The sequence below is a fragment of the Phyllobates terribilis genome, unplaced genomic scaffold (assembly GCF_046119375.1).
Source record: "Phyllobates terribilis strain yellow unplaced genomic scaffold, ASM4611937v1 Scaffold_11__3_contigs__length_659146591, whole genome shotgun sequence".
Taxonomy (NCBI): domain Eukaryota; kingdom Metazoa; phylum Chordata; class Amphibia; order Anura; family Dendrobatidae; genus Phyllobates; species Phyllobates terribilis.
In genome coordinates this window covers 503,453,903-503,598,081 of record NW_027362771.1, presented here as the reverse complement: position 1 = coordinate 503,598,081, position 144,179 = coordinate 503,453,903, and the positions used below count along the sequence as shown (strand labels likewise).

Below are 144,179 nucleotides of genomic sequence, written 5' to 3'. Positions count from 1 at the left end.
CATGACCACTACGTCATATTTTTTGGAGAACTTGGTCATTTGATACATAAAGAGTTCATCCATATCTTCAGCTTGCCATTCCCATTTAATTTAGGTGTATCCATATAAATGGCCCACCATGTATAATCATGGTGACTGTATAGTGAGGGTGACTGCGTATAGTGAAGGTGACAGTATTTAATCATGGTGACTGCGTATAGTGAGGGTGACAGTATATAATGGTGACTGTGTATAGTGAGGGTGACAGTATATAATCATGGTGACTGTGTATAGTGAGGGTGACAGTATATAATCATGGTGACTGTGTATAGTGAGGGTGACTGTGTATAGTGAGCGTGACAGTATATAATCATGGTGACTGTGTATAGTGAGGATGACTGTGTATAGTGAGCGCGACAGTATATAATCATGGTGACTGTGTATAGTGAGGGTGACTGTATAGTGAGGGTGACAGTATATAATCATGGTGACTGTGTATAGTGAGGGTGACTGTGTATAGTGAGCATGACAGTATATAATCATGGTGACTGTGTATAGTGAGGGTGACTGTATACTGAGGGTGACAGTATATAATCATGGTGACTGTGTATATTGAGGGTGACAGTATATAATGGTGACTGTGTATAGTGAGGGTGACTGTGTATAGTGAGGGCATAGGCGGATTATAATGAGGGCCCGGGCGGGGTGTCTATGTCCGGATTGCCCTCATTATATGTGCGGGCCGCCGCCGCGGCACATACCGGCATCAGTGGCGGGAGGGGGGGCCCGGACCGCTCCCCCAGCAGCGGCGCACGGCCGCTATTTCTTCATCGGCCGGGCCAGCACTGCAGCAGTTAACTTCCCTGTGCTGGCCCGGCCGCGTCACTGCTAGGAGACACGGCCCTGTGCGCGGCCGTGTCTCCTAGCTGTGACGTCATGCAGTGCGCCCCGGCCTGCACTGCTACTTACCACCGGAGAGCCTGAGGACTGGAGCCGAGCCGGGAGATGGTGAGTCTGTGTGTGTGTGTGTGTGTGTGTGTGTGTGTGTGTGTGTGTGTGTATATATATGTATGTATGTGTGTGTGTATGTGTGTGTGTGTGTGTGTGTGTATGTGTGTGTGTGTGTGTATGTATGTATGTATGTATGTGTGTGTGTATATATGTATGTATGTGTGTATATGTATGTGTGTGTGTATGTATGTGTGTGTATATGTATGTATGTGTGTGTGTATGTGCAGGCAGATATCATTGTGTGATGTTTGTTTATATGTATTTTTGTGTTTCAAATGTGTTTATGCGTGTATGTATATCTGTATATGTTTGTGTGTGTGCGACTGCGTGCGGCCTCCTGCTGAGTATAGATGGCGCCGTGCGGCCTCCTGCTTTTTCTGGGGGGGGGGTGCCGTGCAGCCTCCCACTGTGTATAGATGGCACCGTGCGGCCTCCCGCTGTGTATAGATGACGCCGTGCAGCCCCCTGCTGTGTATAGATGGCGCTGTGCGCCCCCCTGCTGTGTATAGATGGCGCCGTGCGGCCCCCTGCTGTGTATAGATGGCGCCGTGCGGCCCCCTGCTGTGTATAGATGGCGTCGTGTGGCCCCCTGCTGTGTATAGATGGCGCCGTGCGGCCTCCTGCTGTGTATAGATGGCGCCGTGCGGCCTCCCGCTGTGTATAGATGGCACCGTGCGGCCTCCCGCTGTGTATAGATGGCTACGTGTTCTCAATATTGAGTCACACAATTAATGTAAGGCTATGTGCCCACGATACAGAAATGTTCCGGATTTTTTTTTTAGCTTTTCTGCATCTCCCTGGCAGAAAAAACGCATGCGGATTTTAGATGCGGATTGTACATGCGGATTGTACATTCGTTTTTCCTGCCAGGGACATGCGGATGTGAAGCGTTCTTCACAAGCATTTCTGCATGCGGGTTGACAAGCGATTTTAGCATAACTTGGAAAGTGCTTGACAACTTGGTCACACTATATAAATCCATGCAAACGGCAACCGGCATGGATTTATATAGTGTGACCGTAAAAGAATGGTAAAAAATAAAAAATATATACTTACCTTCTGATGGCCTGCCGACGTCAGCGGTCGCATGACCCGTCACATGACCAAATGACGTCACGGCAGGTCCTTTTCAGACCATCGCGAGCTGCCGGGGAGCCAGGACGCATCGGATAAAGACACCGGGGGCCATCAGAAGGTAAGTATAATATTTATTTTTTATTTTATTCTTTTTTTACAGGTTCTATGGTACCCGGGTCCGGAGGAGAGTCTCCTGTCCTCCACACCCGGGTACCATCCGCACATTGAAACGCTTGGATTCCGCATCTACAGATGCAGGGATGCAGATTCCATGCGTTCTAATGCAAGTCAATGGCGGCGAAAACGCCGCGCTTCCGCAAAATAATTGGTAATGCTGCGGATTTTTCCGCAATGATAATCCGCAGCGGAAATTTCCGCAGCATGTGCACAGCACATGGGGATTATCATTGGCGAACATGGCAGGCCTTTTACCAAGCGTTTTTAAGCATTTCCGCAGCGCAATTGCCGCTGCGGAAACGCTTAAGAAACGCATAGTGGGCACACAGCCTAAGAAAAAAATATTATAATTAATATTGTGGCAAATTAATTTCACGTGAACTATCACAGGGGATCATGTGACATGTCACGTGATAAATCAGGTGTGTGTTGAGGGGGGGGTGTCTGGGGGGGGGGCCTTCTAAACTGCCCGGGGCCCTTGCTACTCTTAATCCACCCCTGAGTGAGGGTGACAGTATATAATCATGGTGACTGTGTATATTGAGGGTGACAGTATATAATCATGGTGACTGTGTATAGTGAGGGTGACCGTATATAATCATGGTGACTGTGTATAATCATGGTGACTGTCTACTACCCATAATTCTGATATGAGACATCAGCTGCAGTCTATTTTTATGAACTGTCCTGGAATTTCTGGACGGTTGGCCACCCTGACGGAGGTGCTATAGGTCAGACCCCCACAAATCAGATATTACAGTCTAGCTTACGAAGGAGGGGGAATATAGACACTGTCACACATGTCTGTCAAGGTTTATCTCCAGCTGGATTCATGCATTGTGAAATCCACCATGCACTAGCCCTCTGTCCACTGACTCCATACACATAAGCAGAGGTGTAACCTGAAGCTTGTGGACCCAATGCTAAAGCCACCCACCAAGCTCCACTCACCTAAAGTCAGATGTTAGGGGAAAGAATGATGGGGCATGTTGGAGTTCAACATGCAGGATCCTTTATTGCCTCAGGAGATAATCTGCTGCCAGATTTATTCGTCAGCTGCTTATTTTTCTTCCGCACCTAAAATTCTAGCACACAGGGCTGAGCGTTCATATAATTCATTCGATTTTATTGGTAAAGAAGAGCATTGTGTGCAGGTAACTCACACAGTGTATATCTTCTCTACTCTGGATCCTATTTTACCTATCTGAGAAGTAAGAACAAGATCAGATTATCAGCTGCCAGAGGGGGAAGGAGATCTATTCTGCCCAATACTGACACTCAGCCAAACAAATTAGCAGCACCAAGAGTGACAGAGAAAAGCAAATAATGAAGAGAAAGTTATTTTTTTATTCTAGGAACACTGTAAATTACTGTGAACAGTTAATAGCAGGATTTCTGGACTCTTTCCCTTTCCAGCACTGTCTGCAGAGGCTCACGCTCTTTCCCTTTCCAGCACTGTCTGCAGAGACTCACGCTCTTTCCCTTTCCAGCACTGTCTGCAGAGGCTCACGCTCTTTCCCTTTCTAGCACTGTCTGCAGAGGCTCCCTCTCTTTCCTTTCCAGCACTGTCCACAGCGGCTTTCTTCCTTCCCTTTCCAGCACTGTCTGAAGAGGTTCCCACTCTTTCCCTTTCCAGCACTGTCTGCAGATGCTCCAGCTCTTTCCTTTTCCAGCACTATCTGCAGTGGCTCCCACTCTTTCCCTTTCCAGCACTGTTTGCAGAGGCTCCCGCTCTTTCCCTTTCCAGCACTCTTTGCAGAGGCTTTCTTCCTTTCCTTTGCAGCACTGTCAGTAGAGGCTCACCCTCTTTCCCTTTCCAGGGCTATCAGCAGAGGCCCACGCTCTATCCTTTTCTAGCACTGTCTGTAGAGGCTCCTGTTCTTTCCCTTTCCAGCACTGTCTGCAGAGGCTTCCACTCTTTCCCTTTCCAGCACTGTCTGCAGAGGCTTCCGCTCTTTCCCTTTCCAGCCCTTTCTGCAGAGGCTCACACTCTTTCCCTTTCCAGCACTGTCAGTAGAGGCTCCCACTCTTTCCCTTTCCAGCACTGTCTGCACAGGCTTCCGCTCTTTCCCTTTCCAGCACTGTCTGTAGAGGCTTCCACTCTTTACCTTTCCAGCTCTGTCTGCAGACCCTCTCGCTTCTTTCCCTTTCCAGCACTGTCTGCAGAGGCTTCCGCTCTTTCCTTTCCAGCACTGTCTGCAGATGCTCCCGCTCTTTCCCTTTCCAGCACTGTCTGCAGATGCTCCCGCTCTTTCCCTTTCCAGCACTGTCTGCAGAGGCTTTCTTCCTTTCCTTTGCAGCACTGTCAGTAGAGGCTCACCCTCTTTCCCTTTCCAGCACTATCTGCAGAGGCCCACGCTCTATCCTTTTCTAGCACTGTCTGTAGAGGCTCCTGTTCTTTCCCTTTCCAGCACTGTCTGCAGAGGCTTCCACTCTTTCCCTTTCCAGTACTGTCTGCAGAGGCTTCTGCTCTTTCCCTTTCCAGCCCTTTCTGCAAAGGCTCACACTCTTTCCCTTTCCAGCACTGTCAGTAGAGGCTCCCACTCTTTCCCTTTCCAGCACTGTCTGCACAGGCTTCCGCTCTTTCCCTTTCCAGCACTGTCTGTAGAGGCTTCCACTCTTTACCTTTCCAGCTCTGTCTGCAGACCCTCTCGCTCTTTCTCTTTCCAGCACTGTCTGTAGAGGCTCCCGCTCTTTCCAGCACTGTCTGTAGAGGCTCCCGCTCTTTCCAGCACTGTCTGCAGAGGCTTCCGCTCTTTCCTTTCCAGCACTGTCTGCAGATGCTCCCGCTCTTTCCCTTTCCAGCACTGTCTGCAGAGGCTTCCGCTCTTTCCTTTCCAGCACTGTGTGCAGAGGCTTCTTCCTTCCCTTTTCAGCACTGTCAGTAGACGCTCCCTCTCTTTCCTTTTCCAGCACTGTCAGTAGAAGCTCCCGCTCTTTCCCTTTCCAGCACTGTCAGTAGAGGCTCCTGCTCTTTCCCTTTCCAGCACTGTCAATAGAGGCTCCTGCTCTTTCCCTTTCCAGCACTATCTGCAGTGACTCCCACTCTTTCCCTTTTCAGCACTGTCTGCAGAGGCTTCCGCTCTTTACCTTTCCAGCACTGTCTGCAGAGGCTCATGCTCTTTCCCTTTCCAGCACGGTCTACAGAGGCTTCTGCTCTTTCCCTTTCCAGCACTGTCCGTAGAGGCTTCCACTCTTTCCCTTTCCAGCACTGTTTGAATAGGCTCCCGCTCTTTCCCTTTCCATCACTGTCTGCAGATCCTCACGCTCTGTCCTTTTCCAGCACTGTCTGTAGAGGCTTCCGCTCTTTCCTTTCCAGCACTGTCTGCAGATGCTCCTGCTTTTTCCCTTTCCAGCACTATCTGTAGAGGCTCCTGTTCTTTCCCTTTCCAGCACTATCAGTACAGGCTTCCGCTCTTTCTCTTTCCAGCACTGTCAGTAGAGGTTCCCGCTATTTCCCTTCCCAGCACTGTCAGAGGCTCCTTCCCTTCTCTGTTATGTATGGACCACTCCTTCTTATCTTCCCTATACAAAATACTCCTACTATTTGTCCAGGCCTCCTGCTCACTACAGAGGTAAGTGTATCTGTGTGCAATCTAAGCTGTGTATCTAAAAAAAACTATATATATTTTATACCCATTTCATATCAATTATATATGCTGCACATTTCTATTTCTCATCTAAGTCCTGCACATTAACCCATTGTAAGTATATGGAATTCGTCCATATCACAAATGACTCTTAGGGCCCAATTCATTATTGCATTCGCTCCATTTTTTGTTGTTGAGTTTTTAGTGTTTTGCTGCTTTTTCATTTTCTTTTTATTTTGTACCACATTAATCTTTCCATTTTAGCTTTTTATGAAGTCTATTTTATTTTTTGTTTGCTTTTTTTTTAAATGTTCACTATTGTGGGTGGAGTTAAGAGTTTACCGATGTTTTCGCGTGATTCATCATTTACCACTTTTTGAAAAATCACTAAATTCGTCACAAATTTCTTCTTATCTTCCTCCTGGAGTAATTTTATTTACTCCAGATTTTTTTTTTTGCACAATTTTTTACAACATTTTGTGAACTGTGCAACTTGCTGTGCTGGAAAGTCGCAAAAAAGAGTAACGCCCAGACTTAATAGTTTTTCATATACTTTGCACAAAATATATGAACCGTGTCTGTCATTTTGAAGAACTTGACAAAAGAAAACAGCAACGAGTAACACAAGGCAAAAAATGTAAATCATGAATCAGGCCCTTCGTAACCATAATGGATTACATTTTTACCGGAGCGATGACAGATATAACAAGTCTAATGGAAGCATTACAGTTAGAAGAGCTAATAATGAGCGATCTTAGGAACACCCATTCCTGACTATCTAAATGCGGTTGCAATCACAATAAAAGCGCAAAGCTCTCGTTCGTCGGGTGCAATGATTTCTGTTGACTGAACAATCATTATCGTCAGCACATTGCCCCGTGTAAACAGGATATGAGCTGCCAATAACATGATATTCTATGGGTTCACGACGATCATATTAATGATCGTTCCGTGCGCATAGCAGACTCGTCAGTCTGTCAAGACAGGCCAGTAAACGACTGCTGATCAGCTTACGTATGTAGTTCGGCCTGTGTAAAAGGGGCATATCACTCTTTTTATAGTACAGTACATTTTATTATATTTAGGTCTTATTTCTTTGAAAAGCTTGTGCTCGATTGTACACCAATTAGTTTAACCCAAATTTTCCAGTAATAAATATATGACAATATATTAGCTGCATATATAGTAGGACTGTTTGGCTTTAGTATAACATTAACAATATAATATACTGTATATGTGTACTGCATGTCAGAAATATGTATATGTACAGTACAGACCAAAAGTTTGGACACACCTTCTCATTTAAAGATTTTTCTGCATTTTCATGACTTTGAAAATTGTACATTCACACTGAAGGCATCAAAACTATGAATTAACACATGTGGAATTATATATTTAACAAAAAAGTGTGAAACAACTGAAAATATGTCTTATATTCTAGGTTCTTCAAAGTAGCCACCTTTTGCTTTGATGACTGCTTTGCACACTCTTGGCATTCTCTTGATGAGCTTCAAGAGGTAGTCACCGGAAATGGTATTCCAACAATCTTGAAGGAGTTCACAGAGATGCTTAGCACTTGTTGGCCCTTTTGCCTTCACGCTGCGGTCCAGCTCACCCCAAACCATCTCGATTGGGTTCAGGTCTGGTGACTGTGGAGGCCAGTTCATCTGGCGTAGCACCCCATCACTCTCCATCTTGGTCAAATAGCCCCTGCACAGCCTGGAGGTGTGTTTGGGGTCATTGTCCTGTTGAAAAATAAATGATGGTCCAACTAAACGCAAACCGGATGGAATAGCATGCCGCTGCAAGATGCTGTGGTAGCCATGCTGATTCAGTATGCCTTCAATTTTGAATAAATCCCAAACAGTGTCACCAGCAAAGCACCCCCACACCATCACACCTCCTCCTCCATGCTTCACAGTGGGAATCAGGCATGTAGAGTCCATCCGTTCACCTTTTCTGCGTCGCACAAAGACACGGTGGTTGGAACCAAAGATCTCAAATTTGGACTCATCAGACCAAAGCACAGATTTCCACTGGTCTGATGTCCATTCCTTGTGTTCTTTAGCCCAAACTTGTCTCTTCTGCTTGTTGCCTGTCATTAGCAGTGGTTTCCTAGCAGCTATTTTACCATGAAGACCTGCTGCACAAAGTCTCCTCTTAACAGTTGTTGTAGAGATGTGTCTGCTGCTAGAACTCTGTGTGGCATTGACCTGGTCTCTAATCTGAGCTGCTGTTAACCTGCGATTTCTGAGGCTGGTGACTCGGATAAACTTATCCTCAGAAACACAGGTGACTCTTGGTCTTCCTTTCCTGCGGCGGTCCTCATGTGAGCCAGTTTCTTTGTAGCGCTTGATGGTTTTTGCAACTGCACTTGTGGAAACTTTCAAAGTTTGCCCAATTTTTCGGACTTGACTGACCTTCATTTCTTAAAGTATTGATGGCCACTCGTTTTTCTTTACTTAGAATATGTATTATGGCAAAAAAAAAAACAGCTAACAGTCTATTCAGCAGGACTATGAGTTGTGTATCCACCAGACTTCTGGACAACAAAACTGATGGTCCCAACCCCATTTATAAGGCAAGAAATCCCACTTATTAAACCTGACAGGGCACACCTGTGAAGTGAAGACCATTTCCGGTGACTACCTCTTGAAGCTCATCAAGAGAATGCCAAGAGTGTGCAAAGCAGTTATCAAAGCAAAAGGTGGCTATTTTGAAGAACCTAGAATATAAGACATATTTTCAGTTGTTTCACACTTTTTTGTTAATTATATAATTCCACATGTGTTAATTCATAGTTTTGATGCCTTCAGTGTGAATGTACAATTTTCAAAGTCATGAAAATACAGAAAAATCTTTAAATGAGAAGGTGTGTCCAAACTTTTGGTCTGCACTGTATCTATAATGCATTTATTGTGTACACTTTACGGAAGCATTATTTTTTATATTTTTTCTACTGTATTGAAAAAAAAGTTTGTACTGTACAGGGCAGCCGTATGTGTACGTTATGTTGACTGAGTGGTGGCAATTAATGATGGGTGAGCACTAAAATGCTCAGGTGCTCGACCCGAGCAACGAGCCCAATGTAAGTCTATGGGAATCTCGAACATTTTTCAGGCGGATCCCCCCCCGGCGGTCCGCAGAGGGCCTAAAAATTGCCCAAATCGATGGGAACAGTGCTGAAGTGACATGGGAACAGCATGGGGAAGACCCCTGGAAGCATTTCTGACTCCCAGGTCACTGCTGTCAGCAATGTTGTCAGAGGTATTACGCCACTTTTACGGACTCACAATAAAACATACAAAAATGAAACCAAAATGGATTTTCCTGGGAAATATGTTAAGGAACATCCTTTCCAGGGTAATGACTTGTATATAAGGCAAAATAAATAACCAAAAACAAAAATACTTCTCCACACCTTGGGCTATGTTCACATGTAGCGTTTTTGATGCGTTTTTGCACTTTTGCATTGCTTTCAGCCGTGACAAATGCATTCACCGGGAAATGTCATTTTAACATTTTACAACCTTATCTGGCCATGTGGTGTGTGAAACATCATCAGACACATCCTGTTTCATTTATGATGGAGAGACTCTGAAAGTCACAAAGCCTATTTTTATAGGGCCATCAGGCGGCCAGCAGTCGGCTCTCGCTATTCTTAGAGAGCCATCAGCCGGCTATGCTTTGTTGTTCCCATTACTAAAGAGTGGGTCTCCTATACTGTTATTGCGCATGCAGTGAGTGGCAGGTCTGCCCAAAATTTGGACGCACCCCAATACCCCTTTGAAAATTTGGACGCACCCCGATACCCCTTTGAAGAAACTTAGAGGAGGGCCTCCTGAAAACAATGTTCCCATTATTAGGAAGTGGGTCTCCCATACTGTTTGCCTATGCAGTGAATGCAAGGGCTGCCAAAAATTTGGACCTCCTCCAATGCCCCTTGGAAGAGACGTAGAGGAGGGCCTCCTGAAAAAAAATGTTCCCATTATTAGGAAGTGGGTCTCCTGTAATTTTTACGGGCATCATAAACACCCTTTAAAAAATTATGTGGGTGTTGCATCACGGACCACAGTCACCCTGGTGATATGGTGGTGGAGGATAAGGATGAGGAGAAGGAGGAGGACAAGAGCAAATAGCCAAAATCAGGAAGCGTATACCCATGTGTGGGTGTGAAAAGGTGCATGGGAATACACCTCCCAAAAAAAGACATTGGATTTGAGTTTATGTTATGCTGCTATCATTCGGTGGTGTTGAGAAGTCTGGCCCAATCCAGCCCTTGTTCATTTTTATAAGAGTCAGCCTGTCAGCATGTTCAGTTGACAGGCGGATGTGCTTATCAGTTATAATTCCACCAGCGGCACTAAAAACCCGCTTTGATAAAACGCTAGCGGCAGGGCAGACCAGGACCTCCAAGGCGTAGAGAGCCAGTTCATTCCTCGTATCCAGCTTGGATACCCAATAATTATAAGGCACAGCGGAATCACGGACGAAGTTGGTACGGTCGGCAAAGTACTCCCTCAGCATCTTCCCAAACTTTGCACTCCTTGTGAGAGTACCACGCGCCTCAGGGCCTGTGCAATGGGAGGGGCTGAGAAAACTCTCCCAGAACTTTGACAGTGTTCCTCTGCCTCTGCTGGATTGGAGTTGTGTCTCTCTCACCTGTACTCCTTGGTTGTCCAACGAACTGTGACCTCTGTCACCAGCGTTTTCAGATGGGAATTTTTTTAATAGTTCCGCAACAAGGGCCTTCTGATACTGCCCCATTTTTGTAGACCTGTCCGCCTCGAGAATAAGAGATAGAAAGTTCTCATTGTAGTGTGGGTCTAGAAGTGTCACCAACCAGTAATGACTGTCACCCAAAATTTTGAGAACGCGAAGGTCACGGGAAAGGCAACTTAACATAAACTCAGCCATGCATGCCAGACTACTAACAGGCAAGACTTCCGTGTTCTCACCAAGAGGACGACTGACCATGCTATCCTCCTTCTCCTCATCCTCCTCCTCCCTATCCTCAGGCCATCCACGCTGAACCATCTATAGCGCATGAAACTAGCTATTGTTTTTCCTCCTTCTCCTCCTCTTCCTCATTTTCACCCAACCTACGTTGCGATGAGATGAGGCTGGGCTGTGTGTAATCACCCTGTATGGTTCCTTGCTCCATCTCATCTCTGCTCCGCCTGCAATACATCCTCTTTGATTGTGAGCAGAGAGCGTTTCAGAAGACAGAGAAGTGGGATGGTGACACTAATTATGACATCATCGCCGCTCACCATCTTGGTGGAGTCCTCAAAGTTTTGGAGGATGGTACAGATGTCTGACATCCAGGCCCACTCCTGAGGTCTTATGTGTGGAGTCTGAACTGAATACAGACGGCTTTGTTGATGCTGATAGTCAACAACTGCCCTCTTCTGCTCACAAATCCTTCCCAACATCTGTAATGTAGAGTTTCAATGCATGGGGACATCACACACCAGTCGCTGAGCCGGAAGCTGAAAACGCTGCTGAAGCACGGCAAGGGCAGCGGAAGCTGTAGCTGACTTTTTAAATGGAGATGGGGTATCTGCGCTGGTCTAGGTGATTTAAAATCGCTAAGAAAATTTGCCAATCTCCTGACGGCTAAATTTCTTAAGAAAGGATATGACCCATTACTCCTGACCAAGGCCAGAAAAGAGACTTATAAAACTCCCCGAACAGAACTAATGGCTACCAAAGAAACCAAAAGTGACCAAAATAATAAAAAATTTAATGATTCCAACATTGATATCCCTATAATCACCACCTATAATTCCAATACCCACCTCATAAGGAAAATTATCCAGCGGCATTGGAATATCCTTAAGGATGATAAGATAGTAGGGGACCTGATCCTCCCTAGACCCAGATTCATATTTAGGAGAGCCAGAAACTTGGGCAACCTAGTAGCCCCATCCTTCAAAAATCCTTCATCCATTACCTTACCAAAAAGCCTATCTATAAACCCAGTGGGCTTCTTCCCATGCAGTAAATGCACAGTATGCAAAAATCTACATACTAAGAAACAAAATAAAATATCCCATGGAGATATAGAGTTTCCAATCAAGGACTTCATCACATGTACCACTAAGGGAGTAATTTACGGACTCAAGTGCCCCTGTGACAAGTTATATGTGGGTCGTACAATACGTCCCCTAAATAGAAGAGTGGGGGAACACATACGTGATATACGCAACAAATTTGCCAACACCCTCTCTCCAAACATTTTGCAGATAAACACGGGGGCTCGATTAAAGGCATCCAAATTACAGGCATCCAAATCGTACAAAAACATTGGCGACAGGACCACTACATTAACCAAATGTCCCGCACTGAGAGTGGCTGGATTTTTAAACTTAATTCACTAAGACCAAAGGGTCTTAATAGTGAGATTGAACTTTTTGCATTTAAATGAATATTATTACTGAAAATCATTGATCTCAAGCAATAATATAAGGATCTAAGCAACGTCTCCAGCAGCAGGGAGTTACCATGGTTTCCTGTCAACAACCAAGGTGATCACAAGAACCTAATTACTGCATCCACCTATTATCTAGTAACACATGAGGACCGAGTACTTACCTATTTAAGGAACCACTCAGCACTGAAGGACCATCCCTGACGAAGGATTCCGTGCAAATCCGAAACGCGTAGGAAAGGTCCTCAGTGCTACCCGTACCTGCTCCATCGCGAGATCTCGCGGGATCTGACGTCATGTACCACGTGACCAGACGCCCTGCCACTCTCCGCGAACAGGAAGTAGGTACCCCTGTACACTCGCTGCTACCGGAGCCTCCGGCCGGGACTCCGTGTGCAGCGCAACAGAACCTGGCTTCACAGCCCTCACCATCAGGTCAGTACCTAACGACTCACTCAGTACCTCCAACGAGGGAAGCTCCAAGAAGTCACGTGCCTGCAACACCAGCAGCCACCTTCGCTACACCAGGTACACCAGTACTAACTCTTCAACGCTACAGCAAAGCTCTGCTTTCATCTATGCCTGTTATGATTTTAAACCATAATTGGAATTACTCCAAGCTCACCAGCCTCAATACGCATTGGTCTATAGAAACCAGGTGATACACAGGTACTCAGTCCTCTTTTCATACGCAGAGCTACTTAATTTATCTATATCTCCCTATATCCATCTATACCCGATACCTATACCCAATTGCCATATTCTATATCTCGACCAACCAGGTAGGACAGCGAACAGCCACGTGACCCTCGCTGGACCCGTACTTTACCAGCTTCCCTCTACACCTTAAACACTAAGGTAATTCCCCCATCACTGGCAGTCTGTCCACAACTCTTGATCCTCTCCCTCAAGCACTATTTTGTCTCCACAGACCCGTACTCCAGACCGACCCTTTGGGTCTATAAACGCTAAATCCACGTCTATACCATATTAGGTAACTAGTCCTTCCCTTATCCCAACAAGGGTACTAAACTCCTAGGAACAGGCCTATTATTAACCCTCTCCCTCTCCTTCCCTCCTAGGTTCCTATCACTTACCTCAAGTCACTAATTTTACCAATCCCTGAAGCAAACTCCAAGCAAGATCCTCACCAACTATTCCTAAGCATCATCTTTTACTGTGTTCTTATATTGTTTTTAGGGGGCCAGCCACCCCCACAGCTCTATCTAAATCAATATCAGTTTTTATGCCTTGTACCTATACCATTTTAACTATGAATTAATAAATATCCACATTTTAATTATCTGTTCTCAGTCAAATTTTCTTAGCGATTTTAAATCACCTAGACCAGCGCAGACACCGGATCTCTGTTTTTATTTACCTAGGCAGCCTTTTTGGTTCACTGTAAGTATCAGCTGCAGGTCAAGGTCGAGAGTCCAATAGCGCCCCCTATCAGTGCTTTATCGACTTTCTAAATGGAAACACAGGCAGCGTAGTTTGACAAGCAGATCCGGCAGCTCCAGGTAGGTTTTGAGAAACCGCTGAACCACGAGGTTAAGCACATGGGCCAGGCATGGTACATGTGTGAGCTCGACTCGCCTCAGAGCCACCACCAGGTTCCGACCATTGTCACACACAACCATGTCTGGCTGTCGGTTCAGCAGTGTCAGCCACAAATCTGCCTGCTCTTTCAGAGCTGTCCACAACTTCAGCATTGTGCGGTTTGTCACCTAAGCATATTAGCTTCAGCACAGCCTGATGCCGCTTGGCTGAGGCAGTGCTGCCGTGCTTCCAGCTTGTGACTGATGTGGTCATTTCGTTGATGGAGGCTGAAGAGGAGGAGGAGGATGAGGTGCAGGAGCTGTAGACTGTGGGGGCAACCCTGATTGACCTAGGTCCTGCAATCCTCGATGTCGGGAGGACCCTACTGGGTCCCGGCTTCCATTATGTTAACCCAGTGTGCAGTCAGCAAGATGTACTGTCCCTGCCCACAAGCACTTGTCCACGTGTTCGTGATTAGGTGGACTTTCCCAGTAACTGCATTGTTGAGGGCACGGCTAATGTTGTGGCACACGTGCTTGTGTAATGCGGGGACGGCACACCGGGAGAAATAGTGGTGGCTGGGGGCCGAGTGCCAAGGGACGGCCGCTGCCATCAGGTTGCAGAAAGTTTCCGTCTCCATGAGCCTAAAAGGCAACATTTCGAGCGCAAGCAGTCGCGAAATGTTGGAATTTAGTAGTGTGGCCTGTGGGGCACTGGCTGCGTTTTTGTGCTTGCGTTCCAAGGACTGGGGTATGGACTACTGAACGCTGCGCTGGGACAAGCACGTGCTTGCTGATTGTGCTAGTTGAGAGTGTGCAACGACAGGTGCAGGGCAGGAGGCGTCTTCGCATGCACCATGGACAGGGGATTGGCTTGCATGCAAAACAGCGGAAGAAGCAATGGTGCCACCCGCAGACATTGTTCCTGGACCCTGGGGTTTGGCCCACAAAGTCGGGTGCTTTGCTGCCATGTGCCTGATCATGCTGGTGGTGGTCAGGCTGGTAATTTTGCTACCCTTGCTGCTGCTGGCCCGGCAGGTGGCGCAAATGGCCTTTTTGGGGTTATCCGCAGTCTTTAAAAAACAACCAGACTCGGGAAGACCTAACATGGCTGTGGCATTACAGTGTGTGGCAGACAATCCCTGCATGTTGATTGGTGCTCTAAAGAGCGCCAAACATGCACTGAGGGGACCTGAGCTCCCGCCGAGCAACCCAGTAAATACTCGGCAAGCGCCGAGCATCTCGAGCAGTGAGATGCTCGGGCGAGCATCGCGAAGTAACGAGCATGCTCCCTCATCACTAGTGACAATATCTATTATTCAGTTCAATTAATGACAGTTTTATTGTGTATATCAGTATATATATATGGCGGTGTTATTTATGCGTATGTCATTGCAGCACTATTTATGTGTAGTAAATGATAGTACCACATAGGTGTAAGTTATTATTTGGAGTACATTACAACATACAGTACTGTGATGATCCGACTTTAAGGTGTCTTCTACTACACTGCTCAAAAAAATAAAGGGAACACTTAAACAGAATATAACTCCAAGTAAATCAAACTTCTGTGAAATCAAACTGTCCACTTAGGAAGCAACACTGATTGACAATCAATTTCACATGCTGTTGTGCAAATGGAATAGACAATAGATGGAAATTATTGGCAATTATCAAGACACACTCAATAAAGGAGTGGTTCTGCATGTGGGGACCACAGACCACATCTCAGTACCAATGCTTTCTGGCTGATGTTTGGATCATTTTTGAATGTTGGTTGTGCTTTCACACTCGTGGTAGCATGAGACGGACTCTACAACCCACAGAAGTTGCTCAGGTAGTACAGCTCATCCAGGATGGCACAACAATGCGAGCTGCGGCAAGAAGGTTTGCGGTGTCTGTCAGCTTATTGTTCAGAGGCTGGAGGCGCTACCAGCAGACAGGCCAGTACACCAGGAGACGTGGAGGGGGCTGTAGGAGGGCAACAACCCAGCTGCAGGACCGCTACCTCCGCCTTTGTGCAAGGAGGAACAGGAGGAGCGCTGCCAGAGCCCTGTAAAATGACCTCCAGCAGGCCACAAATGTGCATGTGTCTGCACAAACGGTTAGAAACCGACTCCATGAGGGTGGTATGAGGGCCCGACGTCCACACATGGGGGTTGTGCTCACAGCCCAACACCGTACAGGACGCTTGGCATCTGCCACAGAACACCAGGATTGGCAAAGTCGCCACTGGCACCCTGTGCTCTTCACAGATGAAAGCAGGTTCACACTGAGCACATGTGACAGACGTGACAGAGTCTGGAGACGCCGTGGAGAGCGATCTGTTGCCTGCAAGATCCTTCAGCATGACCGGTTTGGCAGTGGGTCAGTAATGGTGTGGGGTGGCATTTCTTTGGAGGGCCGCACAGCCCTCCATGTGCTCGCCAGAGGTAGCCTGACTGCCATTAGGTACCGAGATAAGATCCTCAGACCCCTTGTGAGACCATATGCTGGTGCGGTTGGCCCTGGATTCCTCCTAATGCAGGACAATGCCAGACCTCATGTGGCTGGAGTGTGTCAGCAGTTCCTGCAAGATGAAGGCATTGAAGCGATGGACTGGCATGCCCGTTCCCCAGACCTGAATCTGATTGAGCACATCTTGGACATCATGTCTCGCTCCATCCACCAACGTTGCACAGACTGTCCAGGAGTTGGTGGATGCTTTAGTCCAGGTCTGGGAGGAGATCCCACAGGAGACCATCCGCAACCTCATCAGGAACATGCCCAGGCGTTGTACAGAGGTCATACAGGCACGTGGAGGCCACACACAATACTTAGCCTCATTTTGACTTGTTTTAAGGATATTACATCAAAGTTGGATCAGCCTGTAGTGTATTTTTCCACTTTAATTTTGGGGGTGACTCCAAATCCAGGCCTCCATTGGTTAATAAATTTGATTTCCATTGATGATTTTTGTGTGATTTTGTTGTCAGCACATTCAACTTTGTACAGAACAAAGTATTCATTGAGAATATTTCATTCATTCAGATCTAGGATGTGTTATTTGAGCAGTGTAGTAACTTGCCATGGAGAAAAATTAAAATCCATACAGACATCTCCGGAGAGGGGACATATCGCCCTCACTTCGAACATATGGAACTAATTATAACTAGGGAAGAATCTAATTAAAACAGGGAAAGTAAGAGAGAGAGCTGACACTTCCATCTCCATTTAAGTAGGGGCCCCCTGCAGTGACTAGGTAATTACAGCAGGGAGATTTGCTGGGAAGAAGACACCAAGACTGAGATTTGTTTACACAGAGACAGGGAAGTACCCTACCAAACCAAAGAGCTTCCTCTGATCAATGCATGGGTCCCTACACGTTTTGGAGCCAGTGGTCAGTGATGAATATTGGGGACTGCATTGATCCGATATTCATAGGATATATTTTTGGCGTTGTAGAGAAGGAAAGAACACAACACATTCACCCACATAACTGTAAGGCCATTCTGACCCCTCCAACTTAACGGCTCGGTGGATGGTGCAATCCATGCAATGTTTAATATTTATAGACTGATAACATTACAATAAGAAATATGATCTACCACATGGGACATCCAGAGGCAAAGATATCCCGTAAGGTGGGGATCTCATGGAATTCCGAAGGACCTAGCACATCCCACAAGCAGCCCCCATGAGAGCTCACCAAGGCAAGGTATGTGGGCGTAGCCTTGAGCTAATAAAAATAAAATCTTGGGTCTTTGTCTTTGTTCATTCTGGAAGACATAGCTCGCTGTGAGAGTGTTCCATTTTCCCAATCAGAGTGCTTCCCTCCATAAAGAGAAGAAGCATTCCCTCAACATCAGGTTTAGTAGTTCTCTTTCGTTATTCCTTTTTATTTTAATGTAATTGCATGTATCGTATTGTTTTGTTCCTATTTTGTATCATCTTTGTATGTTTTTTTTCATAAACACTGCCGACCTTTCCAGATTAAATATATAAAATTTAATAGCTCTGTTCCTCTTGCTCTGTAAACCGCACCCCTGAAGCCATACGCTACCTGTAACGGGCGTCCAATCAGCCTGTGTAAATGATTGGTGTTGGCAGCTAGTCGTGGTTCTTTTTTTCACTATTGTGGAGCTGGCAGTGACCATACCAGAGTACATATATATTTTCCATTAACTGGAATTGGAGGTGTATATACCATACGCTCACTGTTAGTTCCCCAATAACTGGCCAGGTAGTGGAGGTAGCCGCGGCCTCGTAGATCACTCAGACAATTGCGTAATTGTCCTGACGGGCTGAAGGCAGTGGAGTAGCGTCTCCCTGACAAACTGGTGACAGTGGTGGGATCTTTGTGAGCTCTTCAGTATCATCTGTGACAAAGTGGTAACAGTGGTGGGATCTGGGCAACCCCCCCGGCTATTATCAGTGACAGAAATTTCCCCAAGTTCTGTGTCCCATTGGTGTGGCATGACCCGTCTCTATTGCCGGTAGACCATTGCAATTCTAAAGAGGGTAGTTATAAAGACATTACGGAAGAGTACACCAAAATCTACACGTCTTGTGTCTTGTGTGTTAAATCAAAACGCAGAGTTTGAGTGCAAAAAATAAATATAAAATTTATTGAAACACCCACAATATTTTAGTTATCAGTAATAATACATTTCACAAACAGGTTGCTTGTGAAAATTATAATAAAATTAAAAAAAAAAAATACTCATACTTGGAATTTTTTTTTAGGCATCCTAAATAAAAATAAAAAAAAATACAGAACACAATAATGGGATCAAAAGACAATAAAAGTAAATACAAAAACAATGGAAAAAAAATATACAAAATAAAATTATCAGCGTCAATTTACTGTACTAGTCATATCTGCAGTTTAATACACATTAATCCTAGAGCCTTCAGATATCGTAAAATCTACCATTCATCAGACCAACCCCCAAAATAAACTGAATTTTCAAGTAACCACAGTCACAAGTTGAGATATATTCAAGTGTGGCCTACAAGCCTAGCTCCATTGGAGAACGTTGTAGCCAGTGAATTGAAAGACATGAAATCAAATACATCAAACATCTATTTTCTAGCTAACTATACTGCATTCATTTATGCCACAAAACCACGAGGGTTTTTTTTTTGTCTTCTGTTTAACCCTTTCCTGCAGAACTGATTCAACACTGGAAAGAATGAATGGAAATACATAAAGATAAAAAGCTGACAGAGTTATAGCTAAAATGTACAAGCTTTCCCATTTGACATTTAGGCATAATAAAAAGGAGAAACTGTTATTAAAAGATGAATGCATGTATCTGTATTATAGCATCTGGATATGAATCCCTGAACTATTAGACCGTAATGGTGGCAAAATCTCTATTCATGTTATCCCTGATAAGGTCACTGAAAAAGAAAAATTACTCCCAAGATGCATTTTGCACGCTACCAAGTAATACCCACAGTTAAGATTTTTCATCCCTCCAACTAAGACATATACATCAACTGGTAATTATAGACTACAAAATTTTCTACTTTGTAAATGTTTTTTCCCAGCAATATGCGCTCCTGAAGGATGATGATGGAACTTGATATTCGGATTCAAAGAATTTTTATTTCAAACTAAAATACAACCGGTTTCGACTTCTTTGAGCCTTCCTCAGGTATAACATCATGATGCATGATGTTATACCTGAGGAAGGCTCAAAGAAGTCGAAACCGGTTGTATTTTAGTTTGAAATAAAAATTCTTTGAATCCGAATATCAAGTTCCATCATCATCCTTCAGGAGCGCATATTGCTGGGAAAAAACATTTACAAAGTGGTATTGCCTATGAAAGCTCTGTCCAGTGCTCTCATCAGCTCCCAGATTTCTGCAGCAAACTGAATGGAAAGAGGAATGGAGTGATCCACTGATTGGATTTACATGCTTTACCTCAAGATACCAAATAGGTGAGTGGATTTATACTGAGTATATACCCTTGGAATCTAACTACTACACTTAGAAGCCTGCGCTTCCTATTTTCTCTCCCTACAATCCCCTCTTGTTTCATACAAAATTTTCTAAGCACCATAGGCATGCTAAAGACATTTAAAGGGGAGCCTTCACAAGGTCAGAAGTGGCTAGTTTTTGTTCTTATTTTATTCCTGTTGTTCCTCTAATCTATATTTATTTTTTATTTTATTTTAATTCCACCATAAGATGCCAGAAATATGGAAATTTTAATTTTGTGCTTATTTTTATGATCCTTACTAGGGGGCGTGGCTCACAAGATTCTCTGGGGGCGTGTCTCCAGGCTGTTCTGCATTATTACCCTATGATTCTGTGGGGGCGTGTCTCCAGGCTGTTCTGCATTATTACCCTATGATTCTCTGGGGGCGTGTCTCCAGGCTGTTCTGCATTATTACCCTATGACCGATTCTCTGTGGGCGTGTCTCCAGGCTGTTCTGCATTATTACCCTATGACCGATTCTCTGGGGGAGTGTCTCCAGGCTGTTCTGCATTATTACCCTATGACTTATTCTCTGGGGGGGGGGTGTCTCCAGGCTGTTCTGCATTATTACCCTATGATTCTCTGGGGGCGTGTCTCCAGGCTGTTCTGCATTATTACCCTATGATTCTCTGGGGGCGTGTCTCCAGACTGTTCTGTATTATTACCCTATGATTGATTCTCTGGGGGCGTGTCTCCAGACTGTTCTGTATTATTACCCTATGACTGATTCTCTGGGGGCGTGTCTCCAGGCTGTTCTGTATTATTACCCTATGACTGATTCTCTGGGGGCGTGTCTCCAGGCTGTTCTGTATTATTACCCTATGATTGATTCTCTGGGGGCGTGTCTCCAGACTGTTCTGTATTATTACCCTATGACTGATTCTCTGGGGGCGTGTCTCCAGGCTGTTCTGTATTATTACCCTGTGACTGATTCTCTGGGGGGGGTGTCTCCAGGCTGTTCTGTATTATTACCCTATGACTGATTCTCTGGGGGCGTGTCTCCAGGCTGTTCTGTATTATTACCCTATGACTGATTCTCTGGGGGCGTGTCTCCAGACTGTTCTGTATTATTACCCTATGACTGATTCTCTGGGGGCGTGTCTCCAGGCTGTTCTGCATTATTACCCTATGACTGATTCTCTGGGGGCGTGTCTCCAGACTGTTCTGTATTATTACCCTATGACTGATTCTCTGGGGGCGTGTCTCCAGGCTGTTCTGCATTATTACCCTATGACTGATTCTCTGGGGGCGTGTCTCCAGACTGTTCTGTATTATTACCCTATGACTGATTCTCTGGGGGCGTGTCTCCAGGCTGTTCTGCATTATTACCCTATGACTGATTCTCTGGGGGCGTGTCTCCAGGCTGTTCTGCATTATTACCCTATGACTGATTCTCTGGGGGCGTGTCTCCAGGCTGTTCTGTATTATTACCCTGTGACTGATTCTCTGGGGGCGTGTCTCCAGGCTGTTCTGTATTATTACCCTATGACTGATTCTCTGGGGGCGTGTCTCCAGGCTGTTCTGTATTATTACCCTATGACTGATTCTCTGGGGGCGTGTCTCCAGACTGTTCTGTATTATTACCCTATGACTGATTCTCTGGGGGCGTGTCTCCAGGCTGTTCTGCATTATTACCCTATGACTGATTCTCTGGGGGCGTGTCTCCAGACTGTTCTGTATTATTACCCTATGACTGATTCTCTGGGGGCGTGTCTCCAGGCTGTTCTGCATTATTACCCTATGACTGATTCTCTGGGGGCGTGTCTCCAGGCTGTTCTGTATTATTACCCTATGACTGATTCTCTGGGGGCGTGTCTCCAGGCTGTTCTGCATTATTACCCTGTGACTGATTCTCTGGGGGGGTGTCTCCAGGCTGTTCTGCATTATTACCCTGTGACTGATTCTCTGGGGGGGGTGTCTCCAGGCTGTTCTGCATTATTACCCTGTGACTGATTCTCTGGGGGGGGGTGTCTCCAGGCTGTTCTGTATTATTACCCCATGAGCCACGCCCTTTGAAGACCATAAAAAAATTAGCACAAAATAAAAATGTCCATATCTTTGGCACCAGATGGCAGATTTAAAACAAATAAAAAACAGAACGCTCAGGGGTGGAGTGGGGATAAAAGAAGAAAATTAGACCACTTCTGACATCTTGAATTATAAATTATAGATCTGTTAATTTTCCCCAGAAACCGTGCCACCTAAGGCAATGGGCCAAGACTAGTTTTGCAGTTCAGTCCCATTTTCCTGAATTTCCCACAGTCCGTCCATACACAAGAGCGGCGCTGTTTCTGGGAACAAAAAGCAGATACTTTTTTTTTTTTTTAATCCTGGAAATCCCCTTTAAATTCCTAGTAACCATATCTGTGTTAATCACAGCAGCAATAATATAATTTTTGCCTCCCTGGTTTTTGAGAATAGGTTTTATACTATAATTTAATTACAACAATAAACTGTGAATTTAATTAAAAATAAAACGTTGCAAGCCATTAAAAAAGAGAAACTCAGGTCAAACCTGTAAAACCTCTCATAGGCAAAAAAAAAATGTAACTATTGTAGGCAACTATGGCATGGAAATTGACATTTTCTTACTGAATATCATGGTTACATGCACTCATCATTGGACTACTTGTAGCTTTTATGAACAAACTGCAGTGAGGTATACTTCAAAAAAATTATTATAGTAATTTCCGTGGGAAAAAAAATAGTCATTACAAATAAATTATGTGCACCCTTTTTCCAAAAAAATAGCACCATATATAAAAAGAAAAAATGTTCATCACCAGACGTACAAAGCTTATATATTACTTAAGCATTATAACCAAATAGAGAAACATGACACCAATGATATTATATTATAGAAAAAGATATAAAAGAAAATATGTGATATTCATCTTATAACAGTAAAAGAAAATCCATATCACTGTTAATGTACTGTACCTGAAATTACCAATTTTGCCTATTCACCAATGCTGCAAATCTGTCCGTTGTCACTAAAGCTGGCCAACAATAAGATAAGGGCAATCTCATCCCATCAATATTGGTGGAGATGGCCGAAAAAATAATCTGCATGATTCTTCTCGAGTGTCCTGATGGCAGACATTGGGGAAGAAAAAAAGGATTGGGCATGTTGTATTTCATCATACCCGAACCTTTGTTTCAGTGAGAGACAAGCCAGAGGAATCTCATTGTCAGCTTATTGTTGTTCTTCCGTTAAAATAAACATACAAGAAACCAAATTGATCACCCAGTCTGTAGACCATGAACTTGTGTGTAGGACCAACCGTACTGCAACAAAACTGACAATTTAGTCCTGGAATTACATGACTTATTGCTGAGTTCAGAGGCTAAAATATGTAAACATCTAAAGTAGCTGCATTCACAAAACTTCTACCATGTCAGAAAGATCAGTGGTGGAGAATAAAATTGAGAGGCAGAGGGGTTCAGGCGGCGAGTGTTGCTCTCCTCGGAGGCTAAAGCCAGGCTTCTATACTTTTTATTGAGTCCTTCTTCAGTCTCAGAGGATACCAGCAATGAGCCGAGCTCTTCTGTCCCTCCGTTTTAGTAAACACTGCGGATCTCAGCACACGGATTCCCACCAAATGCAATTTCTGACATGTTGAAAGTTTTGTGACGCTGTAAATACACCTTAAATATCTTAGATTATACATTTAAAACCCATAAGACTCCTTAAAATTTGCTCCGCAATCTGAGAATATATGTTAAAAAGATCATTTGTAGAACTGTCACTCAATAAGCGTCTGTAGATACCAACAAAACCATCTGATACGACTACCGACTTGTAGAGTGAAGAGCAAATAGTTCTAAAGAAATGTGACGTAGGTTGTGTTCCCCAACCAGGGGTCTCCTGACCCTAGCTCAACAGCTTCATAGGCAAATATCAGCCTGTCGAGTTTGGGTCAGGAGACCAGTGACCGGTCTGTGAATCGGACCGAGACACTGATGTGTGAATCCAGCCTAAATCTGGAATCCCAATGGAATAGGATATCAGGCCCATTCATATAAGATTTATTCATACTGTGCGAAAACTGAGAGAAGATTCTGAAAAGATTCAAAGTCTAAAAACCAAAAAGACCTAAAAGATTCTACTCCATTTTGGCCTTAAAATAGAAACTGTACTGTTACAATAAGGCCTATTGCGGTCAGTATTTTTTATGTAAAAGGGTCTGTGCAAAGTTTGGACCACTGGGATCCTCAGTGATCTTGTGAACAGGGCTCTTCACCTCAACTCCATTCATTCACTAAGGGACTGCCAGAGCTAACCAAGCACAGCACTCTGCCATCTCCGGCAGTCCCATAAAAGGTATGCATGCTCAGGCTCTTCTACTTTTCAGATGGGGCTCCACAGAGTTCTCTTCTGAATTTGTGAGGATCTTAATGGTCGGACCCCAGAGATTGAGAAGTTATCCCCTATCCTTTGCGAAGGGGGCAACTTCCAAACTTGGCACAAACCCTTTAAGAATGGTCAATTACTGTGTAGTTAATATGGTCACTACAATATTGTTGTCCATTGTCAGTGTAACTGAATAGAACTGCAGATGACCGCTGACGTATGGAAGCCAACAATTATTCTCTAGTTGTTAGTCACATTAGACCTTAGAACAGTGTTCTCCAACTCCAGTCCTCAAGACCCACCAACAGGTCATGTTTTCAGGATTTCCTTAGTATGGCCCAGGTGATTAAATTATTGCTTGCGCAAGTACTGCAATTATTACCTGGGCCATACTAAGGAAATCCTGATAAACATGACCTGTTGGTGGCTCTTGAGGACCGGAGTTGAGGAACACTGCCTTAGAGAGTACATAGGTTTATAACATCAAAGGGTCTAACTTGTTTTTGAGACATAAGTGAAAGCAATTTCTGACAATTGTCTGCTTTTACGTGAAAAACTGGGGTAGAAAGATAAAACCTAAACTTAAAACCTTAAAATGGCCTTAATGGATATAGCTAAGAAGAGGAGCCATGACCAGAAGTGTAACGTTAATGCACAAATTTCTTATTGGGCCCCTAACTGTCAATGCAGCATTTATAGGTCAGGTCAGACAGACCTTTTGGGTCTCCTTCAAGCTACAATGTCCAAAAGCAACTGTTCTCTGCACCTCCTGTAGTTATACCTTTGACTTTTTCGTTATCTAAATTTCTGCTAATTCAAATTTTTTCTTGTTATCTAAAAAATATGAATGAATCAGAGAAACATTCGAGAAAATTTCCCTTCCACCTTTTCTGTTCCCATTTGAGGACAAAAAAAAAAAAAAAAAAAAAGAAAGTACACTTGTATCACCTGAACATGCAGAGAATGCAACCTTGAAATCTAAATTAAAAGGGTTAGCGCTAATTAATACCATTCATTATCCAAGTGATAATTCAAAAAATATTCATGGTGACAGACCATTATAGTCTAAAATTTGTTATAGTCACTTTTTTTTTTCATTTTAATTTTTTTTTTTAGTCTACTGTCCTACATACGGTGCTCCAATTTAACATATAATACACACACACACACATATATATATATATATATATATATATATATATATATATATATATTTGCATTAAATTCGAGGGTATCAAACACATAACGAGAGGCCCGACCAGCGAATCATATTAACCAAATTTAGTGCAACCACCAACAAAATACAGACAGAAACATGTCTAAATAGGATAGATTTAATACCAAAGACACCAGTGAAAGCAAAACTTCCAGCAGTTTCTCTCCAGACATATTATTACAGTTACAGAGTCCAACCTTGAATCATTACACTTATACAAAATGGATATCTATAGTCAACACAAAATGGGTTTATTCATGTATATATCATATACATCATTGCATGCAAACAGTTGTTTGCCAGTGCTTTGAATTAGGGTGTGGGGGGGGGGGGGTCACATACATTATACTTAGAATTTATAACACTATAGAGGTCCATCAAAAGTTTTTTTTTTTTTTTATTTGAAGAATTGGGAAAATGCTGATTAGTAAAGAATATTTAAAAAGTTGAGCTGCCAAGTTATGCATAGCACAGAGTATGATATAGGCAGAATTAACCCCAACCACATCCAGAACTATGGTCCTTCTCTGGCAGGAAAGGGTCAAAGCAAAGTCTGAGGTAGGACAGATGTAGTGTAACACAAAGCCACAATATTTTTCAATTTTAATTTTTTTTTTCTGATTAAAAAATACGTACAATCCTAGTTTTGTTCAAGTCTCTCGTCACTATGCATTAAAATCTTCAATGTTTGCTAGTAAGAAAAATTACAAGTTTAAGTCCTATGATTTTATTTTTTATTTATTTATTTTTTTTTTTTTTATCAGGTATCGATTGACTTCAGCACCAATGGAAAATGGGGGGAAAAAAAAAATACAGAGCTATATTTAGTAAAATAGGACAAAAATACATCATAGACATATACAAGTGCATTACAGCACTAAATAAGTATCTTCCACCACAGAAAGAGACCGCTCTTCAGTACATTAGAAGTCTACATCTGCCAAGACCCCTAAGCTGGCCACTTCATCAACCAGTTATTTATCAAGTCATATAGTTATAATTAAGGCTGATTACATAGATGAGGTGTACAGCAGTACAGGGCATGTGGGTTCATTTACCAGTCTTCACATTAGGTGGTCATCAACAGATTCTTTTTTTTATTCTAGAAAAGTATTAAAAGGGAATTTGTCACCAGGTTTTTGCTATCCCATCTGAGAGCAGCATTATGTAGAGGCACAGACCCTGATTCCAGCAATGTGTCACTTACTGGGCTGTGTGCTGCAGTTTTAATAAAATCACTGTTTTCTCTGCTGCAGATCTAGCAGTTCTCTAAATGCTGAGCTCTGTATAACCCCGCCCACATCACTGATTGGCAGCTGTGTACACTGTGCATAGGCAGGGGGCGGGGTTATACAGAGCTCACAAATATGGCGGCAGGTTTACTAGTCCATCAGGAGGAGATTATCAAAACTACCAGAAGCAACCTAGTAACTGACATCACTCAAATCAGGGTCTCTGTCTCTACATTATGCTGCTCCCAGATTAGGTGGCAAAAACCTAGTGACAGATTCCCTTTAAATCCTAGAAGTACATCGGCACACAAGTATAAGAAAACTCCACTTATTCTGTTTTATAAATTTCATCAGGGGAAATATATAGGCTTGGAAAAAAAAGCTTTGGTCTAATGTTTTGCCATTATATATTTAAGTTAGAATTAACCTATATACAGTTTATTGTCTCTTCTAAGATAGACTGCATTCAGAAACACATGGGTTATTGCAGAGCCGTACCGAATAAGAATTTTGTGGGTTATAAAATACATAAATTTTAATTTTTTACATAAGTCCATTTCATGGATAAGCAACATTACATTCCAGATGAATAGCCCAGTAGTTAAAATAGCACCTAAAATTTCAAGCAAATTTGTTAGGTCCCCATACTGAGACCTGAAATAGGATATAGGGAGAAATGCTGAGCTCAGAAATATATACTTTTCTGTTTGATTTGATATTTTAAAAGGTAAACAGTTGTTTAAATTCTGCCATGATTAAGTCCTGCTTGCACCGCCTACTTATAGACAAAGCCGATGAGTCCTGGTTCCCAGACCTACACAGAGAAAGCTTGTGAGTCCTTCTTCCCTCACACACTGAAAGAAAGTCTGAGAGTCTGGCTTCCCCCATCTACACAGAGCCTGAGAGTCCAGCTTCCCCCACCCACACAGAGCCGGAGAGTCCAGCTTCCCCCATCTACACAGAGCCTGAGAGTCCAGCTTCCCCCACCTACACAGAGCCTCAGTTCAGCTTCTCCCACCCACACAAAGTCATAGAGTCCGACTTTTCCCACCTACGCAGAGCCTGAGAGTCCGGCTTCCCCACCTACACTGAGTCGGAGTCCGGCTTCCCCCACCCACAGAGTCTGAACCCAGTTTCTCTCACCCTCACAGAGTCTGAACCCGGTTTCTCTCACCCACAGTGTTTGAACTCGGTTTCTCCCACCCACACAGTGTCCAATTCCAGCTTCATCTGCAGCACCCATTGATTGACAGCTTTTTTTGTATGAGTTTTTAAACAGGAAGAGGTGTCAATCACAGCACAATTAGTTTTCTGTTGAGTTAGTATTTTATAATAAAAAGCTTTCTAAATGTTGGTGGGACTTACAGAAAAATCCTCAGAGTCTGGTTTTCCCCACCTACTCAGACAAAGCCTGGGAGTCCTGCTCTCCCCGCCGGCTCAGCGAAAGCCTGTAAATCCAGCTTTTCCCACCTAGACAGTGATTGACTGTTCTTCCCCATATACAACCTCACACAGGAAAATCTGCCAATCACTGTCTGGGTCCATAAAACAGGACTCAAATGTAACTGGCCACAGTTAAAGGGGTATTCCTATCTTGTACATATATGGCATAACCACCAATCCCCGAATGGGAGCTGCATCTAAAAAGGTGAGGGACCTAGTTACTTGCTGCTGTCAGTGGAGCGGTGGTCAGTTCCCTTACAATTGAATGTCAATTCTGACCACCTTTTGGAGATGGCAGCATACGATAGGGCCTCCTTGATCCCATTGGTTGGACCTACCTATATCTAGTATGGCATATTTTGTGGCTATGTACATGAATATACAAGGTGGGAATACCCCTTTAATAGTTTTTTACATGACAATATGGAATCACATTATAGAATATCATCTCCAAGCTCAATGCCGATCCTTCTATCCTCTCTTCAGATATTTGACCTGGCAAATCTTCTTAAAGAAACGTTTAACAATTAAGAATGCCTTTCATGACTGTTGGTAAAACTAGCGCACGGACACATGCGGAACGTCACAGCCACATTCCTACGACTGCATTTGATGCAGATACTACTGTTATAAAGAATATCGAAGACAGAGTTTGACGTGCCTCGCTCTACAATGTGACTGTAGACCAGGATTCTTCCATTTCATGGTTACCTATATTCCTCTATCTTTACAGAGGGCCACCTATCGTATCAGAGACCCCTTCCAAAAAGCGATACTCTCATAGGGATTAACACTTTTTTGGCACACGGGTATTTTAAAAGGGCCATCTTGAATTTAAAAATATAGAGTTCAAGTCTTGTGCTCAGGTTGTCTGATATGGCAGGAAATCTCTATTCCTATGACTAGGGCCAAGCTGCTATACCAGATACAGCCCATCGTCAGAAAGTGGCGCTATTACTTTGAAAACCACATCCTCCTTTTTCTAAACCTGGGCAAACCCAATAAGTTGTAGTAAAATGTTCTATTGTATTATCCAAAAAATAAAAAAAAAAATTACATTACATGTTCATTTCATTAGGTGAAAATATGAATTACTTGTCCTCACAATTCCTGGCTATAATTTTTCTCCATGTTTAATTAATGGGGTGGATATTGTAAAGACACTTTTTTTTTTTTTTTTTTTAGGAAAAAAATGCTAAAAGAAATAAATGACTTTTCTACCCAGATGAAAAGTGAAGAGTTTATTTTATACTGCAGATGTCAAAGGTAAATTTATACAAGGTAAAAATGCAATGCAAATTTTCAAAAAAGGAGCCGATTGATTTTTGGTCTTCCTCAACAAATGTGTCTTGTGATGTCAGATTGTGTCGATAGACTTTACCTATGTCCCCGGCCTGTGAAAAATGTACAATTATTCAATAACATTTATATAGAGCTGCCCGGGAATATTGCGGGGGGTGGAGTGGCATTTTCGTCTTTTTCTAATGGGTGCTCTAGACTGTACAACAGCAACAATTCTGTAGCTTACAAATTACAACTAAAAATGATATATATATATTTTATATATATATATAAAAGCAGATATAGTGATTGGTAGGACGGCCACTTTGCATTAAATATTTTACCTCTATATACAATTCTCCCATAATTTTACGTATTTGCAGCAGGATAAAAAGTGCTTAAAATCAAATTATAAAACAGGCGAAAAAAAAGAAAAGAAAGCTATTTACAGACTGATGGTTTTCAAAAATGTTACTACATGGAGTATAATCTCCCATGCGTTATAAACCTAATGTAACACAAGTGGAAAAAAAAAATATATAAAATATTAAAAATTGAGTTAGAATTGAATTTACATTCCGCATGGAATTAACCGCCCGGTAGTTGGGGCAGTCAATAAAATAGGTGCAATTTTTTTAAAAATTTTTATTATTATTTTTTTTAAATTCTCTCCGACATGACTTTGCAACGTTCATTCAATCTAGAGACTAATAATACATTTACCCCCTAAAAATCTAAATAGTCTTAATTCCACTACTTTCATAAAAATACTTTTTTTTATTTTTTTATTTATTAATTCTTCGTAGCACCTGCTTTCTTCAGGCCAAAAAAAATAAGGTGTTGCTGTCATAGATATTCTATGTTGCAATCATTGTCTGGTTTGTAAGGAGATAAAAGCACCAATCTCTTCTCACCCTCACACCCCCCCCAAAAAAAAATATATAATAAAAACACAAAAAAATTAAATTACTAAACCTGATTCAACACATTTACAGTAAAAAAAAAAAAAAAAAAAAAAAAAAAAAGTTGGTGAGAATTTTTAAACACAGAAGCAATTCCAGGATTTTGTGGTCTGCATGGCAGTGTTAGAATGATAAAAAAAATTAAACAGAGAATGCCCCAGAGCCTACCAGCACCATGTATGCCATCAAGTACAGACAAGAATGGTAGAATATTCACAGTTTTCATTGGACGCAAGATACAGCAGCCCTTTTGTCTACAATTAAATTTTTCGACGAATAAAACCTTTAAAATTTAAATAGGAAGCTCTAAAAAGGGGTAAGAACCAGATGTGCTTCGATAAATGACTCAAAAAACTCCCAATGGTTATTTATTTCACTTATGGTGCAAAAAGTAGCAGCAAAAAGATTGTTAAAAATCATAAAAAGGTATTTTAAAAACAGGCTACTTCCCCCGTATGGTCAAAAATAATGGGATTAAATTATCATTTTGAACATTTAATTAAATATGGTTTCATATACATCAAAAGGGTGGAGCCTGGACTTTAAAATTATTATTTTTTTATAAATATATTTAAAATGTTACATAAAAAAGCTGCTTTAAATAATATATTGATTTCATAAATTAAGTTTTAAGCAGTCATCTTCTCCTAACACATCTGTATTAGGCTCTGTTCACGCTCACATCAAGCTTTCAGGTCAACACAGAGCCATGTCGCCTAAACACCAGGGCCATTCTCAGATCTGCCAAAATGCCGGAAAGCCTGTCGGATGGACCCTATCAAGACTAGTGTGAACAGAGCCGTACGGGGTCAGATTACTTCTGCTCGGCCGAGCAGAAGTTACGTCTAGAGGCCAATCATTTTTCAGAACCAATAATCTCCAATATTTCATACCAAAAGGGTTACTGTATCTGTGGTGTAGCCCGCTGCCATAGATACATCATGATTATCTTCTACGAGAGAGCTAGAAAAATTACTAGCGAGCATACTTTTTTGGTGGCAAGTCAGCTATGATTTTTAGTAGCTTAGAAAACCTTTGCAGATGTGATTCAGCTATAAATTTTGCACCATTATTGTTCTATAAAATCCAATAAATAGATGTATGAATGCAATTAAAAATCTTTTTTTTTTCTTATTTTCGTGAATGTGTTTTAAAAGGATGCCAAGATATTCCTGTCATTTGTTGTACAACTGTAGGTTAAAAAAATGCAGATATAAATCTTTAAGATTAATTGAAAAAAAAAAAAAAAATATACAGTAATAGTTCTCTTGTGGATCAGTTCCTGGGAGATGTGTATAGACACAGGATCTCCCCTGTAGAACACAGGAGAAATAAAAGCACCAAAATAGCACCATATATTACAGTGCTGTCGAAATAGCTGAGGTACAATGGCCACGATGCTAGCGGTTTTAATCTCATATCCAGCGACTGTATGGTCCCGTAACCTTGGTATAGGCGTAGGAAGATGAAGTGGTAAAAGAGTTTGTCAGAATAGGAGCTGCTTGTCGAGTTGGAATACTGTCCTTTGTTTCGACAGGTGGGGACTCTGTAGTAGCAGCAGCACCACCCCACTTTCTTTTCTTGCCAAAGCCTTTGACTTCCTGTTTAATCCCCAATCTAGCAGCTTCCTCCTGCCTTATTCGTGCTCTTTCAGCCAATAGCTTCATTTTGGCTTCCCAAAGTGCCAGTCCGTGGTTAGGCTGGTTTAAGTTCTTGTGTTGGTAAAACACCAAGGAAATGCGGGTCGGATGACAGCGATTGGGCTTCTTTAGAGGTGTAGTGGCATGAAGCTCTCTCCGTGCACACTCTATAAGGACGGAGCCATGGGCCGGTGCTACAGCAACTCCTCCGATATTTTCATCGAGGAAATTGTGCTCACTGTCGGACCAGACTTCTTCTTCATCCTCCTCTTTCTTTATTGGGGTATCATCTAGGTTATCATCTAGACTAAATGGATCCCAGGTATCTGTTTTCAAGGGGGTTGACGGAGTGGCTGGAGAGGCAAACATAGTCCATGGCTTTCCCTGCATACTAGCACTAGGTGTTACGCTACATCCATCACTACCAGCAACTGAATTCCAGAGCTTTTCTTGGAACATCTGGGTCTCCTTCATGGCACGTCCACCATTCCAGTTCTTCTCCTGAGTGTTTACAGAACCTTCACTGAGCTTGCATGAGCTCCAGACTTTTCCAGGAGTGTCAGAATCACGCCGAGTCTGAGTATCGATCCCATATATACCCCATTGCTTATTTGGTCCATGTAGGTTCTTCAAACCCAGGCTGCTTGATTGGACACCGTAATAATCTCTCTTATCCAGACCATTTGTTAAGCTGCTTTTCTCACTATTCATAAACAAATTTTGAAGACCTTCTGAATTGGCTCTATCAGAAGGCAACAATGCCCCATTTGCTTTATACGGGATGGTCTGATCATTTTTCGGCACTGTAAGATTCAAAGCGGGACTTTGAGAAAGAGAATGGACACTAGGGGATCTCTGGAATGCATCGTGGTGCAGAAAGTCATTCATGGGTTCCTTCTTTATTACTTTGTTAAAACAGGAAGAATAAGGAGTGTTATCCATTGGAGCAGGTGTAGTCCGATGGGGAGTATTTGCTGATTTTTGACTGTTTGCATTATGGAGGTTGTACTGGTGCGCCATGTCTCCAGACCGACCAAAACTATGCTCAGATGACTCATTTCCATAAGCATGATTCACACTTTCTGCTGCTGGTTGCATTTCAGACTTTTTTTCAAACGCATTGCTCAGCCACCCAGCAGTTCTTGTGTCGTTGGAACCATAATTCATAAACTGAGAAGGGACCACAGGATTGTTGGGTAAGCCATAATATCCAAAGGGAGGAAGAGTAAAATTCGAGTGATAGCCATTTATAGAAGGCAAGTTAGGTGGTTGTGCATAGAAAGAATGGTAGGAGTAAACACTATTCATGCTGTAGGGATCAGAAGGTCTGCAGCTGCCCAGCACCGAGTAGCTCTCAACAACGCCGTTTGCATTATACTTGTAGGTATTGTAGTGATTTGTCGGCTCCACTTTTATACAAGGCTTTACCTGTGGTTGCGGTGTACCTGTGGATGAGTAAGTAACAACAAGTTAGTACGTTCTAGATAGAACCAAGAACTGCTCATCAACGACTAGAATATTAAAATTTAGTTTACCAACATAGTCTGCAGCCCAAGTGTTCATGCAAGCAGCAGTGTTATCGGTCCAAAATATAAGGAACTGTCACATAGCACCCAAGGAGTCTGTATGGCCGTACAATTCCTCAGTATGCCTTCATATAACATCTAAACCATAAAGTGTAGTGTGTCAGATTTATATGGAATCCAACAGAAAAAAAATGTACATTAAGATCCACCTTAGAGGATTGGCCCATTCCATTACGCGTATCAGCAGGCTAAACCAGGTGAGGATTGAGAAGATCCAAACCGCATCAACTTGACCCATGAAACCATGTGTGTTAAGGGGTTTTCCAACACTGATACTGCTGGCCTATCTTTAGGAACAGCAAGGCTTTGTCTCAGTTGGTACTGCAGATCATTATTTGAATAGGAGCTGCTCTGCAGTACCGGCAGTGGCCACTACACAGAGTATGAAGCCTTTCTGTTCTGCTCTCCATACATGGTTTACACCTGGCCTAGGTCATAGCTGAAAACAGCCGATTGGTGGGGGAGCCATGTATCGGACCTTACTGATTGATATTGAGGACATCCTAATTATATATCATCAATATCAAAGCCGTGGAAAATCCATTTAACCCTATCCTGACTTAATGTAAAATTACATCCTACGCTGTATCCCTGCGTACGAAGTGGGCTCAGGAGCTGAGCCTGCACCATACCAGGCAGATGCCAGCTGTGTTACATATAGTCTCTACCTGTAACTACTGTGACCAGAGCTTGCAGTTTCATCACTCAAATGTTGCTGTCGGAGATTGCGATCAGGGACAGTTAAATGATGAATGCCAATTGCGGGGGAACTGATGGCTTACTATAGCAGCTAGTAACTGCCATCTTGGTCCTCCACAGGATAGGCTCCATAGGAGAAGTGCAATTTTACTATATAGTGAAATGCTATCTTAATGCAGTATATAATATAAGCAATCAAATAAACAGTCGCTGGTTCAAGAACTTAAAAAATACAAAAAAAAAAAAGTTTTTAAAATAATAAAAATTAGATGTAAAAATTTGAATGACCGCCCCCCCCCCCCCAATAGAAATATAAGAAATAAATAAACCTGTGTGGTTTTGGTGTATTTGTAAAAGTCTAATCAAATTAGAAAAGTTAAATCAACTCGATCAGCAATTGCTGAGAGAAAAAAAAATCCGTACTTGTTGACGAAGTTGAAGTGACCAAAAAAAACACAAGCGATCAAAAAGTCATGTCTACCCCAAAATGATCTCAATAAAAATAGCAGTTCCCCATGCAAAAAATAAGCCCTCACACAGCTCCATTGACAGAAAAATAAAAAAAATTTGCAACACTCCATCAAAAAATACATTTTAATTTTTCATATGCAAATGGTCTCTTCAGAGAGGAAGAGGAAGTGAACTCTAGCGCCACTCATTGGAAGTAGCAATTCTAAAAGGCAATATCAACCTTTTAACGAGCCTCGAAGATAAAAGCAAAACCACTATTTGCAGACACGTGTTTCAGGGTGTTCACCCCTCATCAGTGCAAGGCAAAAGATCTAATTTAAAAAGGAAGAGAGGCCTCAGAACAGGATCTAAAAGGTAACTTCTCTTCTAGTGGAGAGTGCCAAGCTGCCATAGACTTATCGACCATGCAGTGCTGGGCTTTATTTTTTCAGATTTTTGTTCAGGAAATGAAAAAAAACAAAAAACAACTATACAGGTTTGAGATAATCAAAATTGCATTGACCTAGAGAATCATATTACCAGGTCATTTTACAGCACAATAAATAAATGCTGTAAAAACGAAACCCAGAAAACTAAATGCGGGATTTTTGTGTGCGGCACTTGGAATCTTTTGCCCGTTTTCCAGTACATTGAATGGTATTATGAATGGTGTCATTCAAAACTAACAACTTGTCCCACAAAAAAAAAAAAAACACAACAAAACACATTCTTCATACCGTTAAGTACCGGTAGATGGAAAAAACAAACAAAAAAAAAAAGTTATGGCTCTCTGAAGGGGAGAGAACAAAAAAAGAAACGGAAAATCGCCCTGTTGAGAAGGGTTTATAGGTGACCGATGACAGGCCACAGATGGATCCATCATCCACCATACAGCATCATTTACCCCATCATTACCCCAGTTGATGGGTGTAAAGTGGTAACTGGTGTAAATCACTTTGAAAAGTCACATTTTTTGTACAACGCGGAGTTTTGCAAACATTTTGGCATTTTCACGAATGTTTCAGCCATATTGGGGCCATAGTGTACTTAAAATTCAGGAACAACATTGGCTGTAGGGGTGGGTCACGCAAACCGCCTACATTGCCATTGTTAATAAATAGTGTTGAGCGAGTATGTTCTGTTAACCCTTTCGCCGAGTACGCTCGGGCCGAGCTCCGAGTATTTACAGCTGCTCGGTGATGTGTTTGAATCGCTCCTCGTGTGCATGATTTGCGACTGTTTGACAGCTTTATTACATGTAAGGAATGTCTATTTCTTACACATTCCTCACATGTAATAAAACTGTCAAACAGTTGCAAATCATGCACACGGGAGCGATTCAACCTTATCACCGAGCAGCTAAAAATACTCGGAGCTCGGCCCGAGCATACTCGGACAGAACAAACTCGCTCAACACTATTAATAAACATTAAAAATAGAGTGGTCTTCAAATGGATTCTGTAAGCAGTTGTGACTCTCCAGATAGGAGACCTGGATCGCAATGGATAGATAACTTGGTATGGTTTTATTATAGGCTTCTTCTCTTGTTCCAAAAGCCATAACTTTGTTATTTTTCTGTTGACATACCAAAATGAGGGCTTGTATTTTTGCATGAAGAATTGTAGTTTTGAATGACATTCATTTTACTTTACAATGTACTAAAAAACTGGAGATTCCAATTGAGACAATACAAAACTTGTCCATTTTTTCTATTATTTTAATGGTGTAAAAAGAAAAAGAAAAAAAAAACCCAAAAACCCCACAAATCTATAAAATTAAATTTTTGTGATTTTCTGAGATCTGTAACTTTCAGTTTGCAGTTTAAGGAGCTGTGTGAGGGCTAGTTTTTTGTGCCCTGAAATGATATTATTAATACCATTGTGGGGTACCTAGGTCAATCTTATCATTTATTTTTTAATTTTATTTTATTGTGAAGTGCGGTGACCAAAAAATGGCAATTTTGCATCTTTTTCAGCGTTGTGTGTGGTTTAAATAATTTTATATTTTCAAGCTTTTTCATACACGACAACATTCAATAAAAAAAAAAAAAAGAAGAATTTTGATATTTTTACATGGAGAAAAGAGCGGTGATTTAAATATATATAATTTAATTTTTACTATCATGGGACTTGAACCTGCAAGTCACTCAATTGCCAATGCCATATAGTGCAATACAACAGTATTGCGGTATATAGTGAAGCTGCGGTTCTCCTATGCATCTCACCCTATGGCCACGGCCCCACTATCAGTATTCGGTCAGTATTTTTTCTCAGGAGTGGGAGCCAAAACCAGGAGTGGGTGATAAATGCAGAATTGGTGACTTGTTTCTATTATACCTTTTCTCTGATTGTTCCTCACCTGGTTTTGGCTCCCACTCCTGAGAAAAAATACTGACTGAATACTGACCAAATATTGATAGTGGGGCCATGGCCTTAGGCTAAGCTTCTGAGGAGGACTGAGGTAACAGCGACAGTGGTCTTCAGGAGACTCCTGGATGTCGTAGTAACCCATCAGCCCCCGTGATTGTGTTGCACATTTTATTTAAAGGCCCCTGTTAGAGATTCACTAAGTAATGTAAATGGTTAACAGCCATGGCCAAACCTCGGCTCTGGACACAGATACCTTCACAAGGGGTCTGAGATGGCAGTTACAGGAACAAGCAAAAGTCCTCCACTGCCAGTGTGACGCCTCTTCTCGGAAGACCTTTATTTTACCCTGGGAGATGGGGGACTCGGAGTCGGGTCCTGTGATGGAGAGATGGGGTGCAGCCGTGGCCCGGACCCGACCCGTGCTCAGGGTCGTCACATTAAAAAGGATGGTGTGGGCTTATCCGGGTTGAGTGGCTGATTTACGACTACGCAACCTGTGGCACCTGGTGAAGGCCACCAGCGACGCTGCAGTCCGCCGAGGCATGGTGTTACGGCGGCCAGAGTTATTACTACTCCCCACAGGCGGACCAAGGCCTCAGGGCAGAGGGACAGGATGGAGGGGGTAGTAGTAGAGGAGAACGGGCGCCGCGTCGTGCGGTGTAGCGCAGAATAAACAGTCCGGAGGCCATAGGGGTGAACTTCCAAGGCTTTACTCACTTTAGAGATGGCAGAAGGAAGGCGACTCCCTGCTCCCCGCGGAGTCCTGCGGTCACCAGGGACGGGGGTCCGACAACCTCCGAGTAAGTCCAGCATTCAGTCGGAACCCTACACCAGAGTGTTCCTGAACTACAGACCGAATCCTTTCCTGTCCGTGTGTGTGCAAATAGGCCGGGTCTCCCTCTGAGCTCCTCTGAGAACAAGGGCACGGGTGGCAGCTCCGCTCCGTCCGATACCCGGTGGGATCCTCTGAGCCTACTGGGCTTTCCCGACCAGGACATGGAGTAGCAAGGTCGGGGGCCGGTACCCCTCTTGCAGCCGGACTCCCATATCAGCATGGCGAGGACAGGTGGTGTACACCGCTCCCTCTGCATCCTGCCTGGGATCCATTTGCTATAGAGCCACACTCTTAAGCTCCGGGCCTTCTTAGTCGTGGTCCTTGACCAGGTTGAGACATTCCTTGTCTGCAACCTGCCCCTCGTCCCAAGGCCGGGGTACGAGGGCTGCGTCCCCACCCGCTGCAGGTCCACACAGAATCCATTTTCAGGGTAGGAGATCACAGTACATGACAGCCAGGCAAGTTGACTAACCAGGACCGTCAAAGAACTAAACTACAAGAACCAAGATGGCTTTTTATTAAATATGAAATTTAAAGTGTAACTAACTTGTAAGTCCTCCACCCTCACCCACTAACGGGTTCCCCAGTCTCCCTGTAACCAGGGGAGCAGCACCTAGTGCATACCAGCTCCCTCTGGTGGAGAAATGTGGTGTTGGATGCAAAGGTTGGGTCACGACTATCACACTGTTCTTACCTCAGAGGAGGAACACTACACTCCATTAAAGAAGTGCAGCATCGCTGTGGCGGTCGAACCCTCAGGGGCGCCAAACCAGCACAACCCGTGGGTTACTCACAATTGTGTCACAGGGGGCTAATGGGTGCCAATAATGTAGTCAGAGATTAGCAGTGATGTTTAAATGGTTAAACTGCAATGATCGGAGTAAGCTCTAGATGCTGCAGATACAGGCAGATCATGGCTGTGTAACAAAGCTGGCATCTGCCTGGCATGACGCAGGCTCAGCTCCTGAGCAAGCTTCATACTTTGCCCATCACCTACATTTTCTTTACAGGTCACTAAGCAGAGTTGGTGTAAATCGATTAGCAGGATCTGGTCCATCGGCCATGTCTATAATCTGTGACTGCCTCCTACCTTTGGGAATCAGGGGATCTTCTTCTAGTTCTTCTAGCTTGCCTGGCGCGTCATCATTGTTGCGGTATAACACACATGTGATGTCGTGCCAGGCCGGCTAATCAAAAGGAGAGCCCCTGATGGTGGGTGGATGTAGGCAATTCTCAAGGGTTCTGTCAGTGGTCACACAATACTGACCTAGCAGCTGTCCTGGGTCCTCCAAACAATTAGCACCAACTCCAGTCATAGGTCACTAAGGAGTGAACAACCATGGAGGCATTTTCTTAGCGATCATGTCAGTACCCATTAACACTTCCTGACCCATCACATACCTGGGTTTTGCTGGTTTGTTGGTGTTTCTGCTGGCTCCTGCTTGGTTTTATCTGGAGTGGTGAGTTTCTCCTTCTGAAGCTTCTTCTTCTCAGCCGCTGCCTTTTTGGCCTCCAGCTGCCTCTGTCTGCAGGATTTGGCAGGTTCAGAAAGCTTGCGAACTTCACGGGGAAAAGACGTTAGCACCTGTATTCCCCCTTTTCTGATCTTTTCATGTTGGCCTTCCTCACTCCCAAACTCGTCTGTGGTGTCGACCTTGTAAAGTGGCAGCACATGGAGTTGCTCATCTTCAGCGATCTTACCAACCATCCTGTTGTCCTCCTTTGTTAGGGTGCAGACCTAAATGCCAAAAGGGGACATCGTTTTAGACAATATATCTCACAACCGTCAGCTCAAGGTACTCCTCTCACAATGCCTAGTTTAATTATATTCATTTCCTACAAGCCATAGTCCTGGTGTTTGGACTTGCATTTAAGAAGTTAAATCAAATCGGTCACCAGGTTTTTGCCACAATCTGAGAGCAGCATAATGAGGAAACAGAGACCCTGATTCCAGTGATGCGTCACTGACTGGGTTGCGCACTGAAGCTTTGATACACTGCTTTATGAGCAGAGATTATCACTGTAGGACTAGTACTTTCCACCACATAGTCCTCCATATTCATGAGCTGTGTGTAACACCACCCTCTCCACTGGTTGGCAGTTTTCTGCCTATGCACAGTGTACATAGAAAGCTGCCAATCACTAGTGTGGGCATTCAGAGAACTGGTAGATCTGCAGCAGATAAAACACTAACTTGCAGCAAGCAGCCCAGTAAGTAATACATTGCTGGAATTAAAAGGGTCTGCCCCTACATCATACTGCTTTCAGACGGTGTAGCAAAACCTGGTGACAGATTTGATTTAAGGGATACCTAAATCATCAGACTGGCCCACGGGAAAACTAGAGAATCTACCGGTGGGCCCCAGGCACTGGCACTGCAGCTCATCACCTATGCAACAGCACAGACTTCTTTGATTTCTCCAGTCAGCTGACTGCTCTCTGCAGATAGTCAGGTAGTATACCCAACACTGAATGACTGAAAGGGCTGCAGTCAATCAGTGTTAGGATTGCTTTCTGCTCTCCTCATCCCCTCCACCTCTGACCCAACACCACAGCACATGTGACCAGCAAAGCTGTGCAAGGGTGGAATTATTGTCTGGGGAGGAGAAGATGTACAGAGTCTAAGGAAGGAAGGGAGCCCAAATAATACCTTAAGATGTGACGTTCCTGCAGCACAGCATGAATAGGCATGGTTTAGCGGTTGATGTGGGCATGGCCTAAAGGGGTATTCCCCTATCCTAGATCCTAACCCAACATGTAGTAGGTGTAATAATAATAATATTAGCAAATACCTCCAATTATAAATGTAGTATAGATTTTAAGAATTGCTGTGTTGCTTACCCCATGTTCAGGGCAGTGCAGTAGCTTAGGTATCCATGGTTACGACCACTAACAACTAACTGTTACTATATCAGTGGTCGTATCTATCATACTGCATTGCCCTGCACTGGGGGTAAGAAACATAACGAATCAGAAGAACTATACTAGATTTCTAATTTGAGGCATTTGCTAATATTATTATTACATCTGCTACATATATCTAAGATCCTATATCTTGGAGATGTGAATAACCCTTTAACTAAGAAGGGGCAGCGTTTATATACTACCAGATGAACAACCATGCCAATGTCTCACCTGTGTGCAGGAAAGTATGACCATTTAGAGAGTGATTTAGAGGTGTTGTGTGTGGTATCAACAGCGTAATGTCTGGCGTGTAAGTGCTGTGTTAAGTACCATGCAAACGTTTTGCACAAGTGTGGAAAAAATGCAACAAAGTAGGTTTTCAAAAATAGACGCGTTATTAGTTTATTAATTAGCAAAATACAAAGTGAGAGAATAAAAGAGGAATCTAAAATTAAATCATTATTTGGTTTACCAATCTTTGCTTCCAAAACAGCACCAAAGCATCCATTCTTACAGGTCCACTTGTACTGGTCACTTACACACATTTTTTTTAAGCAACTCAGCATGGAGGTTGTGCCAGACATCTTGATGAACTAACCACAGATCTTCTGTGGATGTAGCCTTGTGCAAATCATTCTTCCTCTTCATGTATTTGTAATCCCAGACAGATTGAATGATGTTAAAATCAGGGTGGGGTCATATCATCACTTCCGGGTCACTTCGATCTTCTTCATCATGGATATAATTCTTAAATACATTGGCTGTCTGTTTGGGGTCGTTGTCTTGCTGCATAATAAATTTGAGTGTAATAAGTGTCTGCAGGCAGCAGTGAAGCATGGTGGAGGTTCCTTGAAATTTTGGGGCTGTATTTCAGCATATAGAATTGCGGATCTGGTCAAGATTAATGTTGTCCTCAAAGTTGAGAAATACAGGCAGCTACTTATCCATCAGGAAGGTGTCCGATTGGCTCCATATTTATTCTGCAGCAGAACAAAAACTCTAAACATATAGCCAATGTCATTATGAGCTATCTTCAGACAAAGAAGAATAAGGAGTCCAGGAAGAGATGATATGACCCCAACAAAGCCCTGATTTCAACATTAATAAGTCTGTCTGGGATTACATGAAGAGACAGAAGAATTTGAATAAGCTTATATCCACATAAGATCTGTGGTTTGTCTTCCAAGATGTTTGAAACAACCTCCCTGCTCAGTATCTTCAAATATTGTGCGCCATTGACAAGTACCTAGAAGAAATGATGCGCTTTCCAAGGCTAAGAGGGATGACACCACATAATTTAAGTGTGGATTCCTATTTTCTTCATTTACTTTGCATTTTGTAATGGATAAAAATAAACCTAAAAACACTTCTATTTTTGAAAACCTTCTTACTTGCAGCATTTTTTACACATCTTTAAAAGTTTTGCACAGTATTGTATGCGTCAGGTGTCTAATGTGCGAGAACCATTTGAGCAGGAGTGTCTGAGTTGCAGAAGTATAAATTAAGGATATGTTCACAAAATGTGTTCAAGTTGCGTTTCTACCGCAATTTTGGAAAATTGTGGCAATAAAACATGTTTTTGCTGGCATTTTCAAAAATTGCAGCAAAAACAGTGACTTTACGACAATGTAACTAAAATCGTGGCAACAAAGCACAACGTGAACACATCGTGTATACATCCCACAGTGTGTTTTAATGAATATACACTGCTCAAAAAAATAATGGAAACACTTAAACAACAGAATATAACTCCAAGTAAATCAAACTTCTGTGAAATCAAGCTGTCCACTTAGGAAGCAACACTGATTGACAATCAATTTCACATGCTGTTGTGCAAACGGAATAGACAATAGATGGAAATTATTGGCAGTTATCAAGACACCCTCAATAAAGGAGTGGTTCTGCAGGTGGGGACCACAGACCACATCTCAGTACCAATGCTTTCTGGCTGATGTTTTGGTCACTTTTGAATGTTGGTTGTGCTTTCACACTCGTGGTAGCATGAGACAAACTCTACAACCCACAGAAGTTGTTCAGGTAGTGCAGCTCATCCAGGATGGCACATCAATGCGAGCTGTGGCAAGGAGGTTTGCTGTGTCTGTTAGCGTAGTGTCCAGAGGCTGGAGGCGCTACCAGGAGACAGGCCAGTACACCAGGAGACGTGGAGGGGGCCGTAGGAGGGCAACAACCCAGCAGCAGGAGAGCTACCTCCGCCTTTGTGCAAGGAGAAACATGAGGAGCACTGCCCGAGCCCTGCAAAATGACTTCCAGCAGGCCACAAATGTGCATGTGTCTGCACAAACGGTTAGAAACCGACTCCACGAGGTTGGTATGAGAGCCTGACGCCCACAGATGGGGGTTGTGCTCACAGCCCAACACCGTGCAGGATGCTTGGCATTTGCCACAGAACACCAGGATTGGCAAAGTCGCCACTGGCGCCCTGTGCTCTTCACAGATGAAAGCAGGTTCACACTGAGCACATGTGACAGACGTGAGAGTCTGGAGACACCGTGGAGAGCGATCTGCTGCCTGCAACATCCTTCAGCATGACCGGAATGGCAGTGGGTCAGTAATGGTGTGGAGTGGCATTTCTTTGGAGGGCCGCACAGCCCTCCATGTGCTCGCCAGAGATAGCCTGACTGCCATTAGGTACCGAGATGAGATCCTCGGACCCCTTGTGAGACCATATGCTGGTGCGGTTGGCCCTGGGTTCCTCCTAATGCAGGAGTTGGCGGATGCTTTAGTCCAGGTCTGGGAGAAGATCCCACAGGAGACCATCCGCAACCTCATCAGGAGCATGCCCAGGCGTTGTAGGGAGGTCATAGAGGCACGTGGAGGCCACACACAATACTGAGCCTCATTATGACTTGTTTTAAGGACATTACATCAAAGTTGGATCAGCCTGTAGTGTGTTTTTCCACTTTAATTTTTGGGGTGACTCCAAATCCAGGCCTCCATTGGTTAATAAATTTGATTTCCATTGATGATTTTTGTGTGATTTTGTTGTCAGCACATTCAACTTTGTACAGAACAAAGTATTCACTGAGAATATTTCATTCAGATCTAGGATGTGTTATTTGAGTGTTCCCTTTATTTTTTTGAGCAGTGTATGTATACATCAGTCAGTTAAAGATTGTGGGGTAGGGAGTCAGTTGTGCCTTATAGGTTATATAGAAAGTGCGCTTTCTCTGAGACCTCATTCAGATGTTAGTGTTTCTTCACGTATGCAAAAAAATGGTCGGTGTGTCAGTGTTTTGGATCCGAGTTTCAGTGTTTGGTCCATGCATGAGATTTTACAATTAAATAAATGGCAAAGCTTCTCCTATTCTTTGCAAGGTTAATCACAGACAGCAAAATCACTGTCCGTGATTTTGACAGACCCATAGACTTGTATGGGTACTTTTCAGCCATGATTCCGGTAAAAATTGGCATCTCTTTGATTTTTGCATGGACACTGTCTGCAAAAAAATCATAGTTCTAGGCAGCACATCATCCTGTGTAAACCGGACACATGCTGCCGAGAATATTGGCAGCCTAAGCATACTGAATGATCTATTACAGCAGGCTTGGACTGGCCCTCAGGAGAACAGGGCAATCCTCCAGTGGGCCCCTGTGCAAGACTGGGCTACCACCCTCTTATTCATTTAATAATCTACCCAGTTCATTGTTCTATAAATTTGTGTTGGAGGATAATATCACATTTGCATACTGCTGAAAAGTGGGGCCCTGGAGTTAGTTACTGGTGGGCCCTTGGCACCCCAGTCCAAACGCCGAGAGTCATTCAGTGAACATAGTTTATAGCGATGGGCCTGTATAAATACATTATTAAATGACAGATTAGTAAATCTTTATTGATCGGCGGTCTTTCAATGCCGCAGGTTGTGTGGCAATCAATCAACCTTTAGTGAAAGCTCTTTTTCCTTATTTGAAGCAAAATCCATATTTGATACATGTTGAATTAGCTGTGGATTTAGGGAATGGTCAAAGTTTTTTTAATGTGTATTTTTCAGGCTGAAAAATGCTTAAAAACATTTTTTATACTAATTTTGTACCAGGTGTTATTTTATGCTTCATATTTATTTAGGAATCAAATCTGAAACATTTTTTCAGAGATGCCCCGAGAATTGACTTGTTGCTTTTTCCATGCAGGAAAGAAACAGGAAAAAAAAAAAAAGCAGCACCATGTGAATGAAAGGGGTATTTTCCCACTGGAAGCAATAAGAAGATTATTTGAAGTGATGTTTTATGTTAATTTAGAGCAGAATCCGCCTCAAAACCCATGTAAAAAAAAGGCAGTGTGAACATGCCGCTAGAAGCAGATTGCAGCCTTTGCTTTGCAAAAGGGTGAAATCTGAAATGAATTCCAAGCAAAAAAATGACACAACGTGTTTTTATCGCACATAAATCTCCTCAATGAGTTGCAGAAAAGTTGTTAAAATCTCACTTATCTGATGCGGTAAATCCGCACTACAACCCGCGTGGGTTACATGTAGACTTGAAAATCGTGAAATATGCAAGGAAAATGCACAGAAAGAATTGACATGTTACAGACTTTAAAAGGATGCCTGACTGGAGATTTATGCCGCCGGGTAGGTTTTATGCTGAAACGTTGCGGTGTTTAGGAGAAAACATACTTTGACTAGCCGATGGGGCCCGTGTCTCAGAGGACTTGTTCTCTCCCTATAAAACAAAGACCGGTCTGTCTAGAGGACTGGGAAGAGCAGAAGCCGGCTATTCAAAGTAGGTTTTCTCTGAAACACCGGAGCACATAAAACAATCCACGAGCAGCATGAATCTCCAGTGTGTGGAAACTGTCTGTAATGTATAGGTTTGATTTTACTTAGTTGATACTCGATTACGCTGTGGATTTTCTGCATGACCAAATACACACCATGTGTGCTGACCCTAAGGGTGGGGCAGGAGGCAGGGCTCTCAGTCATTTAGGGATACTATGTAGCGCACATAGTTGCATCATGAATAGTATCTGTATGCAGTCCGCTCACATCATGAGTACCTTTATTCAGCACGTTCGATAGCTTATCTAAGGGGACTCTGACAGCGAATACATGCTGCTCGATCCACAGGCAGCATGTATCAGACATCAGCTGTGTGATCCCAGCCATATACATTTGATTCTGAAACGCTGCAGTGTTTCAGAGAAAACCATCCATTGAAAGCCGCCGGTGACCAAGTTGCAAAAGACTAGTCTGACAGGTGGGTCCCCAGCAGTTTCTCCTCATTCGGTCGCCTGCTTTGAGCGAAGGGTCTCTCCGTGCGTGCTTAGGGAAAGACCTGTCAGTCATTGGCAGTGGGCTAGGAGAAGCCGCTGGGGACCTGCCTTTTCAGCTAGCCTTGGACCCGGTGGCTTTTAAAGTATGTTTTTCTCTGAAACACCTCGGCATTTCAGAATCAAACATGCCTAGCCGAGATCATACAACCAGTGCCACAGATTGGGCAACATCGATTTTATTTTATTTTTTAAAATGTGTGTATGTACAGTAGTTAGTGTATTAATATACTCACCTACCACCGCCTTCTCTGGGACTCAAGCGCCGTTCCACTCCCCTCCTCACTGCACTTCAGACTCTCCGGATCACTCTACGTATGAGCCGCAAGTCTCTTTTACAATGTAAGCCTATCGTTCTGATGCTCCATAGACTTACAATGTAAAAGCTGCACTCTGCGTGACCCGGGAGAGTCTGCAGAGGGGTGGCGTCACAGAAGAGGAGCAGAATGGCACTGGACACTGGAGAAGATGGCGGTAGGCAAGTATATTAATACACTCACACTACACCACAGGCACATACTGTATATACACATTTATTCAAATAAAATCTTGAAGGGAGGGCTTCTTTAAAAAGACATTGTGCTGGATAACCAAAATTTTTAGCACTTTTCATTACAGTTAGTGGGATTGTTTTATTCTATGTAGCTCTATGGTGGGCCCTAATTATGATTTCCTCTGGTGGGCTCAAGGAACTGCGGTCTGATAGTGGATATTATTGACTAAATATATTGTGCACCCAAAGCACAGATCGAGAAGTCAACAAATCCACTTCCATGAAAGCTTTAGTAGAGAACTTTATGAGCTCTCAAGAGCAAATTGTAGAGGGATGAGCTTAATAAAAGTAGGAAATATCTATAACATTAATATTTCCTTAACAACTACATTTTGTAAAAGTTGGATATTCAAAGTAATGATGGTCAGTCCGCTGAGACCCCAATCACCAGAACAAGGCACTTGTTCTCCGGTCAAATGGAGCTGTAGTAAAGCATTGGACTGTAGGAGATAACCAAACGCTGTATTCTGCTATGTCCTACAGAAAATGGGAGCAGACGTGTATGCCCGACTGTTGTTTCTTTCAAATAAGTCACGTCACAATGACAATGCCCCAGGTCTACTAATCAGAAGAGGGGCTGCGGATGCCAGTAGGTAGGAGGAGGTTCGCAGGTCTCTGGTCAGTCAGCCACAGCCTACAGACGTGGCTGCTGGACCAAGGTCCTGCAAATCTTTTTGATCAACTTTATGGATGACTTAATCTTACTGTAATAACCTTTTCAATTGTTGACATCTTACTTTTAAAATTTAACCATCCTCCAGTGATGAGAACTGCTAATCGGTGAGGGAGATCTTACATGAAGAGCTTTATTAGCGAGTCCCGTACATATAGCCTATACAGGGAGAGGGCAGACAGAATGTTATCGCTTAATTACTTTACATGGCTGTAAATAGGATTTGGAGCCATGTATCAGAAATTAATCATTACAGAATTTTTGACCTGTGTAGAAAATATGAACAAAACATATATACAAAATATTAATGGGCGAACAGCAAATTATTAACTTACCACAGTGCAGCCATTGTAGAGATTGTGCTGGTCTTTATGTGCATGGGCACAAAAATCCATACATGCCGTAACACCGGAGAATGGCCGCCCCTCTTCCAACCCAAGCCGGCAATCTATTGCTATTTCCTCATTGTTAACCTAAAAAACATAATAAAGATGCGTTGTAAAAAAGTCCATAAAACATACTGCAAGTATATTTATACAGCTGATTCGGGTATTCCCAAAACGGAACCAATTAGTTCAATATATTTCACTTCTATAATGATATGTCATTAAGTAGATTTATAAATGGCCAATCGAGGATTACCTTTTCTCTGTACTTTCACTTTAATATACAGTACAGACCAAAAGTTTGGACACCTTCTCATTTAAAGATTTTTTTGTATTTTCAGGACTATGAAAATTGTACATTCACACTGAAGGCATCAAAACTATGGATTAACACATGTGGAATTATATACTTAACAAAAAAGTGTGAAACAACTGAAAATATGTCTTATATTCTAGGTTCTTCAAAGTAGCCACCTTTTGCTTTGATGACTGCTTTGCACACTCTTGGCATTCTCTTGATGAGCTTCAAGAGGTAGTCACCGGAAATGGTTTTCACTTCACAGGTGTGCCCTGTCAGGTTTAATAAGTGGGTTTTCTTGCCTTATAAATGGGGTTGGGACCATCAGTTGTGTTGTGCAGAAGTCTGGTGGATACACAGCTGATAGTCCTACTGAATAGACTGTTAGAATTTGTATTATGGCAAGAAAAAAGCAGCTAAGTAAAGAAAAACGAGTGGCCATCAATACTTAATTTCTTAAAGGTCAGTCAGTCCGAAAAATTGGGAAAACTTTGAAAGTGTCCCCAAGTGCAGTTGCAAAAACCATCAAGCGCTACAAAGAAACTGGCTCACATGAGGACCGCCCCAGGAAAGGAAGACCAAGAGTCACCTCTGCTTCTGAAGATAACTTTATCCGAGTCACTAGCCTCAGAAATCGCAGGTTAACAGCAGCTCAGATTAGAGACCAGGTCAATGCCACACAGAGTTCTAGCAGCAGACACATCTCTACAACAACGGTTAAGAGGAGACTTTGTGCAGCAGGTCTTCATGGTAAAATAGCTGCTAGGAAACCACTGCTAAGGACAGGCAACAAGCAGAAGAGACAAGTTTGGGCTAAAGAACACAAGGAATGGACATCAGACCAGTGGAAATCTATGCTTTGGTCTGAAGAGTCCAAATATGAGATCTTTGGTTCCAACCAGTGTCTTTGTGCGATGCAGAAAAGGTGAACGGATGGACTCTACATGCCTGGTTCCCACCGTGAATCATGGAGGAGGAGGTGTGATGGTGTGGGGGTGCTTTGCTGGTGACACTGTTGGGGATTTATTCAAAATTGAAGGCATACTGAACCAGCATGGCTACCACAGCATCTTGCAGCGGCATGCTATTCCATCCGGTTTGCGTTTAGTTGGACCATCATTTATTTTTCAACAGGACAATGACCCCAAACACACCTCCAGGCTGTGTAAGGGCTATTTGACCAAGAAGGAGAGTGATGGGGTGCTACGCCAGATGACCTGGCCTCCACAGTCACCAGACCTGAACCCAATCGAGATGGTTTGGGGTGAGCTGGACCGCAGAGTGAAGGCAAAAGGGCCAACAAGTGCTAAGCATCTCTGGGAACTCCTTCAAGATTGTTGGAAGACCATTTCCGGTGACTACCTCTTGAAGCTCATCAAGAGAATGACAAGTGTGTGCAAAGCAGTCATCAAAGCAAAAGGTGGCTACTTTGAAGAACCTAGAATATAAGACATATTTTCAGTTGTTTCACACTTTTTTGTTAAGTATATAATTCCACATGTGTTAATTCATAGTTTTGATGCCTTCAGTGTGAATGTACAATTTTCAAAGTCATTAAAATACTGAAAAATATTTAAATGAGAAGGTGTGTCCAAACTTTTGTACTGTACGTTACTGTAAAAAGTTTAAGACCGGTGTGGAAAAAAAATGCTGCAAAGTTACAATGATTTAAAAAAATAGAAGTTTGATTATTTTATTTATATCAATTTGCAAAGTAAAATAAACAAAAGAAAAATCAAAGTATGGTGTGACGGCCGTTTGCCTTCAAAACAGCAGCAAAGTACAAATCCTTCCACGTACACTTGCATATAGTTTTTGAAGGAACTTAGCAGAGACTTTGTTCCAAACACCTTGGAGAACTAACCACAGATCTTCTGTAGATGTAGGCTTGTGCAAATCCTTCTGTCTCTTCATCTAATCCCTAGACAGACTGGATGGTGTTGAGATCAGGGCTCTGCGGGGGCCGTATCTTCAATTTCAGAACCTTTTTTTCTTCTTCACACTGAAGATAGTTCTTAATGACATTGGCTGTATGTTTAGAGTCATTTTCCCGCTGCAGAATAAATTTGATTTGAAGCCAAATTGGCTACTGTAGATTACGCCAGTGTAAGTATTCTTACTTTGCAGCAGTTTTTCCACATCTCCCTTAATTTACAGATACTGTGCAAAAGTTTAAGTACTGAAAATTAAACACTTATGTACATTTTTATCACTATGGTACATAGAGAAAACAAAAAATATGGCCTCGTACAGATTCAGTGACAACTACGTAAAAATGGAGGCACCATGGATTCTATGAGGACTTGGTGAAATTTTTATAGAAGAAATCATGAGGGTACTGTGACTCTCTCAGTTTTGGAAGCACTGACTTGACGGTATAGTACCCCATGACTGATCATCTGTGACTCTCAGGTGGACATACCTGATTATGGTAAGCCTGTGGAGCAAGCTTCTTGTAAACTGGAGCAACCCTAGTAGCCAGATCTTGAAAGTTCTCTTTAAGACCATCCTCCTACAAAAAATAATTGAAAAATCATCATCAGTATAATTTTTGATAAAATGCAAAATATTAGTCAATGTTTCTGCATAGTGGATAGGGAATGATCAATTAGAGACTTTCCTGCCTAGCTGTTGAAGTATAAAACTTATACAGACTTGAGGGTATTGTGTCGCAACTTTTTTGTTAATTAACAGTTTTTTTATTGATAGAATTTATAAGAACAAGAATTACTAGTTTTTTGTTGTTTTTTTCTGTTAAATGGGGGTAGCCATTTTTATATGTTGGTCTGACAGCAAATAAGGCATACAATGGGCAAAGTAGACTATGGTCTGTCTTCAACCCCATCTTCTATGCCGTGGTGGTATAATATGTGCATTGTGCCCACTCTTTGGCATGTGTAGGTCAAAGTTGGGGAGGGAAGAGAGCAATGAGCTTCATTCAACTCCTGGCATCCAGGACTTATAAGCTGAAGAGAAGCATATCCAGCGGTGAGTAAGTACATCCAGGGGCCGCAGTGTGGAGCTCATCTAGTGTGGGAAAGGACATCCAGGTGCCGCAGCATGGAGCTCATCTAGTGTGGTGAAAGGACATCCAGGTGCCGCAGCGTGGAGCTCATCTAGTGTGGTGAAAGGACATCCAGGTGCCGCAGCGTGGAGCTCATCTAGTGTGGTGAAAGGACATCCAGGGTCCGCAGTGTGGAGCACATCTAGTGTGGTGAAAGGACATCCAGGTGCCGCAGCGTGGAGCTCATCTAGTGTGGTGAAAGGACATCCAGGTGCCGCAGCGTGGAGCTCATCTAGTGTGGTGAAAGGACATCCAGGGTCCGCAGTGTGGAGCACATCTAGTGTGGGAAAGGACATCCAGGTGCCGCAGCGTGGAGCTCATCTAGTGTGGTGAAAGGACATCCAGGGTCCGCAGTGTGGAGCACATCTAGTGTGGTGAAAGGACATCCAGGGTCCGCAGTGTGGAGCACATCTAGTGTGGGAAAGGACATCCAGGTGCCGCAGCGTGGAGCTCATCTAGTGTGGGAAAGGACATCCAGGGGCCGCAGCGTGGAGCTCATCTAGTGTGGTGAAAGGACATCCAGGGGCCGCAGCGTGGAGCTCATCTAGTGTGGGAAAGGACATCCAGGGGCCGCAGCGTGGAGCTCATCTAGTGTGGTGAAAGGACATCCAGGGGCTGCAGCGTGGAGATCATCTAGTGTGGGAAAGGACATCCAAGGGCAGTGGTGGTGACGTTAGATGAGGTCACCACTGCAGTCCCTGGCTTCAATCTATATGCTACCCACTGCGACCCAATAACACTATTCATGGCACAGCTCTTTGTGCCATGAATAGCTATATAGCATTACTATTCTTTTCTTGGCAAAATTAAGCAGCTGCTCCCTATAGTGTTGAACAGTAGAAGATGTGAAACGTTAAAAAATACATTTTTGTATTTTAAACACGTTAAAAAAAAATAAATACTTGCTATTCATATTAACATTATTATTATTATTATTATTTTGGGTGTAACAGATTCCCTGTTAGCTGTGGGGACTGTATCGAGGAGACAGCAGATGGCGCTGCATTGATTGTTAATATTGTACTGTATGAACGTTTTGGTTTGTGTGTGTCAGTTCTTCCCTGCATCTTCCATGCTGTGATGATGCAGATAATGATTGTAAGTCTGCAGCACTAACCTTTTTTATATAATCTATATATCATGTCCACACAAAAGAACCTACCTCTTTAGGATGATCCCCCACAAGTCGAAACTTCCTTGGAGTTTGGCTTCGAGCATACTTGCAACCATTGAAATACATGCTCCACGAACAACCAAAGGAAAAAGAAGCTCCGCAGGTGTTGGGATCCTTACCTTGGCACGCACAAGTCCGACTGAAAAAGACACAGTATAATTTACATGAAACAAGAGTGTCCAGCACATTTAAAAAAAATACCATTAAGTTTTCGTGCTCCTACTGTTCCAGGTATTTCATATTATGGTCTGGGAATGTCAATATTTCTGATACATGTCTTTCACTCTATTAACTCACTCATTGTTCAGGCCACATCTTCTAGAGGTTGGGTTTCCAAATTTGGTGATGGTTTCTGTGATCCGGTCATATAACTTATCTCCCAAGGAACGAGTGATTCCCTCCCAAGCCATGATTAATATGATAATGACGGCATTCTCGCAATGGTGGCCAGCTCGATGTCGGACCAAACACAGCAGCTTCTCTTCCTCATCCTGTCGGCGGATGACCTAAAAGGCAGAAATTTCTACACTAGTTAGGTTTTGAACTATGCGCTTTTTATTGTCAGCTTTATTTTCAGACATGGATAATCAAATTAACAATATGGATACTGTCATAACTCTGTTTGGGAATTCGATCCGCTGACCTGTTGCTCTGTGGCCGGTTCCCGTTTGCTAAGCTATTGCCCTTTCTTCCCTGTCTAAATGCTGATGGTTTCTATTGTCTTTATTTTCCCTTCTTGGTTTGCTCCTCTCCAGGTGTTTCTCATTTTCCCATATTTGTCTACCCTATCACATTCTGGGTTGGGTGTTATATGTTCACCCTTCACTGCGCTTCCTTGCTGGCTATACCACTTGGTGAATGCGAGTTCTGGAGTTCCAGCCCTTCAGCTAAGGTGTTTACCTTGCTTGGTAAACTCCCGTTGTATTCTTGCAGTGAGTCTGTTTGCTCTCCATCCCAGCACTTCTTTTTTTTTTTTTTTTTTACCACTGTTAGGTTACACTTGTTCTTTTTAGTTCTCCTTAGCTTTCCCTCTCTACCATATATGAATGTGTTTTAGTTTCTCACCCAGAGTTTTCTCATCTTACTTCACACTTTCTTTCCCCCTTGTTGACAGTGTGTTGTGGCCTCCCCTCCGATTCCTCAAGAAACCCCTCAATGGCCTTTTAGGGAGTTAGGTCTGAGGTGGTGTTTTTAGTTGTGTGGCTAAGGCCTTTCTAGTCTGTACAGGGACCAGTATAGGTACAGCGTTTCCCATGTGCGAGTGTGTAAACGTTCATAACAAATACCCACTGGAACCATTATAGGGATGTTGTACTTATGGGAGTTTTGACCTGGACAACCCCTTTATGAAGGGTTACTCAGCCACCTTACATTTCTCACTATGCTATAACATTAAACAAAAAACAATTACATTACATTACAGATGCGCCTCAGGTCCCATTTGAATTCTTTCCAGGTCCCTTGCCAGTCTCAGTTCTTTGTGGTCCAATGACACAAGTCCTCATTGACACTATGATGTTACCACTGCAGTCAGTGATTGGCTGCAGTGGTCTTATGTCAGCTTTAACAAGTCATGAGAAAGACCCTGGAATATTTGAACAGGATCCACAGAGAATCAGTTTACTGTATAGCAATCTGAGCCCTTTTTGAAAAATTTTAGGTGGCTGGACAACTGTTTTAATGGGTCACACAAAGGGGGAACTATACGATGTGGAACAAAGTCACTTAGGCTATGTGCCCACGTAGAAGATTTGATGCAGAGCATTTTTGCCTCTCTGGCAGAAAAAAACGCATGCAGATTTACATGCGTTTTTTCTGCCAGAGAGAAGCGTTTTTACATGCGTTTTTTCAAGCACTTTTCCAAGCAATTTTGAGCATCACTTGGAAAAGTGCTTGACAATTTGGTCACACAATATAAATCCATGCAACTGGCATGGATTTATATTGTGACCAACTTAGATGCTTTAAATGCTGCATCTACAGTAAAAAAAAAAAGAATTAAGTTAAAAATAAAAAAAACCTGTATACTCACCTCTCCAGTCTCCTCCCGGCGGCGATCCTCTCTCCTCGGCGTCCCGCGGTATACTGGCAGGACCTGTGGTGACGTCATTTAGTCAGCTGATGGTTGTTAGAACCCTCCTGTTTGTTTTTTCCATCTTGTGTTTTGCGGTCACGTGACCATCTGCCTTTATATTCCAGCTCCGCCCTTTTGGCTGTGCTGGACTTCAGTCTTTGACTGTTTTCTAGCCAGGTGCTTCTGTGCCTTTCTCTGTCAGTTTGCTTGGTCCTTCTGGGACCTCTAGTACCTTTTGGTCAGTTTGTCTTTTTGCGTTCTGCAACAACTTCTCTGTTTAGGAGGTGTCCCATTTTTGATCCAGTCCTTAGTTCTTTTAGGGACTCCTCCCTTTATGCTATAGGTCTTCGTTCAGACTAGCCGAGGACTAAGGCGGGTCTGTTCGCTAGGAACAGGAAGCCCGCTACATCGTAGGGATTCAGCTTAGTCTTACTGTAGGGACAGCTTTCCCCTATCTTTCCTTAGTTCATGTTGCAGATCATAACAATGGTCACGCGACCATCACCTGACCGCTGACGTCAGCGGTTGCGTGACCATCAGCTGACTAAATGAAGTCACCGCAGGTCCTTCAAGTACACCGCGGGACGCCGAGGAGAGAGGACACGGCCGGGAGAAGACTGGAGAGGTGAGAAAACAGTTTTTTTTATTTTTAACTTTATTTCTTTTTTTCACCACGTGGTAGCCGGGATGAAGAGGAGTTGTAGTCTCCTCTTCATCCCGGGTACCACACGCACCGCGATTACGCTACAAATTCGTGCCCATTGAATTTAATTGAAACGCAGCAAATCCACATATACCTGCTGGTTTGCTGCATTTCAATGTTCCTCAATGGGCGCGAATTTGCAGCATAATCGCGGTAGAAATGGTCATGCTGTGTTTTGCAACGCAATGCGAATTCGGCGCACCCAATTCACATTGCTTTGCACGGCAGACGGTTTTACAAGCGTTTTGCTGGCCGTAAAAAGGCGGCAGAAACGCTACAAAAACGCTACGTGGGCACATAGCCTTACACTTAAATGAATGGCTACTTCTGGGTAAATGAGCTGCCTATTGAAACATTCCCAAGCTATTTGCTGATAACGGAGGTCTCAGGATGAGGAGCTGCAGCTCTCGTAATAAAGGGGGGATTCTGTCATGAGGCAGCTCCGTTTACTACATTTTTTTTGTAGACATTTGAAATTTTAAAGGGATTGCAAATAACTTGAATACATTTTCTATATTTTAATTATATGTTACAGAAACCCTTTGAAATTATTGAAAGTGCTATTCATTCATTAATATTTCACAGAAATGTAAACTTCTTAGAGCGTTTATTGGCGACATTCAGAAAGGTTTCATATCATTCGTATTTGTGGTGACACCGGTCGCTCACAGCCCCAGTCTATAAATAATGCTATAACCATGCTTGTCCTCAGTTCACCTCTATCCTACATACGATTGTGCTTTCTGGTAGAGGATGCTGTTCCTCAGTGGCAGGAAGCCGACAGAGGAAAAACAGTAGGAAGGTGGCGCTCAATATCAAGTACAAAAGGAGGAAGGGATCATATACAAACATACATATAAATATAACTTCTAACTACCGTTGAGAGGTGGCATGCCTAATATCGGTCAGTCTAAGAGACGTGAATGCAGTGGTGGTCAACCTGCACATGACCACTCCACTTACACAAGAGATGTTGAGACCCCCCCGGCTAGTGAACAATGCACAACTAGCAGTCTGAGCCCCCTTTAATCATATTTTTACATGAATTTTTGAAAAGTCAAAGGCGCAATGAATCAGAATTCCAGAAGAAATGCATAAATTAATTTGATGGTAGGTGCTAACATCAAATACACTGCCCCAAAAAATAAAGGGAACACTTAAACAACAGAATATAACTCCAAGTAAATCAAACTGTCCACTTAGGAAGCAACACTGATTGACAATCAATTTCACATGCTGTTGTGCAAATGGCATAGACAATAGATGGAAATTATTGGCAATTATCAAGACACCCTCAATAAAGGAGTGGTTCTGCAGGTGGGGACCACAGACCACATCTCAGTACCAATGCTTTCTGGCCACTTGAATGTTGGTTGTACTTTCACACTCGTGGTAGCATGAGACAGACTCTACAACCCACAGAAGTTGCTCAGGTAGTGCAGCTCATCCAGGATGGCACATCAATGCGAGCTGTGGCAAGAAGGTTTGCTGTGTCTGTCAGCGTAGTGTCCAGAGGCTGGAGGTGCTACCAGGAGACAGGCCAGTACACAAGGAGATGTGGAGGGGGCCGTAGGAGGGCAACAACCCAGCAGCAGGACCGCTACCTCCGCCTTTGTGCAAGGAGGAACAGGAGAAGCACTGCCAGAGCCCTGCAAAATGACCTCCAGAAGGCCACAAATGTGCATGTGTCTGCACAAACGGTTAGAAACCGACTCCATGAGGGTGGTATGAGGGCCCGACGTCCACAGATGGGGGTTGACCTCACAGCCCAACACCGTGCAGGACACTTGGCATTTGCCACAGAACACCAGGATTGGCAAAGTCGCCACTGGCGCCCTGTGCGCTTCACAGATGAAAGCAGGTTCACACTGAGCACATGTGACAGACATGACAGAGTCTGGAGACGCCGTGGAGAGCGATCTGCTGCCTGCAACATCCTTCAGCATGACGGGTTTGGCAGTGGGTCAGTAATGGTGTGGGGTGGCATTTCTTTGGAGGGCCGCACAGCCCTCCATGTACTCACCAGAGGTAGCCTTACTGCCATTAGGTACCAAGATGAGATCCTCAGACCCCTTGTGAGACCACATGCTGGTGCGGTTGGCCCTGGGTTCTTCCTAATGCAGGACAATGCCAGACCTCATGTGGCTGGAGTGTGTCAGCAGTTCCTGCAAGATGAAGGCATTGAAGCTATGGACTGGCCCGCCCGTTCCCCAGACCTGAATCCGATTGAGCACATCTGGGACATCACGTCTCTCTCCATCCACAAACGTCACGTTGCACCACAGACTGTCCAGGAGTTGGCGGATGCTTTAGTCCATGTCTGGGAGGAGATCCCACAGGAGACCATCCGCAACCTCATCAGGAGCATGCCCAGGCGTTGTAGGGAGGTCATACAGGCACGTGGAGGCCACACACAATACTGAGCCTCATTTTGACTTGTTTTAAGGACATTACATCAAAGTTGGATCAGCCTGTAGTGTGTTTTTCCACTTTAATTTTGGGGGTGACTCCAAATCCAGGCCTCCATTGGTTAATAAATTTGATTTCCATTGATGATTTTTGTGTGGTTTTGTTGTCAGCACATTCAACTTTGTACAGAACAAAGTATTCAATGAGTATTTCATTTATTCAGATCTAGGATGTGTTATTTGAGTGTTCCCTTTATTTTTTGAGCAGTGTATATTAAAACATAAAACTAAACCCTCAATAAGAATAGAGGATCTGCATCTGCCGTAAAAGAAAACTTTTCTGCAAGTATGAAAGTGCATTTTTGCAATCACCTACCCATTTAGCAATGGGGCAACCCCTGGAGCTCTTCCCTTCTTTTCCTGTGTAAATGACTTTTTCAATGCGGATAGCTTTCCCTTTCTCTCCATACCTGAAAAAAATAATAACTGCATAAATAAAAAAAATTATTATACGTAATCTAACTGTATGGGAGGACGCAAAAATCATAAAAACATTAAGAAAACATTGAAAATCTTTGCAATTCTCGCAAGCAAGTAGTGATAACCCATAAGCCAAACAGGGTTAACTTTCAGTAAAACCTTGCCCCGTCCTACTTACCTTTCCTCCATTAATTCTCTAATTGATGCTACAGTTGGTCCAGATCCAAGGTGAGTGTAATACGGTCCTTCATCCTTCTCATTAATTTGTTCTGCAAAGAAACAGGACACTGATCATGATGAAGCCCTCCAAGTGCATCAGCAATGGTAGACACGTGCCTTAAAAATAGACTAAAAAAATAAAAAGGTAGTTTGGTGATCATTATAAAGGGTTTTTCTAGGTTTTTAATAAAATATTGTCCAGCTTGGTTTTCCCCAAATCAGTGACACATTATTTTACATATTTTGGTGGTTATCATAAATTAAAAAGTGGTCTTTTAATAATGTACACACATGTATTAATTTGTCAAATTAAATCTTCCCCATTTTGCACATATCGCCCCCCTCCCGTGAATGCCCCTCCTTGCTCTATCTACCCTTCAGTTGCCTTTGGAACTGCCCTGTAGTTTCGGGGACCCTGGCCCATGCTGCACAGTGCAGTCTCTCTCAGCTGCCATCCTGCCAGTATAGCTCTGCTGTGTCTAGAACAGAGCTTCTACAGTGAGGGATGATATCACCGAAAGGGGGCAGAGCCTCCTTCTTTACAGTCCAGAGCACATCCCAGGAAGCAGCCATGCCCGTGTGCCAGCAACTAAGAGAAGAGCTGTACCGCAAGATAAGGCTCTGTATGCAGAGGCTGGGAGAAAAAAATACTGCAGAAGGGCTCTCTCTATAGAGGAGATGTGAGGAGAGATATACTGCAGGATAAGTTGTATAAAGGGGACTGAGAAGAGACATATACTGCAGTATTGGCTGTGTACTGGGGCTCAGATAAGCTGAGCTGTGTTTGTTGCCTACTGCTGAGAGATCAATGATGTAAAAAATTCAAATACTGCTCTATTGATGCTTATGACAGAGGAATATCTTCTGCTATATGCATCAACAGCAAGAAACGACCACAACTATGCACTTCCATTTTGGAGGTGTGCAGGACAGTTGAGTTCTGCTATAACCAGCTCCAGCAGACAATAAAACCACACAGCAGCTATACTGATGTAGATGGCAGGAGATACAATCTGTTAGTCAGTGTGCTGTACAGGAGCAGAGAGAGTACAGAAGTATAAGGTGAAATCTACACTTACAATTTGCTTGATAATAACTCACAGAGATGGGGTTTAGTTATGAGCACGCAGGAAAGGGGGAAGGGGTCTCTTGAGAAGAAACAAGACCTGCTCATTTTTAGACCCTAAATGATCATCATCTATATAAAAGTCCCTGTGTTGTTGGTGACATCTATACCTTTGTTTCACAAGTCCATGCCTCTGTTCTATAGAAATCTATTGGCAAATTTTCATGCACCTGAGCGGTAAATGCAGGGGGCTTGGCTCTGCACTTTAAGCTCTTCGGCCTCTCTCCCTTTTTTTACTCGCTCGCCGCCAGCCTCTTGTCACTGACTAACAGGTCACTCTTCTCTGTAACGTGCTCCCGCCTGAGATCTTGCGCAAGTGACGTCGTAAGCGCAGATTGATAGTCCGGCTCTCGAATGTCCTCAGGACCTTACTGTCCATGTACCACCCCTGGGGATGACGGCACTTGCATAAAATCTCAGGTGGGGAAGAAGGTCACAGAGAAGAGAGACCTGTCAGTCACTGACAGGAGGCCGGCGGTAGGCGGGAAATAGGGGAGATGGATTTCTATAAAACAGAGCCATGAACAAGAGTATGGACGTCATGAACATTCCAGGGATTTTATATGGATGATGTTAGTTTGGGGTTTAAAACACCTGACAGGTTCCTTTATCTCATCTCTTTTCTATCTCATCTCTTTCCTTTCTCATCGGATCTTTAATCACTTGTGCTGGCAGATTCTAAAGCCGAGGTCAGACAAGTATATGAAAAATCATCCATATTTCATCCAGAAAACGGAAAGACTATTGTCATCCATATTGCAACCGATTTTATATATCAACAGTTTAAAACGTACAAGATCAAATACAGTTTCCTAAGTTATACTGGTAATGTATCAGTAAATACTGGATGCAATTCGGATGATCAGAGAATTTGAAAAGACTAGAGCTACATGCAGTGATTTTTTTTCCCACACGGATACTTGGTCCGTGTGAAGAATGGTCATCTGAACAACCCGAAAGGGCTCATTCACACGAGTGTATAATACAGATGTGTGCGGCCAGAGTAAAAATTGGACAGCACACTGAGAAGTGTAATACAATAGTACCATTTAGGTGACAGTCTTTTCATTGGACCGAGTACCTAGAAGAATTCATGGTTTGATGCTGTTTTGAAGGCACTTGTGGGTGGTGGTTTGAAGGGTGGTCACACGTGCGTTAGAATATAAACCACCCCTTTAGCTTCTCCTTTTATAATCCCTTCTATCCTCTTTATAGTAAGCATTACACAATGCCTGGGCTGCCCACTACTCGCACAGCTGCCGTACTATGTTAGTTGTACACAAGGTCATGAATGATCACATGAAGTATTGATTACTTTGTAGAATCTGCTGAACTTTCTTAATGAGTTATTGATCACGGGTTTACTGAGTCCTTGTAATAATCCTATAAGGAATGCACCAGGCATTGGCTCTTCTTGGAGTAGTCAGGTAGACCTCCTAGATCAGATGACTCTACACTTTGATGACACAACGGCAGCATTGCGGACCCACTTTACAGAAATGCCTGGGATTGCTTACATGAACTGAGAGTGCTCACTTCAGGAATACCGTTTGCTATGACCTTTTACAATATATAAATCAATTGATATTATGGACCTACAAAAAGCAACATAAGAGGGTTCAGTAGTGTGCAAAATGTAGGGCAAGTAGATCTCCTCTGTGGTTTTATTGCAATAAGTCATTCTGGTTGTGCAAGTTTATACAACATAGTAGGGCGGCCGGGGGGGCTTTAAACCATCCGCAACAACCTTGTCAGACCATCAGCTAAAGAAACGCACTAGGCAGGAATTATACACGGTGTCATTCCTAGTGCACGGCATTGGGGGCACATGACTTCTCGCGCTGGTGACAGACACCATGCCCTCAGACCCTGCCCTAGACAGAAGACTGACTGTATCCATTTTGCCTGGAGTGTTTTTTTTTGTTTTTTTTTGTATTTTACACGAAGGTGAAATTAGAGTCAACCAGTGTCATTAAGGTGCACTTACACTGTGCCGATATTGTGAACGAGTGTTCCTACAAACCCTCATATCCCGATAATCATGCATTGTAAATAGACTGATGATCACTCAATGAATGAGCAAAATGCGTTGGGTAAAATGGTATTTTGGCTTGGTTAAAAGATCATCGTTCTCCGCAGCACATCATAATGATCACTTGTATGTGATCGTTTCGCATTTCCAATCAGCTGGTGTAAGCCCAGCTTTAGCCATGATGCTGGCATGTGCGTTCCTTGACTGCTGGGGCCTGTGATTCACAGAAAAAAAGATTGTGGATAATCCACGCTGCTGGTAATCGATAAGGTCAATCCAGGTCCACACTAGTAGTATTTGCGGTTTTTATTTAGTCAACGCTTTTTTAAGTACTACACACTTCATCAGGACAAAAAAAATCATGGAGATGTGCGTAGTTCTTCGAAACACATTGACTAAATAAAAAAAAACAACACTCAAATACTAAAGTTGTGGGCCTGGATTTACCTTATCGATTACCAGCAGCGCGGATTATCCACAATCTTCCTTTCCTGTATTTCTTCGGTCTGAGGACCCGTTGGACCTCCAGCAGCTGGATTTCTATGCCATAAAAATGTTGTGTGTTCACAACTAGACCAGGTTAGCATAACCTTTTTAACTTTCTCTCGGATAAGACCCTATTGTGCTGCTCCATAGTTTTTCTAATGAGGCCTGGGATTACCTGCAGCGGTCACGAAAATTACTTACAGCATTTAGCAAGTTGTAGGACTGATGGAGACAACTCAAGCAGCATCGGATTAGAAAGCCGAGCTATTGCTCTTTTATTAAATTATGATTTGTATTTTTTTTTTTATGTTTTTGTATAGCACCAACATATTCCTTAGCGCTTTACAATTTTTTATCTCCAATGGGGCCTACAAACTAAAGTCCCTATTGGAGCACCTTTGGAGGGTTGAAGAAAACCAGAGTACCTAGTTCCATGGAAAATATACAAACTCAATGGACACGTTCTCCTTGGTCGGATTTGAACTCAGGACACCAGTGGTCCAAGGCAACAATGCTAACCACTGAGCTACTGTGCCAATAGGAGAATTATAAGTCCTGGAAAAACACTTTACACTTGCAGAACCATGGGATCATTTGAATCCCCAAAACCCTTCATCTTATTATAAAGATTGATATTTTTACCACATCTCTGTCTTTGTTGACCCTACATTTTAAAAGCCTTCTGTGCCTCCCAGAGGAGTAACGAGTGCTTTTCAGTGTATAAGAAATGCTTATGTTCTTACTATCGAGAGTTACTGGGAATTGTCAAAGGAAGCATGATGTTAAAAACTAGTATATAAAAGTCACTTTGGCAAAAAAATTGTTAGCAAGTCTAAAAATGCCCTTACCCTATACAGATATCTTGCCCGAGTCTCTCCACAGGCAAACGTACATGTGCTTTCAATGGGGAGAGGAGAGTAAAGCCCCCTATACACAGACTAATATCGGACAAGGCCACAGCCTCATGTGTAGGGTGACCTTCCAATTCTACCCCAACTGATGTCGGGGATGAGAAGGATCCAACTGTTGAATTTCAATAGAAGATCTTTTTGTTTGGCGCAGAGATACGGCGCTGCCCGAGGAGTCTGGCAATGGGTTCTCTCAAAGGAAACACAGGCAAGCTTGGCCGAGCCGAGAGGAGAGCTCTTCTGTATGGAGAAGCTGCCAGACCAACAATTGCTTGGCTGACAGCCATTTATTGTGAATGACAGCCTTCTGTCCCTAAACTTCAGAACATTGTCGGCAGCACATCCCCCATTTACATGGGATGATGTGCTGCCGAGAAATGATTTTATGACTGCAGAAACTATCTGATCAACGATGGATAAGCATCTTGCTTGCACATTGGACTGAGCAGATTGAACTTAAAGCAAATGCAGTCATAGCAGCTTGCACCGGTTCTCACTTGCTGTATTTTCTAAAGTATATTCTATAAAGCAGCAATGCAGTCCAAATTTCATATATTCAATGTTAGCCCATCTTTGCAGTTAACAGAGGCTGCTCCATTCTTTTGATTATATATTGTGCAGTCACAACAGCTTGCACCTGTTCACACTTGACTTATTCTGCTTGGAGATGCTGGTCACGCCCCTCCCTCCCACCTCTACACCCTGGAGATTCAATTTCAGCTACAATTCATAGTAAAAACGGAAAAGCATTTCAGAATTAAACATGCATGACTGCAAGAATAGCCGCAGAAAACGCAGTAGTTGTGGGGTCCATGAGTCGTCTGTCAGGATGCAGACACAGTTAAATTCAATGGTGGAAGAAGGAGATGTCTGCTCCCTGCTCCACCATTCAGCCTGCGCATCTGAGTGACTACATCGCGCTAGCCGGCTGCAGCCTCCGTTCACACGCTGCATAGAGAAAAGCAGCACATCGGGGAAATTAGGCTAGGTGAGGTTTTTTTTAGATCGTCAGTACTTATGAATGTGGGGGACATTATACTGTATGTGGGGGGCTGTGAGGGCCATGATACTGTGTGTGTGTGTGGGAACATACTGTGCATGGAGGACTGTGGTGGCATCATATCTTTCTAAGGGCACTAAACTGTGCGTGTGGTAGATATTGGGCAAACTGAGTGGTGGAATGCACTGTGGGGGTATCATACTGCATATGGTGGGGGGAATTTTAGAGGGAAATCATATTCAATAGGGCCATGAAAGGGATAGAGTGGGGAGAACAAATAGAGTGTTCCTACTATACATGTCTTCTGCTATGATGCCCAATGATTTCGATGTCCACCCTTTCCCCCACCAATTTGATATTGAGGACTTAATATATAGTGACCGGACAATCACTTTAATTCCAGGACAGACTGAATACTCACTCCATATTTCCTGTGGCGGATATTTTTTATATGGGAAAACACTATAGGATTACTAAACAATTATATTTAAAAATGTAACCATGTGACCTGAAGCGTACGAGAGAAATAAAGCTCTCCTGCCATTTACCACATCACAGCAGCTAGATAGAAGGGATTTTGTGCTTTCCCTTGACAAGGCTAATAACAATGATAAATTGTACTGTAGAGCAGAAAGCAGCAATGCAGATAGATTACACGCCGGCCCCCCTCGGCTGCTGGAAGAATGTCTTACATAGAGCAGATGTCTTTACTGCAGCATTCCTGGGAAGAAAACTGGTCACGGATGGTTTTACATACAGTCACACCCTGCATGCGGACTACGGACGTTTATAGCAACATAGGCTCAAGTTCAAGGTTACAATATATGGGGGGAGAATAATCTCCCAAGCCTGGATTGTTCCCTGACCTTTCTTGTATTGCTGTACATCTATTTATAATTGACACATCTATAAAATTATACATCTAAAAGTGAAATGTCTAACCTTGACATTATAAATGTATCTGCCTATTAATTTCTTAATAGATCATTAAATTGACTGGAGCTTTATTTTTGTGATGCAAAACTGCAGGTAGAATTCCAGGCTCTACAGCCACCACTAGGGGGAGCTATCTGCATACTGTTATACATATAACTCAATTATAAGACATTTTGTAGAAAGCGTTAAACTCGGACTTCTGGTGGACACAGTCACATGGCTTTAGGGATGTCAAATTCAAATACACAGAGGGTCAAAATTAAAAACTTGGACAAAGTCGCGGGCCAGCCTTGGTATTTATTTAAAAAACGTTTACAATTGAGGACGTTTTTCCTCATCATCAAATATAGCGATTAACCTCTTCATATGGAACCAAACTCTAAGGGGTTATCCCACAAAATAAAGTACATTTTAATTAATAGATATAAAGAGTCAGATCACATGACGGGAGCATTGGGTATTTCCTTGCAGGCAGGGACATACGTAGAAATCATGGGGCCCCATAACAGAAGTTCTAATTGGTCTCTCACCCAAAAAAAACTTAATATCCGGTGGGGTCACAGAAGAGCATATGTCACAACTTTGCTGCCCTTGCAAAGAAATTTTCCTCCTATTAAAGCCCCTAGACTAGACTTTTATTGCCCCCATAAAGTATGATGGCAACAAAAGTGCCCCCAAACACAATATGATACCCCTACAATAAATTCCTCCACAGTACCCTTCACACACACACACACACACAGTATGATCACCCTACATTACCCCACCCCCACAGGCAAAGTATGGTGACCCCCAACACAGTATGATGCCCCAACTGTGATCCCCACATAGTATAATGGCCCCCACAGTCCTCCATACTTTCTTTTCTTTATTTTTTTTTTTTATATAGCGCTAACATATTCCACAGCGCTTTATATACATAATCATCATGGCTGTCCCCATTGGGGCTCACAATCTAAATTCCCTATCACTAGGTCTTTGGAGTGTGGGAGGAAACCGGAGAACCTGGAGGAAGCCTACACAAACACAAGGAGAACATACAAACTCCTTGCAGATGTTGTCCTTGGTGGGACTTGAACCCAGGACCCCAGCGCTGCAAGGCTGCAGCGCTATAAAACATAACGTATTTCTAGAAAGAGTATGTTGAGCCCTGTAATAAACACACTGTAGCACCTACCATAAACCTTCAAGCTCCAAGTATATTGGTTATGGATCGTTTGTGATCGATCTGGCACAAAGAGCTGACAATGGGAGCCACCACTCCAGTGAGAGCTGGCTGGCTACAAGATTGCGGGATTTCAACTGCATCACAATTCGGTGATTTTACCATAAATACTTGATCACCTGCGTGTAAAACACATTTAATAGAGATCCATTTGGTATCCAAAAAAGCAGACTCTTTAGAGCGCAGAGCCAAATAATCCAGATCAACAAAAAGCTCAGGATTGCCCATCAATATTCTATATCCAAATGATGAATCTAGAGCAGTGCTCCCCAATTCCAGGCCCCCAAACAGATCATGTTTTCAGGATATCCTTAGTATTGTGATAATTCTATCACATGTGCAATACTATGGAAATCCTTAAAACATGAGCAGCTGGTGGGCCTTGAGGAGTGTAGCTGAGGAACGCGAGGGAGACGGGGAACGGAGGGCAGCCCGCGAGGGAGACGGGGCACGGAGGGCAGCCCGCGCTAACAGCCTTCTATTGTTTATGAGGCCCCTCGAAGTACCACCACAAAATGTTATATTGCCTAAACCTGTGTACATGTAAGTGTAGTGAATGTGCGGTCATATACTCCTCAATCTCAATCTTCCCTGGTTTCCAGCACCGCTCCGGCCGTCTTCTGAGTCGCGTGACTTATTCGGACTTGCCAGATCACACTGGGGTCTATGTGGGAGCCGGAAGTCGCTTTTAGGGCTCATGCACATGACTGATTATATCGGACGAGTGCTATCTCTGATTTTCATGGATAGCGCTCATACCAATGATATTCTATGGGGCTGCGCACGTCTGATTGTTTTCCTTGGACTGAGTGGTCTGCAGAAAAAATAAAAATAAGAAAAATAATAGGAGACACATCCGTTTTCAATCAAAGTGTCAGATCAATTTTTACAGACTGACAGAATGGAGAATTTTTGTTTTTCTCTCAACCTCTGAGTAAAATGGACGCCACTCTGATCAGAATACATCGAACCACTTTTCTCGGATAGAGAGAAAATGGCCGTGTGCACCTACCCTTACAATGTAAGTCTATGGACCTCATTCGGACTCTCCATAGATTTACATTGTAAAAGCAACTTCTGTCTCTCACAAACCCCAGTGAGATACAGTGAGTCATGTGACTCAAGAGGACCAGAGCGGCACTGGAAACTGGGGATTGGTGAGTATATGACTGTACATTCACTACATTACATATACATTTACGCAGTAAAATGTTTCATGCTAGTGCTTCTTTCAGGATATAACAGACCAATTGCAAAGTATGTCAGCATCACATTGTAACCCATAGCCAACTCATCAGGTTTCACAAGTGGGTAAATGGTGGCAGTGTAATACTATACAAACCCAAAAGAACTGATATCAAACATGGGGTGAGCATTGTGGCCATCTGACACCCACTTTATTACCTACATGGCTAGCACTAGGCGTCTATGGTTGGCTTAATTGGCTTGCCCAATACTGTGAAAAATGTTAATGGCTGCGTGGTGCGTCAAAAATAAAAAAAAGATCAGTGACACGGCTCTATCCTGCCACAGGCACTCATGCTGTCCTCCTGTTTTCCTCTACTGGCGGGTGGCATCATGTAATATCTTGTCATGGGTGTGTCAGAAGTGACAGACAGTCGCCCTTCAGTTGGTTGCAGGAGATCTCTACATTTGGCATTACAGACATCTTCTTAGAGGTTGTCTCTAGGACCCAGCGGCTACCTTCCTCTGACTAACTCCCTGGCCTGGGTGTATAAGTACCTGGTGTGTTCTAAAGGGAGGTGCCGGTGATATTCATTACTACTGGTGAAGGCTTTAGCAAAGAGCAATTACTTTGTCCTCTCTGGAGCTTGAGGCCGAGTGCGCATTTGTCTGGAGTCATCTAAAGCTAAGCAATTTCCCTGTTTGTCCTTCCTTGTTTATAGTGTTTAGTGGAGATCGACTAGTGCTCATCTCCTCCATTTCCTAGCCTGAGCCAAACGCCAGGGAAAGACAGGGCGAGGTACGAGTGCGGCGACTGGTGAAGAGCCAATATAGGGATGTTAGGGGAAACAGGGTGACGCTAGATCAACTAAGGAGGTCTCCACTCCCCCCTGGGCTCCCTTTCCTTCTTCCCTCTGTGTTGCACTAAGTCTCTCCCACACCTTGCGTAACATATCTGCAGCCAATCAAATGCAGCCTTGACATTCTATTTGAGTGTAAGAAAGTGTTTCTTCTGGCTTGGACAGAATCGTGAGCTGCCGATTGGCTACAGCTGTGACGTGGTGTTGCCTGTTTAAAAGGAAGTACCAATATTAGACCTATAAATCAAAGGACCTCCTACCTAACAGAATATATACCCTACACAACAAATTAGGAGTATACAGCCAAATGTAAGTGAAATATAACAAATTTTATTAATCAGAATAATAATTGAAGAAAGATTCACATCAAAGAATCACATATAAGTGCTCAATATTGGAGAGTTCTACAGTATTACAATATTAACTAATCCTATTTACCAGAGGTCAGGCAGGTGATTATTGTTTGTGATGGTATGATGTACACATCTAGGCTTTTATATTGAAGTATATTGTAATACTGTGGAACTCTCCAATATTGAGCACTTATATGTGATTCTTTGATGAGAATTTCTTTATTCAGCTACACATCACCTCCAGGATAGGTCTATACTCATTCTTTGAAATACTTGTGATATAGTATAAATGTTCCTTTGGTTAGGCTCACATTCTTGGTACAACTTCTTTGCTTGTTTTTAAAATATTTTTATTATTCTGATTAATACAATTTGTTATATTTCACTTACATTTGGCTGTATACTCCTAATTTGTTGTGTATGGTGTGTGGGGTGACGCCAGCAGCAGAGCGGAAGAGTAGAATTATTTTTTTTTTTTTAAGTAGTGGATAACCCCTCTAAGTCTTCATAAAAGATGTGAAAGTACGTGTTTACATGACGGATGACGACAATGCAATCTGCAGGTATAGAACAAGGTTAGTGACATTACACGAGGGTGATTTTTCACTCATGTACTATAGATACCGATATCTAGTCATATGACGCACCATCACAGATTTTACTTTAGTTGTAGGAGAACTTTCAGCAGATTTTCCAGATGACTGAATATAGAAGAACACTTCAGATAATGTTATTCAAAGGACGGAAATGTAAGCTGTGCATACGGCATAACATGTCTGTGGTGCCGACATAGGTGTATAACAAATGATCTGAAGCTTATAAACTTACTAACGCTATAGTAGTAGTGAGAATGATATGTGGTGACCACTGAACTAACCTGACCTCTCAATTTACTACTGTAGCGTAAGGCAGGTTTGTGAGATTTAGTGCTGGCACGTACACGCTCCTCCCTGAACCACTGGACCTTGGCTTGCTCACTACCCATAGTGTTTGGTGCCTTCACCCCAGTTTAGTCCTGCTGACAATCCCTCATCAGTCCTTGACTGATAGCGTGGCCCTTGTCTGGTAATAAAACTCTAAGCTCCTCCAGGAGGGACAACTTCCATATTGCACATTATTTGTATCCTAACACTGGGCTACAATAGAGGCATCAGTCTCTTCCGGTTTAGCGTTCCTGTATTTGGATAAGAAAAGTAACAAAATCTTTGTTTTTGTATCAGTACACACCAACATTCCCAAAAGGCTGTTCTAGGGAACCTGATCCCGATCAAACCACGAGCAGAATAAAATCCCAGCCTGGCTGCAAGATAGCGACCAAGTATATTATCCATAGGAGCGCCAGAGAAAAAACAGTTACAGAGGTTGGCCCCTACTTTCTTTTTATTGATGGCCTATCCATAGGATTAGTTATTGCTTATATAGCGCCATTAATTTCTCAGCGCTTTACAGACATCAGCACCACTGACCCCATTGGAGCTCACAATCTAAGTTATAGGTCTTTGGAGTGTGGGAGGAAACTGGAAACTTGTATGAAACCAAAACAAAGATGGGGAGAACATACAAACTCCTTGCAGATGTTGTCCTTGGTGGGATTTGAACCCAGGACCCCAGCGCTGCAAAGCTACAGTGCAAACCACTGAGCCACTGTGGCTAAGCAGTCAATATATGATCAGCTGTTACCATCTCCAGACGGCAGTTTTCGGATGCTGCCAGAACACAGCAACTGCATCAAAACTATAATGGCTGGTTACTACAGAAAACTTGATTATGGGTGGTGTTCCGGCGGCACGAGAATTTTCGGCTGATTCCGGTAACACCTGATCGGCAGGGCTGCCGGGTGTCGCACCCCCACCGATCAGATATTGATGGCCCACACCCCTTTAAAGATCCACACATGAGAGAGACATCTCATTAAACTAAACCAGTGCGGGGAGAAGCCGGCCATGGACAACACCGACTAGTCTTGCCTCTTCCTATAATCCTCGGCCGGATCTTTAAACCATGTTTTTTCAGAAAAAAAGGCAGTCTGTTTCAAAGAAACAGCCAGACTCTGATCCATGCTGACTGTGGTTACATGTGACAGGTTCCCTTTAATAGCCATTTTATAGCACAAAATATACCTTTTTCAGTTTTTTTCTCTTCTTCCAGGTGCCTCTCTTAGTGCTAATGCTGCTGGAGGCAATCTCTGGACACAGTCTCCTTTCCCTGCTGGTAGCAACATAATATATTCCCCTCTTACCTGCCCTCCAGAAGGAGCCTTCTCATCTATACCGCTGTGCTGCTACAGAGGATCTGCTCCTACCCTGCGGGGAGAGTGACTGAGCATGTGTTACCACCAGATCTTGGCTCTTTAGGTGGACGTGGACATAGCTGCACACTTTGATCATAGTGAATCCTGCATCATCCTACACGTGTGCTCCCGCCATCGCTCATACTGCATCATCCTACGCGTGTGCTCCCGCCATCGCGAATCCTGCATCATCCTACGCGTGTGCTCCCGCCATCGCGAATCCTGCATCATCCTACGCGTGTGCTCCTGCCATCGCTCATACTGTATCATCCTAGGCGTGTGCTCCCGCCATCGCTCATACTGCACCATCCTACGCGTGTGCTCCCGCCATCGCTCATACTGCACCATCCTATTATGTGCTCCCGATATCACTCAATGCTTCATCTAAGCAGATATGTTGAAATATATTATTTGTGGCACTACATGACACTACCAGCTATTTATTGGTTACACGGATTGACTTTTTTTGCAGCATGATGGAAATTGAGATGGGAAGAAATCAGTAATAAAAGAGGTATCAGAAAATAAACCTATAACCTATAAGTGTTGCGGACTAACGTGTAATGGTTGTCATCTCTACATTTTTCTAACATAAGAAAGAAATCCCTTGTTTCTCAATGGTTAACTGGTGTTACATTGAGGATGCTACGCGAGTAAAGGACTTTATGGTTCCTTTATTTCCATCACTTTGGCTGGTAAGTAATGGTAATTTCTTAGGTTTATAACATGCTCTGCTTTTGGCCAAGTTTTTAAAATCCAAAACAAAAAAAAGGATTAAAAATCCAAGAAAAAGTGAATGATTCGCTTGGTCCTAACCCTTATGTTAAACCCCATGGTTGGAAGGACAGGCCATATTCTATATATACACGGATATAAATGTAAAACACATTGCAATACAAGGAATCTAAACAATGTAAAGAATGTGTTTATTCTGTTATCGGGAAAAAAAAAAATGAAGAAATGTAATAGGCTTTAGTAACCTCATTGCTACTGACGATCAGAAGTGACAGAACATGGTTAATCTTGAAAATACTAAAATAAGTGGGGAAAATATTCCGAGCATTACAGATGACTTGTGGCTTGGAGTCTCCGCCCGGCCGTTGGTTGACAAATACATGTGGTAAAGAGGCGGCGGATGTTACTAAGCAACCAGGACGCCAGTACTGATACGCAGGAGGAGCTGGCGGACAATTTTAACCCCTTGGATGGTTTCCTGGCTACAGTTATACACAAGGAAACTACAATTTTTTTATCTTGCGATTTGAGAATTTGGTGTTTAATACATTGCAAAACCTATATCTTAATCTAACACTTTACTAAATCAATTTTCGCTCTACCAGTCTATTCACTTCAAAGATTGTCCTGTTAAAAAAAAGGGCCAAAAAAAACAAAACAAAAAATAGGATTGGTTATAGTAATAAGACCCTACTGCTGCAGGTCTTCTCCCTCTCACACTTAGGACTACGACTGACATTCCAGAATATCCGTACGTATAATTCTGTTTAATGTTGTGTAGAAAATCTGGGTGGGGATTTCCTCTGTTTCAAGACATTATAATGTAGAGAGATAATATCAGGAGCTACGGAATCCCACGAATTCCTTAAATAGCGCAGGAGAATGGTCCGTGTACTCTACTTGTTCTTGGTCTATGGATTCTGGAGCACTGTTTCTCATTTTGTAGAATTGCCCATTGTATTCCTATTAGGATATTTTATTATTCTTGCTTAGAATGCCAAGAATTCTGATAAAGTAAATGACTGGGGTTTATCAAATTTCAGTCCAAGCTCACAAAAATGAGGTCCATCAATGTTCGAGACAATCCACTTTTAAAATAGAAAGCAGCCTGGCATCTTTAACCCCAGGAGTCATTACCACCAGGGTAAGCCATGGACAGACATATTTCCCTGTATCACCTGCTAAAAATAAAAGGCCAACCATGCGATACACGACTAGACCTGGCCCATTAAAGATGCACTACATTCTGTTTTTTGCTTTTTATTTGAGTGGGGGGACCAACTTCTATGAGATCCAAATGTCCCAATAGGAAAAATGGAATGGGTCGGAGTAGTGAGACATCTTCTATAGCTACTTTTACAGTGGCCATTCGTGGACCACTGATCGGCTTACATTAAGTTGACTGTTTAATACCCTGTTTAGACAGGCCGACCACACTTCCATGCACACAGAACGAGCTTTAATACGGTCATCCTGTGCACGGAATATCATCTTTCTCTGGAGCTCATATCCCGTTTACACAGGATGAGGTGCTGCCGAAAATGATGATCTTCTAAGCGTAAAAATAATTTCATCCTGCAAACAAGTGGTTTATGTTTGTTCTTTATGTGATTGGTGGAGTGTTTAGACAGGTGAATCATTGGGAAACAACTGTTCCTATAAACTTTTGTTCCCCATTTTCGGCCAGTGTAAATGCCTCCCCAAGTCTAGAACTACACAAGACCGTGCCCAAAGTAAAAAATGATGCAGGTGACGACCTAGTCATGTTTTATAACTGTTGTAACTAACAGATGTCGGAGAAATGCAGTGAACACTAAGACAGGGGTCCCCAACCTGTAGCTCAGGAGCCACATGTGGCTCGTGGTCCCATGAATTGGGGCTCGCGGCTGACTGCAAGCTTGGTGAATTAGCTCCAGGTCTAGCAAACAAGTATGAAGAGCACATCTCAAAATGGTGGATTTTGTGTGTATTCCTGCACAGAAGAGCAAATCTGGGTGCACATATACTGGTCTTGGGGGTTATGGCACTCTGGAGACCGAATGATATTACCTATCAGAGGAGGTGCTTGAAGCTGGATGATACAGTGTGTTGGGAGAATACTAAATGGGGGTATTGTGGGAACCCCTGCATCCTGGTATTCTGCTTCGGGGTGATTTCTGTGGAAAAGCTTTGGTTATCATTATACCCATAGTGGAGGCTTTGGTTGCCCCTATGGTGAGGGGGAGGAAGGTGAATGTGGATCGCGACCTTCTCTCGGAGCTGAATGTGGCTCTCAAGGTCAGAAAGGTTCTATAACACAACCACCCAAAATTGCATTTAGAAAAGGTCTTTTACAGCGGAGGTCCTCCTCTTCAGTTTTCAAAGCCCACCAAAAGATCATGTTTTCAGGATTTCCTTTCTATTGCACAGGTGAACGGTGATAACTCCATCACCTGTGCAATACTAAGGAAATAATGAAAACATGATCTGTCAGTGGGCCGTGAGGACTGGAGAGGAGAATATTGTTTTAGAACAGTGGTGCTCTCAAATTAAATGGCCAGTATCCATAGTACTCGGGACTGAAGACCTGTCACAGGAAATCTGGTCTAGATAATGGATAAGAGTTTTGGGGGAGATTTCACAAAAGTTCAAGATGTAGATGACTAAACTTAATGATAAATATTGCTACTTCCTCTTGCAGTGCTTATCTCCTATAGGAACAAAGGATCCTGAATAATATCCAAATACAGCATTAATGATCCTTCCTCCGATATAGGTCATTGTGGGACTGCCCCAGACGTAGATCATTTGCTTTATCCCAGTGAAATAGGCTGGTCCAAGCCACTGTGTTCTAATATACATGGTGGTCACCTTAAAGGGAACCTGTCACATGATTCATGCTGCCGAAATACGCGTAACATCACTCAGAGGCTGCTGCATGATTATGGCAAAGTATATTTTTCTCTGAAATGCTCAGCTGTTCCAGAGAAAATATAGTTAGAAGATCCAGCTGGGAAGCATAGTTAGAGAAGAGACTAGTCCAGCATCGTCCCCGGACAATGGTTGACCGTTCTCTCCCTATGTACACACGAGGGAGAGATCTGTCAATCACATTGGGTGGGGCAGGACAGGGGCAGGACAGGGGCAGAGATTAACCAGTCTTGTACTCCAGATATGGTCCACAATGGATCTTTAAAAATATACTTGTTTGCAATCATACAGACAGGCTGTGATTCCTGCTGCCAGCAGTTTGGACAGCATAAATCAATTGACAGGTTCCCTTTAAGGTTTGTGCTACTTTTGAACAATTTGTCAATGTTACTACTAAATTAAAGCTGTGCATGCAAGACAACAGTATTATTCGGGATAGAAGATATAGCTCCATAGTTAAAATTGGAAAGCTGGCTATAAAAAGTCTCCATTTATTAACAACCTAAGTGAGGCCCTACACCTTAAAAATTCCATATACATTAGAATGAAGTTAAGGGGATTGTCCAGGCATGAACATTAGATAGGTGGGGATCCGACAACTAGCACTTCCCCAGATCAGCTCCGGTGACTATCAGATGTAAACACTTTGGATGAAGCAGCAAATAGCAGCATTATTCAATGTGTAGCAGCTGCTGCTTGGTACTGCACAACAGCTGCTATTCTTTTAATAGCAGCCGCTCCGCAGCGCCCGGCAGCAGCCGCTACACAACGAATGCAGCGGTGTCTAAGGTGTTTACATCCGGCAGTTGCAAGATAAAATAACAGTTGATATATGGGGGGTCCTGGGTGTAGGACCATCATGAGCGGATATTGAGGAGTAATCTGAAGGATAGGTCATCAATATGTTATGCCCAGCCAAGCCCTTTACAGGAAATGGCCTATTTGGTCCATAACGAAGGATCTGATTAAATATCCATTGCTCATTTTGACTAATAAATGTTCACAGTCGTTCAAAGCCAGTCAGGTATGTTGAATTATTTTTTTTTTTACCAATGATCTGGACAGGTGGAATGTATATGTATATGTATCACTTAGACAACCAACAAATGATTGTTCTGTAAACTAGTATTGGTGGAAAAAAAATTCTGTAGTTTTACTCATGTCATTATCTCCCGCCAACACAAATTTCGGCCGGTTGCTCTAATAATATTGGGCATCTATGGGAATAGAATAGTGCTATTACCTATGTCATCTGAAGAGTATGGGGCTTTGTGCAAAGAGTGATTACTTGTTGCCCAATTTTCATTAAATGACTATGGCCAGCTTTAGACATCCACTGTTCCCAACCTCGCCTACACACATGAACACTTGGCTCAGTTGAGTGTACATGTGTTTTCAACAGGGGAGGGAGGAATAAGTCACTGACCGAAACCTCTGGGAGTGACTTATCTCCTGTGCATGTTGACTAGTGATGAACGAGAGTGCTCGTTTAACCCTTTAAATGAGCACGCTCGGGTACTCGCCGAGCAGTTTCGGAGTGCTCAGCATTTCAGTTTCAGTCGCCGCGGCTGCATGTGTCGTGGCTGTTACACAGCTGTGACACATGTACATATGTGTAACAGCCACGACACATGCAGCTGAAACTGAAATGCCTAGCACGCCGAAACAGGCAATCTCTACATGTGTCACAGCTGTGTAACAGCCGCGACACATGCAGCCGCGGCGGCTGAAACTGAAATGCCGGAACTACTCGGCAAGTACCAGAGAGTGCTCGTTTAAGGGGTTGAACAAGCACGCTCGCTCATCATTAATGTTGATACATCATTCCCAATCCTGCATTCCCCTCTACAATTGCCTTTGGAGGCAATTTTGGACACCTTATATACATAAGATGGTCATCTGGACCTATAATGGTAGCTGATCCAAAATGCCAAAAAGATGCTCTATAGAGACTATCAGGCAGCAACACACTACAACAACGTGATGCAATTGCTGGTAAATTTTGCAACACTGCATGTAGTGCTGCTGCCCAAGCAACAATTTTGCCAATGACTGAGCTCACCTATGTCATCGATATCAAGCAGTCCAAGCTAAAAATCACCCAATGATTTACTTTTCAACATCTGGAGTTTACATAGATTCCTTACTAGAAGTAATGCCCATTTGTGCTAATCCCTACTTTTCAAAGGTCTCATTGTGTGATGATGTGACATTTTTTGGATATTGTTGAACAACAGTAACAGATTTTCATTAGTATTCATTATTTTGCACAGTGGATAATTTTTAACTTTGCATATCAAGAAACTTTTGTACTTACCCACACAGTTGCATGTTGGGAATTCAGATTGAGCCCTTTTAGCTGGAGTGTCCAATAAACTCTTGGTTGGTGAAGTTAAGTAGTTTAATGGTGATTCCAAAAACCCACTGAGAGACGGATTAAAAGACATTTCGCTTTTTGTAGGCGTTCCGTCATGCTGATTTTCCTCTGAGTAGAAGCATGTGGTAGATACGACTGTGATAGCACCAGAAGATTCAATTTTGACCTGTTTTGGAGATTTGGATGAGAACACTCCTCCAAAATTCTGAGATATTCCCTGTCCTAAGGGAATGATAGAGTTTGGACCTGTCAGGGATTGGGGAGGGAAAGAGAGTCTTGTCTGTGGCTCTAAAGAGGTTGCTGGTTTTGCACCATTTTGAGAAGACACCTCGGTACCCGGGAGTGGGAAGTCATCACCAAACTCTGCTTCAAACTGCCTTATCAGATCTTCAAATTTATCATCAATTAGATTTTGAACAGAACCGTGACCCGTGTTGGCCTGTTGAGAGTCACTTTGTCCAGAGCTAGAGCCGGTGTCGTCAACAGAAGAAGTGGTATTCATATTTTTTGGACCAAAACTGTTGTTTTGAGAAATACCAAGTGGCAAGCCATTGCCCTGCCCATCATTAGATTGATTTACAGTGCATGTTTCCTGAGTGTTTAATGTAAATCTGTTGTCAAGAGTAACCTGTAAGCCAGGCTGTATAAGCACCATTGACTTGTCAACTTTTTCATTTGGTTGGCTCTCTTCTTGCAAAAGTTGGTGGAATTCCTCTATTTTAATTTGGCTCACTGGTAAGAAGAGAGCTTGGCCCTCTTTTTGTCTGGGCTTTTTAATCTGTATTTGTTTACGAGGGGCTTTTATTTTCGGCTCAGCTTGTTTTTGCGATGGCGATTGCCCTCGCTTTTTCCTCTCCTTTACTGGCTTCTCTGTGGTCTTTGGGACCTTTTGTGCGTTTGGCACCCACCAGTTTTGTTGTTCTTGTGAACTTTCCTGTGCAGGGTGCGAGTCTATGAAGAGGTTGCGTTTATGGTGAAGGTGTTGCTGTAATGCAGCCTGCGCACTCCTATGGAAATCTGAATCTTGCATTGGCTGAAATAGCTGCTGATCTGGTGACATTTTGTAAAGATTAGATGTTGGGGTTTCTTTCTTAACAGAGCTTTGTTTTGACTTTTTTACTTTGGGGGTTATGGACTCAGGTCCCTTAAAAACAGACTTAATATAATCATCTGCATTCCCGAGCAATTGCTTCAACCCACTCATGGGATCTGAAGGAGTTTTCCGTTGCTCTGGACCTTGACCCCATTGCTGCATAAATTCTGATTTGTTTGGAGTGGATGCCTCGTTTTGCAGCATAGGGGTGCCGTGAGACAGTTTTTCTGGAATGTATGGTCCTTCTTGATAACTAGGTGTTTTATTTTGATCCCAAGTAGTTTGTCTGGTGGGTTGAGATATAGGAAGTGCATTATTACCAGCGTACATTTGGGATTGCGGATTTTGGAAAAAATCATTGCAGGACATGGGTAATAACTGCCCCTGGTCGCCCTTTGCAGATGGATAATGCGTTAGACGTTCATGGGAAGGTAAAGGTGTTTGCGAAGGGCCATTAGGGCAATCCTTGTTTGTTTGTGGAAGTGCAGAAGATAATTGTGTAAGCGCTTCAATGGCAATTGCAGTTTGCAAACTTATATTTTTCTCTTTTGCAATGCTCCATGCATTCTGAGAAAAGGGAAGGGACCCAGAAGGGCATTTCGTAATTTTATTTTCTAGTGCAAGCACCTGATCTTTAGAATAGTTCTTTTCTACCAACTCTCTGCTGACCTGACCCATAGGGATGTGAGAGCCATCCTGATGGTCTTTAACAGCAGACTTTATTTTGTTCTCAAGCCATTCCAAGTAATCTGGACATTCGGGGCCATCACAGTTACAGTTCGGGGGTTTCATGCCATGTTTTGCAAGTTCCAGAGCAGTTCTTAGGGTATGTATATCTTCTGGACAAGGTGGAGGTTTATTTTGTGGAAGGCTAGAGCTTTCTCTATTCATCTCATAATTGAACTTGTCATACAGCTGCCTTGAAACCATAGATGGAGTCCCTGATGCTGGTAACCCATAGGACATTGCCTCGGCTACAGCAGAGAATGCTACTAGGTTTTTGGCATCTTCTAAATTGGAATTATTAGCAGCAGAGTGATTACGGATGTGAGCATTTTCCCAATTAATCTTTTCACCAGGATCTTGTGGAGTAGGAGTATTGCCTAACCATGGATTTGCTTCCATTAATAACCGGTTGCTGAAATCTTCACATCCCTTATTCAGTAGCACTTGGTCACATGCCTGTGTCACCCTTCCTTCTTCAACAGGATTGATTGGCCCCGTTTCCATTTGGTCTGTTTTGGGTCCATCAACCAAAATACTTTCTGAACAGTTCTAAAGAAAGAAAAAAAAAGTTGAAAAAATAAATTAACACTTTTTTTTATGTAATACTAGTAACCATCAAGGCAACTTTATAGCCTATGATGTATTGGTTGTCCACTACTTTTACACTGATGGCCTATCCTTAGGATAAGTCAACAATGTCTGACTGGCCGAGATCAGACACCCGGCACCTCCGCCGATCAGCTGTTATCGGTGTCGGCTGCCGCAAGTACATGCTTGTGGAGCTGGCCATCTACTTGTAGTGGCTGCTGCAGAGTACGACACATCCACCTTCTATTCAAATCAATAGGAGGCGGATGTGTAGTACCCTGCGGCAGCCACTACAAGTAGAGGCCAGTTCCTCTACTTCCGGCTGGCAGCTGCCGACACCGATAACAGATGATCGGTGGGGGTGCCAGGTGTTGGACCCTGGCCAATCAGACATTGATGGCCTATCCTTAGCATAGGTCATCAAAGTAAAAGTAGTGGACAACCTCTTTAACAATATGTTTTATATTCAGATTTATAAACCAAAATTTCATAGGTCTATGTGCCAATGAAAGCTACACAAGCAAAGTTTCCTTAATAGCTGAGAGGCTGAAATGTCACAGTTGGGTGATGCAATTATTCAGTTTGGTTATTAGTCACAAGACTGAAATTGCTCAGTCATAGATTTCATGATCTTAACAGGAAAATGTGATCATAAAAACCATTTCACTTATTCAGTTTGTTGACCTCCCACTACCGCTACCATTCATTCAGTTCTTGTATTCCCACAGTCAAACACCCTACGCACAGACACAAAATCCACACGCATTACTGATGGGTTATTAAGCAGAATCTGTATTTGTCAAGAAGTGCTCCGGGGGGGCAACAACCGATATTCACGATAGCGACGTCTGCCTGGGATTACTAATTAGGGTGAGTATCTCACCTACACACAGCGGAGGCTTATATTTCGTGGGTTATTCCAAAATGTAATTTACAAGTTGCCAGTGACTAATATCCATGAAGTCGCTCTCATATTAAAGTAAAGCATCATTAGTTAAACCCACGCTGAATACGTCTAAGAATGTATGAAGACATTTCGATTAAGTTTAGGAGCTGAATTTAGCCTAGTTAAAGAAAATCTGTCAGTAGAATCAACTCTATTAAGCTGTCTATATGGCAAATATCCTAAAAATATCATTTTAATTAGTTGTACAAATAGATAAAAAAATATATTAAAATTGTGGAAGAATAAAAAGTTCACGGCAAACGTATCAAAAAAGTGTGTTGGAGGGGTTTATCAAATAATATTGTATTCCCAAAAGAAAATGTGTACAAATCAGATATAGCAGACATATATCAATTCAGTAAATACATTGGTAAAGGCAGGTAATATAATTATAAATAGATCAACTGTACAGATCAATTAAAAAATATACCATAAAGAGAGAAGGACAACGTGTAAATCAAGACCCCAGGACTCCGATGTATGTTTCGCCCTTGGCTTTCTCAAGGAGTGAATGGAGTAGTGATTAGCAGACATTATGTATACTACTATCTCAGCCAATCAAAATTCAGCCAGAAATAGAAAATAAAGTGCTTCTGTGCAAAAACGAGGGTTGGCTGAATAGAGGAAGTAATGAATGTGTTTCAAGCTGAAACACAAATGGGTGACAAAAAGAAAAGCATTTCATAGGGGAAAACCACAGGAAGTTGCTTAAAAACCAATAGAGATGGCGATACGTTCCAGCGTGGAACGCAAGCCGAAATGAAAGTAAAGATGGCCGCCGACCGAAAATATACATTTACAACGATGGGACGCTGACTTCTACCGCAAACTTAATCGTAAGACAGTGGATTAAGAGAGTCTACAGTTGAGAACCCTTCTGGAGAAGGCTGAGGAATCAAATATCACTAAAAAACAGATGGGAGTATATCATCGTCAAATACCCCACAGTGGCTACATATGCTGCCCAAAATACACAAAAATGCCTCCTATCCTCCCGGTCATCTGATGGTCTCAGGTAATAACATTTGTGACCCAATTTGTAAATTAATGGACCACATTCTTCGTCCCATAGTAGAAACTCTTTCTTCTCACCTTAAAAGATACCAACGACGTCTTATGTAAAGTTGATGGGCTACGTCTGGAAGAGGATATGGTACTAGTAACCTGCGACTTCGAGTCCTTATATACATCTACACTACACAGGGGCGGCCTGGAGGCCATAAAACAATTTCTTGCCATGTCCAACTCTGATGGTGAGTTCAATACCCTGATCATGACATTACATAATGTGGGCTAATCACTACCCCATTCACTCCTTGAGAAAGCCAAGGGCAAAACTCAAGTCGGAGTCCTGGAGTCTTGGGTTTACACGTGGTTCTCTCTTTATGGTAAGTTTTTTAATTGCTATGTGCAGTTAATCTGTTTATAATTATACTACCTGCCTCTACGAACTTATTCACGGATTTGATTTGTCTGCTATATCTTTTTTGCACACAAAAATTCTATTGAGAAGACGTTATTATTTGATAAGCCTCCTCCACACACACATTTAGATACGTTTGTTGTGAACGTCCCAATTCTTATGTATTACTCCCCACAATTTTAATATTTTTTTTATATATATATATATTTACACACTAATAAAATTATATTTTTATGATACACTTATTTTCCTTTTGTGGTTATTCACTCCCTTGCCTTTGGTGTAGTATACTAGATTTCTATGTGAATGCCTAGCTAGATAACGTCATAGAAAGTTGAATAAAATTATACCTTGATCTCTGCGATCTGATGTCTTACTCCACGTTTTTCTCTATATGTAAATGAGCTGGTAAGAGCTATGGGCCGGACATAGATCTCCCTGACAATCTGCCTTCAGAGTTACCAGTGTGAGACATGTAGATCAGAAGAGCAGACTGTCAGTTATCACATGTCTCACACTGGTAACACTCATTTTATTTAGCTTCATATGACCAATATGCCTATATAGACAGCTCAGGAGGGTTAATTATTGACAGAGTCCCTTTAATAAATGCATTGCTTTTCAGACAACCTCATCATTCCCTATGGTCCGGTAAACTGTCCATTTGTTCCTGACTCCGCTGTATTAATGCTCAGCTTTATTTGGGCCATAAAAGAGCTCCCAGTATAGTGCATGAGGCCACTATTTCATCTCCGGCTCATTACTTTTAGGGGACAATATCCCTGAATGCATAACTTCAGCGTACAGTGTAGCCTGTACGGCAGCATATGGAGGTTGTGCAGCTCCAAACTGGCTGGTGGGCTGCCATGAGCCTTTACCCTACCATAAGTGCTCATCTCAACAGCTAAACCATCGCCCTTCTTTCCTTCTTTTGCAGAACCAGGGGAGTGCTGGCCTAGCAAATTGAAATGAACAAGTCAGCCAGCCTCCTTCAAGCACATCACCGACACCTATGTTGGTGGAAATTCTCGCTAGTTTTGAAACAAAGTCAGAAGCAACATATCTTGGAGAAGGGTCCGGTGGTATTTACATTTAGTGTATTGGATAATTGTCGATTTTCACTTTAGACACATTACAAAAACTTTCTATAGCTAGACAAAGCCTTTAATTTTTTTTATAGTACACTTCATTTTTGTTTTATACAGTTGCAAGGGGATTACAGTTAGGGCAAAGGTACTGTATACTGATGACTAGCTACTGTTTGCCAAAAGGACACTCTTGCCAATCATCACCTATGGACACCTTAAACATATATGTAGGCAGAATGTACACAAAACGTAGAGCCTAAACATGGTGTGAACCCAAGCTCATTTCTGAAGAAATATTTTATCTCTGATATATTCATATATTATGCTTTTACATAACATTTTACAATCCAAAATTGTACCAAACACCTCCACACATGGTTCACCAAGCCAAGGTGGTAAAGGTATGTCCATACGGTGGATATAACATATGCATTATCTGTTGGGCCGAAATCAGGGTCAAGTACTTAACATTAGTATACAGCACACATGTCAAACTCTGGCCCGCAAGGTGATCATATTTGACCCGCAACACTGCCACTGTATTCTGTATGGAGGACTATGCGGGGCCCATTATACTGGGTGGAGGACTATGCGGGGCCCATTATACTGTATGGAGGACTATGCGGGGGCACATTATACTGTATGAGGACTATGTGGGGCCCATTATACTGTATGGAGGACTATGTGGGGCCATTAATCTGCAAGGAAAATTTCCTCAATTGTAGAATTATTTTTTTTTATAGCAAGGTTGGCCCGCGACTTTGTCTAAGTTTTTAATTTTGGCCTTCTATGCATGTTTGACATCCCTGGTATAAGGTGACAAACAGATGTAGTGACCTTGTAGATGGTCACATGAAACATGCCCATCAGAAGCAGTTTCTATTGACGGTGTACAACATATTCTCCATTAACCAATTATGGAAAGGATCGAACTAAAACTGAGCCAACGGCAAGAATTAAAAATTAGTAAAAATAATTTTTGACAATTCATTTTGATATTAGATAATTTTCATCATATTAATATTCTACTACATGACCTTCCCTATGAAGGAATACTGAAGAATACAAAAAAAAAAAAAAAAACATTTAAAAAGATTACTGGGATCTTATTACATATGGCTGCAGAAATAATGGGTTGCCCATTTCTGAAACTGCATAGGGTTAAGTAGGACGTCTTTTTTTTCCGCTACACAGCCCGGCTTTGTGAGCCAATAAAATCCCACACCAGCCATCACACTCCATCATTTGCTGCCTCTTTGTCTGCTGCAGAGGAACACAATGAAATCCAGGCTTGTACCAACACCGCGATTCTCCCCAAACCTCCTCTAAGCCACCTTCTCCTTTAGCAGCGCGCACACAAAACAGTCTCGCATTGTGTCCCAGGAATTAAGTCCCCTGGAAGGAGAATATTCACTGTACAAATTCTGCTCATCATAATGGGGCTTGCAAACAATATATCCTTTTTTTTTTTTTTTTTTTTAAATATCCTATACATCAATATAGTCCACCAGTGAGAATTGCATGGAAATACGCAAATGAAAAATTTAGGTAAAAAATTCTAGGAAATAAATACAGACTTGCTAAAACCCTCCAATGCAAAGGGAGGGAAAAGAGAAGGGGAGGTGGAGGGGAATAATAGCGAAAATCAAATGCAATCTCATTGTAACACCATGAGCACCGAGCTGTAACCCCTGGGAACATGCAGATGACATTTTCCATCACATTTGAGATTTGGACACCCGATTTACAACACAATATCTACAGCAGAAGCTCATGCCAATTAAAACCTTAATGAACAAAGAGCCAGTGAAACCCTAAGGATCCATTTGCAATTAAAACGTATCAATATCATATTAAAAGCGCATGATCACTGGCGTCATCAACCCTCTACTTTAACCCTTTCATCGAATAGCCATAATTTGCGAAACTTGAGAATAGAATATGTAGCCACATCGATCAAGCCCAGTTCCTAGAAATCGAGTAAGAGAAATAATGGTAGACACTTACATTGGAAGGATCCGGTAGGGGGGAGAAAAAAAAAAAAAAGAACGAAAAAAAGAGAAAACTGAAACCGTAAAAATGAGGAAGCACAAGAAGGAAGAGAAGTCCTGGGGCTTTAAAGGACGTGAGAGTAGAAGTGGTGAGCAGGAAGCGGCTTAGCGATTCAGCCTACACACACCTCACCCTCCCCCCTCCTAACAGCTGTAGGGGCCATTAGCCCTGTCAAACAGCACACGTACATTCTGCATACAGCACGGAGACTCGCTCTGCTGCAAACTACCGAAAGAATGGTCGCTAAAAAACACACAGGCGGTTCTTCTCTCCATGGACAACAGCTATATGCCAACAGAATCAACTGCAGCATTCTGTGTCGCCCCGGTGGCCTTGTCGGTTGACTCCGCTCATTTATAGAAACAGAGTAAGGCCGCAATTATTTTCTCTCTCTAGCTTTTTTTCTTCGCTTTAAGATTACGCTTGCTAGCGGGAAACGAAAAGCAGTTTTTCTCCGATCTTCCGAAACTGTTGGCTTTTAGTATTTAGTTTCACTTCTTCCTGGCATAGGGCACGCGGAAAGGCAGTGAGAGCTCCCATTCTTTTCCTGCTCTTAGTCCCAATCTCCCCGTATGATGTAATCTGGAGAGCAGCGACAGATAAAGCGGAGTCCACCCTTCCACGGCTGCGTAAGACTGTCTGCCAATCAGAGGCTGGGCATCGCTTACGTAGCGCAAAGAGCCATACTTTCTACTATGATGCTGCCACAAGTAGACGGCTTCTGTACAGCGGTGGAATCGCGGATTCTTATGCCACGCTCTTCTCAAAAGGCTAGCTTACTTCAAAAACACTAAAATACTAAGAGGTAAGTACGCCCAGCCTACAAAATGGAGAGCTCATCACTCTATGACAGGTAGAAAAAAATAATATCTACAGAGATGAACGTAAACTAGTTTAAACGGGCACTAATGTGTTAAATCTGCGGCATACCTTCTACACACCATTCTTCATCCATCGATCAATCATGTAGAGGTATCTCCAACCTTTAACCAATCGATAACACAAATTTACTAGCAGAATGTACTAAGCACCTGAATGGGAACCTTTGGATGGCTTTTACGCTTTGTGATTAAAACATTTGATCGAGTACCTCACGTTTTTAATTTACTTTACTCACTTCTATAGCGCCATTAATTCCACAGCGCTTTACAGATATTACCATCAATGTCCCCATTGGGGCTCACAATCTATATTCCCTATCAGTATGTCTTTGGAGTGTGGAAGGAAAACGGAGAACCCGGAGGAAACCCACGCAAACACAGGGGGGAACATACAAGCTCACTGCACATGTTGTCCTTGGTGGGATTTGAATCCAGGACCCCAGCGCTGCAAGGCTACAGTGCTACCCACTGAGCCACCGTGCTGCCCAATTTTTATGTGTAGAACAATAGTGGAGTTCATATATTTATTCATTGCACAGTGTATGTATATATTTCTGTATATTGGTCACAGAGTATTTGTGCACCTACATATTCATAATACTAAAAAGGTGTGCCGGCCCGCTTTTGTTTTCATTAAAGGGAACTTGTCATTATGTATATCTAGCCTGATCCGTGAACAACATGGTATAGAGAAGGAGAAGCTGAGCAGAATGATATATAGGTTTGTTGGAAAATATTCAGTAGAACTGGTATTTATTCAATGAAATCCGTGGTGTTTGTATGTAGAAGTCCAGCAGGCGGGCCTACTAGTGATTGACAGCTCTCTCTGCATGCACAATCATACAAGGAAGACTGTCAAACAATTATTGCCTTGAATAGAATACAACTAATACTAAAATTTGGCCCACAAAAATGTTTATCAATCTGACCAGCTCCTATAACATTCTGCCTGCAGATCAAATACCATTTTCTAAATGACAGGTTGCCTTTTAGTGAGAATTCTTTATCCACTAAAAGGAAACACAATCCCGACCAAACTATGGTGCCCATTATTGTTGGCAATGGTTAGGAAGCAATGAAACCTTATCCAAACCTCATGAAGTTCAGTTTCTGGTGCAGAAATGGTTTACGTGTACAGAGGGTAGTATATGCCCTATCCAACAAATGCAAGAAACGTACAGGAAAGTGCTAAACAAAACCTTATCTTGCATAATATGCAACACCAATGGTCAAAATCACCTGAAATTAGCAGATTCAGCCATAAAATTGCACTCTATTCTGTTACACACAGACACCGATGTTGTTTGGTGATGACCTTGGTCGTCATCTCAGCAAATTCCAAATGACCATGGTAATGTTGACTGGATATGAAGATTATGCTCAGAAGATCTTTGGAGGAAGGCTTTGACCTAACCAACATAAAAATCAAGGATTTGACATTTAAAAACCTGAAGACCCAGAAATTAGAAACGCCGTACCGAGGAAACACTCAGAAGAGGAATAACAATGATAGATACCAAGTATAATGAAGCCTATGGACTGGAAGACATAGAAGTCTGTGTCCCAAATAGGGTACCTCACTGTAAGAGCCAGAACCCAGACCCCACTCTGGCAGACCTAGCCTACCTGTACTTACATGGATGGGCATTCATTTTATGGGCACCACGTAATGATAATTTTTCCTATATGAAGAAAAGGATGGGATAACTATCAAAACAAGGGGTGTATTATAAAAGGTTTAATCTTGTAGATACATCACTAAATTTGAAGGTTATAGGACCTGTCAACAGTGTCCAGTTTTTGCTCTTATTTTATTCCTGCTGCTTCTCTACAGTTTCAGAGATACAGGCTTTTTTATTTGGTACAAATTTTAATAAAATTTTTAAAAAAATAATTGGTCTCACATCAACATATTTCGCAGCACTTTACATTTAAGAGAACTCTTGTACAGACAAGACATAACAGAGTAAACGCGATTCAACAGATACCAAGAGAAGTGAGGTCCCTGCTCACAAGCTACAATCTATGAGAGGAGACCCAAAAGGTAAATAGTGCTTGTATTGTAAGGTCCAGCCACCAATATAATAGGGTGTGCACATAATGCTGCATGAACGGATGACCAGCACAGAGGGCTATTAAGTGCATGGAGGATGTGTAAACAGACGCTACGAGGGTCCTGATTTGGAAGGGCAAAACGGAAATCGTTACAGAAGTGAGGCGAGGCAAAAGGCCAGTCTAAAGAAATGTGTTTTTAGGGCATGCTTAAAACTGTGGGTTCGGGGAATTAACCAACTTGTCCTGGGTAATGCATTCCAGAGAATTGGCACAGCTCGCAAGAAGTTTTTGAGACGGGAGTGGGAAGTCCAGATTATTGAGGATTTTTGTCTTACAGTGGGTACGGAAAGTATTCAGACCCCTTTAAATTTTTCACTCTTTGTTTGCAGCCATTTGGTAAATTCTAAAAAGTTCATTATTTTTTCTCATTGAAGTACACTCAGCACCCCATCTTGACTGAAAAAAAAAATAACAAATTTAGAAATTTTTGTAAATTTATTAAAAAAGAAAAACTGATATCACATGATCATAAGTATTCAGATCCTTTGCTCAGACACTCATATTTAAGTCACATGCTGTCCATTTCCTTGTGATCCTCCTTGAGATGGTTCTACTCCTTCATTGGAGTCCAGCTGTGTTTAATTAAACTGATAGATGTGTGCCTTTCCAAATCAAGTCCTGTCTATATAAAAGACCTCACAGCTCACAGTGCATGTCAGACCAAATGAGAATCATGAGCTCAAAAGGAACTGCCCAAGGAGCTCAGAGACAGAATTGTGGCAAGGCACAGATCTGGCCAAGGTTATAAAAGAATTTCTGCATTACTCAAGGTTCCTAAGAGCACAGTGGCCTCCATAATCCTTAAATGGAAGAAGTTTGGGACCACCAGAAGTCTTCCTAGACCTGGCCGTCCAGCCAAACTGAGCAATAGTGGGAGAAGAGCCTTGGTGAGAGAGGTAAAGAAGAACCCCAAGATCACTGTGGCTGAGCTCTAGAGATGCAGTATGGAGATGGGAGAAAGTTCCACAAAGTCAACTATCACTACAGCCCTCCACCAGTCAGGCCTTTATGGCAGAGTGGCCCCACAGAAGCCTCTCCTCAGTGCAAGACATATGAAAGCCCGCATAGAGTTTGCTGAAAAACACATGAAGGACTCCCAGACTATGAGAAATAAGATAATGGTCTGATGAGAAGAAGATACAATTATCACCAAAACGTTCTAAGTGGTATGTGTAGAGAAAACCAGGCACTGCTCATCACCTGCCCAATACAATCCCAACAGTGAAAGATGGTGGTGGCAGCATTATGCTATGGTGGTGTTTTCCAGCTGCAGGGACAGGACGACTGGTTGCCATTGAAGGAAACATGAATGCGGCCAAGTACAGAGATATCCTGGATGAAAACCTCTTCCAGAGTGCTCTGGACCTCAGACTTGGCCAAAGGTTCACCTTCCAACAAGACAATGACCCTAAGCACACAGCTAAAATAACAAAGGAGTGGCTTCAGAACAACTCTGTGACCATTCTTGACTGGCCCAGCCAGAGCCCTGACCTAAACCCAATTGAGCATCTCTGGAGAGACCTGAAAATGGCTGTCCACCAACGTTCACCATCCAACCTGACGGAACTGAAGAGGATCTGCAAGGAAGAATGGCAGAGGATCCCCAAATCCAGGTGTGAAAAACTTGTTGCATCATTCCCAAGAAGACTCATGGCTGTACTAGCTCAAAAGGGTGCTTCTACTCAATACGGAGCAAAGGGTCTGAATACTTATGACCATGTGATATTTCAGTTTTTCTTTTTTAATAAATTTGCAAAAATGTCTACATTTGTTTTTTTTCAGTCAAGATGGGGTGCAGAGTGTACTTAATGAGAAAAAAATGAACTTTTTAGAATTTACCAAATGGCTGCAATGAAACAAAGTGAAAAATTTAAAAGGTGTCCGAATACTTTCCGTACCCATTGTAGGTCATTAGCAGAATGGAGGGCACGGGTAGGGTAATAGACAAATGAGTGAGGAGATGAAGGGTGGTCTTTATCAAGAAGGTGGGTTGGGGGCACAGCATACAAGGTAATAATGCAAATAAGAATAAAGAAAAGCCCTCAGATGTTTGTGAGCAACTCCCCCTTGGTAAAGACCATAAACATTAGCACTAAATAAGAAGGCCCATATCTCTGGAACAATATGGCAGATTTGAAAAAAAACAAAACTGAATATGCAGGGGAGCAGTAGGAACACAATAAGGTCACTGTTGACCTGATAACTGATGATCTTTTCAACCTCTGAACTCCAAAATCTGCTTAAAGAAATATACAAAAAGCTCACTAAATAAGAATCAAAAAAAAAGAAAAAAAGAAATGACTTCACTATTCAAATTATTCTCGTATATCACTGTATCGTTAAATGGAAGACTGAGTAGACGAGTCTTTCCTGTATTTAGCAGGACAGTTCTGTAGAATGTCAACATGTTCTTGAAATGTGACATTCCTGTTCTCCATGGCATCAAACAGAAAAACCCCAGAGCCTTTACGCCCTCCCATCACACTAACTTGTACATTTCTCCGATTTTAGATCCACGTTATGAACACAATTTATATTTCATGCAAACAGCAATGTTACTTCTACAGCAGTATCGTGTCGGCGGGGATTTGTTGTGTCCCACTGGAAAAAAAGAGAAATCGAACCCTTGAGTGATGACACCAGTATGTAATCTATTAAATTGGTCAAAATATTGTCCTATTCCAAACAGTAAAATACGATCTTCTTCCATTTCTGATCAACATGATTAACATAAATCACGCATGGCCCACATGACTGGGAAAAAAAAATATGTAAGGTCAAGTCTAAGAGGACTAAAACAGTCCGCAAGAGGATATTAGGTGTAGATTTCGTTCTGCTTCTAGATCAGAGGACTCACAGCGCACATGCTGGAAATCATCTATCCGCTGCCAGTTGCACTATTAGGCTTACGCACTTCGGATCCACGAGAAGCTCCGATGAGGGCGGGGACCAAAGTGTTGTCATACAGCTACACGTGCTCCTGCATCACACATGGCCAGAATTCATCAACCCAGAAGAAAGGACGAGTACCAGATTCATCTATAGCACATAGATCCGACACTTGAGCATGGAAATGGAGGAAGAAAAAAAAATAAAGATCGAAAACAAAACGGAAGGGTGCTGTAGATTTAGTCCTGGAGCTCCAGCAGATAATTAAGATACCACTAGCCACAAGCAAGTGTTTGGGATGATAGTCATCCTTGTAATAGCTTCAGTTACAGACTTATTTGCTGGTCACAAAAAAGCCAAGATTTCGAAAAACATAAAAAATTCAGTTCTAATTTCAATCATCCTTTATAGCCAGGATTGTGATTTTATGGGTTACATTTTAACAGCCTCAGCATTCCAAAAGTAAAAGAGTAACTTCCAAAGTTTATTTAGTCGCAACTTCCCTACAGGAACCTTAGAGGGTAATACAAGCCTCGTCAATGATTAACCCTTCTTCTATAGGACTTGCACCCTTTAATTATCTGCAAGTTTAAAGCGAACTAACAAGGTAGTGATTAACAAGGTAGTGATGATCGGAAAATGTCTAACTGGCATATAGATAGACCAGAGCCTAAAATAAAAAGTATCTTCTCGCTTCGTGTCAGACTGAAAGTAGAAAGTTGCTTAGAATTGAAGAAATTCATTTTCTTGCAGGATGTCATGTGTGGTAACCATTAGATCACGTTGTACATCTGAACTTCTCAAATTCAAAGGCGATACAAAATGAATGGAAACAATGAGGTCAACTACTGGAGCACTGCGATATGGCTTCCACTAGCTGGTACAAGTTTGAGAAGTCTATATTTCTGGTTGAACAGATCCACTGCAGTACATCTGGTGACATTGGTGGAGAAAAAAAAAAGTACATATTTTGACTGTAATGAATAGAATACAGCGCTAGTAGACTGCCACACACCCATACCATAGTGCTTACTTTACGCTGGATACAATGGGGGAAAACAATTCCTCAGGTACAGAGCTACATAGACTGTACAGGTACATATACACACATCTTAGCCATGTGCATGAGATCTCAGGGCTTAGTACAAACTCCACTGGTGACCAGTCCCATGTGTGTGTTTAACATGAGTGCTAAACAAATGGAAAATGCAGCTCAAGTCACTTATCACGGCTGTCAACTACCCTCAGCAGTCCTACAAGAATGAATGGAATGGTGATTCGCTTGCTCAACCTCTGCTCCAAACAGGCTGGGCTCTTCAGAGCCCCAAGCTCGTTATTAGTGGGTGTTCCAGTGGTCAGACGCCCCTAGCAATTGGGAAGTTATTTCCAACCAGCCTGTGATGACTAGTGCCAACTCGCGTTTCAGCAGCTTCCAGTGACATCATGTTGACAGAGCGGTGGCTTCTCATCCACTCCGTTGACAGGGTGTGATGGCAGACATCATGTGGATTGAGTGCCAGCAGTCAATCAGCTTGATGGCTGCAGTCAAGCTCCATCGACCGAAAAGCCTGGGATAAGAAGAGCTGCTCTGTTGTCGAGGAGCAGCAGAATCGCCGGCAGAACCGGAAGGTGACCTGCCTATTAGTTTTTAGGCTCATAGTAACAAAAATTTAAAATAGTCCTCGAGAACCCCTCTAAGTAAATTGGTAAATAAATTGTAATACTAAGTATTGGACTGTACTACAAAGTTCAAAACTGCACATTCAATTCTTCTGGCCTCAGAGCTCAAGTATTGAGGCATGTCTTGCTGGCTCAATGTCTGAAGGGCTTGCTGTGGCGATATGCAATCTGCAGGCATTGAATAGTAAAATCATAGAGGAAAACTAACTGCCCACTGAATCATGGGAGATTGGATTTTAGGAATGCGTTTGATAACATGCTTGTCAACTGTATCCATGGTCAACTTTGTGTAGATTGTTCGTTGAATTCCTGGTGCCTATCCTTGCCTGTTACTATGGATTGGTAGTTGCTCTGTATTTTATGAATATTTCTTCTACCATTCACAATGGGAAGGACTAAAAGTTAAATAATTGTCCAGATGAGCATGTGAACAGTACATGTCTATCAGGCTAGCTGCTGTCTTAGCAGCCGTTACCCCAATTATTTGGAACATAATAGTTGTCAAGACAGGCTCGCTGGTGCAGAAACTGGTTACACAGTGACAGGACTTGAGAAATGCTAAATGTTGAGGCAAAGCTTCTGAGACCAAGGCAAGTTGAAATTTCTTTATGTAGATGTATACCGATCAGCCATATATTTAATCTAATGACAGGTGTTGGAAAACATGGCCAAGAGTAAGGATCTAAGGCTCCTTGACAAGGTCCAAACTGCGATGGCCAAACTGGGTCAAAAGCATCTCCGAAGTGGAGCTGAGGTTTGTTACCGGTATGAAATAATTCATACCTACCAAAAGATATCCATCCATGGAAGGAACAACTGGTGACAGGTTTGCAAAGTTCATGGATAAAAAGATTAGCTCATCTAGTCCAATCTCACACAAGGACAAGTTTCCCCCCCCAAAAAATGGGGTCCTAGGCAACTAGCAAAATAGGGACCTGCTTTTTTAAGACCTTTCAAAATTTCTTACAAGCAAACGAAAAAAAAAAAAAAAAAACGCATACCGTACAGTTTATGATAAAATAATTTTATTTACTATAGCTTCGTAAAAAGCTGTATAAAACATATGTTTAAAAAGGTGGGAAAACTCATAAAAAAGGGGGGTTACTTACTGCAGAGAAGTGATCACTGATTTCTTCAATGTTTTTGACCATCTAAGAATGTAAAATACATCACTTCTCTGCAGTAAGTAACACACACATACATGTTCGTCCAGGGATTGCCGCCGTCAGGGACATCTGGTCATTTGCCCTGTTTACAACCTGCTGAAAACAGATCTTGATCTCAGAGATAAGTTTTTGTATCACAAACTGCCCCAAACTCGTTCCTGCGCCCATGCCGACCCCTGCCAAAGCGACTACAATGCACAAGTCAGCATCAAAACTAGACCAAGGAGTAATGAAAGAAAGTCGCCTGATCTGATGGATGAGGATTTCCTTTATAACATGTGGACAGCTATGTAAGTGTGCGCCACTTACCTGGGGAAGAGAAGGCACCAACCTACACGATAGGAAGACAAGCCGGCAGAAGCAGTGTGATGCTCTGGGCAATGTTCTGCTGGGAGACCTGGAGTTCTCGCATTTATTTGATACAAACAACCTATCTAAACATTGTACAGACCAAGTACAACCCTTCAGTGAAACTGTATTCCCAAAGGAAATGGTTTAAAGAAGCAATTTCATCAAAGTTTTTATCCTCTTAATATATTGCAGTCATCATATTATATAGCTATGTGTACTTACAATTTCTCATTTTGCCTTTCTACCCAGCTAATTCTTCTCTTTTCTCTGCTCTATGTAGCAACACGAAGTCTCTTGTCCCTGCATTTATCACTCCCCTCTCTACAATTCCTGACCCAGCTGCTTCCTCCTCCCCCCTGCCATAGACTTTTGCAGTAACTCATGACTTGTGCAGAAAAAATTGACCTCCTGTTGCTACATAGACCTTAGAAGGATTCAGCTGATCAGTATTTAATCACGTGAGGTCATAGACCTAATGGAAGAGAGAAGAGTTAGCTGGGTAGAAAGGAAAAATGAGCAATTGTAATTACAGAGTGCTATATAATATGATGATTGAAATATATCAAGAGGATAAAAACTTTGATGGGAGGAGAAGTGCTTCTTTAAGAATGCATTCACGCAGCCACGTGACAAGTACGTGTGCCATCTGGTTGTTTTTGGACAGTACACGGAGCCATAGACTTCTCACAGCAGTTTTAAAATGGAGACCAGTGTCCCTGGTCTGTGAGACTTGGTGCATGTCAGGTCAACTTGCGGACTCCCTTGCATCACCGAGGCGTGACCCAGTCGTACGCACCCCACTGGTTGACTGGGCGGTGTTTCACCGCACGTCACAGCCCAGTATCCAGCGCGCGCTTGCGGACAGTGAAAGCAGAGGAGAGAGGGAAAGAGCGTGCTGGCTGTGAAGTGATGAAACGCGGCCCACAGCCCAGTCAATCAGGGGGTGCGTGCAACTGGGTCACACCTGGGTGATGCAAGGGAGTCCGGAAGTGGACGAGACATCAGCGGATGTCAAAGGTGGCTGCAGCCGAGGTCACGTGATCGGGACTGAGCGAGAAGCGATAGCGCCACTCACAGGAACAATTGGCAGCAGTATGTATGTACAAAAATACTTATTTAAAACGTTTAAAAATCGATGGGCGCATTATACATAGCAGTGGACCAACTCTTTAAGAGTTGATGGATAAAAAAAAGCTTAGACAGTCTTCTTCAGTGGAAAAAAATAAACAGATAAGGAAAAAAGAAACGGATGCAAATCAGATGGCGTGAGAAAAATGGTCTGTTTCTCAGGAATGTATAAAATGACAAAGACGTGTGAATGTAGCCGAAAGAACAAGACAGTCAAGGTGTTGATTTGTCTCTAACATCTTTGTGTCAGAAATGGGATCCTACACAATATTAGGCATTAGGTTTTCATTTAATGGCTGGTTGGCAAACAAGGGTCATCTCAAGAGAACAATAGGAATTTAAGGCTTTACTCTCTATAAATACAGCAGACGGATTGTCGGCGTTTATGGATAGGTTTAGCTGTAAAAAATTAGCATATAACACATCAAAATAATGAAGAAATACATAAATCCATGTATGCACCTTTCTACCCCGGACCATAAAACCCACAGTCTACTACAAGGAAGAAGGAGAGAAAAACAAAGCCTACAACCTTTGCTCTCCTAGAGATAGGGTTTGGTCAGCCAACGTCTGTTGTGATGGACTCGTAACGATATTCATACGTCCGCCTCCTGCCCTGCAGCCACTCCTTCACCTGCACAGAAAACTCTACCTGGCCGCTCTACTACCCAGGCCAGAGGATTACCTTGACATGGCTTTGCCAGTGTTTTATTTTGCCTTAGAGAATACTGAACTTGAAGGTGTGACCGCCTATAAATTCTTTGTCTCTTTAAATGAACTTGCTCTCCTCCTCCGGAGCCACACCTGTTCATACAGACCGGTTGGGCAGGTCTACCTGTGCTGCAAGCGCATGCATGAGCTCTGCTCTTCAGCTGTGTCTGCTCTTTAAAAGCCAGCTGATCTAGAATGAGATTTTAAACAGTTTTCCAGGCAAAAAAAAAAACTCCAACATAAATCACCTTTAAAATAGTAAGTTAGCTTTTCTATCAAGTCCCAGCCGCATGCTTCCGATTCTGTGCATGACACAGGACAGCATTTCCTGAGTAGTGTGTAAAGGAAAGGGGGGCTGGCTGCTTGTTTCAATAGCTAAGCCAGCGCCCTCATCAATCAATGCCCAAAACAGACAGTAGGAGGCTGGCTTAGCTATGGTCTTGTGCAGAAAATGCAGTTTTGTATCTAGCAGGGGACTGAGCAAATCAGCTGGGACCTGGGATAGAGCAGCTAATAGAAAGTCATCCATGATCACATTATGCATGAAGACAGATTGCGGTATTAAGATATGGTGTTGCCCAAAATGATAACCATCACTACATAACAGTGAATGAGAAAACCTTCAGACTGAGATATAAGACAACTTGAGCTCCATCTTCCGTAGAACCCAGTAAGATCTCTTGTAGACATGAAGTAGAACCCAGTAAGATCTCTTGTAGACATGAAGATGATCACATGCGGTCACATTATGGCCAAATAAAGCAGGCCTAACGTCTTAATTACTGAAGCAGTGAAACTCATTCTGGATATATAACAATTCTTAACAATGTAAACGTGGCCGTAGACATTACATGAATATCAGCCAAACCCAACAATTTCAACAAAACTGGCAAACCACCTAGTGTATATTGTTATACTCCGATGTTTCTGGACAGCAGATGGCAGAGAAAATTAGAACAGGACATGTTGGATTTCAACATGGTCAAGCAATTTTTCGCAAGAGAAGATAGCTTAAGACACACCTGGAAGTAGCCCATCTTTAACATCTGTCAACTGTAGCCGTTAAACGACAGACGATCAGCTATACACAAGCCGATCAGTAGTCATTTAAGCGCTTGTTTTAGACTGGGCAATGCTATGTGCACAGAATGATCGTTAATCATAGTTAATCGGCAGCACAAGCCAGGTTTATGTAGGACGATGTGATGCTGATAATGATTACATTAATGCCAGAAAGAACAATCCAAATCACCCAACAAACGAGCATTCGTTTACATGGGCCTTTATTCTACTCTTCCCATTACAAAAGCATGCATGCTCGCATGTGTATGCGAGTTAGGGAAGAACAACTGTTGACTGAACTAGAGTACGGTTGACAGTGATATAAGGTATGTGGCTAGCGTAAGTTATTGTTGTAAGTAGAAGAAAGATGGAAAGGTTCACAACGGAGAAAAGATCCCATTCTACCTCTTCTTCAGGATATACACTCAAAATTGGCCGCAGAATTTTCCGAAAGCTCTCAATTTCAGCATCGAATATGAACGTCATGTGCAAAAAGCTTCCGCACTTACCCTCTTTGGCTGCTATCAATTAGGTTATTAATGGATTTATAAGGAATATTCTGCTATGCTGAATGCACTTGGATACAAATTATAAAGATGGGCTGCTTGTAGGTCCCTTTGTAATTTCCAATTAATGACGTCCCAGATATGTTCAATGGAAGTCAAGTCTGGAGACACTGCAATCCATGGTAGAACAACATTTAGGCCATGCAGACTGCTCACAGTAGCACAAACACGTGGCCTCGTGTTGTGTTGAAAAATGTCACCTGGGGAAGTTTGGAGAAATAACTGTAATACCAGTTCCACAAGATAATCAAAGTAACACCGAGCTGTTAGGCTCCTCTAGTCTCTGCTGCTAGGTACACCAAGTACCATATACAGTATTATGTCACCCCACACGATAATTTGAGGAGTAGGACCGGTGTGATGTTCCCTCATGAAGACCTCGTCATGGCGTTGCCCAAGTTGTCTCCTCAGATTTGAAGAATGGCGTGTAGTGATTCATTATGTACTGCAAGTGAAATTAGATGTCACTTACCATTTCAAAGGAGTCAGTCAGTGTCTAAACAAACCATCAGAAGGCGTTTGCATGACATTAGGCACGAGACAGACGTTCAACTACAGGTGTTCCATTGATCTCACCACCTCTCACAAAGAATATTATGGTTCAGAGGGACATGGCAATGGAGGTCTATCCTCTTCAGTGATGAGTCCTGCTTTTTTCTTTGACATAATGCTATAGATTGGTCTAGAGACCATGTGTGCAACACCATAAAAAGGCATTCACGTGGGAACATGAAAGTGTCCCAGCAGCTATATTTCAACACTATAACACCAGGCCTTATGTGCCTGCATGGCCTAAATGTGTTACCATGGCCTGCAGCATCTCCAGACTTGTATGCCATTGAGCACATCTTGGACATCATTAGTTGGCAATTGCAATCGAAGCAGCCAAGAGCGGATTTTGATAACTTGCATGCCCATGTGCATTCACCGTGGCAGACCATTCCTCAGACAACCATTAATTAACCTTATTGACAGCAGCCAATAGGTGCAAGTGCAGGGATTTCTGCACGTTATACTCATTCATTTGAAAATTGTGATACCATTTTTTCATCACTTGCATATCATTAACAGGTCTATCCATCCTGAGATTTCCATGATTCCTCGACTTTCTTCTTGGTGTTGCAATTTCAATGTTGAGGAGTATATGAAGAATAAATGTAAGATACTGGAGTATGATAGAGATCCAGTTTTAGAAGAGAAGAGGTCATATAAATAACTGCATTCAATTGGTAAGAACACATTACCATTGAATGGGAGAAAAATAAAAGATCTTTCAGGACTAAAATTTGTTAAAAAGTCATAATACAATAAATGTATGAATATGGCGTGAGCTATTCTATAACTGTCCCTTTCACAGATTAATACTCTGCAGCAGAAGACGGAGCACAATTACCTGACTTTTCTCGTGTATTCTTGCAGCTCAGAGGTGGGGTCAAATGGCTCATTATTTGCCATTAGGCATCTGCATGAAGGTGTAGACACCTTGGTGCTGTTCAGACTCGCCTTTGCTATAGACAGTCATCATCAGCGAGACAGTATCTCTGTTTTCCCAGCCCTAGAGACACAACAACTGCTGCACCTTACTAATGGAGGAAGTGGATAGGCTAGGCAGACATTGAGACCAAGTACAATAATCCAACAAAATCAGGAGACAACCCCAGTTGGAGCAGAAATTAGAGCCAGTTGCCAATAGAGACAATTCTTTGTGAGACGATTCACAAACATCTAAATCGGCTTTATTGGTAAATTTGTCAGGGGTGTGCACATGTTCTGTATGGTGAGACGGTGGGCCCAAGGAACCCAGTTAGACACTGGTTCCCAATATTCCATTTATAAAAATTGGATTGAGTAATAAAGGAAAAGCAATGCAAGATTGGTCTACAATTTTCCTGTATGGTAGAGACTACACGATATGCTAATGAAACAATGATGCATTCGATTTATTCGATTTGTCACTTAGAGAAAATTGGTACTTGCCCCGTCAGGCAATTTCTGACCTTAAAAGGTTAAAGTCAAGTGCACGCATATAAATGAGACCAAGGCGAAGTTTTAGTAGAGCAACACAAGAAATTGTATTACAAGTATCATTTCCATCCTGTACAGCATGAAGACCAGATAGGAGCCCAAATGTTGGCGTATCGCTCCCCTGATCTGCGGAGATTACTATTGATTACACCGGTACGTTGCATCACGCCGTCTACGACGCAGCACAGAACTTTTCCTCGTCTATTATCTTTTCGTAAGCGGTGGAGCTCATTCTGCAGGCGGTCGTAGTTTTGTTCCTCCAGTAAATGTGTGCAAGCGGGAACTGCGTGTTCTCCTCCGATGTGACGTGTGAGGGATGCAATGTTTGTAAACTAAAGAGACACGTGACTTGGGGATCTGTGACTCCGCCAGAGACGAGGAAAGATCAGCCTGCCAGGAGAGGGGCGGTGAGGAGAGGTTTCCTAGAAAGATGAGGCCCTGTGGTTTCCGTACGGAACGGAAAAGCAGCAAACAGGTATGCGCAAAAGCTCATTTTGCCTATTTCTGGTGCCACCTGTCGAATGCATTAACCCCTTACGCATGTAGGCAGAGGGTTTAATCCTGAGAAGTGAGGATTCAATTATATGTGCCACGAAGCAAGCTAGTCCTGAAGTCGGTCTACGATCTGACAGAAGGTTTGCCTTGGTGGGCGATTCATGGATGTGACTCTTTTACGCTTTGCTCTTCCTGTACTACATATACACACACATTACATATTAACCACAACTACTCACGGCTGTAAGCGAAAACAGACTCCCCGGTGTCAACGTGACATACGCGGTTACAACCCGCATAGATTTACGGTCCAGTCAACGGTCTTGGCTTTGTCGCATATTCATATGGTGCCAAGTTTCTGCCATTACTGCACCCAGTATCAAATACCGGCATTAGATGGGAGACTTAAAAGTATAGCAACGGGTGTGTGGTCCGTGCAGGGGTGCTGCGAGGTAAAGGCGGGATGAAGGAATGAGCGGTATGCGTGAGCAAACGGTAGAGTAACATCAGAGATGAATGGATTTCTACGTGGCGCTACTTCTACAGATCTGTTTGCGAGTGGAGCTCCACGTGTAATGCAAACATAGTAGGGTAACCGTTCAATTCTGGAAATGTGAGCAGGCACAATCAGCGGTAGCATACACAATGCCGAGTCAACATTGCATATTCTATGGGGCGGCACGGGCGATAATCTGATAAAGCAGAAATCCACCCATAACGCTTTACAGACAGTTTTTTTTATTTTATTTTTGTTGAACAGGGTAAACCCCAGTCACCGTTTTACCATTTTATTTAAAGTTTTGCATAAGCGGATACAGACCACTCACACAACACGTGTTCACGGTAGACACCAAACGTCACGCCACAGTTAAAGGGACACATTCCATTCTACTTGGCACACACACAACGCACACTTCCCTTTTTCGTCAACGAGTTTAAAACCCTTTTACAAATACAAAATAAAGCTCCGATATGCACACGGTGAGAAATGAAACATTAAAAGCAAAAGATAACGACACCCTTCCCCCTTTCTCCTTCACTGTACTCATATTCTCAACAATAGCTCTTTAGAACATTTTGTCGTTAGACACATTCTGAAACGTGAACATGCAAGATGTGAATGAAGGGGTTAATCTGTACTTACGGTCAGAGTCGGCACTTGCCCATTCGGTGGAATTTTGGAGCCGTCCTTATTTACAACCTGTAAGAAAAAAAAATAAAAAAACATGTAAAGTAAGGTCCAGGCATGCTGTGGTATCTCGAGACGTCCTACCCCTCAAACACTGCGTCTGGGAGAAGGGATCCTTGGCTGGATGCCGGCTGTAATGTTATTTAAATTATAGGTTTACCGGCTAACCCAAACCACGATCTCTAGGCGTCCTTGGCAAATGTGAACGAGGACGGACTAAACAATAACCTTTTGTTTTAAAAGGATCTGGCGTCAAAATTGAAAACACGGTTGATTACCAGCAGCCATTTTAGGTCTGCTCCTATAAAGACACTGGTGCATTGGCTTTTTTTTTTTATGAACTCCCTCCCTCTCTCTTCTGCCAGACGCTGGGATCATTATCATAAGACAGAGTTCTTAGTACCTCTCCTACCCCCAACACATGATATGTGACATGCTCCCTCCCTTTCGCACTTGCAGTAGAGTAGGGGAGACCAAGGCACATAGAGGGTGGGGAAGGGGTGGGGGCTGGGTGCTGTAATGCATTTTTTTTTTTTTTTTTTTTTACAGATCTTAACAGGGAGAGCAGACCATGTGGTTTCTCTCCCAGCAATTCAAGTCTGCTGGAATCTGCGGACTGGACTACAAGGAATGAATGACGGAGCTGTCAAATGGGTTTTTTAGCTACAGACATCAATTAGGGCTCTTATGTGTGCGTACGTGCAGAATAAGTCGTGCCTTTAACGCCAAGGGTACCCTTTTTCATCTCATAGGTTTTTCATTTACCACAAGCGATTATATCATTTGCCTTCTTCAGTAATGCCATGGCGCAAGGTCTGCAACACTACAGACATGTACATGGCACACGCTATATCTATGGGCATAGCCCATCTGTAGCTGTCACCGCACCTCAACATTTTTACTAAAATCCTATTAGTCCACCGCTTCCTTCTACAACACTCACCCAGAATCCATTCAAAGCCACGAGATGAATAATTTTACTTTTATGGAATTCAATGGTATGACAAAAGCGATACGAAGGAGTTAATAGACCGGACTAGACTGTAGAAATGAGGCTATCCTCACTATAACTTTCCTCTGGAAGCAGGCGACGCCAATTCGCTACTAAAAGAGTTAACTTTTGTGGGTGGCGCGACCAAGCCTCAAACTCTCAGCCAGAGCAAGCTCTTTAAACTGCGGAAGTATGTAACCTGTGAACTGCCAATTCTGACAGCATGGCGTTTACAGTGTTAAGCCATATATTAAGAAAAATGAGAATAAAAAAAAACAGGAAACCCCTCTGCAAAAGGATGTTCTGGGTGTGTTAGACAAGAAGCACCATCTTCTCCAGGAAGCCAAAAATATAGACTCGTGGCCATGTGTTTGCTGGCACGCTTTCCGCGTAACAAATGAATATTCCCAGGAAGATCGGCTACATATACTCCAGTCTTACCAATACGAAAACTGAACAAGCAAGTCGGGATGACCTAAAATGAACCAAAGTCTAAAATGGAAATGGCCTGTAACGATTCACGCGACTGTATTGTGTGCGCCGGTTTCTTTAAAGGAGCGATGCAGGAACGTGGTAAGAACTCTTGCTAGTATTGATATATGCAAGAGCACTACCACTTTAAGAATTTATTCGGTAGTAGATCATTATGAAATAGTGGGTTGGATTTCTCAAGCAACAACTACAACTGTAAAAAAGACAAAAAGGGACACGAGAAACATTTTTCTGAAAGGAGTTAAAGAACTTGCCTTGGAAATCATTCGCCTTGTATGACCTCCGCCACTGAATAGGTAGGTAACGTTGCGGAAAGTGCTCCAAACGCGTCACTTTGGATTTCAATGAAGTGAAATGTAAAACATGTGAAATGATGCCCTGATAGGGGTAACACGTACCACACCTGGTAAACCAGCCCCAGCCTCTGCCAGCTGTGGACCAGAGCCTACCAGGGAGTCACCCAGAGTAAACTTGCCCAAACACCTTATTAGACGTCGCAAGAGTTAGTTTCTGGCCAACAGCCATCTTTCACAACTCCATCATACACAGCAAGAGTTGAAACTGTGGGATTTGAAATTAAGCCCGCAAGACCTTGAGAGAAAGTTCATCCTTTTACTTTCTAGTGACAAAAAAAATAATTGTCCCTGTCTGAAGAGAACCTAGCACATACTTCTCTAAACTTAGGAGAAGGTCAAATTTTTATATGGTCGACGAAAAGCTAATGACCTTAGCATATCAGAAAATCTATGGCCCCTGTACACTTTCCGCATAATAAGATCCAACCACCCTTCACCGTGGCCAGTGGCCCTTATTCATCTTTCTCTCGACAAACCTTATCCTTTTCACCCCCTAAACTCCACTGCCCAACTGTTAAACTGGTCATGTAAACGCCCCCCCACCCACCCACAAATAAAAGTCGTCCAAACTGAATTTTGACAGAGCCATCCATCATGTCTATAGAGGCCTCATGACGCTCTGGATTCCGTCATGTTGCATTTCAACAGTCTCACTAGTTGCCAACACAAAAGGAATGTATATGGGCTCATTCAGGTCTCAACCAAATATTCGAAATAGGTAAACATGCTTTTCATGTAGGTCATTGACAGATGGACATGATTTGGCAAAGTACAATACCTTTGATACAGAGTTCTCCACATGACTGAATCCACCAACATGACCCAAAGTAAATATCTCCTCCTTTAGAGAGGCCCAAATGCCAATAGGTCTATAGTTGTGTATGGCTTTAAAAAGGAACCGGTCATCAGTTTACAGTTACTAAACTTCTGCCAGCACAGTATGTGCCTCCTAACGAACTATTCCATGCGTTCCAGCATCCTGACATACAAAATTTCACTGCCATTTTCAACACCAAGCAGTCCAATGGGTGTGTATGGACAATCTCAGCGCCTTGTGCAGGCTCGCTAATCCAGCCCTATCAAAGGTCAACGAGCTTACTGCAGGCACTGAGATTGGTCCTTACATGCGCAAGGGATGACTGCATAGGAGACCAGTGAATAAAGAGCACTTTTAGAGGTATGCTAGGATGCAGGGGCGTACAGAACGGATCATTAGGATCCTAATTAGGAGAGACCATTTGCTGGTAGCAGTTTAACGGGAAACGCTTTAAGCAAAGCAGTCATGGATAAGATCTAGTGATGGGCGCAAGTGCTCGTTACTCGAGTTTGCCTAGGGTGCTCGGGTAAGCACCGAGTATTGCGGGTGCTGGAGTCCCCACGGACAAATTTTTTTTTGCACATTAGATGTGTTTCAGGTTTTTGTACTTACATTTTAAAGTTTTTAAGGATTGTTCATCAATAAAATTTGTCAAATTTTAGGTGTGCGCATCAATATTTTCTTTTTAGTGTTGCCCGCGGCCGCATGTTTCGCAGCTGTTAGACAGCCATAAAACATGCTGGGATTGCCCGTGTTTGTCAGGTAATCCCCGTATGTTTTGTGGCTGTCTAACAGTCGCGAAAAATGTGGCCGTGGGGACTCGCACATGTCACTCGAGAACCCGCGATGCATACCCAAGCACCCAAGGCAAACCTTGAGTAACGAGCACTTGCGCTCTCACTAATAAGATCCTCTTTACAGCAGATGCAGTACTATAGACGGAGTTGAGTGAAAAGTTAAAATCCACATCAAGCTCTCTAATATACATATAGTTTATGGAGTAAAAAAGTAAGCAATTGCGACAGTGGATATTTAGGATTTCTTAGAAAGTTTCCTTTGTGTAGAGATGAGCAGTTCCTGACCTGTGCGCTACTTGCTGACACTTGCCCCGCTAGGTTACTGCAATTTTAAATAAAGCTTCCACCTAAGTGCGCACTTATGCAGAGGCAGCTGTATACAGGATCGCTTATTTGGCAGACCACGCTTACTCCCGACTGGACCATAAACAAGCATGTATGTCGTGGCTTAGGTCGGGTTTAGAGGGGTGTACTTTCAGTGTGCGGTCCATGTGTATTATAGACAATACACAGACCAATCATATCCCATGTGCTAGTGCCCATGAGTCCATGAGTGATTTTCCTCAAAGACTTTAGTTCCTGCTCCTTCTCAGGTCCCTGTATACCAAGTGCTTTCCACAATCACCGCACTTTGAAAATGTGAGAGGTCCGATTTTTCAATGACCGTCTGAACCTGCATATATGTTTATTTATAGAGACAAAAAGAAAAAATGTTGCCAAGACCTTTTCCCTCCAATAGAAACAAAAAGGAATGGACATGCTGAAAGTCAATATGACCAATTTCCTTCCCCCACTCCCCAAAAAATCTGCTGTTGGTGGAAAGTCAAAAGATGCCGATTTACATCAGATCCGCAGAAAATCCTGTTGAAATTAATGGGTTTAGCCAGCTTTTAACGTCCTCTGGTCTATTCAGAAAATGTCATCACAAGGGGTCCAAAATCTTAGACCTTGACTGATGCCCAGAAAAATGGGGTACTTCAATTGTATCTCCGATTAACATAGTCAATGGCAGTTTCAGGCCAATCAACATTTACTTAATGCAAGCTTGAGGCCACAATATTAAACTGTCCAAACTTTCTACATGGAAAAAAAAATAAAAAAAATGGAGAAACCCTTTTATCGACATCTCCATTTCCCTGGGTTTAGATTGTTAGATCTGGCAGAAGATGGCCATACACCCTAGACAGCTGTCAACTGAACTTTGCTTGCTCAGCCAACAGCATTCTTCTAGATTTGTCCCATAACCATGCAAGCTTGGTTCAGTGCATGTATTTTCAATGGGATAAAAATAAGCGGTTGCCAGGTACCTTTGGTTGAGCTTAGCCCCCCGTAAGAATGAGGGATTTTGCCTGTTGAGATCTACATATCTACACATACAATCCTATTTTTCACATTAGAAGACTAGCAGGTTTGGATAGCGTTCATCTATGTAGGGACATTTTAAACACATTAGCTTCAAATGCAAGTAAAGAAAAAAAAAAAACATTGGAGGTCACGATTTATCAAGATTGGAGTTGTTAACACTGGTCTTAATGAGGGGGTGTGCTGGAGTCAGATGCTCCCGATTCACAAAGAGGCACATTCCTCTTAATGAATCAGGAGCATCTGACAAGTGGCGCATGTCTGTTTGCTCCTCACCACAAATCAGATAGAGATGCGTGGTCAGCGGCATCCCAAAAATTAGGAGAGATCACAAGAGTGCGGGCTATAATGGTCGTCCTTTTCTACACAGTAATAAGAAGCTCTGCATTAGTATGAAAGAAACTTAAGTTCACAGCAACTAGAAGAAAACTTGAACACTTAAAACTGAAACAATATCTTGGAAATGAAGTGCCAGTAGAACGGCACATGACCGCTACAGCCACAGACTGGATGCACCGATCATGTGCCGGCTGCTGGTAAACACCAGGGACAGTGGGAAAGCTTTCAAGTGGCTTTCTTAATGACATGTCACTCAATTGGTTAAGAAGGTTTTCACTCTGGATGACAATGACATAAGTTAAAATGACAAATCACTGCTTTGATCTGTAACTAGGACTCAACATTTTTTTTGATGGAAGTGTACATCTATTTTTTCAAGAATATACAACAACAGCACCCAACATTGACGACATCGATATCAGATCAAATTTCTGAACAAATTTCAAGTGGAGTTGTGTGCACATGTAACTATTGCAGATCAGGACTATTAAAGAATCAGGTAGAGTTCAATTTTGTCCCTTGTCTATGGCGAATACAGAATCTCAATGATTATACCTTGTGCTCAATTTCTAAATACAACCATAAAGAGGAAATGGTATATCAATAAAGACTAGTATTAAAGAGTTCCTAAGTTTCCAGGTCCTGGACATCACGTTTATATAGCTTTCCATTGCTGGGTATCCACATTCAGGACCCTTTCCTGCTCGGCCTGTATTCACATTGACATATGGTAAGGTTTTAAATACTGGATGCCAGGACCATCCCGATTTGGGTACACCTTGACGCTGGTTGGATAGCTTTTACACTTTTTTTGAACAAAAAACAGTGTTACCAAAAGTACCCAATGTTATTTATATGCACTATTGCTTTTACTTATAGCAAGGTATATACTCATTTTGCTTCTCTCAAGTTTTGCCTTGTACATAAAGTTGTTGAAACATAAGCATAGATCTGCACAACTCAAAAAATGCATACAAGGTAAAACTTCAAAATATGTTATTTTATTTTTTTTTTATTTTTTTTTTTTTTTAGAGGTGTTAAAAAGTATAGAGTACTACCATATACGTTTTAACAAAGCTGCCCCAATCTTTAGATATCCGCACCGGTTTTGGGTTCTGGTAGCTCCACCTCCAGCTTGTGCTCCACAGGAGGGCATTTCCTGTGCTGGCACATGACCAGTTCTGTGCGTGGACTAATGGCTCCCTTCTTAGTCTATACATTGGCATAGATATTGAAATTAGCCAGCTCCTTTCACACACAGCACTGATGACCTGCTGACATAAAAAATGGTGGAGCTGCAGAAACCAGAGTTGGGTCCTTATATTTAAAGGGACTGTCAGCACTGTTCAAACCAAGTAATTGAACTCGGTGCATCTTGGCGTGGCCAGTCATTTCAGTGCACCTTCCCACCATCTCAACCCTTCTCTGGCTCTATGAAACCAGAGCTGTCAAAGAAGAAGAGGAGGAAAACAAGTAGGTGGGAAGGTGTATTTAAATGTTTGGCCATGCCAAGGGTGCGACGAGCGCCTGTATTTGGTTTGAACAATCATTCTGTGCGGACAGTCCCTTTAATGATCATGACACCTTTGTTAATACAATTATATAAATTCTATATACTTATATTCTAAACCTTTGATTTTTTTCAAGTGGACACCATTTCAGTATCAATAGGTCCACAATGACCGTAATCTGCAATATCCTATAGTCTTCTTTCCAACACATTTGCCAATAGCATACAGTGGTGCCATGCAAGGATGTTTTCCATGGGTTCCACGGCTTAACTTGGCTGCAAATGTTAACATTTCTTAAAAAGACTCATTAATTCCATTCTGAGTAACACGAGACAATGACACATTGATGAATGGGTCCATTGTAAGAAAACCCTCAAGGGTATAAGCTCCCATAATACAATGAAGCTAAATATCTGAGGTTATGGTACAAGACCATTTTCTAGAGATCAGGAACGAGAAAAGTACCTCTAGATGAACGTTATATCATGTTTGATCGTTCGTTCCTCATTCTCAGGAATTTGGTGTTGGTCACCTATGGAAAGCAAGTCCAAGTAATTCTGAAATAAAGCTTCGAGATTAGATAGAAATGTCGTAAGCCGTGCACCCTGCCTACAGGAGTGGTTGTTTAACTCTTATGGTTCCTAAAGCCTGCTGTGTGCTCCATTTATGCTGGTGTCAGAGGACAAACTTTCCCAGTGGAATCCACCAGGAGCAGCGGCTGCTTTATTCTCTACGCTAATTAGCCATGTGCTCAAAATCTTTGTCGGCCATCCTCTACTGGAACACTTCCCGTTGCATGCCACACTGACACCAGCAGTGAGCAGCGTAGTGAGGTTGTTACTTACAAAACCTGCAAACATTAGGAGGAAATCCATTATAATTTCCAAAATTGATCGTAGGGTTGTAGGTAACAGATCCTTCTAAAATGAGTTTTGACCAAAGTCATAACTAGTTCTTAAGTTACTTTTAATAGACTCAATGGAAAATTACTTTTAATACCACATGTAGGCAATGTTACCACAGGGTCTTTTAGTAAATCTGGGATTGGGTTCCTCCCATCCAATAATATATTTAGCATCCGTACGTGACATGAGAAGTGTATAGTTAGTTTTGTATCCTCGCCGTCTTCTTTGCTTCTCTATTAGATTTTCTAATCAGCAGCTCTGAAAATATTCATGGCTATTGTTCTTTCATCCATCACATTGATCACCAACTACTACTCACCAATGGATATGGGCATCCTAGGATATTGCCAACTGCAATGCTTACTATGAGGGTCATGATATTCCTGCAATCAGAGTTGATGCTAAATTACATACCTTTTTAGCCCCCTTTAAACTAGCAATCATATAGGGTGGCTTCTTTCATCACCTTGGTCATTAAAGTAGCAATGAGAAGTCTCCATACGTTAACGAATTGTTGGGCGTCATGAGGCCAATTGGAGCTCAGGAAGAGGTGGCTTTTACAAATGTTGCGTTTTGTTTCTTTTGTTAGCATAGAGAAGTGAATCAATTTGTGAAACCTACATATAATAGAGGATTTTTAACCTTGATCTCAGCCAGGATTATTCAACAAGGTTTCAAACTTCAATATCATTTTTGGACTGTATTTCCAAACCGTCAACTAAAAACATACTATGTGCGCTAAAAAGCTAAAACAAAGGAACTAGGAGAGCATTTGCCAAATATCACTTCACAACTTTAGGAGGTATTCAGCACCTTCACTCACGACTACACCCAAGTCGAAACAACATTGAGCCACTTCCAAAATACGGAGCTTGTGGCAGAAAGTTTAGATTGCGTAAAAGGAAACAGATGTTCATGTTTGGGATAATTGCGATTCCTCCTGAACCGCTCTGCCGGGGTAATGTCTGAGCCATTAGAAAAAAAAAAAAAAGTAGATAGAGTTTAATTAATTCAAAATTTTTAAATGGAATTTTCCATCTTCCAAAATGATGACATATCGGTGGACGTGCCATCACTTTATCATCCCCTGCCCTTCACCGAGCCTGACAAAGTGGCTGGTTTAGAGCTGTATCCCCTTCATGGTGTTTCATACCTAGGTGGCGCTCTTTACCACCCAGTAGCCCAGGAACTGCAGTCAGCCTTATTATCTCCCCATGGATTAAGCAATTCTTCCAGACTATTGGAACATTTCACGTGACATCACCACATGTATGACTGGCTTGGGACTCCATGCCAATTTATTGCTTTCTACTGTAAGCTAGGTTAGCACTGAAATGTAACCAGAAACGAAAGAAGAACTGTGCTCCCAGCATTCACATAACAGTATGTCCCTAGTACTACATGGGTAGTAATATGGAGTAAAGAGGTATTGACAGTGCTCAAAGAAGAGGGAATTAGAGGAACATTCCTATTTTGCAGCATCGTCTTCTCAATCCCACCACGTGCATCACACAGCTAGTCATCTGCTTGCCCCTCCACCAGCAGAGGACACAATGAGGCCATTGTCCCGATTGTTACAGTGCTCTGTAGGTAACGCTGTGCAGCAAAAGAAGTGTCCTACAATCTATAAAGACACCAAAAACTTCCTTAGTTACTATTAACAAAGGCAAGGAACCAAGAGTCTATTCACTTATTATACCTAGGCATTTAGAGGGAGGAAGGGGGAGCCCAAGAAATTTCGATACAATGACGTGGAAATGAAGATTGACATATTTTACCCTGGAAACACACAAGAGTGCAGGATTGACAGGTTTTAGGGTACATTAAACCTAAAAGGAGGCTGATCTACACCGATAATAGATATATATTTTTCTTGTCTTATTCAAATGGATAGGAATGGTTATCCAAATATGTGGACATGCTGCTTGTGCTGGTCTGCACGGATATGGCTTTGAAGCAGGTTGGTGCAAAATATATTCATCCTTTTATGCATTTTTAAACAGTCGAATAAAAAGACGACATATCGAGAATGACAGTTTTGCCCCATCATTGTACTAAACATGATCCAAAGTTCTATATTCATTAAATCAAATTCCCCCCATACACAATAGGTTAAAGTTGTCCGAATTCCCCAATTTCAGGAGGACTCACCAACCATCTGATGCGTATGGGCAGCAACTGACATCTAGTGATGGAGTTACAGGGAGGAGGGGCAGTACAGGATCGGGTCTTTGGAATTTCAACGCCTGATACTTTTGTTTACAGTGGAAAACAGCTGCTGCCAGAGCGGTCTGACAGAGGCTTTTTCTTCTCTCCCCAATTATGAAGGCCCAGATGAGGGCATGGGGGATTCAGAAGAGAAGGCATTTGCCATATTTGGCCATACCAGTAAGAAAGGCCATCATGTCCCCAAACGCTATTAACCTGAAGATCTAGGGTTAATCTCTAGGTTAATATTTTTATGCGATACGACCGCCTTATGAAAGCACTGTCATCAAGAGGCACCAGCTTTCAGTCATAGTCAGCCTGGTTCGGCTAGTCACCACTCAGTACACTGTGAGCAGCAGCTGTAAGCATGCAGCCCTGGCACCTTGTCAGCTTGCTCTGCAAAGCAAATGGTCAATGAATGTGCTGGGGCATGCTTACAGCTGCCACTCACCATGTACTGAGCAGTGACTGAAGCCGCGTTGTAAGGTGGCAGCTCTCGAGATGAATAAAGTTAAATTTCCAAATGTTAGCCGCACATTCAGTGAGGTGGCCGGACAGCATTACCTGTCCTAGCTCCCCATTGCCCAGAGACTCAAGTTCAAAACCATAACTTTGACATACAAAGCCATCCACAACCTGTCTCCTCCATACATCTGTGACCTAGTCTCCCGGTACCTGCACGCAACCTCCGATCCTCACAAGATCTCCTTCTCTACTTCCCTCTTATCTCATCCTATAATCGCAATACAAGATAACTCCTGTGCATCCACCCCTACCCTGGAATGCTCTACCCCAACACATTAGACTCTCGCCTACTGTGGAAACCTTCAAAAGAAACTCGAAGACCCACCTCTTCTGACAAGCGTACAATCTGCAGTAACCCTCGCTCCACCATACCGCTGCACGACCAGCTCTACCCTCACCTACTGTATCCGCACCCATCCCTTGTAGATTGTGAGCCCTCGAGGGCAGGGTCCTCTCTTTTGTACCACTCTGACTCATTTTTGTTCAAATTATTGTACTTTATGTTTGCTATGTAAACCCCTTTTTCAAATGTAAAGCGCCATGGAATTAATGGCGCTATAATAAATGTTCCATACATGTACACTACTGTTCAAAAGTTTGGGGTCATTTAGAAATTTCATTATTTTTGAAAGAAAAGCACATTTTTTTTTTCAATGAAGCTAACATTAAATGAATCAGAAATACACTCTATACATTGTTAATGTGGTAAATGACTATTTTAGCTGCAAACGTCTTGTTTTTATTGCAATATCTACATAGGTGTATAGAGGCCCATTTCCAACAACCACCACTCCAGTGTTTGAATGGTACATTGTGTTTGCTAACTGTGTGAGGCTATGTGCCCACGTTGCATTTATGAAGCAGAAAATTTCTGCTGCATAAATGCAAGTCCTCTCCCGGAAAAACGCATGCGGAATTCCGCACGCGTTTATCGCGCATTTTTCGCGCGTTTATCACGCGTTTTCCACATGCGGAATTGCCTTGCGTTTTTTATGCATTGGACAAAGGCAATTCCGCTTGCGGAAACGCAAAATTAAATGACATGCTGTGGATTTTTGAACGCGGCATAAACGCTGCGGAAAAATCCACAGCATGTGCATAGAACTTGCGGAATCCCATTGAGGACCATGGGGTGCGGGTTACCAAGCGTTTTACAAGCGTTTCCGCTGCGGAAATTCCGCATCAAAAACGCTTGAAAAACGCTACGTGGGCACACAGCCTGAGAAGGCTAATGGATGTTTAGAAAACCCTTACACAAGTATGTTAGCCCAGCTGAAAACAGTTTGGCTGATTTGAGAAGCTATAAAATTGACCTTCCTTTGAGCTAGTTGAGAATCTGGAGCATTACATTTGTTTGTTCCATGAAACTCAAAATGGCCAGAAAAAGAGAACTTTCATGTGAAACTCGACAGTCTATTCTTGTTCTTAGAAATGAAGGCTATTCCATGCGAGAAATTGCCAAGAAACTGAAGATTTCCTACAACGGTGTGTACTACTCCCTTCAGAAGAGAGCACAAACAGGCTCTAACCAGAGTAAAAAGAGAAGTGGAAGGCCCCGCTGCACAACTGAGCAACAAGACAAGTACATTAGAGTCTCTAGTTTGAGAAATCGACGCCTCACAGCTCCTCAACTGGCAGCTTCATTAAATAGTACAGGCAAAACGCCAGTGTCAACGTCTACAGTGAAGAGGCGACTTCGGGATGCTGGCCTTCAGGGCAAAGTGGCAAAGAAAAAGCCATATCTGAGACTGGCTAATAAAAGGAAAAGATTAATATGGGCAAAAGAACACAGACATTGGACAGAGGAAGATTGGAAAAAAGTTTTATGGACAGACGAATCAAAGTTTGAGGTGTTTGGATCACACAGAAGAACATTTGTGAGACGCAGAACAACTGAAAAGATGCTGGAAGAGTGCCTGACGCCATCTGTCAAGCATGGTGGAGGTAATGTGATGGGCTGGGGTTGCTTTGGTCCTGGTAAAGTGCAAGATTTGTACAAGGTAAATGGGATTTTGAATAAAAAAGGCTATCACTCCATTTTGCAACACCATGCCCTGTGGACAGCGCTTGATTGGAGCCAATTTCATCCTACAACAGGACAATGACCCAAAGCACACCTCCAAATTATGCATGAACTATTTAGGAAAGAAGCAGGCAGCTGGTATTCTATCTGTAATGGAGTGGCCAGCGCAGTCACCGGATCTCAACCCCATTGAGCTGTTGTGGGAGCAGCTTGACCGTACGGTACGCAAAAAAGTGCCCATCAAGCCAATCCAACTTGTGGGAGGGGCTTCAGGAAGCATGGGGTGCAATTTCTCAAGATTACCTCAGCAAATTAATAGCTAGAATGCCAAAGGTCTGCAATGCTGGAATTGCTGCAAAGGGAGCATTCTTTGACAAAAGCAAGGTTTGAAGGAGAAAATTATTCTAATAAAAATCATTATTTCTAACCTTGTCAATGTCTGGACTATATTTTCTAATCATTTTGCAACTCATTTGATAAATAAAAGTAGGAGTTTTCATGGAAAACACAAAATTGTCTGGGTGACCCCAAACTTTTGAACGGTAGTGTACTTTATACTAGTGTTCTATACAGGCTCTAAGATAAAGGGATGGAAAAATCTATTATCCTGGTAGTATGCTTGCCTATAAATTGGCAACTGGTGCCCAACGTTACATTGAAACTGTCTGCTGGTCATTCTAGCTTAGCATTTACGGAAATCTGTAGAAAAATGTTAATGCTCCCCAAACCATGTGCGCCAAAAATCAGCTCCTGTCTTCTAAACTTCCATGTTTTACTCTGAATTGCTGCAGTGTTTCATTGCTAAAAATGGGACCAGTGCTGAGGCGACTAGTCCAAAAGGCACGTTCCTGACGCCTTTTACCCTCCCATCCAGCTACATTAACAAGTCTCTCCCCATTTACACACAAATAGAGAGACTTGTCAGTCTAGCTGAGAAGGTGGGGAGAAGTCAGCGGTGTAGATGGGCAAATGTAGAAAAGTCAGCGCGGAAACACGTCTTGTGAACTCATCCCTATCCATTTGTCAGGATTCTATTTCTTTTTGTTCTTAGACGAGTGAAGTCTGCTTTGTTATCCACTGTAGTTGAAAATGGACCAGACATAACCAAAAATCTTGGTGCTGATTTGATTAAATCCCACATTGTCATATTTTCTAATGATGTATATGAAAGTTCTTAGTATTGTAACTTGAACCTCTTGGGGCCTAATGCAAAATTTGGCCAAAACCTACCAAGTATTATTTATGGAGAAGAAGAGGGATGCCTCTGGGTGTACTCAGGCACCAAACCCAGGAGAGCAACAGTTGCCGAGTCAGCACCCTTGGCTTTTAGTGATGGGCCACTAACCTTCCTTGCGTCGCAAACGCCTGTTCCCCTGGTTATATATAATAGTTCTCTCAAACTGAACGAGAAAAATGAATACAAGTCATTTTAACCCCAAACATGAACTTCGGGAGCGTCAGACATGGTGAATTTTCTTTGCTGGAGTCCCGTAAGCCGTCTCTTCAAGAGAAGGGGCAGATCGGTGGCACAGAACAGAATGAAGAGAGAACGACTTTCTTATTCGCAGCGGAGCATGTTTCCCACAGCGTAACCTAGTGGGCCGAGGCTGAAAACTGCCCTGGAAGGTAACTCGAGGACATTGCTACTAGAAGGCTTATGAGTCATAGCTGCTGGTTTAGTTAAGCAGCAGCGTAGGGTCGGATGGTGAGAAAGCGGTGAACGTCACAGTTAAAAACACTCCATTCATGGGAAACGTAGAAAAGGATTTAAAGACGCCGATACGTGCATGGGAGGCAGAAGTCCGATCGCTGACGAAATGCAACAAGCTACAGATTTTTGACCACGGACTGAGGCCATCGCCATATACTCCACAGCGGAACGTTATGGCAATATGGATGCCGATCACAGCTTACTGCATGAAATAATGGATGATCGTGAATCATTTCGAAGAATACGGCCTTGATCACTTATTTTGAAGACTCAAGTAAGCATTTCTTAAAGACAGAACATACATTGTGGTAATTTTTCAGCAGATTCTCCAGATACTGAAGCAGATCTGGACTGATGTCCTTATCAATGCCCTCTACCCTCTTGGCATCTGGCACATGTATACATTTGTGGCAATTTACACGGTCTGGAGGGCAAAAGGGCAAGCAGCCATCACAGAAAAGCAGAACCCTGTGCAGACTGGAATGGTTTCAGTGTGTTTAGTGATCCAGCCAGATCCTGATCATAATGCTGCAGCAGAAAAGAAGTCTAAACAGACTACACAATAGCAGCAGTATGTGGCTTGCAGTGGGGGTGGGGAGTTTAAAAAACCCAGCTGGCAGCCATAGGATATGCTTGCCTATACCACATGTCAAGAATCATTCCCTGTGAGGCGGGGGCAAGAAGGAGGAGGAGAAAAAGGGCCAAGGAGCGGGGGAGGGTGACGCACGCTCTCTTACAACCCCATACACAAAAGGGAGGCCTGGTGTTCGCCAGTATTCAGACTACCACAGAAGGGAAAAAGAGGAGCAGGTACTAATAGGTGCAGTAAACGTACTGAAGCGGCTGAGTGTCAGGCGATGAGAGGGAAAAGCCTATTTCACACACCCATATACCACCCATGTGAGACAATTTATGACCCTGCTGGGAGATAACAGGAGGGAGCAGATCAGTAGCAGGTTCGGCCATGTCAGAGAGATTTAAACTACCAATTACACAGACACCATTTTCCTCTAATGTACAATGTAAGAAACAAATGCAGCCGTTCGTAAGGGCTCAGCACGGTGGGAGTTGGAATTTCTTCAATCCCGCATGGTATCCATTATAAATTCATATAGCGCCAGCATATACCACAGCAACATACACCCATAGCATCGCTACAAGGAGCTAGCTTTTATCTATTCAGGGTTAACATATTATCGCCACCATCATCATCATCGTCGTTGTCCCCAATGTAACAGAACCCGAGGTATAAAACCTCATTATAATCGGGTTTACATACAGTAAATTTTTTACAGTCCAACACAAAGTGTGATTCTAGCATCAACGGTAATGATCCTAGTGAACGAATCTCAATCATGACACAATGCGAGCAAACTGTGTAAATCCCATGACGGGGCTCCATTTTGTCAGGATAGGAAATATTAGTGCAGTTTCCATCCTAGACAAATATCTGCATATATTCAAGAGCTCAGACATAATATATTCAGACATCCGTATGACTTGATGGTGGGGGGAGGGGTCTTCCGTGTGAACTCAGCCTCAGGCCTCATTCAGACATCAACAAAATTTCTCGTAAGCAAAAATTATCCTATTTTCATCAGTGTTTTAGATCTGGTCATCAGTGATTAAAAAAAAAATTTTAAAAAATTGAAAAGCATATATTTTACCCATAAAAATGGGCATACACAACCTGCACAAGGATGGCGATCTGTGCTGTTAGTGATTTTCACAGACCCATAGACTCACATGAGTAATTTTGATCAATGACTCGGATCAAAAATGGACATCTCCCATGACACATGGTCAGCAAAAAGCAAATAAAAAAAAAAGGTTTGTGAACAGCTCCATAGATTATATTGTGTATGTGTTCTAGGCATAAAAAACAGGAATAGCACAAGTGCGTGAAAAGCGTACATCTAAATGAGAATCAATTGCACAATGACCATAGAAATGCAGCTGCCACAATGGCTTCACACGAATATACACTCCGGAGTAATAACAGCATACCAGATCAAATGTCTCAAAACGCGCAACACCGCACATACACAAGGAGGCCGAATCCCTGACAGTCCCCAGAATTCATACATTAGGAAGTAAAGGATCACGCGGAATGAATCCCTGAACGGTAGGTGTCAAGAAGAACTTCTCTGAACTTTTAAACATGAACCCCAGTGTTTTCTACCCCGCCCACTAGACACGCTGAGCCAATGGGAAGTGAGCGCCATCAGCTGAGAAGCGAGTATCAGTAGCGAGCGTGACAGGTTATCTGCAGCTCTTCTGTAACAGTGACATTTAACCCTGCTTTGGTGGTGCACCGAAACGTATCGCAGAAATGTCTCCGGAGGACACCACACAGCAATGTGTACTTCAGCCTGAAGCGGCAGGAACTCTGGAATACGCTCCCATATGGTCTAGCGGTTAGGATTCCTGGTTTTCACCCAGGCGGCCCGGGTTCGACTCCCGGTATGGGAACTACCGTTTTTGTAGGTTATCTAAGGACAGAAGATTTTTGTTGTTTTATCATTATTGATTTTATTATAGCTCCAATTACAAAACTTTCGCAAATGAACTCACAGACAGCGGGATCAAGGTTTGCATTACCGATACTAATGCCCCACCGCCGTCAATGAAAAAGAATATAATGAGCTGCGACCTCTCACCTCTACTACTTTTATCGGCACCACGCGCTTCTTCTTCAGCTGTTCGCATTTTCTCATTTTGCATATCTGGTGACTGGTAGTCCGGTTCACACAGTTGTTACAGGCTCCGCAAGGTTCTTTCCTCAGACATGGAACACAGACCCCACAGCGCTTCCTTTTCTTGAGGGGCTGCTCCAAAAGTTCCATATTACTGCTTCCAACAGAGCCACCTACACCGCCAATAACCGCCGTCTCCACCGGCAAGTCCACTGATTTTAGCCTCCTGAGGGATTCCCCGTCGTCGCAAAAATCATAAACATCTTGAGTCCCCATGTGAGGCAATGGGGCATGCTGGGTCTCCATAAGCACCGAGCCAAATTTTCTAAAAAGCCTTAGAACCTTTAAAACACCGGTTTTGCCAAGGGCATGGGGCTACGCTGCGTGGTGTCTGCGGCAAAGGTTATCTAGTCCTGGGGAACAAAGTTAACCAACTTCTAAAAGTGATCCACAGTTTACGTCCCTTCATTTGGATGCGAACCTCTGCGAGATGGTATCCTCAGAGCGAATACCTTCCTAGAATCCCAAATTCTTCTTTTCCCAGCCCAACAGACATATTAAGTGTAAGCGCAAGCGTGTCTTCTGGAGATTCCCCTTTCCCCCCTGACAGCTCATCGTGACTCAAGCAGTTGGAAACACTACGCTCTAGTGATCCGCCAGGATGGGGTTGTACCAGGACTTCCTGAAACTTTTCCTACAAAAAGAGGGATGATATGTCAACACAACCGAAAACAGAAAATCAGCCGCAGACTGATGGGAAAATAAACTTATTTTTTATTTTGCACCTAAAACATTGGGTCACAATATACACCTATCTACGTAACAATTGGAGAAACCCATTATGGTAACTATCCCATTAACAACCATTAGTATAAAATAATAATATAAATAAAACATTGCAACAATTGTAGCCACTAAACACAACGGAAAATAACAGCACAGGTGATGACACAAATAAACCATTAGCAGCAGGGAATATACAAAGTATACAAAGTTCCCAGTTCACACTACACAAACTTTGTCTATATATAAACAAACTATATACATATAAACATACCCACATCCAGCTCCACACACCAGGGCTCAGCACAGACACTAGGGGAGTGCTAATGCCTCATTATCAGTGACAGGACACAGCTCCCTGCTATTCTTTGTTCTGGAGCTGGGACTGTACTGGCAGGTCGGCCCTCCCCCCACCCCCTCCAACAAAGAGACCCCCCTCCCACAATGTGCAGTGGGGAAAAAAAAAGGACACCCCCCTAAATTCACCCCTTTTTCATTGACCCTGCACACAAGCCATGCACCCAAGAGTCATCAGAGGTCCTCCTAACCAACCCTGCACTGCTTATAGGGGAGCTCAAAATGAATCCAAGTGTCAAGGGGAGGGGGGGGGAACACACGTGTGGGCAAACAGAAGGGGTACAAGGCCAAATTCTGCACGCTGGTACTATTGCTGGGTGCAATGTGCAGCATCTGATGGATGCCTGGGACTGTGTGCAGCACTGAGGCAGAAAGCTGGGAGCATGGAGCCAAGTGCTGCACACATCTGATCACTTCTAATTCTGCAACCAGGTCCAAATCCTCAGACCCTGCAGCAAGTCAGAAGGGGAACCAGTAAGAGAGCAGAGCACTGAGCATGTACCAGGCTCCATGACATCCACAGCCGGTGCATGGCAGCCCTCACTCACCTTGTGTGTGCCTCTCTCTGAGCCTTCAGCAAGCCGGCAGGAGGGGGAAGGGAGAAGCTCAGGGGCACAGATGTGGAGCAAACAAAAGGGAAGTGACTGAGAAACGCTAAAATACGAAGTGGAGCAGCAGAGGATCAGGAGCAGCGACTGAAGAGGAGGAGGAGGGTGGGGGGTCACAGGCAGAAAGGGAGGGAGCAGGTGCTGAGCACAGAGACAGCAGAATGGGGTGAAGAACAGAGATTTCTACCACAACACAGGGAAACCTAGACATTTGTAGTAGTGCAGGCAGCCTGTGTGCTACTGCATGGTGTACTGTATATAGACAGTACTGCATTATGTATAATATATGTATACACTCATCATGGTGGCCAGAGATACAAAGGACTAGCCACAACCAGCCTAAAACTGCACAGAACAGAGAGCAGCCCTCCACCTACCAATGCAAGGAGAGGGGAATATGATGGAAATGTCATAGAGTAATCAATGTGAAATCAAATGCTCAGATTATTGCTCCTACCTTTTTCTTGTTTCGGTGGGCAAATTATTAAAGAATCTGTGAAAGCCGAGATGTAAGAAGCAGGGTAGTGAGATAAAGACACCGGACAAATAGAAAAGAAGAAGCATAAGCATTTACTGTAAAGCTGACAGTATTAGATTTGGTCATGTTTTGCTGAGGGTGTCATGACATCCCCGCTCTAAGGCTATGTGCACACCACGTCTTTTTCAGGCGGGTTCGGCTTGGAATCCGCCTGAAAAAGCGCTGCGAAAAAAAATAGGCATCATGCACAGCAATGTCAAGATGACGTTACTCTCCTCTGCCATGACATCTTCCATTGAAGGAAAGTCAGGACTCCGCTATACACACCAAATGGTGAACTGAATCCGCAGAGCCAGCATTAATCTCCTGTATGGCTGCACTTAGGCTTTATTCACACATCAATAATTGTATGCTAAAACCAGGAGTGTCTCCACAACACAGAACAGGAGTCAGCCTTTCAATGATAGTTTTTCTCTGTAAGTTCCACTCCTGGTTTTGGTTTACATCACCGAAACAAAATACTGACCAAATACTGACGTGTGAATAAGTCCTTATGGCTGATCAGTGACAGCCATGCCATTATATGGCTGAGACATATCATGGTCTATGGCCAGCTTAAAGGGATTGTCTCAACTTGGCCGCCAGCTTCCTGCTTTGCAGCAGGCAGTGAACGACTGAAGATTAACAGTTTGGAGCATCAGCATGGTATCACTGATGGTCCGAACTGTGAACCGTCACATGCTGCTAGTAGAGGTAGTATTGTTTCCGAACAATGGAAGAAGCACATGGGCACGGAGACTGGTCGGATCCAGCGATCCAACCAACTTTGAAGCTGCACAAGCAGGCTCTAAAGCATAGAGCCTGCTAACAGCACACGATCCTTAAAGGGGTTGTCCAGGCTTAGAGGTTAAGTCTGCAGTCCAAGTGACTGTAGACTTGTGAATCCTCACAGTCAGGATTCGCGGACACTGGGAGGGGGTGGTCATGTGACCGCATGTATGTGATTTGTATACTTCCGGCCACATTCTGACTCCCATATTCGACCTCACTCAATTCACCTGTACGGAGCGAGGCCACGCATGTCTAGTTGCCACGTGACCGCATGTATGCAAACCACACACATGTGGTGACGTGCCCGCCCACTCCTGGCACCAGAGAATCCTGAAAGCGCCCACTGTGCACACTGTGAGGATTCACAAGTCTGCAGTCATTTAGAGTGACTGCAGACTTGAACTCCAAGCCTGGACAACCCTTTTAAAAATGTAACTGGCCATTGTGAGACTGACTGCAGTGTGGCCAGTTACCTAGTCAATGAGCTGTACACTAAAGAATTAAAAATCCTGTTCTTCTTGAGAACCAAGAAATTTTTTTAATAAGAAATAAATTGGCAAGTTGTTTTCACTAGCAATTTGCAATTTTAACCACAAAAGAACTTGAGACAACTCCTTTATTTATTCTTTATCAGCACACATAATTTTATGTGAAAAATGTATGGAAAATGGAAGAGTATTTAGAATCTGTTACAGTTGAGCAAAAAGATTCCCAGGATACTGGTCCGGTGGCCATGTCGGTAGCCCATGTCTGCTAGACCAGAATCTGTCCTGTGTTCCCGTACCCAACCTGCGACCCTGTACCTGAGTACATCCCATGCTCCTGAACTCGTCCTGCTAACTAGAACCCGAATCCGTACTTTCTTTACTCGAACCTGATCTCAAACCCGTCCTGTCAGAACCTGTACCAGAACCCGGTCCATCTTAACAACACCAGTGTCCATATTACTGGTAATCCAGACCCTGTCCTTCCTGACACTCCGAGTCTGTACCTTCGGACGTTCCTGGAGTGGTACCTGGTGGCTACCTGCAGCTCAAGCCTAACCTCACCATCAGAGACTCCAGTGAAGTCCAGGTAGCCACTTACTTATGCCCCTCCAGGATAAGCTCGACCTGTGGCGCAGTGGGTCCACAATCCACCAGCGTGACAGCTGACTTCGTGGGATACATAAACAGAAAACTTTTATCCAGGCAAAATAGCAACCTGAATAGATGTGATATCTAAATCGCCATCCTGCAGACAAACAAGACAGCTACCATTTTTAAATTTATTCTTGTAGATTATGTGGAGAATTCCCATTAACGCGATCTGGTAAAATTTACTTCTAAGGCATTGATATGAAGCATGCGGATCCTGGCATTTAAGATCATTCATCGTGCTCTGTAACTTGACATATCACCCTCTATACATCATCATGACAGGGCACAATACAACAGTGAAACTCACCGTCCACTGAGAATTGGAGTGAGAACGAAAGGGATTTCCTATAAAGTCGGCTTCTAGCACCTGGCTGGTCTACTTCCCTAAACATCATTAAAGGTTATTTCTACCCTGAATGAAAAAAAACTCTGTAGTAAATGGAAGTCCATTTCCTTTTTACACAATGATGTATGAAGTTTTATTCTACCGTGATCATTGCCCAACATATACTGTACATGCCCATTGATCAAAGCACAAACGAAAAAAAATGGGAACATAAACCATCATTGGTCCACAGCATATCCTCTTATATAGTACTCAAAACCTATGACCCAAGTAATTCCCACCTAAACACAATATCTAGTTGTGCCACCCTTGGCAGAAACTATTGAAACAAAGGACAACATCTGTATGTATGTGCTTGTATGTTCTCCTCGTGCTTGCCTGGGTTTTCTCCGGGTTCTCCGGTTTACTGCCATACTCCTGATATGGAATTTAGATTGTGAGGCCCAATGGAGACAGGGATGATAGTGTCTGTAAAGTGCTGTGGTATATGATGGTGCTATAGACACTGACGAGCAAAAGGGTAGCAATGTTTTGAACTTTTGACTTTCAGGCTCCATATCTCACCCCATCCACTACTGCTTCGAACATGAGACTACCATCATTGTATAGACAATCGTCTTGGCTATCTCATACATAAATTTAACTTGCAACTATATAGCATATGATTAGTTATGCAGATTCTTGTCATGTCACTGCATTGTTACTTTTTTGCTCCTAAAAATCTAACTTTTTATTATTTTGTTAGTATTTTGTAAATCCACCTTGGCTTTCAACACTGCATGAATACTTCTGGGCAGCTCTCAAATCAGATTCAAGCATATCTTCATTCAAATTTTAACCCCTGGTCTCTTCTACACGTTCCCAAAGTTGGTGCATACTGGTCGACTCACTTGGGTGTTTATACAGTGTTCGATTGAGTTGAGGTCTGAGGACTGTAGGGGCCAATCCAGCACATCTACTTCATTGTCATTGAGCCAATCTCGACGTATGCTTTGTGTCATTGTCCTGCTTTTTGTACTTTTTTGCAAACTCAAGCCGATGCTTCTTATGACGATATTGAAGCCAAGTCTATTTCACCTTTTTTCGAGCCACCATTCCAGACTTGTGTACCACTCATGGTGCCTGCATGGACATCTGTGATCTATTATGAAGCATACTGCATACTCCACTGCTGTGTTTGTCACCTCACAACTGATAGAACTTGTGATGAGCCAACTTGTTGACTCCGATATTTTGCCTGGATGTCCACCTCTTGGCTTTTGTATGGACAGACTTAATTTCATATTCTTCCAACTGTAATTGCACTCACATGATGCTGTTTGGCAATTGTCTGGCCGTGAGACTGCTATCGATGAGCTGGATGATGCTGTTTCTCTTTTCTTGTGAAATCTTCTTAATGGCTGCTCTTTGATTCGAACCAGTGACCTTTCGCTAAGGAATCAACCTAATAACACACTGAGCTATTAGGGAATGTGAGAACAGGTTGTAATTTGTGGTGTACAGGAAGAAAAAGATGTTTCCACCACCAGGAGCAAAACAGTAACAATGCAGTGGCATGACATGAATCTGCATAACTAATCATATGCTAAAAACTTGCAAGTCAAATTAATGTATGAGATTATGAGGTAGCCAAAATGATTGTCTATAAAATGATGGTAGTGTCACGTTCGAAGTAGTAGTGGATGGTGAGATATGGAGCCTGAAAGTAAAAAGTTAAAAACATTGTTACCCTTTTGCTCGTCAGTGTAAGAGAGTAAAAATAAATTAATAAATTAAACTTACGATAATTTGAGATGAGTCTTTTATACCACTCTGGAGCACTTTTGGGCTACTCTTTGCAGAATTGTTTTAATTTCAGCTATATTGGAGGGTTTTCAAGCATGAAATCCACCATTTAAGATCTTTCCACATCATCTCAATGGGATTCAAGTCAAGACTTTGACTCGACCACTCCAAAACCTTCATTTTGTTTCTTTTGAGTCATTCAGAGGTGGCATTGCTTGAGTGCTTCGGATCCTTGTCGTTTTGCATAACCAAACTGTGCCTGAGCGTTAGATATTCTCCAACAGAATTTTCTGATAGAGAGCAATATTCATGGTTCCGTCAGTTATGACATGTTGTCTAGGTCTTGCAGAAACAAAGCAGCCCCACTTCATCACACTAATGACAATGTGTTTGACTGTTGGTATGATGTTCATTTGGTGGAATACAGTGTTAGCATTACACCAGATGTAGCAGGGCCCATGTCTTCCAAAAGGTTTCAACTTTGACTCATCAGTCCATAGAATTTTATCCCCAAAATATTGAATGTTCTCATCTGATCAGAGCACCTTCTTCCACATGCAAGTTGCGTCCCCTACATGGTATGTGGAAGAAGGTGCTCTGGTCAGATGAGACCAAAGTGGACTAAATGCAAAAGGCTATGTGTGGTGGAAAACTAATAGTGCACATCACCCTGAAAAAAAAAACATCCCCACTGTTAAACATGGTGGTGGCTGCATTATGCTGTGGGGATGCTTTTCTTCAGCAGGGACAGGGAAGCTGGTCTGAGTTGATGGGAAGATGGATGGAGCTAAATACATGGCAATCCCGGAGGAAAACCTGTTAGAGGCTTTAGACTGAGGCATAAGTTCACCTTCCGGCAGGACAACGAGCCTAAACATACAGCCAGAGCGACAATGTAATGTTTTAGATCAAAGTATACTCATGTGTGTGAATGGCCCAGTCACATTCCAGACCTTAATACCATTGAGAATCTGTGGCAAGACTTGAAAATTGCAGTTCACAGATGTCTCTCCATCCAATAAGACTGAGCAAAGATAGTTTGCAAAGAAGAATGGGAAAAAATTTCATCCTCTAGATGTGCAAAGCTGGTAGAGACATACCCCAAAAGACTTGCATCAGTAATTGCAGCAAAAGGTTGTCCTGCAAAGTATTGATTCAGGGGGGCTGAATACAAATGCACGTCACAATTTTCAGATTTATATTTTTTAAATATTTAGAAAACCATGTATCATTTCCTTTACTCTTTACAAATACTTGCTATTTTGTGTTGATATATGGGGTTGTTTTGCTGCAGGAGGGACTGGTGCACTTCACAAAATAGATGGCATCATGAGAAAAGAAGATTATGTCGCAATACTGAAGCAACATCTCAAAATATCAGCCAGGAAGTGAAAGCTTGGGCGTAAATGGGTCTTCCAAATGGACAATGACCCAAAACATACTGCCAAAATGGTAACAAAGTGGCTTAAGGATAACAAAGTCAATGTTTTGGAGTGGCCATCACAAAGCCCTGATCTCAATCCTATTGAAAATTTATGGGCAAAGCTGAAAAGGCAGGTGTGAGCAAGGCAACCTACAAACCTGGATCAGTTAGGCTATGTGCCCACGAAGCAGAAATGCTCCGGATTTTTCCTGAGCGTTTCTGCATCTCCCTGGCAGAAAAAACGCATGTGGATTGTACATGTGGATTGTACATGCGTTTTTCCTGCCAGGGACATGCGGATGTGAAGCGTTCTTCACATGCATTTCCGCATGCGGGTTGACAAGCGCTTTCCAAGCGATTTAGCATCACTTGGAAAGTGCTTGTCAACTTGGTCACACTATATAAATCCATGCAAACAGCATGGATTTATATAGTGTGACCGTAAAAGAATGTTTAAAGATAAAAAAATAAATCTATACTTACCTTCCGATGGCCCCCGCAGTCTTGCTTCGCTCCGTCCTGGCTTGCCGGCAGCTCGTGGTGCACTGAAGGACCTGCTGTCACATGACTATGACGTCAGCGCAGGTCTTTCAGTCCACCGCGATCTGCCGGCAAGGGAGGACAAGAGCAGCGGGGGCCGTCAGAAGGTAAATATGATGTTTATTTTTTATTTTATTTTATTTTTTACAGGTTCTATGGTACCTGGGTCCGGAGGAGAGTCTCCTCTCCTCCACACCCGGGTACCATCCGCACATTGAAACACTTGGATTCCGCATCTACAGATGCAGTGATGCGGAATCCAAGCGATTCAATGCAAGTCAATGGCAGCAAAAACGCAACGCTTCCGCAAAATGATTGGTAGTGCTGCGTTTTTTTCCGCAATGATAACCCACAGCGGAAATTTCCGCAGCATGTGCAGAATTGCCGCTGCGGATACGCTTACAAAACGCATCGTGGGCACACAGCCTTACACCAGTTTTGTCAGGAGGAATGGGACCAAATTTCGACCAACTATTGTGAGAAGCTTGTGGAAGGATATCCCAAACGTTTGACCCAAGTCATTCAGTTTAAGGTCAATGGTACCAAATACTAATGAAATGTATGTAAACTTTTGACTTTGCAGTAAGTAATAAAAATGACTTAACCACTTCACGCCAGAGCCTGTTTTTGCCTTCGTGACCAGGCCAATTTTTTTAATTCTGACCACTGTCACTTTATGAGGTAATTACTCTGGAACGCTTCAACGGATCCCCCTGATTCTGAGAATGTTTTTTCGTGACATATCGTACTTCATGATAGTGGTAAAATTTCTTCGCTATCACTTGCGTTTATTTGTGAAAAAAACAGAAATTTGGCGAAAATTTTGAAAATTTTGCAATTTTCAAACTTTGAATTTTCATGCCCTTAAATCAGAGAAATATGTCACACAAATAGTTAATAAACAACATTTCCCACATGTCTACTTTACATCAGCACAATTTTGGAACCAAATTTTTTTTTTGTTAGGAAGCTATAAGGGTTAAAAGTTGACCAGCGATTTCCCATTTTTCCAACAAAATTTACAAAAACATTTTTTTAGGGACCACATCTTATTTGAAGTGACTTTGAGGGGTCTTTATGGCAGAAAATACCCAAAAGTGACACCACTCTAAAAACTGCACCCCTCAAGGTGCTCAAAACCATTCAAGAAGTTTATTAACCCTTCAGGTGTTTCACGGGAATTTTTGGAATGTGGAAGAAAACAATGAACATTTTTTTCACAAAAATGTTACTTTAGACCCAATTTTTTTATTTTCACAAGAGTAACAGGAAAAAATGGACTACATAATTTGTAGTGCAATTTCTCATGAGCGCGTTGATACCTCCATATGTGAGGGAAAACCACTGTTTGGGCGCACGGCAGGGTTCGGAAGGGAAGGAGCGCCATTTGACTTTTTGAATGTAAAATTTGCTTGAATAATTAGCGGACGCCATGTTGAATTTGGGGAGCCCCTGATGTGCCTAAACAGTGGAAACCCCCCACAAGTGACACCATTTTGGAAACTAGACCCCTTAGGGAACTTATCTAGATGTGTGGGGAGCACCTTGCACCCCCAGGTGCTTCACAGAAGTTTATAATATTGAGCCATAAAAATAAAATTTTCACATTTTTCCCACAAAAAATGTTTTTCATCCCCTAATTGTGCATTATCATAAGGGTAATAGGAGAAATTGCACCATGAAATTTGTTGTGAAATTTCTCCTGAGTACGCTGATACCCCCATATGTGGGGGAAAACCACTGCTTTGGTGTACGGCAGGGTTCGGAAGAGAAAGGAGCGCTATGTTGGCTGGGAGAGGTTGCAGACACCATGTCACATTTGAAGAGTCGCTGACATGCCGAAACAGCAGAAACCCCCACAAGTGACCCCATCTTGTAAACTACACCTCTAAAGGAATTCATCTAGGGAAGTAGTGAGTATTTTTTAATTTTTAAATTTATACCAATGGGCAGTGAAGAAAACATAATTATATTTTTACCACAAAAAAATGTTTTACCCTCAGATTTTACATTTTCACACAGGGCAATGGGTAAAAATGGTGCCGAAATGTGTCACACAATTTCTTCTAAAAGTGGCAATACCCCATATGTGGCTGTATCGTACCGCTCAGCCATATGGCGAGATCTGGGAGGGACGGAGCGCTATTTGACAATTGGAGAACAAATTATTGTAGAATATGCATTTGGATTTGGGAGCACAACATTTTCTGAATTTCTTTTGGGGGGCAAGGGCCATTTCGCTTTTCCAGAGCCTTTCTGCTACCAGTAACTTGGAAGTCCCTTATATTTTTAACAGATGATGGACCTGAGTGGGGGCTAGCTTTTTTTGAGAACTGAGTTGAAGCTTTTATTGGGAACATTTTACGTAACATTTATCCGGCGCTCTAGGCTGAGCACTTACATCGGGGTTTCCATCTAAATTTCCAAGTGATGTAATTCAGATGAAACCCCTGCGGGATCCATTCACTGTAATGAGGCAGCAGAGTTACTCTGGACTCCATCTGGCCTCTGTTTAGCGGTGTCCTTTTTTTCAGAAGTGCACAAACTGTGGGCAACCGCACTTTTATGCACGCCTAAAAAAACTGACACCGTGGGATCACAGGCCAGATGGCATCCACAGTGGCCTATATCTGCCTCATTACAGGGAATCTTCCGTCATGGGTTCCGTCTGAATCACGTATTTCAGAGATTTACACGGAAACTCTGGTGTAAGTGCTCAGCGTAGAGCGCAGGATAAATGTGAGCAGAGCCTTATTGCGCTCTTTGGGAGACATAATAAACAAATCAGTAGCAGGTGAAGAATTGGTTTTATTTATTTTTTATGCCGTTCTTCGTGCGGTATAAGTGATGAGATTACTTTATTCTTCGGGTCAGTGCGATTACAGAGATACCAGATTTATATCGGGTTTTTATGACTGACAGCTGTCACACTGTAAAAGACGCTTTTTTGAAAAATCTAGTTTTTGCATCGCCATATTTTGAGAGCTATAATTTTTACATATTTCGGCCGACTGAGTCATGTGACGGCTTGTTTTTTTGCGGGACGAGTTGACATTTTTATTGGTACCATTTTTGGGTACGTGACATTTTTTGATCGTTTTCTATTCCGTTTTTTTGGAGGTAAAATTAACAAAAACCAACAATTCAGGAATTGTTTTTTGAGGGTTTTTTTTATGACGTTCTGCGTGTGGTAAAAGTGATAAGGCAGCATTATTCTTGGGGTCAGTACGTTTACAGCGATACTACACTTACTGTATATTTTTTTATGTTTTGGCGCTTTTACACAATAAAACAATTTTATAGAAAAAATATTTTTTTTGCATCGCTTTATTCTGAGAACTATAACTTTTTTTATTTTTCGGCTGATGGAGCTGTATGGCGGCTTTTTCTTTGCGGAACAAGATGACTTTTTCAGCGGTACCATTTTTATTTCCATTTTGCTTTTTGATCGCATTTTTTTCCACTTTTTGTTTGGCGATATGATGAAAAAGCATAGTTTTTTTGCTCCGTTTTTTATTTATTTTTATTACGGTGTGCACAGAAGGAGTTAATTAGTGTGACAGTTTTATAGATCGGGTTGTTTCGGACGCGGCGATACCAAATATGTGTACTTTTTTTGTTTTTGCATAAATATACGGATTTATTGGTTTAATATTTTATTTATTTATTTTTATTTATTGTGTGATTTTTTTTTAACAGTTTGAAAACATTTTTTAGACTTTTTTTTTACAGTTTTACTTAGTCCTGTATAGGACATTATTTTTTTAATCGCTGTTCTCATGCAATGCAATAGACATGTATTGCATTGCATGACAACTTTGCTGACAGTTTCAGAGTCAGTGTCTCCTGCTAGACTTCAGCTGCAGGCTGAGTCTAGCAGGACACCATACATGGCATATCTGAAGGCGATCATGTGACCTCCGGCTGCCATGACAACGGCAGGTCCGGTCAGACATCAGGGGGCCGTCGGAGAGGTAAGTGGACGACCCCCTCTCCTCTCACTATCTTCTAAATGCTGCGATCACTATAGATCACGGCATATAGAAGATAGCAAAGGGTTAACATTATTGGGACCTGATCCAATCAGGTCCCGATGATGTCCCCTGTCAGAGCTGTCGCTCTGCACCGCACCTGCAGCGCTTGCAGAACCCTGGGGGTCCTGAGGGCTGCGGGACCACCGACCGTTCATAAACGTCGGCGCTGCACAGAGCCCAGGCAGCGGCGACGTTTATGTACAGTGAGCGGTCGGGAAGCGGTTAAAACATTCTCTCTCATTATTCTGGCATTTGGCAAATATTAAAAATGATGGTAATCCTAATTGACCTAAAACGGGAAAGGTTTATTCTGATTTCATGTCAGATATTGGGAAAAACATGCATATGTGTCTTTTTATATAGTGTATGTAAACTTCTGGTTTAAACTGTGTGTATATACAGTGCCTACAAGTAGTATTCAACCCCCTGCAGATTTAGCTGGTTTGATAAGATGCAAATAAGTTAGAGCCTTCAAACTGCAAACGAGAGTAGGTTTTATGAACAGAAGCATAAATCTTACAAACCAAAAAGTTATGTTGCTCAGTTGAATTTTATTAAATTTTAAACATAAAAGTGTGGGTCAATTATTATACAACCCCTATGTTTAATATTTTGTGGAATAACCCTTGTTTGCAATTACAGCTAATAATCGTCTTTTATAAGACCTGATCAGGCCGGCACAGGTCTGTGGAGTTATCTTGGCCCACTCCTCCATGCAGATCTTCTCCAAGTTATCTAGGTTCTTTGGGTGTCTCATGTGGACTTTATTCTTGAGCTTCTTCCACAAGTTTTCAATTGGGTTAAGGTCAGGAGACTGACTAGGCCACTCCAACACCTTGACTTTTTCCCTCTTGAACCAGGCCTTGGTTTTCTTGGCTGTGTGCTTTGTGTCGTTGTCTTGTTGGAAGATGAAATTACGACCCATCTTAAGATCCTTGATGGAGGAGCGGAGGTTCTTGGCCAAAATCTCCAGGTAGGCCGTGTTATCCATCTTCCCATGGATGCGGACCAGATGGCCAGGCCCCTTGGCTGAGAAACAGCCCCACAGCATGATGCTGCCACCACCATGCTTGACTGTAGGGATGGTATTCTTGGGGTCGTATGCAGTGCCATCCAGTCTCCAAACGTCACGTGTGTGGTTGGCACCAAAGATCTCGATCTTGGTCTCATCAGACCATAGAACCTTGAACCAGTCTGTCTCAGAGTCCTCCAAGTGATCATGAGCAAACTGTAGACGAGCCTTGACATGACGCTTTGAAAGTAAAGGTACCATACAGGCTCGTCTGGAACGGAGACCATTGCGGTGGAGTACGTTACTTATGGTATTGACTGAAACCAATGTCCCCACTGCCATGAGATCTTCCCGGAGCTCCTTCCTTGTTGTCCTTGGGTTAGCCTTGACTCTTCGGACAAGCCTGGCCTCGGCACGGGAGGACACTTTCAAAGGCTGTCCAGGCCGTGGAAGGCTAACAGTAGTTCCATAAGCCTTCCACTTACGGATGATGCTCCCAACAGTGGAGACAGGTAGGCCCAACTCCTTGGAAAGGGTTTTGTACCCCTTGCCAGCCTTGTGACCCTCCACGATCTTGTCTCTGATGGCCTTGGAATGCTCCTTTGTCTTTCCCATGTTGACCATGTCTGAGTGCTGTTCACAAATTTGGGGAGGGTCTTAAATAGTCAGAAAAGGCTGGCAAAAGAGATCTTTAATCCACACATGTGAAGCTCATTATTCTTGGTGCCTGAACTACTTCTTAATACTTTAGGGGGACCAAACAGAATTCTTGTGGTTTGAGGGGTTGAATAATAAATGACACTCTGAATTAACTTTTAACGTTTTAAAAAAAAAAAAAATTTGCTGCAGTGCATTTCCCACTTCCAGGCTGATCTACAGTACAAATGTCACAATGCCAAGTTAATTCCGCATGTGTCAACCAGCTAAATCTGCAGGGGGTTGAATACTACTTGTAGGCACTGTATATATATATATATACAGTTATATGAAAAAGTTTGGGCACCCCTATTAATCTTAAGCTTAATGTTTTAAAAAAATTGTTGTTTTTGCAACAGCTATTTCAGTTTGATATATGTAATAACTGTTGGACACAGTAATGTTTCTGCCTTGAAATGAGGTTTATTGTACTAACAGAAAATATGCAATCTGCATTCAAGCAAAATTTGACAGGTGCATAAGTATGGGCACCCTTATCATTTTCTTGTTTTAAATACTCCTACCTACTTTTTACTGACTTACTAAAGCACTTTTTTTGGTTTTGTAACCTCATTGAGCTTTGAACTTCAGAGCCAGGTGTATGCAATCATGAGAAAAGCTACTTAAAGTGGCCACTTGCAAGTTGTTCTCCTGTTTGAATCTCCTCTGAAGAGTGGCATCATGGGCTCTTCAAAACAACTGTCAAATGATCTGAAAACAAAGATTATTCAACATAGTTGTTCAGGGGAAGGATACAAAAAGCTATCTCAGAGATTTAACCTGTCAGTTTCCACTGTGAGGAACATAGTAAGGAAATGGAAGAACACAGGGACAGTTCTTGTTAAGGCCAGAAGTGGCAGGCCAAGAAAAACATCAGAAAGGCAGAGAAGAAGAATGGTGAGATCAGTCAAGGACAATCCTCAGACCACCTCCAGAGAGCTGCAGCATCAACTTGCTGCAGATGGTGTCACTGCATCGGTCAACTATACAACGCACTTTGCACAAGGAGAAGCTGTATGGGAGAGTGATGCGAAAGAAGGCGTTTCTGCAAGCACGCCACAAACAGAGTCGGCTGAGGTATGCAAAAGCACATGTGGAGAAGCCAATTTATTTTTGGAAGTAGATCCTGTGGACTGATGAAACCAAGATTGAGTTGTTTGGTCATACAAAAAGGCGTTATGCATGGCGGCAAAAAAAACACAGCTTTCCAAGAAAAACACTTGCTACCCACAGTAAAATTTAGTGGAGGTTCCATCATGCTTTGGGACTGTGTGGCCAATGCCGGCACCGGGAATCTTGTTAAAGTTGAGGGACGCATGGATTCCACTCAGTATCAGCAGATTCTTGACAATAATGTTCAAGAATCAGTGATAAAGTTGAAGCTACACAGGGGATGGATCTTTCAGCAAGACAATGATCCAAAACACCGCTCTAAATCTACTCAGGCATTCATGCAGAGGAACAATTACAATGTTCTGGAATGGCCATCCCAGTCCCCAGACCTGAATATCATTGAACAGCTGTGGGATCATTTGAAGAGGGCTGTCCATGCTCGGCGACCATCAAACTTAACTGAACTGGAATTGTTTTGTAAAGAGGAATGGTCAAAAATACCTTCATCCAGGATCCAGGAACTCATTAAAAGCTACAGGAAGCGACTAGAGGCTGTTATTTTTGCAAAAGGAGGATTTACTAAATATTAATGTCACTTTTCTGGTGGGGTGCCCATACTTATGCACCTGTCAAATTTTGTTTGAATGCAGAGTGCACATTTTCTGTTAGTACAATAAACCTCATTTCAAGGCAGAAACATTACTGTGTCCAACAGTTATTACATATATCAAACTGAAATAGCTGTTGCAAAAACACCAATTTTTATAAAACAATAAGCTTAAGATTAATAGGGGTGCCCAAACTTTTTCATATAACTGTATATATATATATATATATATATATATATATATATATTATTATTTATTTATTTATTTTTAAATATAACTTAAGAACACAAAGAAATCTCCACACATCTCCAAAGTAAAAAGAGTTATGGATTTTGAATTGATGAGTTAGAAAATAAAAAATCTGCTGTGTTCTGGGGAGTGTAATTAGCCTCACGTTAGGAGGTTCATAGAATGACTTATTCCTTATCACCATGTGCAAACACTTTCCGTACAATTATTTGTGATCATCATAACAATGGGAGTGTAGGCCAAATGGTGGTGTGTGAGCCGAAAAGGGCCAGTGCTGCTCTCACACAAGGGTAAAAAACAAATAGGATGACACAAAGCAAAATGTGTTCATTCCTCAGACGTCTCATGTCGCAGCTCAAGCATCTCAGGATTTCACAGCATCAGTGTTCAATAAAGCGGCTGAAGATTACCATGGGAACCTGGGAAGACTCCATTCACAGATAGGGCTGGTGTGACCCATTTTCATTGCACTATTGTTAACCAAGCCTATAAAACCTTGTACAATAAATTATTATAGGTCTGGAAAATAAACAGTGGCACCAAGACACCAGCATATCGAAGTCAGCATGAGGTAGATCAAGATGCCAATTTCTGCCATCACTGCGTCCTCAGATGGCCTTCTTCTTTGCTCATTCAGGACGTAGTTGTAATCTTGACTCTTCCTCGTCATTAACAAGAAGCAGAACGTATAGTTGTGTCTATACAGTGGATTTCCACCAAATGCGACCCACCACTTAAAGGGCAACTCCAGGCATATATAAAATGTCTCCTGCAACATCAGATTCATCAGTAAGAACCGTGCTCAGCCGCATTGTCACGTCCCTTCCTGCGCTCCTAGCAGGCCATGTATAGGGCATTACTTTAAGTGCTCATTCAGACAAGTGCGTTATACTGATGTTTGCTATCCGTGTACAAATTGGATAGCACACTGACCAATGTATTTCAACAGGACAGTTCAGATGACAGTTTTTTCACATGCACAAAGTGTCTGTTGAAAAAAATCGCAGCATGCACTATTCTCTTCTGTATCTCAGATGAGAGTCACCTATACTGTGTGACAGAGTCACTGGTGAGGTATGTGTCACTCAGGTTGCTCTCCTGTGTGAACTGAGACCTACTGAATTTCTGCCAGCATGTTATATGCTGGGGTTTAACTCTTTTAAAGGGTGTGGTTTTATGTGAATGAATTGAGATGGGAGGGATGTCATTCACCATACCTCCCCTCAGGGTGTGGCTGAGCATGGTTTAAATGTTCAGTACTGTTTTTTTTTCTGTGTTGTGGTCTGGAGAGGCAAGGTCTCCAGACTGGGAAAGCTTCAGCTCAGGACAGAACTGAAGGCTGAGACTACACCCTGTGTGGGCATATTCCCCATACATATTGTGAGGCAGTGACTGGGATCGTATGTGAGGGACTTTATATATCCCTAGAATGTGTACAGAGACCTATTAAATCCATTGGAGTGCATTGCAGTCACAGACACAACTGTGGCTGCAATGCAGGAATGAAGGTGACCATTGACCTGGTCAGGCTATCTGGCTGAGGCCGATTAGTAAAACCTGGCAGGGCCTTCATTTCTTGGAGGAGGCTACAGGAAGGCAGTGGGGCGGCCTCCTCCCTCCAACCCGGGTTTTCCAGTGGCTCTTGCCACAGGTCCTTTAAAAACCCTGCATTAAGGATTAGTGTTGTTCAGTGTTGGGACCTGCTAGGAGCATAGCAGGAAAGCTTGGCGGGCCTGTGAACAGCTGAACCCACGCCTGGGAAGGCTCTGCACCCGTCAGGCTCTGAGCAGCCCGACGCAGCAGTTGCCCCTGGCAACCATTGTTATGGACTTGTGTTAACCCGGCTTCGAACTTTCTGTTTACCTTTAAGTTTTGCTGAATAAAAGCAGCTTATTTTGGACTTGCTTGGGTCACTGCTTCAGTTACTGCACGGTGTGAACACCGCCGCCTTACAGCTTGGTGGAGAATGCGGGCATTGTGACTGAGGCAGCTGCATGACCACAATCCTGCCGGCCACCTTTCAGCCTAACCCCGTGGACAAAATGGAGGAGCTGTTAAGGCAATTGGTCCTCACGCAGCGGCAGGAGCAGTTCAAGCAGCAGCAGGAGCAGCTCAAGCAGCAGCAGTACACCAATGATCTGATCGTGCAGCAGCTCACAGCCCTGCAGGAGACGCTGACGGCACCAGCCCCGGAACGTCGAGAGGCCCGGGACAAGGTTCGCTCAGCGTTGAGGAAGATGGGACCGGAGGACAACGTGAAAGCCTTCCTTACCATCTATGAACGCACGGCAGAGCGGGAAAACCTACCAGCCGCCCAGTGGGCAGAAGTGATGGCTCCGTTTTTTTGTCGGCGATGCCCAGAAGGCCTACTTCGACCTCAGTCGGGAGGACGCCCAGGACTACCAGAGGCTCAAAGGTAAGATCCTTGCCCGACTGGGGGTCAATATATACGTGAGGGCTCAACGCGTATTTTCATGGGCCTTTGTGGAGACCCGACCCGCCCGGCCTCAGGCTTATGACCTTCTGCAGTTGGTAAGGAGGTGGCTCCAGCCTGAGACTTTGACTCCAGCACAGATGGTGGAGAGGGTGGTGGTCCACCGGCTGGTGAGGACTCTGCCAGCCCCGATCCAATGTTGGGTGGGGCAAGGGGACCCCGACACCCTCGACCAGGTGGTCAGCCTGATTGAGCGGTACTCAGGACTTTATACGGGACTCTGGCCCCTCGCGGCTGTCACGCCGGACCTTGCCAGACCAGGAACCGGGAAACAGGGAGCGTCCCTCTGCTGAGGACAGTCAGCACCGTACCCGTACTGAAGGGGAACCCCAGAGAGAGAGTGGCAGGAGACCGGTTCCCTCCCAAAAGGTCACAAGATCCAACAGTACCTCCGCCATTAGATGCTGGCGGTGTCAGAGGCCGGGACACGTGGTTGCTAACTGCCCCCTGACTACAGAGCCCATGGACTGCAGGTATAACCGCCGGGTCTCACTGTACACCCAAACCGTCCGCTCTGCGAGTGCCGACTCCCCGGACAGTGAACCCCAACTGTGCCAGGTACTGGTTAATGAGTACCCAACGGAGGCCCTCTTAGACTCAGGGAGCCTAGTGACTTTGGTACATGAGTCGCTGGTGGCAGGAGACAACCCCAGAGGAAGGATCGTCGGGGTTGTGTGTATCCATGCGGACCTTCGAGAATACCCAACCTTGGAGGTAGTGTTGTTCACGCCATGTGGGGACACGAAACATGTGGTGGAGGTGGTAAAAACTCTTCCCTATGGGGCTGTGTTGGGAAGAGACTGTTATGATCTGCTACAAGAACTAAGGAAAGATAGGAAAACTGTCCCTACAATAGGACTAAGCTGATTCCCTACGATGCAGCGGGCAACCTGTTCCTTGTGAACAGACCCGCCTTCGTCCTCAGCTAGTCTGCACGCAGACCTATAGATATAAGGAAGGGGTCCCTAAAAGTACTAAGGACTGGGACAAAATTGGACACCTCCTAGCAGAAGTTGTAGCGGAGCAAAAAGACTAACAGACAAAAATACTTAGAGGTCCAAGGACCAAGCAAACTATAAAGATAGGTACAAAGCACCTGGCTAGATTAAGAGTCAAAGTAACACTGAAGTCCAGCAAAGCCAGAAGGGCAGAGCTGGAACAAATAGGCAGCAGGTCACGTGACCACAAAATAGAAAAAAACTAACAGGAGGGTTCTAACAGTACCCCCTCTTCTATGAGGATCCTCCGGATCCTCCAGGCCCAGGCCTATCAGGAAACCTCCTGTGAAACGCTCTGATAAGTCTAGGAGCAGAGACATCATCTGCCCTTACCCAGTAGTTATCCTCAGGACCGAAACCTTTCCAAGCGACGAGATACTGCAATCTCCCTCTATGCCTTCTGGAATTCAGGATACGAGAAATTTCATATTCGCAGTCTTCCACCACCGGAGGAACTGTGACAGTGGCATCCCTATCCGATACATCAGCTTTTTTCAACAAGGAAACATGAAACACTGGATTAATCTTCCAGGAGGAGGGAACCTCCAACCTAACAGCAGACTGGTTAACCACCTGAAGCACCTTAAATGGTCCCACAAACTTCGGACCCAATTTCTTAGAAGGAATCCTCAACCGCAGATTCTTTGAGGACAACCAAACCATGTCACCAACCGTAAACAAAACCTCTTGACGTTTCCTGTTAAAATACTTCTTAGGCTTTTTGTTAGCCTCTTGAAGGTTACAATGTACATCAGTCCAAACTCTCTCCAAATCACCGGAAAAATTCTCCTCCTCCGGCACCACCGACACCAATTTGGAGAACGAACCAAACGACGGATGTCTCCCAGTACAACAAAAAAACGGAGAACACCCAGCAGAGGAGGATGTATGGTTGTTAAGAGCAAATTCAGCAAGTGGCAGAAACTCAGACCACCCCTCTTGATTGTCTGCCACAAAACAACGCAAAAACTGCTCAACATCCTGGTTCTTTCTTTCTGTCTGTCCATTAGACTCAGGATGATACCCAGATGAAAATGACAAATGGACTCCCAACCTGTCACAAAAGGCACGCCAAAAATGAGCCACAAACTGAGGTCCCCTATCAGAAACAATGTCGGTGGGAACGCCATGGAGTCTGACAATTTCCTTGACAAAAGCCTTAGCGAGTGTCTTAGCGCAGGGTAGTTTAATGAAAGGAACCAAGTGACACATCTTGCTAAAATGGTCCACGACCACCCAGATGACAGTGAAACCCTCGGACACAGGAAGGTCAGTAATAAAATCCATTGCAAGATGCGTTCAAGGTGCACTAGGAACCTCCAGAGGGCAAAGCAACCCCGCAGCAGGAGCATGTGAAGCCTTTGATCTAGCACACACCGTACATTGACGCACCCATTTAATGATTTCCTTCTGCCACCCAGGCCACCAAAAACTGCGACCTACCAGTCTCTTAGTCTCAGAAATTCCTGGATGACCTGCCAACCGAGACTCATGATACTCCACAAACAACTCTCTCCTAAAGGTTCTAGGTACAAACAACCTCCCATGGGGAGTGTTAGATGGGGCATCCTCCTGGGCTTTCAGAATCCCATCTTCCAAAACGGAGTCCAATGCTGCTATCAAAACTCCTTCCTGTAAAATGTTACATAGTTACATAGTTTATAAGGCCGAAAAAAGACAAGCGTCCATCCAGTTCAGCCTATTTCTTGTGCACTGCAGCTATTCCGCAGCGTTGATCCAGGGGAAGGCAAAAAAAAACCATGCAGTATAGGCCAATTTACTTCATTGAGGAAAAATTCACTTCCCGACTCCAATCTGGCAGTCAGATTAAATCCCTGGATTAATTAACTATCACTAAGCATAAGATGTAATTTTATAGTTCTCAAGAAAGGCGTCCAGGCCTCTCTTGAACTCATTAAGTGAGTTGGACATTACCACTTCCTCTCCCAGAGAGTTCCAGAGTCTCACTTCTCTGACTGTAAAGAATCCCCTTCTATGCTGGTGCAGGAACCTCCTTTCCTCCAGACGCATAGTGTGCCCCCTCGTCTTTGTCACCATCCTTGGTATAAACAGGTCATGGGAGAGATCTCTGTACTGCCCCCTGATGTATTTATACATGTTTATGAGGTCTCCCCTAAGCCTTCTCTTTTCCAACGTAAATAGGCCTAATTTTGACAACCTCTCTGGGTATTCTAGTCCCTCCATTCCCTTTATTACCTTAGTCGCCCTCTCTAGCTCCAATATGTCTTTCCTGAGCACCGGAGCCCAGAACTGTGCACAATATTCTAAGTGCGGCCTTACCAGCGCTTTATACTGAGGAAGAACAATGTTCTCACCATATGCCCTGTGATGAAAGCCGGCCGGTGGGTGCAGCTCTCTGGCGCCCCCTTACCTCTCAGGTCAGTCAAGGTACTGCACCTAGAGAAAGTAGTGCCAGGTAGCTGCAACCAGCGCAGGGAACACGGTAGTGTGTTATCCCTTCAACGTCACTAAACCGTAACGTCACTACACAGCACAACTCGCTAGCGCCCTCTTAGCCTCAGGTCAGTCAAGGAACTGCACCTAGGATAAGCGGTCGCCAGGGAGACTGTCCTGTAACCTACTGGGTATCGGGGCCCTCTGTAGTGAGGGCGGTATATATATCTTCCTTGGCCGCGCCAGGAATATATATATCTGAACCTCCGACCGTCACTACCAGCCTTCCCCAATCCCCAGTTGGTATGCTGCCACCAGTCCCTATTTTAGATATACGCCCAGTCCGTGAATGGGCCTATATCGGGTCAGGAACCAACCCTGGGTAGCGTTTTGGCTTGAGCCGAGCTCACACGGACGTGCGTTCGTTATGCAGAATAAAAGGCAGGCCCACAATTACTTGAGGTAATTGATTATAATAATACACTAGATACACGATATACAACTAAATATACACAGGTATAAGGTCAGGCTAAACTATACAACAATGGAATACAACACACAGAATCACCACAGCATATCAGTTACCGGTTTCTTGATTTTCTTGTGACGCAGGGAGAGGATTCTGCGGTCGCAGGCACGGTTCTTTGTTACAGGCTGAGGCCTACCACCGCATGGTCAAACTGCTCCTCCCCTTGGTGGCCTCAGCTGGTGCTCAGATGTTCAGCACACCACTCTTGGGTCAAGACTGACTTGTCTCTTGTCTGTCCTGCTATCTTACCTGCCCCGTCCCGCCCACTGCTGGTGAGGTCAGCTGGCTCAGTCTCCACCCTCAGGTCTAACTTCGATCAGAAGCCCAAATTCTAAGGAACCCAATAACTTCTTCTGGGATGGTCTCAGGATACCCACAGGGGTTCCCACGGATTCGGGCCGCCGTAACCGACCTTTTGATATCAATTATGATACCATACGGTCCTCAGGAATGGCTCAGCGCTATATCTTGGCTTCCAGAGCACGTACAAACGTCTACCGCGGAGGCTTGTGTGCGCAATGGCTCCGGGACACCGTGATATTTTTTTATTGGCCCATCCCACGCAACATGCGTGTACTTTTCATGTTTCTATATCTTATGCCTCCATGCTTGTGACAGACAAAGAAACTAGTCCTATGGGACAAATGGTCAGGTACAGATAGACGAAGCACCCCCCCCTGCTGGCTGTGTTTCCTCTCGAAGTCTTTGAAGCTCCTAGCATTCAAGTGTTAAGTAGGCTTCTTATCTTACAGGAGCCTGGATGGGGGGGAAACTATCTAGTTGACGTTTTAACAGAAGGTCCCAAGGGTGGGGGCTGCTGAAGTGTGGCCATCCCTGGATATGATTTATCATTACCAAGATGGCGGCTACAGGTTCATCACACCTCCCCCTATACGAGGGCGCGAGGGGGTAGCACATTCCTGTGTTCCCCCGTGCGTCCTTCTGCACCCTCCCCTTGCCGGGATAACCCGTCAGCGTTACCGTGGTCACGGCCTCTTCTGTGGCGAATGGAGAAGTGGTACTGCTGGAGAGCGAGGCTCCAGCGTAGCAACCTGCCATTCGACCCAGAGACCGTGTGTAACCAGCTGAGGGGGTTGTGGTCCGTCTCCACGGTGAAATGGCTCCCGTACAAGTAGGGCTGCAGACGCTGCAGGGCCCATACAATTGCCAGGCATTCTTTTTCCACCGTGGAGTAAGCCACCTCCCGGGGCAGTAGCTTCCTGCTCAGGTACAAGACAGGATGTTCCTGGCCTGTCGTGTTGACCTGACTTAGCACAGCACCGAGGCCAAAGTCACTGGCGTCGGTCTGTACCACAAACGGCCGGTCGAAGTCGGCAGCTTGCAGTACAGGGGAGCTACTTAGGGCGGCCTTGAGTGCCCCGAAAGCTGTCTCGCAGGCGACTGTCCGGTCGACTGCGACGGGCAGCTTCTTCTTGGTGAGGTCCGTCAGGGGCTTGGCCAGGGTGCTATAGTGTGGGACGAACCTCCTATAGTACCCGGCGGTCCCCAAGAAGGACATCACCTGCTTTTTGGTCCTAGGAGTGGGCCAGGATGCGATGGCATCCACTTTCCCCGGTTCTGGCTTCAGAACCCCCCCGCCTACCCGGTGACCCAGGTAGAGGACCTCACTCATGCCCAGCTGGCACTTTTCCGGCTTGATGGTCAAGCCTGCCCGGTGGATCCGACCGAGCACCTGCCGCAGGTGCTCTAGGTGATCCTCCCAAGTGGGACTGAAGACTGCAATATCGTCCAAGTACGCAGCCGCGTACCCTTCAAGTCCCTCAAGCAGCGTATTGACCATCCGCTGAAAAGTGGCAGGGGCATTCTTCATGCCGAATGGCATCACTGTGGACTCGTACAGTCCAAAAGGGGTGATAAAGGCAGAGCGTTCCCTTGCCGCGGGGGTCAGAGGAATCTGCCAGTACCCCCGGCTCAGATCCATGATGGTCAGGTACTTAGCCCCGGCCATCCGATCGAGCAGGTCATCGATGCGTGGTATGGGGAACGCATCGGTGGCCGTTACAGCGTTGAGCCCCCGGTAGTCCACGCAGAACCGTGTAGTTCGGTCCTTCTTTGGTACGAGGACTACAGGCGAGGCCCACGCGCTGCTGGATGCCTGGATCACCCCCAGCTTCAGCATCTCGTCTATCTCTTGGCGCATGTTTCCCTGCACCTCGAAAGAGACCCGATATGCTGAACGCCGGATCGGCGGGTGATCGCCAGTGTCCACGTCGTGGACAGCCATCTCAGTCCTTCCGGGCAGGCTGCTGAACAGCCCCCGGAAGGGGTGCAGGGTGGTCCCCAGCTGGGACCGTTGGTCCTCCGTGAGCTGGTGGCCAACCCCCACATCCTCGATGGACCCACCCGCCTTGGCTTGGGTGAGCAGATCCAGGAGGCTTTCTACCTCTCCTTCCTCGGGAAGGTTGCACACTGGGTGGGCAGTCGCTTCCCGCTCATGATGAGCCTTCATCATGTTCACGTGGAAGGCCTTCCTCCTTCCACGGGCGTGATCCAGGGTGACCAGATAGGTGACGGCATTGAGTTTCTGGTGCACGAAGTAGGGACCTTCCCAGGCTGCCTGAAGCTTGTTCTGTGGTACGGGGACCAGTACCCACACCTTTTGACCCACCTGGTAGGTCCTCTCACAAGCATTCTGGTCGTACCACCGCTTCTGGTCGGCCTGGGCCTGGGCCATATTGTCCTGCACCAGCTTTGCCAAGGCCATCATCCTGTCCCGGTGGCGCACGACATACTCGATGACCGACACCTCGGGGGTGGCCAAATCCCCTTCCCATGCTTCCTTCACCAGAGCCAGGGGGCCCCGTACCCGTCGCCCGTACAGGAGCTCAAAGGGGGAGAACCCCGTTGAGGCCTGCGGAACCTCACGGTAAGCAAATAGGAGGTGTGGGAGGTAACGCTCCCAGTCTCTCCCGTGGGAGTCGACCAACATCTTAAGCATCTGCTTTAAGGTGCCATTGAACCGCTCACACAGGCCATTAGTCTGTGGGTGATACGGGCTGGCCACCAGATGTTGCACCTGCATTTGCTTACAGAGGGACTCCATCAGCCGCGACATGAACTGGGTCCCTCGGTCGGTGAGCATTTCTTGGGGGAAACCCACTCTGGAGAAGATCTCCAGTAAGGCGGTAGCCACCTTGTCGGCCCGAATGGACGACAAAGCTACCGCTTCCGGGTACCGGGTGGCATAGTCCACTACCGTGAGTATGAAGCATTTCCCGGAGTGGCTGGGAGTGGACAGAGGTCCAATAAGATCCACAGCGACCCTCGAGAAAGGCTCTTCGATGATTGGCAGAGTTACCAGTGGGGCTTTGGGGCGCGGCCCCGCCTTCCCCACCCTCTGACAGGTGTCACACGAACGGCAGTAGGCACCCACCGCGGCTCCCATCCCAGGCCAGTAGAAATGCTGAGCTATCCTGGCCTTGGTTTTAGCGATCCCTAGGTGTCCGGCCATCGGAATCTCGTGTGCGATCCGCAACAATTCCGCCCTGAACGGATAGGGTACCACTAACTGTCGGTCCCTGGGCCACGCCTCCGGTGAACCCTGCTGGACCGTTACCCGGTACAGCCGTCCCTGGTCCCAGACCACACGCTCGCAGTCTGACTCCATGGGAGGCTGTGCCGCCTGTTCCTTGAGAGCTTTCAGGCTGTCGTCTGCTTCCAACGCAGCCTGAAATTCCTGACTTGATGTGGCCAGAATCGACGAAACTGCCACATCCTCCGTCAGCCCCTCCGGGCATGTCACCTGGCCGCTGTCTGACCCGGCAGACACTTGGTCAGAAGTGGGGAAGCCGTCGGACCTCTGCAAGGCTCCTTGGGCTCCGGCGCTCCCACTCCTGGTGACAGCGGCTATGACCGCTGTGACCGTGGGTAGTGCCTGCTTCCCCTCTGTTTCTGACCAAGCCGCCCGATCAGGCAGGCTTCCTAGGCCTTTGGACATCTCGGATGTGGGGAACTCCTGCCCTGGGGTCTTACCTGGCGGCTCCTCTCTTGGGACACCCCCACCCCCCATGGCCTGTTCCTCCCCCTGCAGTGGGCCTATACTCAGCAGCCTGGATACCCCTGGGAGCCCTACACTGCCGGTAGCTGCCCCCCTCTCCATCCCTGAGCTTCCCTCTACAGAATCCTGCCCGCCCCCTCCCTCACCGGAGGACAAGAGGTCACGGCACGCCGGCTGAGCACCTCTGCGGGCATCCCCACACTCCCCACCTGCTTTCACTAACCCTGTTTGTGTTGTGTCTGTGCAGGTGTTACCCTCAGGTTTCACTCCCTCCTCCTCAGCAGGACGCACACTACATACAACATGGTTGGCATTAGCAGCAGA

General features: G+C 43.4%; 1 protein-coding gene and 1 non-coding gene across 8 annotated transcripts; one reads left to right on the top strand and one right to left on the bottom strand.

The window, feature by feature from the left end:
• Positions 1–29,250: 29,250 nt before the first annotated feature.
• TET3 (tet methylcytosine dioxygenase 3) lies at positions 29,251–119,216 on the bottom strand. Of its 7 annotated transcripts, none has more exons than XM_073653567.1 (12): positions 119,088–119,216; positions 117,364–118,093; positions 100,622–100,678; positions 76,433–78,860; positions 58,029–58,119; positions 57,747–57,840; positions 52,483–52,691; positions 52,174–52,324; positions 50,370–50,459; positions 47,599–47,736; positions 39,248–39,584; positions 29,251–33,352 (listed from the first exon to the last, which is right to left on the bottom strand). In XM_073653567.1, the coding sequence occupies exons 2-12, from the start codon at positions 117,703–117,705 to the stop codon at positions 31,683–31,685; spliced, it is 5,607 nt and encodes a 1,868-aa protein (XP_073509668.1). In that variant the 5' UTR covers positions 117,706–118,093; positions 119,088–119,216; the 3' UTR covers positions 29,251–31,682. The 7 variants fall into 7 exon arrangements, with proteins under 7 accessions (XP_073509668.1, XP_073509669.1, XP_073509670.1 ...); XM_073653568.1 differs by lacking the exon at positions 119,088–119,216 and adding an exon at positions 118,457–118,592; XM_073653569.1 differs by lacking the exons at positions 117,364–118,093; positions 119,088–119,216 and adding an exon at positions 101,070–101,181.
• TRNAE-UUC (transfer RNA glutamic acid (anticodon UUC)) lies at positions 117,104–117,175 on the top strand. Its single transcript has one exon. It is a non-coding gene; the product is annotated as a tRNA-Glu (tRNA).
• Positions 119,217–144,179: the final 24,963 nt, after the last annotated feature.

Bases quoted from the DNA above. Each gene is read 5' to 3' on its own strand.
- TET3 (XM_073653567.1), bottom strand. From the start codon at position 117,705: ATGGAGACCCAGCATGCCCCATTGCCTCACATGGGGACTCAAGATGTT. The intron at 78,861-100,621 runs GTAAGTACAGAT...TTCTTTCTTTAG, and splicing joins GGCAAGTGCCGACTCTGACC to AACTGTTCAGAAAGTATTTT. The intron at 57,841-58,028 runs GTAAGTAGGACG...TATTTTTTTCAG, and splicing joins AGAGAATTAATGGAGGAAAG to GTATGGAGAGAAAGGGAAAG.